At 35.3% G+C, this 144,179-nt stretch overlaps 1 protein-coding gene across 12 annotated transcripts; it reads left to right on the forward strand.

The window, feature by feature from the left end:
* Positions 1–370: 370 nt before the first annotated feature.
* Positions 371–104,188, forward strand: LOC150105175 (myosin heavy chain, muscle-like). 12 transcript variants are annotated; one of them, XM_090395522.1, is made up of 42 exons: positions 371–657; positions 5,071–5,211; positions 6,468–6,624; positions 21,834–21,861; positions 25,811–25,922; positions 28,967–29,062; positions 31,117–31,180; positions 38,192–38,290; positions 44,969–45,072; positions 48,665–48,922; positions 50,599–50,748; positions 55,085–55,255; positions 59,004–59,183; positions 59,299–59,458; positions 60,639–60,688; positions 63,822–63,909; positions 66,336–66,453; positions 70,845–70,965; positions 75,645–75,781; positions 76,719–76,800; positions 76,914–77,168; positions 82,098–82,226; positions 83,712–83,834; positions 84,455–84,541; positions 84,660–84,805; positions 86,582–86,672; positions 89,946–90,002; positions 90,128–90,214; positions 90,756–90,922; positions 92,757–92,835; positions 94,551–94,796; positions 94,919–95,115; positions 95,895–96,027; positions 96,128–96,344; positions 96,896–97,136; positions 97,741–98,062; positions 98,183–98,314; positions 98,413–98,652; positions 98,988–99,188; positions 99,925–100,080; positions 101,598–101,682; positions 103,291–104,188. In XM_090395522.1, the coding sequence occupies exons 1-41, from the start codon at positions 463–465 to the stop codon at positions 101,655–101,657; spliced, it is 5,877 nt and encodes a 1,958-aa protein (XP_090251648.1). In that variant the 5' UTR covers positions 371–462; the 3' UTR covers positions 101,658–101,682; positions 103,291–104,188. The 12 variants fall into 12 exon arrangements, with proteins under 12 accessions (XP_090251648.1, XP_090251645.1, XP_090251646.1 ...); XM_090395519.1 differs by lacking the exons at positions 44,969–45,072; positions 55,085–55,255; positions 101,598–101,682 and adding exons at positions 43,552–43,655; positions 54,679–54,849; XM_090395520.1 differs by lacking the exons at positions 44,969–45,072; positions 55,085–55,255; positions 70,845–70,965; positions 101,598–101,682 and adding exons at positions 43,552–43,655; positions 54,679–54,849; positions 72,383–72,503.
* Positions 104,189–144,179: the final 39,991 nt, after the last annotated feature.

Consider the following 144,179-nt stretch of genomic DNA (forward strand, 5'->3'; position numbering starts at 1 on the left):
CTTTTTCTTTTTATATTCCTGTGTGTTCTTGTTGAAAGCCATTATCGCAGTACTGTAAGTCAATAAAGAATTAAATTTTAATGTGCATGCAATAATTAAACGGTTACTGAATTATTCCTTCAAATTAAAGATAATTTATTGAACAATAGTTAACTTAACTTAGTGACTGAACTGACTTCTCAGTTGACCAAATTATATATCTTTTAGATAAATATTATCAACCTAGTATCTATCAAAACAGTACATTTGAAATATAGTAAATAAAGAATAGAAATTAAGCTGACTTTACTTCAAGTTAATTATTATATTCATTGTTTGTGTTATTGAAACTGTGACTGGAATATTTAGAGTGTTTATTTTATTTATTTAGGAAAGTTATTGGGCTGTTCTGCTTTGACCTTGTGTGTCACAGAACCGGCAAATTAACATCACTAGACTAAACTCCTGGTAAACACAGGCACAATGGCAGAGAAGAAGGAAGATCCCGATCCCACTCAATATCTGTACGTATCTCTCGAGCAGAAACGTAAAGATCAGACCAAGCCATACGATGGCAAGAAAATGGTATGGATTACAGATGAGAAGGAGGGTTTCATTCTGGGAAACATCAGCAGCACCAAGGGAGATATGGTTACCATCGATGTTCCAGGAGGCGAGGTGAGTAACCAAATTTAAAATAATTTTGGATAGATAGAACTATAGTCAAAATTAACTGATTTTGGAAAATATTGCTGATCAAACTCTCTCTCTCTCTCTCTCTCTCTCTCTCTCTCTCTCTCTCTCTCTCTCTCTCTCTCTCTCTCTCAATCCAAATACACAGAACTCCTTCCATAAATAATATATTATTTTCATCGCCCTACTTATTAGAGACCTATAGCTGCTTGAAAAAAAAGTTGAATGCTTGGTCTCTAGATCAGGATATCTGGATTGTCCAGATACCCTGCTTTCAACCCTTTGCGAGTGAGAATGAAATTTATTAACCAAAGTGAACACTAAATTACCATAATTTCCTATAACACTTAATTTTAATACCTTTACAGAGCAAATCAATTTCCTCAAAATCGGGTATTCAGAGCTCATAGTTTATTTTATTTTTTAACGGATTGAAAATTATGGTTATAGAGTTTAACCTAATGGACACATTGCAAAGAATGCTTCTTTCTCTTTCATATTTTAATTGATCTAGTCCCAGTGTCATAATTATTATACTAGTGGATGACTGTATCAAGTCAATGAGCCTCATTCTTTGCTGTCCATCAAGTGGTGTGAAGACCACATATATTTGTAAATGAAATTTTGGATTCCCAGTTTTCTACATTTACTCAAAATTTATAAAAATGCAGAATTGAAGTACTTGTCTATCAATAAATAGCATTACCTTTTATTCTTTAGCAAAAAAAAAAAAAAAACTCACTTTCAAATTTCATGAAAATTCATCGATTCAATGCGTATATACTTTGCCTATCTGCATACAACTGTTATGCAAACATGTGATTCTATAGTGAACTACACTTAGTGAATGTAATTCCACAGTGATCATTAAACAACTTGTTAAGTCATGCAGTATATCTTAAATTCACGAACGTGCCCGCAGTGTTACCTTATATATACATTTCCGAACTTGTTTGACCTTAGTAGCAACATTTTCTAACTTTACGCACCGTGTTGGATAAGTTGCTTAATAAATGGTATTTATTATAAAATGTTTGCTCAGATATATGGATTTCATTCACATATTACTGTTGAATTAACTGAAAAGTGGATAATGTACTTAATATTATCAAACTGGGAAATGTTGATGACTTCTTTATCACATACGTACTTCTGGAATCATCTGCCGATAAAATTATTAAAAAGAAATTTAAAATTGGAAAGAAACAAAAAAAAATATGTTTTGTAAAATTAGCTAACAAGAAATAGTGAATAAACGCAAGAAAATTTGTTAAATAAAATAAAACAAAAGCAATTATTTGTGATCTCATATAGTCGCTTTTAGTCAGGGTACGTTTATCATTTAAATACATGTTTACAAAATGAAATCAAACACTTGAGGACATCAGCCAACTCCAAACTTCTTACTATGTTTCCATATTGGTTCAAGGAGAGAGAGAAAGAAATAAAGATAAGAAAATTGTTAAGTGCTTATCGGGATATTGTTAATTATATGTTACATATGCGGATGTTTGTGGCTTCAAAAATAACTTGGTGCAATTTGATCCCAAGCATTTCCAAATATCCTCTCTACTGCACCACAAAGTTTACTAGGCTTATTTTGTTACAGCTATTTTATTCACTGTCGAAACCTAATTTTGATGGTATAAGCCCTATGCATATAACCTATTATTTCTGTCGCCATTCTCACGAAGACGTTTGCCGGTTTTTCGGATTGAAAATATTCAGGTTGAGAAAAGAACGATTCAGACCTCGTTTAAACTTGCTTAATTTGGCTTATCTTAAAAAATTCTCCTAAGAAATTCTTATAATCAACAGACGTGATTTCAACCTAGATTTCCATCCCGCGCAAACGCTTGACACTACTATAACATTTTCTCTGCTTGCGTGTGACAACAGATCTGTACATATTATATTTATTCATATTTTAAATCCTACGACCTATCCAGTATTCTTGGCTTCTCTAAAAACCATTTAATAGGATAGGATGCTTAGTTTTATGCCTCGTTATATCATATTATATAAATTACTGTATTACTAATGTAGCACAGCTACTCCCCCAATGATTGGTGGAGTAGCAGTGCCACACTACTAAGAAATTATTACGATAAAACAAAGTGGTTTCCTGTTACCTTCATTGAACAATAGTATTCTATGTCTGTAGATATGTGAATTCACAGGGTGCGCTTGCCTGTTTTGAGCGACGAAAAATCCGAGTTGAGTTTCTGGGAGAAAACCCTCCACCTTCATATGAGACCAACTAACTCACCTTTGATTGAAAATGCTTGATAAATGTTCGTCGCGTCATAGACGGATTCTAACCCCGGTCTTTCCAACCAAAGGGCTCAGTCGAAACAACTGAGCTTATGAGGCTCATTATACAAGTAGCTACAGTTAAATTGAACATACTTTTCAAAATTAACATTTTAGCATTTATAATGAATACTAGAGCCTCTGTAGCTCAGTCCCGGGAATCGAACCCAGGTCCGAAAGACCTGGGTTCGATTCCGTCAGTGAGCAAGCTTTATCTGGTCTCTTTCGACGAGAGGTGAGTTAGCAGGTCTCATATGGAGATACGGTTTTTTTTCACCCGGATACTCGGGTTTTTCGTCCCCCAGAACAGCCAAACCGATCCCGTGGACACACGCTTCAACAGACATAGGACACCTCCACGAATAAGGAGTGTGTAGACATTCGGAACTGAAATCCCGAATGTCTACACAGTAAAAAGTGAAGGTCTACGCGTGAACGTAAATTAAGATAGGATAGGAAATGAATACTATTTTTACTTGAAAAAAAAATTACATTTTTTCTATGACTTATCCTAATGTAGACTTAATAACAATTACTTAGCTAAATGAGTTATTATTTTTAATAAAGAATTATGAAAATTATATGGCGAATATCTGGAAATATAAAATGTCAAAATTTATTTAAAATCTCCGTTTGATGAAATTTGCTCTAAGATATACAAGTATTGTTTTATGCAAATGATATAAAATAAGGTAAAATTCCTTTTAATGGTCATAAAACAGTTACAGTAGCCTCCTTAGTTCAGTAGGTATAGACGAAGCCCTCTGGTCGGAAAGACCTGGTTTCGATTCCCTTGTATGAGTTGGGGAACCTTTATCTGGTCTCTTTCGATTAAAGGTGAGTTAGCCGGTCTTAAACGGGGATGGAGGGTTTTCTCCTGGAAACTCAGGTTTTTCGTCCCTCAGAATAGGCAAACTGGCCCATGAACACACAAGGACCTACAGTCAAAAATACATACCTTGAAGTTCTTCATTGGAGGGCATAACCCCAAACTGTCATAAATTCTCCTCAGTCTCCCCTCAATAATAATAAAAAAAAAAAAACATAGTGAGAAGGGAATCTTTCTTTGAAACTCAAAGCAAGCAAGTACGATAGCAACACGTGACCTAAGCCTTTCGTAATTTAGCTTATTTATAAGCGTTTGTTTCTAAAATGCTAATGAACTATTTAAAGAACAAGTATGATATGTAAAATGGCTATAGAAAACATTTCTCAGTTAGGGAATCGACAATGATATCATACAAAAAAAAGTATTTCAGTCATTTAATCTATTCAGTTTTCTCTACGAAATAACAGAAGTTGATATTTGAAAGCGAAAAGTAATAGTAGAAATTTCGTCTGTTTGATTGATCAGGAAAGTAATTTTGATCATACAAAAATTTCGTATAATAATACAATACTATATATAGAGTCTTTTAAACCAGCAGGAAATATTCAGCGTTTTAAAAACTGTTATACCATATGATAAAAATATGACAAAAATATATCACTTTTAATTTAATTATGCCGAATGATTTTGACAACACTTTGTGTTTTCAACGAGCTTAAATGTTATCGATTTAATATTGTTGCACTGTCTTCAATACGGATTTTCACTTAACTTAAAAGTGCAGCGGTTCTTACAAAAAAAAAAAGAACAACTTATGCGCTAAGAATTTATCATTTTTGACCATCACTAAAAACCTCAATATTTAATAAACATATTATATCCACTCATTTTTATTCAGTGAAATGAAAGCAATTCTTTATAAAATAAGTACTCAAACTGCTTTAGATAGTTTATTTGATTTGGTTATTTTTTTAAATAAAAATTATGTTTTAAAAAAAATGGTTCGGCACATAATTGTCTAATGCTCGACAGTCAATTCTCTGATCTGAGAAGACGAAACAGAAAGAGAGAAATAAAAAAAAAATGCAAGATTCTAATTTTGAAACCGGACATTTCACTTTATGACCGCAGCTGAGGAATATTTTCGATATTCATATGACTCTTTCTTTTGTCTCATTTAATTCCTATTAAATGTATCAAATTATGTAGTAGTTGTAATGGCAAATAATGCATGTTTATTATTTATTTACTTTCAGCGCTCAGTGAAAAAGGACCAGCTACAACAAGTAAACCCCCCCAAGTACGAGAAGGCCGAGGATATGTCCAACTTGACATACCTAAACGATGCTAGCGTACTCCATAACTTGAGGGAACGTTATGTAAACCAACTAATTTATGTAAGTTCACTAGTTAGGATTTTCCCTGTAAATTTTGATAATTTAAGTTAATCACGAGTAGTTTTTTATTTTATTATTTTTTTTTTTATCACCGCCATTCTCTTCACTCAAAAGCTACATGAAAGCATGCGTTTAGAAAGTTTAGTAAAATCACGTCCACTTTGAAGACAATTCCAAATTTGGCTATTTGTTATTACGGCCATTTATAATAACTTTGCCTATGGCACAACTGCTTCAACTGTAAATTGTAATCATTGATTTCCTCACTAAGAAGTCTTCAGAACTCTCATCAGTATAAGGCCAGGATAAATCTAAGTAGGGATTTATCACAAACATTAAGTTGCAAAACAGTAATTCGCAAAAATGTAGTTTAAAAATTCACCGATGTTTTTTTGTTACACGTCCATACAAAGTTTCAAACAATTTAAAGTAATAATCAGTAGTTAACTACAAGACAAAATATTGGACATAATTCCGCATCCACATCATGTATAGCGATCTCCTCTCGCTTCCTGTATTATGAATTCTTGTGAAATTCCTGAACCGACTTTGGAAAAGTGACTGATTATTATCGCTTCGTAGAAGAATGTTCATCAAAAAATTTCCAACACTCATTTCTTAAAAACAAAGTCTTCACTTTCGTAAAATCAAATAGAGTACCTTCGAATAATATTTTGTTATTTTTAGCAGAACATTTTCAACATTCCTATTGTAACTATGCTCCAAGATATATATCCTATTGAAAGGACTACAACAACGACACTAGATAAGTTGATGATGAACAGAAAGAAAGAAAAGTTAAGCGTAAAATAAGTTAAGCGTAAAAGATAAGTCGGGCATAAAATGATGTCCGACGATCATTGTTTTTTTGTTTTTTTTTCGTTTGCAAATGTCTATTGAATCAAACAAATAAAATAAAATAAAACGATGTTGTCAGTTGAATGTTTGGTGTTAAAAAATCACGAAACAAACTTTTTTGTTCGTTCGTAATTTGTTTGCTTAGGTGAGTCATATGTTTTTCCTTAGCAGTACTTAAAAAAAACGAATTATATAGCAGTCTCCGAATTATTATTATCTAGTTTTATTGCAATACACGCTAATTACGAACCTTCTTAGAATGATTTTACTACATTGCGGACTTGCTGCATTATTGATCTAAAATGACTCATTACATTAGAAACAACGAAATAAATAATAATATTTGATTGATAATATTTATTAATAAAATCTGACATAAAGTTATTTCATTTTTTTAGACCTATTCCGGACTTTTCTGTGTTGCCATCAACCCCTACAAGAGGTTCCCCATCTATACCAACCGAGTAGTACAGATTTACAAAGGCAAGAGGAGAACTGAAGTCCCCCCTCACATTTTCGCCATTTCTGACGGTGCCTACATGGACATGTTGGCAAGTGAGTATTTTTGATTGCCTTTAGCTTAAAAAGTTCTATAGATTTTTTATCTCCTAAATTATGAACTCCACCTCCTCCATCCAAGTACATAAGTATTATGGGTTGGCCGTTATTGTATCCATCTTTCTGTTAGGGTATTGCGAGTAAAGCAATAAGGTTATATGAACCAAACAAAGAAATTAGAGGTTGATTTTTTTTCTGTATAGAAAAATCCACTTAAAATCTTTACTGCTAAATCGTTAGATCTCTAGCTAATTGCGCAAATGAACAGCAACTGATATCCACGATCATCTTCCTAGCTGCTGATGAAACGGAAACACAATAATAATGTGGGTGAATTGCCAGATTCCTTTTTGATCGTTCAGTTTATCAGTTTTTTTTTTCTCATTGCTGGAGTATTCCCCAGGATTCTGTACTCTTGCCCATGCTCTTCTAGCATATCACTTTGTTTTTCTCTCTCTTTCTCTCTCTCTCTCTCTCTCTCTCTCTCTCTCTCTCTCTCTCTCTAACTTCAAATCCTATGAATAGTTTTATGATTACAGCACTCTTCATTCGTAAAACCTAGTAGTGATATTCAAATGATTCAAGAACTTCCATAACCAGCGTCTTAATCACTGACCTTCTCACCATTCTCAAGTGGTGTGGCTAAGATAATTTAGTGAATTTCAATGCTATTACTTCTGATGATATTTCAATTTCCAGTTGAGATCACTCTTCGCTTCTTGGTCTGACACATCTAGCTTATTCTGGCCTAAACACATCGCATTCAGAGCCTTCTAAGCCTCGGAAAAACTTGGTATCCTTTTTCGTTCAAAACATCACGTCTCTCCTCCTTTGACCCTTAACACTTCATAAATCTCAAATCCGATCGAATGTTGTTCTCATATAAAGAGTACTTTACCCCAAACCTCCCTTATTATTTTTGTTTGTATACGGAAGTGGGCAATCTGCCCAATAGGTAATTATCTTTCACAGACTCCCTCCATGTTTCCGAACATGGAGGGAGTCTGTGAAATGGGCGGTGCTCTATCGAACTGGACCCTACCATTCCTTGGTTTGCCTCAAATAATATAAAAACATAGGTAACCAATGGGCAATATCCATACATAGATCAGTTACAAACATATGTGGAATTAACTTCCCATCTTCTTCCTTCATTCCATTTACGTTTCCCCTATATTTCCTCCGAATGAATACAACCACGAGGTTTCAAGAAAAAAACACATTACCAGACTTCTTCCTGGCCACTTGCCTGTTTACGGCGCTGTTGTGGTATAGGCCATTTGACCTCTCGTTTGTGATGGAAGAGAATAATAATAATAAATAAAAACAGTGCTATCGGATTAGCTCCAAGTTTGTTAATCCTTACAGGTCATTTTCACTCGGAGTTAAATAGGGATGAGAGTAAAGTGATCACTTCATCATTTCTCCTTTTGAAAAATATATTCATCTATGTATCCAGACAATATGGTAGACAATGTGTTTTTTACAGTATTTCTAGATAATGCTGATATAAATTGTGGGCTAAGGATTCTCTTTATATCTTCCACAATTCGTTCACTATTCCATTCCTTTCAAAGTTGAACTTTGCTGCTGATCTGTGAAGTAATGATGAGAGCTAATTAATATAACGCAGTCAGTAAAAGCGGTATCGATATCCATCGGATCATTTCAATAAACGGATACTATTTAACTTGAGTGCTAATGTCAATAGGATGCAATGTACGTAAAGTGTGCCAAAAATACCGCGGATGGAAGTAATAGAGAAAATTAACTTCTGATTACGGTTTGGGGTATTATAGAGAGATATTATAATTGATTAAGCTTCTATTATCAATATCTGATAACATAATCTCACATTATTTTAATGCCGTTTTTTTCGGCACAGACGAATTCCTACATAAACAGATCTCATAAAGCTTCCGTCTCCTAATTTCCCGTTGCAGGATATTTTCAACACCATCGTCTATAGAATTAATTTCCGAGTAATATTACAACAGAAGGATAATACTGAATTGCGCGTAGCTCACCATTAATGTAATTATTCAAAAATTGCGAATTCTAGGTCAAGATAAGTAAAAGGTCTTTTACTTATCTTGACCTTTTACTTGATCCTGTTAATAGGAGTAAATAGGGCTAGTTATTGACTCACATTAGGCAGCCCTAAAGAAGGCATGGCATAGCATAACATGACATATACAAGAGGGATTTAAAGCTACATACATAAGCTTTCTATATTACTGAAATACTGTATTCGAAAGTGGGAAAGGTGTCTAATTAATATGTGTGTCATAATATATATATTGGGCTTTTCTCGTCCATTCAGTGATATCAATGGATCCATTTAATGCCAAGTAAATTCTGTATACTCCTATTCTATCTGCTGGAGATTGGATGAAGGAGATATAAATGACCCAGGCCCTCATATTATTGTCTTCATGTACCGAAGAGTTAAGTGTTTGAAAATTATTTTTCGTATGCAATGAGTGGTTTATTTACAAATTGGGTAATAACTTTCATATTTTCCTGCACATTATTTCAGGTTAATTTGGGCCTTGAAAATAATAAACAATTGCTGGATAGTCAAACGGACGATAAATAACCTTATATTCCTTAAAAGCTTCGAGCTCCCTCCTCCAGAGTTTTGCCAGACCTTTTGACAATCATGTGATTTTCTGTTCTTGTTATGGCTGTTAATTATCGATAATAAGGCCTTTTTATAAGTCAGCATTCATTTTGCCCGACCTAGAAGAGAAATATTGTATTTTGATTATGCAGTGTTATTTACGACCTCATTGATAATAAGAAGCTAGATCTCTTAACTGTATAGTTTTTTAAACGTTCCGATATAAAGGGAATACCGTGAAGTTGTAATTTTCTGACCAACTCGTTATGGGACAAAATTCTAACAGTATGTTATAATGCACATATTATAGCATATACGTAATATATGTTATATTGTGTTATGATTTTTTATTTCATTCAATATCATGTTTTCTTTTCGTTTCAGTTGATTCTGAACCCTTGTGCGCTTTTCTGATCCCTTGTGTGCTCACTTGTATTTGAAATTTGATCTCATTGGGTGTTATCTGAACTATTCTTCTCGAAATATGTTTCTTTTCTTCCTCGCAAAATAGACAAATTTTGAGAAAGCATCCCGTGGTCGTAATTGCCTTAACATTATTTAAATAGTGGTATCAAATAATCATTAAAATAATGTTAACCTCCGCGATGTCTTTATTATGGCTTAGGATAAATCAGTGACAATGTTAGTCATCGAACGAAATTCTTAGAATTAAAAGAAATGTGTTTGTGACATTATAAACTGTGTGGAAAAGGAGGTTCTGTTGAGACCTTAGAAGTCATCATGAAGTCTGATGGCTTCTAAGATCTGATGCTTCTTCTGAGCAGGTGATAATAAGCTCGGGTCTTTTGAAACTCATGTTGATAATTATGATGTCAGTTAGTGAGCAATAATTCTGCCCATTTCCATATTGAACGTATTATAAAGCAAAGTTGGAATTAGGACATAGCATTCGCATTTTTAAAACATTCAGTTTCAGCGACAGTTGGGGGTATAAGGGAACAACGTGATTTCCAAAATGGAATTGGATGCTGTCCATCTGGAACGACCAACTGAATGATATAAGCTTACACTCAAACTATAGTTTTGCAAATAACCTTTCATGGGTGAGAGCAACATAAAAAGCAAAAAACAAACAAACAAACTACAATGCTCTCATGGCGTCCTTCTGCGATAATTTTGTTAATTTAGGCAACAATCTTTATTGTTCAAATGAAAATGAGTTAGTCTCATACGGCGATAGCAGGATTTTTCTTCGCAAAACACGCTAACCACCCAGAGAATACGCGCAGAATTTTTATGTAATTATGGCGTAAAATAAAAGAAAAGAAAAGTTGAATTTATAAAAATGCATTTGGAAACTTTTTATCAATAATAGTACTTTTTATGGATCGCAATAATAGTACTTTTTATGGATCAAGGTGATTATATACTGTATGTACAATAATCACCTTGAGCAACAGCCCAACGTATTCTTTTACAAAGTTCGCCACTACTAAAGTGCTGCATATTTAGTTCATTTTCAATAATGATTAGATCTTTTTATTAAAAAAATACTCTTTTTATGTATCGATGTGTTGTTTTTAATTTTATTTAATAATTGAGTTAATCGAAGGTATATAAAGACATATCAATTAAATATTCTGAATATGAATTAATATTTTTACGGTGACAAAGTTTTTCTTATCATACATTATGATAACAGTAATGATAGAATGAGATGAAGAGATAATGAGGCAGTGTAATTCCACAGACTTCGAAGCTGTAAGCTTTTATGAAGAGAGTGTGATTATATATTTGTATTGTTTAATGTTATTAAAGTTAACGTTTGTTATTGTGGTTTCTGTGCTTTGCTTGCAGCGGAATAAAATATCTGCAGCAGTTATTTTGTTCTTAACTGATTCAGCTAATACAGTTGGTGGTTTCGTGTTCTCTAACAGTTCAAGTATTTTAGACTGTTTGGCAGGTTGTTTGAGTAGTGTGGGTGATGATAAAATAACAGCTGAACCCATAACAGTTGTTACATTTCCTGGTTATGTACCGAGTATTAGTGGAGGTGGTGGGTTATAATATGCGATATGTGCCTTTGTTTGCTACAATAAGGGTTATTTAAATAATTTCTTAGAAATTTCATATAATAATAATAAGAAGAAGACACGAGACCAGATTAGAAAATAAAATTGTGAAAAATTGACATTAATATATATCTCTATGCTGAGTTTAAAAATTAATGAAGATTTTTTAAATTTATTACATTTAAAATAATTCGGTTAACCAAAACACATAAAAAGGAACGGTAATCTCTGGAGCCTTACCCAGTCTGATTTATTAATTGAGTAAAATTTAAGAAGTTTGAGATCTCCTTTAAAGTAGCTCGCATTTCAGGATCACGTGTCTAAGGCGGAAAATTGGATGCAAATCCAATAAATAATTTCATTGTTTTTATATCCTCACCAGCCTTGAAAGGTTGTAAACCTGTATATTTGTATTATTATTGCATGACACCTCAAAGGCCTCATTTGTGGAGGCTACTCTAACTCACTGTCTCCCCCCTACTTAATCCTCTATCTATGTTATCCTTCACACCATCTTCGCTCCCTAATAGTAATTTTGTCTATTAATTGCGTGTATATTCTCTGTCCGATTTTCATATATGTAGGATAAAAAACCGTTTCCTTACAATAATAATATTATTAACGCTTGCTACCTTCATATTGGATTGACTAACTCACTATCAATTGAAAAAAGCAGATGTAAAGAGTCCGCTCATCGTGATGAGAAGCAAATCCGAGTTTGCTTCTCATCATGATGAAAGGCATTGCTTGCTCCGCCATTCTTTCCAACTGAGGCATATTAATGAGGCATATTAATGTATTATCATTTATATAATGTGTGAATTATACTAGTAGTGATAAGAAACTAGGAATAATATGTATTGTTAGACTATCCGAATATTCCAGGAAATGAGACGGTGATGATGATGATGATAACAATTTATTGGTATTATTTGAATTTGCATTTAATACAGATTTATTAGCGTGTGCTGCGATGCGAACAGATTTAAACCTCATTTTTAGGTGTGTAAAATCATCTGAACAGAGTGAGCTCCGTTCCAGCAGGGCATTTGGATGATTCCGTACATAGCTTAGCGATAAGCACTTGAAAGGGGGAGGAAACAGTTTCCCTCCGATGTTACTAGTTTGTGACCGTGGATGGCTCTTGTTCTCTAGCGTTGCGAATGTTAATGCTAATATTCTCAAGAATTTCCTTTTTGAAAAGGGGGGGAAAAATGAGAACCTGTTTCTGGTCGTCTCATGTTTACTTTAAAGTTATGAATAATAAATTAAGAGCATATAGAAAATCAATAAATATTTGTTTTCTCTTTTAATATATATTCATTCCCTAACTACTGATTCTCGAAGGAGTCATACTTATTTAAGTAACGACTCTGGTAGGTTTTCCTCCAGTAAAATCGTTTGTTTTTTAACTCCTGTATAAAACAAATACATGTAAGTTGAGTTAATTGACAACGCACTCAAGTAACAGATTTAATATAGTGGTCTCATGGTCTTAGTTGCTCCTGTCGTAAATTCCACCAACCCAACTTACGTGAATACCCTTAAGTACGTGCTTACATATCTACTTAAATTATTTAATATTTAGAAATTGCATTATTTTGAACGGACTTTCAATTGCCAGAAATATTCTTTATATTTCACGCTCGAATCTTTTTAGCGAATTTTATATTTATTTCGTAATGACATAACTATAATTAATGCCGCTCTACGCAGTTCAGATATTCGGAATGCATAACATGATAGCTGCTTTTGGCTCTACAGAGGCGAGTCAGCAAAACACCTGCAAACATTTGTGGAATGAAACTGTGCCAGCCAGTAGCTTGGCATTGAGTCACTCTTTAACAATAGCTATAACTTTAGTAGAAAGATATCTCAAGGCATTTTAAAGATGCCAAAAAGGACAAATATTGACAAGAAAAAAAAAATTAACAATTACACGTATTTAGTTCGAAACTTTTGCTCTTGTACTCCCACATATCCAGAATCATAATGATTAAAATACACATAAAGAGAAGAGGGGGAAAAAAGGAGTAAAATAACTGTTGTAATATTTTTACTAATTCCAATAAATTAAATGGATTGATGTTTATTTTGACCGATTTTTCAACGAATTCTGGTATTAAAATACTTTCTTATTAATTGATACTTTTATGTCCAAACATTCTTTTTCTTTCTCTTAATCTTGAATATTAAGCAGATTCTTTGCTAAAGCTGTTCTAGACCGATGTTTGAAATAATTGCTTACTTTACTTTTTCAAGCCTCTCTCCCAGAAATAATCCCTCTAAACGCATGTTTTAAAGCAGTTTATTTATAGATAACGCCCATCGAATGTCGCCATTGAAGGACACGAAACAATTGGAGTGCTGTTCTTCACAGCGAGGTGGAATAGGCTTCCTTCCCTTTTATTGTCGTCTATTAACTCTACCAACAGTGAACTTTGAGACTTCAAGACTGCATGGGAATTCTTCCTGACAAACCAGGATGACATTCATCCGAAAAGATGTAAAACAACGCGAAGGAAACAAGAACATAAATTGCGGGTTGATTCCATTAAGAGAAGACAGCGAAACACAAAAGGAATATATTCATTAACAAAGCTAAAAATAGCTCCTAACCTCATTGTGTGGTGTTCATGTTAGTCTACTAAAGCAGTAGCTTTGCTCACAACATGCTAGCTCACATCTTACAGGAATGGGGACATACGTATCCTCTTTCTCATCATCACAACTCCTTATTTGGCAGCTCAAAGAATTCAACTATGCCAGCCACTGCTCGGCTAATCTTTCATCTTTTATTTTTAGCTTGAGAATAGAAGCCAACAAGTACGGCTACTTTGTCTTAGTTTACCCATGCGTACTTCAACTGTTGATAGCTTAATAGACTTCAAACAAAGTTTTGTAATGGCCACCTCATTGTTATATTCATTTGTAAAGCCAAAATTCAGCCTGCATGGAATAGCGTTTTCAAAACTGATCTGTCATAAAGGCGCAAAAAATTGCAGAGCATTATAGACATTTTAAGGTGCTATTCCAATCGGTTTATATTAATTAGACTGATCTGAACATTAAATGACAACTGAAATATTACTATTGTGCTTGCTGTAAATAAAATTTCCGCTATTTGTAATGGCATTTGAAGAATTTCGGAAAATTCTATATGTGTATTGTAAAAATTGCCAGAAATAAGAAAATATTTTAAGAAGTCAAAAAAAAATTAATTATATTCGTGAAACTAGCATAATCTGCTAATGTGATTTTTGGAGATATCTTCGGTGGTTCACATAAACAGGGGATAATTAGGTACACACTTATTGTACCTATTACTTTTAATTAAATACACAGGTATGAATACTTTCCAAAGGAGAAAAACAACGCTTAAATCTGGCTACGTAAGATTGTTATTCTTCAAGACTGCAGCTATTGATAACTTGGGTGACATTTTTCAGGCCACTGCAAAAAAAAAAATGCATTTGAAAATTTTCTGAGCTTAACACACACGAAAAATACATTTCGGGTGTGCTTGCAATAAATTTGCAGAACTTCTCAAAATATCTACCACATTTTCTTCACTTTCTTTTTGTCTTAACTATTTTACCAGTTTAGGTGGTTAGTATTTTTTATCACCCATAAGAAGCACCATCTTGCTTATTAAAGATCTGAAGTATCTCGGGAAAAAAGTTTAATGTTTGGTCTCTAGAGCAAGGATTTCAGATTATCTAAATCTAAGTCTAGCAGTTATAGTTTTCGTGAGTAGGACATCGTTAATCCAGGGATTTTAGGCCCAGTGGCCTGTTCCAGTGTCATTGCATCTTTTGTCCTTAGTCGGTTTTGACTTAAGGGCTATCGTAGTGTCCGTCATTTAGGTGGTATCAGCCATATCTTTGTATATCAGAATATCTTTGTGTAGACTTCAGTTATACAATTTTACTTTCTTGTACTTGTAGATTTTAAGATTCAGTGCTTTTTTTGTCTCGGATTGTATAAACTGTTCTGCATAGGAATTTCATTTCTCTGCTTTCTATTATTTTTCTCCCTTCTGTGGTTTTTATGGCCTGTTTCACTTCCCTATAACAGAGAAGTTATTGCTATTATAAACTCTTATTCTGATATGTTTGTAAATTTAGGTTTGAAAACTTTACGATCATCCAATCTTTAAGAAATATGACATATATATGCTATAGAACATTGAACGTATCGAAATTAGAAAATACATTCTAAAATTTTGTTTTTAATCATAGTTTTACTTCTTACTGCACCTCTTTTAAAAGTTCCCATTTTCATTTTATCTGTTGATATTTCCACGATGTTTTATTAACGTTCTTTTTCTATCGGTATTTCTCAAGATGCTCTGGGCTATCGTAGTCAACTTTCAATAATATTGGTTTTTCTATTCCTTCCTTATGACCTTTACAAGCTGTATTCGTTGCGTTATCCTTTCCTGGACCAAGATTTCAAATATCTCACTACAAATTCCATTTCTCACCTTTTTAACAATATCAATACCCAATAATCGAATGATTGAATTACGTTAATTTTCTTCTTCTTCTTCGGAATTTTCTTGGGATTATTTTACTTCCAGAAAGTTTTTCATCCATTATTTTACCAGTTTTCCATTCCATTTCTTTTAAATGTCACTTCTTACAGTTTCAGTTATCATTATACCTATGGTTTTTATCTTGGTCCTGTTGGTATACATTCCCGTGTTTAGCATTTCTTAATATCTAAGCATAGCTGACCTCTCGTGTTTTGACAATAGTCCCAATAATCCATACGGAGGACTTCGTCTTCTGTTAGTTTGGTCATGATTCATGCTTCATATTCATATTTTTTATATCAATACCACATGCGAGAGGTTGTGGATATTAGCGCATCGGTGCCGTGTGGAGTCAAGTGGTGTAGAAGAAAATGGGACTCTGTTGACATTTTTTGAATAAGTGACGGTCGTAGTTCTTAGAGAAAACGGTGTGGGGAAAGATCGTTCATGAGCACAGAATAGATGGTATGAAGGAAGACCAGAAGTTGGTTCGGTTTGTTTTGCTTTGAGCTGCATGAATGAATGTTGCTGCTCGTATATTTATTACTTTGAGGAAACGTGGAAGGCGTCAGCCGGTTTGGAGAACAGCGCCGGGTAAAATACAGAAGAGAGCGGAAAGAGGCGTCTGTGAGATAGCGGCTGGAGTAAGTCTGTGGGATAAGAGTAATTAACCCAATCGTCTTCTTAGAGAGATTTTGGCGCACCATCCCATATGTGAGAAAAATATTCAAAGGGGGATTGCATAGGTAAGAAATAATATCTTCAGCGGAAAAGCACATCTTTTTTATGCACAGGAGACTATGGATGCGATGGGCTTATAATGTTGCTGCTTATGGTAGTTCAGATCAAGATATGGCTCATCTTGCGTGGAGATCCGAGTGCTATCAGAGCTGAGAAGTGAATAAATGCAGTCGTTCTTGGATGAAATAAGGCAAGATTTTGGTTTTCACTGAAGTTGATAAGGTTGTCCACACATACCCGACTAAAATATAGCATGAGATCAGTGTTTAGGACACAAATTATGGAAGCTCTTGTAACTTAGGATATATGGGCATTGCAAGATTTTTGAAATGAAAAAGACAAAAGGAATGTATTGTCATTTGAGTTAGTGATAGACGATAATGTATGAATATGAAAAAGAGAGCCTTAGGTTACTTCTACATTAGTGTAGAAACCTGGGAAAAGGATGTCGTACACATTTACATGTTGTGAACGACCAGAGAGGAAATTGGCAATCCAGTTACAAATGATGGAAAGTAGATCCTACGATGGCAATTTGGTATGTGAGCCTTTGTTCCAGACCCAATCAAAAACCTTGGAAGCATTTAAAGCGACCACATGAGTTTCGTCAAATCTTTTCAGAGTTTGGATTCATACATGGGTGATGATGGCAAGAATTAAAAATAGTTTGTAAATGATTTCCACTTGAGTCCTCAAGTGGAAATCACTTATCATTATGCTATAATAAGTCTTTAACCTTTCATGGAAAAAAACTTCTACAAAAAATAGTGTCCTAGACAATAGTTTGAAAAGTTTAGAAAATGCCAATTTTGCGCGCGCGCGCGCGCGCGCGTGTGTGTGTGTGTGTGTAATGTTAACATTCAATTCTTTCAATGCCGCTCATTGATGTAAGTATGTTGACTTTTGTTAACAAGCTTGTCCATGAAAGGTGCATTATGCGTTATTCTGGCCTTTGGCAACTCTTCAGCCTACTCTATTCAGAAACGCATTTTCTTTTAAAAGAATTTAATGAGTAAGTTAAAATAAATACATGTTTTTGGCTGGTTAAATGGTTGTTGACTCTTGACTGATGAATGTCGAGCGCCTTTTCATTTCGGGTATCAATAACAGTCCTATAGTTCTGGAAATGTTACATAAAATTATGAATAAGTATGGATTGTCGTTCTGATGCCATTTGCATATCTTGAAATTGTATTAATTTAACCATAATCAGTAATATAATGAAATCAGATGTTATAAAGTGCATTTACTGATGAAGAAGAAGAATTGCGAGATATACCTTTCAGAACCTGTTCCAAAAGTGAAAACGTCTGTATAAAATGAGGCGCAAAAATAAATGTCAGCAAAAACAGTGTCACCCGTAGAAATCTAAATATGATCCTTTTTAATGTGATAGGATGATACTATTTTCAGCAACACAGTGACGCCAAAAGAATTTCGTAACGCCATTTTTCTTAATGCGTTTGAGATCTTTTGGTAGATTTCTATAATAGTGGCTTGGTAATTTGAGGCACCTGCCCAAAATGTTTCTGTCATGGTAATACACATTACTGTTTTAAATGTTAAATCATCAGTTTATATCCCTTCGTATAAGCTTCTACTTATTTCTAGAAGTTTTAGAAATAATTTAATTACGTTCTGGGATCCCAAATAGAAAAAGAACTTTTTCTCTGGTTCGCCAATTCAAAGTACAGTTTTTCACGATGGAATCTCTGAGATTAGAGCTGTGTGTGTGTGTGTGTGTGTGTGTGTGTGTGTGTGTGTGTGTGTGTGTGTGTGTGTGTGTGTGTGTGTGTGTGTGTGTGTGTGTGTGTGTGTGTGTGTGTGTGTGTGTGTGTGACACAAATATAATCTCTGATAACGCGACCTAAATTCCAATCTAGAAATGATGCAATCATACTTAGTATTATATATTAACATGGAGTCAGCATACTCGTCGTGAGAGGTCCTACTCAATCACAGTGACATATGCCATACTGGATTTAAGCTTATTCATACGCTTCACAAACCACCCACCGCTTTTCTCATAACAAATCTACTCCTTCTCCCTCTCATGCTCATCACTCCCATGGATACCTCTCATTTTCTTTCCCCAGTTATTTTTTCGAGTTACCATTATCAGTCTTTGCCTATATTCCTAGTGAACTGATGGCTTTGGAAACTTAAATTCGCTAAGACAAAGTGGCCGCTCCTATGTTAATAATCTGTTATTTGTTGAACCCAATTTCCTTTATTTCTTATGATGATGATGTAGTCATCATCATAAGAAATAAAGAATTGCAGATAACCTTTTTTACTACGCTCATGATAAATGTAAAATATTGACGTCAATCATATCTAAATCTCATTATCTTATCAGTTTTATAAACACAACAAATACTCATGACTTCCTTCCGCTGAAAGTCATTTATTTCTGAATGAATATAAACAACCTGCACTTCTTCCTGTTGGCAGGATTCCGGTGCGGCCTTAGTGCTAACGCCAATGTACAGAATTGAAACTCAAACTTCAAAGAGGTCATTGACATCAATTGCATCAGGCAAAATATTCTGGCAGTTGTAGTTTTCTTGGGTACTCTGTCACAATAGAAAGAATTCCTCAAGAATTTTCGCCACAGACAACAGAATAACAATCTACCTTATGGATCCTCATACGTATAAAGTTATGTACAATTAAACACATGTTTAATTGTACAAAATTTAAAGCACATTGCATGTTTGAACTCTTTGGTCTCTATTGAGACCAAAGAGAAGGTATTTAGTAAATCAATATTGAAGAGCTTTTCCCTAAAAATCAATTAAAACACTTAACATTAAATGAAATTGGAGGGATATATTTGAGTAACAACTCATTATTCAGAGAAAGATCGAGAGAAATATACCATCCTTTGTATATATTAAGAAAGGCTTCTTTGGCAAAGCTGAAATTTTTGTTGTAAGACGACTAAGTTCTAACGCATCAAATTTAAATCATTATACTGTGAAATTCATTTTTATCATTAACCAGAAAGTATTATTGCCCATGTGAGCATCTTAACTTGTTGTTCCGCGTGTTGGGGGGGGGGGGGGAGATCCAGAGTGATTTAATTTGGTGTATGATAAAAAATGCATTTTGAAGTAATAACCATGAAATTCTTTGTCTTGATCATTAGAAGTATATCGAAAATAGAGATATGTTTCTTTCCAGATAAATCGCCTATTTTGCGAGTTAATGAAACTCAGTATGAATATCTGTGAATGTCTTTAAATGGGGGATAAATTTCATCACCGCTACAAGACAGATCCCTAGCTTATTGGAGGCGTGAAGGGGCTTGAAAAAAAAGTTCTATATGTCTAAAGAATATTCGCTAACTACATAAAAATAAAAAACTGCCCACCCATCGTATTAATGTACTACATATTAACAATCTTTTATGGGTGGGAGGCACAAAAAATATAAAAAAAACGAACTGAAATATCTAAAAGCTATAGAATCAGCCTAATTAAAGTGGTTAGCATCTTCCCTTTCCAACCCGAAAGCTGTGAGTTCAAATTCACTATAACACGGATGGTTGTGAATGTATTTAAATAGTAGACAATTATGATTATCTAATGTGAGTCCCCTCCCTTGATACCTGATAGCAGTTTGAAAAAATGTAGCGTGCTTGCTTGTAGTGAAGGGTTCTGGGATTATCTAACCCTATGTTGTACCAACATATTGCAGGTTAACAACCTTTTTAGAGTAGAATTATTATAAAAAAAAATGCTGCTTGTTCCACTTTCGCTATGCCTTTTAGTTGTTTCCTCTTGTTTATTATTTTTTTTTAATTTTTATTCTTGGCTAGAGCAGATATTTTATTTTACCCTCATTTATAAAATAAATCATCTGAATATCGTATGCTCATGGACCTTTCAAGCAATATTCACGGTAGAAATGGACAAGTAGGACATTTTCCTAAGCATCAAATTTGACTTGACCAAAATTCAATTTATAGATGGACCCAGCATTTTGCTTTAATTTGTTGCTCGGGACGTGAGGACGTGTGGGATTGGCTTTCTATTTAAATACCGAAGTTACCGAATGGAACCAGTTGTCATTGCAAAGAAGGGGGGGGGACTGTCTCAGAAAGGTAAATTCAAAGGAGATATTAAAATTATTGGATTTTTAAAACTAAAAGTCTAAGTAAAACTTGCCCTTAGAATTTCATATTTAAAAAAATAAAATAAAAATAAGTTCTAACAGAGATCTTATAGCCCTTAACTAACTTTTTGGAAATCAGTGGGCAGCCGGTCAACACCTTTACCAGCCATCGAAGCTGAGCTCATGGCTGTCAATAATTTTAAAGGCATTGGAGCGAGAGAACAGCAGACAACTCCTGTTATCTCGTGATCCTAAGCTCTAGTACTCATTTTGTTGTCTGAACAGTGTGAATTCTACGGTCGATTTTTCTGAATTGCGGAATTAAAACTCCCAAATTCTTTTGAGGAAAAAAACCTACCTGGGAACAGCCTGAAAAAAAAGTCCTAGAAAAAAAATTATTATTACGTAACACCTCCAGGGTGTCCAAAGACTCATCGAGGGAGGGCACCTACTCTACAACTACAACGACCCGCAACTACCATCATCATCTATGCCAACGCCATCTACCACCCATCATCACCACTAGTATTTTCACAGACAATCACAAACGTCCATGCTCACGACAGGTTTCGAACCCGCAGCCTTTCTCTAGGAGACGATTAGAATCGAACGCATAACAGTTTTTTCTTTTGGCAGTTTAGCATTATGAAACCAGAAACGCTACCACAAAGCAATGCAAGTCTTATTACAATAAAAATACATCTCAATTTTTTAAATACAAATTCTATTGGAAAATTAACAAATTTAAAATAATGTGCTTCTTCTAGAAATTAAATTTAATCATATTGTAATAAAACTGCAAACGAATGCATACATAAATAACATGCATTCTTATTGCTAAGGATGTAAATAAAAGTTTGCACAGAAAGAATCACTATAGAGTTACATGAATATTCACAAATACTAACCTGCAAAAGTGTGCAGGAAATATTCGTGAACATTCACCTCCAACTTAAGTTTGAACTTGTTTGTTGTAGCTTTGCACTAAAATAACGATTCATATTCTATTCTGCTATTATACAAGTATGAAAAACTTTCAATGCAATTTCCATTTCAAAGTGCAAACGTAGATAAATGTATAAAAGTGTAAAATATGTAGAAATAGATATAATAAATCGCATTTGAACTAAATTTATTCTCTTCTTCTTTTCAGACCGTGAGAACCAGTCTATGTTGATCACGTAAGTATTCTTAAACTTATATTTACTATTTTCGTTTTCTTAAAAACTTTGTTCGACAGCTTAAATAAACGGAAGTTAGCAAAAAAAAAAACACCACGCAAACAAAATGGAACATACGTCACATGTAGATTTTATCGTGCTTGCGAAAATAATAATAATAGTCTTATGTCTACAAAACTTTCAACTTTGATAAAAGCTCGAAAATTTTAGTCTAACGTGTGCATTAATTACATTTCGCAATAAATCAAATATTACCTAGCTACAGCTGACTCTCGCAAATGTGAGGACTCGATTTTTCTTCTGACAGATGACAAGTGAATGAAATGGTTTACCAGAGCGAGACAGAGTAATGTATGCATTACCGGAGAATGAATACATTACACGGATTTAAGAGACGTAATGAGCATTATATTGGTTAAAGCGAGCCTCCCGTAGTGATCCCGAGACTTCGTGGATATATTCAATAATAATAATAATAGTGATCTTATACTATATTAAAATTAAAAGAAGGTATCATCACAAGTGTTCTGCATGTTCAGCATTATCACTGATAATCGAGAGTCATCTGTAATTTTCTTTCCTTCAGAGTGAAATGTGACATCTTCTATCTTCTATAAATTATTCAATATAATTTCTTGGTAAATGTACTAAGCGTAACTGCCTACCAAATCATTGGAATGATTTTTTTATGGCTATGTAAAACTCAAACTTTTATCATAAAATAAAATAAAATACGCACCAACGCATGCGCACCTACATATATGTAGGTAGTCTCCAACACAGCATTCTAGACTGAAGATAATTTTCAGTCTGGAATTTTTTGTATGTCATTTCTCAACTAGTTTTCTGCATTTAGCAGGTCTTTTTTTCTTTAAAAATATAATAAAATGTTTTAATTTTGAATTTTTTTTATATTTTTCTTTTTTTCCTATATAATGATCGCCAATAATGCTGATAAAAACATTGTTAAAGAGTATTATAGTACATAAAAATCATGCAGTATTTCTAGTTTGGAAAAATATAAACAAACAAGCCATTACACTGATTCCGAAAATTCTTCTATTTTAGTCGAGATTATTCCTAAAATACCGTAAAATTAAACAGACGTAAACAAGATAAGTATAGAATCATCATTTATGACTATTCTGTTAAAATGTTAGAAATCGAAAATTATATTTCGGCTTTTAACATTCTATTTTACTATTTTTATAGTAAAAGGTGTAGTAACACCTTCATACAAGCCTGGGACCACCTGTAATACACAAAAAACTCTGAGCTACATTTCGGCACCAAATCAACATGTTGCTAAGAATAATCATCAGTTTTGTTCATTACGCTCCTAACAATGTATGCTCCAAGAAAAGTTACTACCAACATAAAATGATCGCGTACATATATACCATTAAACTACCGATATTAATGTTTTAAGAATTTAATATTAGGAATTCTTCTATCTGCTGTTCAATATAAATGTCAATATATTTATATTAAAATAGGTCAAATTTTAAAAGATGAAAAAACTTTTAATAATTTAACTTTCAATAAGTAAACATGAAATTAATGGTAACTGCCTAAACTAGAACTAGTTCTCCCTTAATGTATCAAACCTGAAAGTGCTATACACTCTTTATTTAACATAGTAAATTGATGTGCATGTTTAAATTAATGTTTAGTTCATGTTAACTGTAAGCACAGTTTAATGTATTTTATATTCATGCTCAGATTATCTGTGAACCCTGAGCCTAAACCTGTCCATCCTTCCTTCTGTTGAATCCTCCTCTTAAAATTTATTTTGCAGCAGCGGAAATGGCACATGGGAACTACTCCTTGGAAATTTTAGATAGAAATTAAAACGAAGAGACGAGGTGCACCGTTCAAGTAACATAGTGACGTTTTATTGAGGGCGTTTGTAAAAAAAAATCGTGTTAATGGGTGATTTACTAAGACTCAAAATAATCCGGATATCTGTTTTTGAAGAAAAAAAAAATACAGTCGGCCCATCATTATCATGATGTCATTTTGTCCTTTCACTCTTACACGATCATTTCGTTATAATCATTGTATATTATATTATATGAATTAATTTAGCTTTTTTTATACAGTATTATTACCTTGGGGTCAGACTTTGTTGTAAGCGTTTTTTTTTTCACCCCACCGCACAAGTTCCAAAATTCCAACTTGAACTATAAAGTCTATCAAAACTTGAAGCACTCTTTTCAGGTTTTGCACTTGCTGCATTCGACGAATACAATTCTCTAAGTTTAATAGGGGTAAGAAGATAATCCGCTATTCGCACACTAAATTATTTTGCCTATTCACTGCTCTAGCAATTTTGCGTATATGCAAATTGAAAAACCCTAGTTTCTTAAAAAAAAAAAACCTGCTATTTCCGCAATATTTAGTCTATAAAAATATCCCAAAATATTTTATTATTGTTTATATATCGTATAAAAATAATAAAATTACAAATAAATAATAAAAAATGAAAATTTCGGTGAACATGGAGTAATATAATACGTATGTTTATTAGTGATCTGGATTCTAGACTAATAAGATTCCGTTCTAATGTAAATCACAACCTCAAGAAAATACCAATTTTATTATATACCGTGTGAAATTGGTATTTTCTTAAAGTTGTGATTGACATTCGAACGGAATCTTATTAGTCTAGAATCCAGATCACTAATAAACATACGTATTATATTACTCCGTGTTCACCGAAATTTCTCATTACCATAGTCAGGTAAATGGAGGGTTGACTGTATTATTCTGGCATTTAATCTTCTGGAATCGTCGATGGTTCTTGTTGAGCTATTGGCATTACGCTGTAAAAATAACTAAAAAACAAATTGGCTCGAAAAAATATCTATGAATACTGTAAATGTAAATTAATGGTGTAATTGAGAAAAACTATCCGTGATTTAGATCTGAGCGGCCTCTTGAGGTACTGATAACATAAAAATACTGATAAAAGCCAAGTGCATTGTAAATACGTAAAATATTGCTTTCGGAATGTTCTTTTGGCATAATAAAAATTCAGCTAAGATTTTGAAACGTTTACTGTAAACTTTTTGTCTTATGTGTTATGATGAATAAGTTTAACAAATTTTTCCATTGTAGCTTGCACGTCGTGCACGATAATAGCTCCATATAGATATTGCTTGTTCGTTTTTTTAAAAAAGATATTTCATTTATTTTACTTCAGATGGTAAAAGTTCGAAAAAAACTTGGTTATACCTAAGAGGCTCTATCTTTTTTTTCTCTTATCCTTTCTAAAATTAAAAAAAAAACATATTTTTTAAACTATGCGTTGATTTTTTACGAATTTTTTTACTAATTGCGAAATTAAAATAAAGCTTCGTTAGTTTTATATATATATATACGAAATATTGCGTATTGAAAGAAGATGAGCTTTCTGTGTACATCTAAACCACGGACAATAGAAATTTGAACATAAATGTAATATGCATTTTGTACATACATTTGTATACCCTTTTATATACATTTGTATATCATAGGATGAATAAAAAATTTCAGTATTTCAGCAAAATCTTATCATTTAAAAGATTGAAATATCATTGTTAAAAGGAGTTTTATCACCATATGAAAAACCATTAATGTTTTTAATTTAAATGCTGTCCTACTAAGCTGCAATATCCTGACAACTAACAATCATAAGAAATCCAAAACTGTCTGAAACCGATTCGCACTAAAATGTGAAGTTTTACTGCCATCCATTCATGCATGACAGATTCCTTCCTGGTCTGTAGTTTCTTACCCAACGTCAAAAACCCAGACGCCCGGACAATTCCACGTCACACCCGTACATCCATCATCCCGGAAGAAAGTCCTCCCTCCACTTCTACCTCCTTCCGGTACCCTTTGTGGCAACCCACCTTCCATGTTAAAAATAGTCACCAGAACATTGATTTCTTTCTTTGCAACCTAGCGGCGAGTCTGGTGCCGGTAAGACTGAGAACACGAAGAAAGTACTAGCGTATTTCGCTAACGTCGGTGCTGTCACTACTAAAGGTAAAAAGGACGAAAAGAAGGAAAAGAAGGTATTGAAGTTTTAGCGTGCGAAATATTGTGTTCTTCCTTCCCAGAAAAAAAATCTTCCTGTATGGATTGCTTCCTCTCCCTTTTTGATTAACATGATATCAGCATGATATCACTTAAAATGCAAACAGGCAGCGTCTCTGATATATAAATATTATCTCCAACTTATAAAACTGAATTCCATTTTAACATGATTTTATTATAATCTATATTTGTATTCTTTTTTATCCCTGTTACATTTTTTTTGGAATTTGGTGTGCAAGTGAACGACGCTGCCTCAAATATTTAAATACAATTTTTTAAGTTTTAAATTAAAGAACTTCCCTTATTTTCCTTTCAAAAAGCATGGTCCTCTTTCGTTTTATGCACGTAGTATTCTTCCCAATGCTCATAATATTATAGATGTTATAGATACTTATAAGATTATGTAATAGCATTATGTTTTATGGAAATAATTGTTGTTTCGTTCTATTGATCTCCTTCCAAATTCCCATAGGTAAATTTCTTTTAAAAAATATGAAGGCTGCAAGACAATGATCTGCAATTTTTTACACACTTTCTTCGTTTTTTAGTGTGATAGTTATAGCTTCCATCTAATATTGAACAATGTTGGAACTTTACTGAACATTCAAATGTTGTCAAAAACTGCATAGTGGTTAAGAGGTTAATTCTGTTAAAGAAAACCATTTCAAAATAGGAATCTTAAAACACAACATACTAACTGTTATGATTTGCATTTATCGGTTAATAACTTAGCGATTTTTGTATGCAAATATGACTTACGTTTAATCCATGAATTACACAGTCTAGTTTTAAAGCTTCTGGGAGTTTTATTATATGTACAAGCTGATGTATAAAGGGATACGAACGACTTTAGAATGCTCTGATCAACCCAAGTATACCTCCTTAAAACATCTGTATGTCAGGATGGACACAGAAAATTGATAAACTTTCGATCATTAGCAAATTGCAAATTGATCAAGTTTACAATAGGATACTTACTACCTATAAATTTGGTACTGATTAAAAATCAATTTGAATATGCAGTGATAACAGTGATTATGGCCTTTTAGTTTTTTTAATGGTTTAATATCCTTTCAGGCATACTTTAAGCAAGGTGGTAGTGTCACTGGATTTGTTTCACATTTTTTGACAACCGTAGTAAATTTATGAAGCTATTAGCTTATATGGAAAGTTACAAAAAAGCCAATCCAATAATTACAAAATTACAAAAATCCAATCAAATCCAAGCTCTGGGAGTCGGATCTGTCAGTTGCAGTGCGAAGGTTTTGGCCACTATGGTCATCAGGTCATGGCGAAATGTTATCCACAGAACGAGATAAGTCTTTTTTAAGCAAGAAACTAAATGCCAAAGCTATAATTCTTTTCTAAGGTTGAGGTTAGAAAACCTCATATGCATAATTCTTGCATTTCAAATCCGATAAAAGTGCCAACCACATTGATTCGATTCCGTTTGATCAAAACTTATAATATTCGAACATATTTAAACTCTAGCTCTAAATTCTGTAAATAAGATCTTCATTATTTATTTAGTAGTTTTTAGTTTAAGAATTTTTATACTTGAATTTGTGTTAGTAGTACATTTTACCTGCTGCCATCTAGTGGTTAAAAATTTGTTCCTTTTTACGTGATTTTAATCTATGTAATCGGTTTTATATTTTTTATCATTACTTTAGTATAACATAGGATATTCATATTTATTTTTTTCAAAGTTATATGACGGGTTATGGCACTGTATTTATTGTTTTCAAACTCATATTTATATGGACTAGAAATTGTTCTAAATTAGTATTTCATTTCTCAAAGCTAGGATGCTATCAAGAAAACTATTTGTAAAGTAGCATGCTAAACATTTCTATGCAGCGTGCTTATTTGCTGCACTTTAAAATTCTAACTGTTATGCTTCATGGCTAGCAAAAATTGATCTTCCAAGTATTATAGGTTTTCAGACTTTCTAGTTTTAATCATCTGCAATGCTTAGCAATATATTATTCTACACAACATAAAGAATCTATGCATAGCGTAGAAGTGCTGAAGAAATTGTTTTCACTATAATCTGGTTGTTAAAGCTAAGTAGACAATATTGAAATTAACATTTTGCTTCTTAATAAATATTCGCAATATCCATGGAATAGCAAAATAAAAAAAAAATTATCCCGTTATAATAATAAACTAAATAAATCACGTAATGCCTTTTATTCCCAAATGGTATTAAACGGAGTTCCATTAGCTTTTCGAAAAAGATTGGCAGCTGATATCCACAATTTAGCCATCACTATAAGTGAGCTCAAACTATCAGTGAATCAATCCTTTTAGGGGATAGAAATGTCTGACAAGTGCTGCTATCTTGCCTATCGAAGAAAGGTCCAGAAAACGTTTCTCTGGTTGACAATTAGAATCGAAGTAATAACAATCTTTTTTCAGATGGCCTAACGCTATGGAAGCAAATGCCATTTCCTGGCTCAGTAATGTTAATACACAAAAAATAGTTTCTGATCATTTTTGAGATTTCATAAGTCGACGACAATAGTACTATGATAATTGCCATTCTAAACCTTTTATGTGTTCATGTTTGTAGCTTTTGTACATATAAATATAATCTCTGATGTATATTTCTTAGTTATTTAATGGTATCAGATAACTTCCGCTTCAAGTAAAATGCAAAAAAAAAAAAAAAAGCTTACTACTTCTGCTTCATCAGAAGAATTACGTATGTCTGCATACAGCAATTGCTCTATAAATGCTATTTCTTGTTCAATTGATTGCTATTTACTTCTATGCACTCATCATTATAATCGCAAAAATGTCCTGTTCTTCCATGGATAGCTTAATAGATTAATAATTAGGGTAAAATACAGATATCTCTTTGTTTCATCTTATTAGTATTATTTGCATGTCTAACTGCATGTTGTGTGTCTCTGCATGTCCGAAGCACACATCTGATGAATTTCAGTTTAGAATTCATTCCTTAAATAAATATAAGATAATGATAAGTAGCAGTGAGTAATTCTTTTGACTGTTACAGGGCGGTAACCTAGAGGATCAAGTGGTCTCCACTAATCCTGTACTAGAAGCCTTTGGTAATGCCAAGACAGTCCGAAATGACAACTCCTCCCGCTTCGTAAGTTTTTATATTATTATTTTATAACTTTTAAATAGAGAAATTCGAATTTATTCTGGTAACTGATTCTAGATTATATGAAACATAGAAGTTTTACAGTATAGTTATAGTATATACCGTACATCTCATATAAATCAACTGTGTGTGCGCTTGTGCGAATGTTCTGATATCATGAATCTTTTGAGTGTCTTTTATTACTTTATTATTCCCTAATTGAGAAAATACTTAGCGTAGTATTTTAATGGCAATTCAAAAGGTACCTACATCATTAAAAACCGCTTTCAGTACATTTGTGTTAATTCATTATCCATTAACTTTGTCCAGTCTGTATCTGTTAACGCTTAACTGTTAAATTTAAGAAAACCAGAGGGGTTTTCCAAATTCTCTTTTGATTGTTTTAATATCTAAAGTGAGGTGGTTATTTGCCACTCTTCTTAATATTCTTCTGGTTAAGTCTGTTAATAAATTCGGAAATATTTTCTGTTCTTGACATTAGATAATTTCCATATGTTAGTTGATTTGCTGGATGTCTATACCAAAGCAGTATTTTATTCCTTTTTTTTAATGATTACATTTGCAGATCATTTTCATTTTTATTTCATTTTCATACCCAATCTTTATAACTGGAAGTGTATACTAGAAAGAAGTGGTACTAACTGCACTACCATGAACTGCTTTGCGTAGTGAATAGCAAAGTTGAACAGTCACTTTTATAATAACGCATCTAAGATAAAAGCGTGAACTGCATGCAGTGTTCTCTGTCATTGAATGCCTGCCTGCAACATGAAGAACATACAGATTGTAGAATAAAGCATTTCTATTGGCCTTTTTTTCATGCGAATTATGGCGGAACATTATGAACCAGTACATACATACATACATACATATGCAGGTGGATTGAAGTAGAAACTTGTTCGAGTTTGTACCGTAATCAAGATTTATTTGATACAAAAACATCGTATATTATTCTGGGTAGGACATTGCCACTGACTTCTTTTTGGACATGGAATACTGCGGTCTTCTATATTCATCCATCAAGTACATCTCTATCATATATTTCCATGAAGTGTATGAAGATCCATAATAGCCAGATGGAAGTTTATCATGGATCTCCTAAATTCTATATTAGGCTAATTTAGTTCCTGCATAAGTTAGGGCTAGTCAGCCCTTTATTGTTTTGAACAGTGTGTGTGTGTCTTCCTTCTTTCTAATGAATTTTTGGAGACTTTCCATGTCTCACAGTATGGCGTATGTATTCTCTTTGTCTTTTCGTGTATTTCATTTTTCTTTATTACATTCATTTTAGTGTATATCACCTCTAAAACTTCATCGTCCCTCTTCTGGAAAGCACTGATACTTCTAATTTCCTCCTTGTTCATTTATCGACGTTGCTACTCCATAGACAAATGTGGGCCACATAAAGAACAGACCCAGTCTTCTATAGTTATTGCCTAATGACAACTCCAAAGATAGCAATAATTGCATGAAAACAAATTCTTATTATGCTGCAGCAAATAAAAATCGTACGGATATCCTACAAAACATTTAGTGGTGGCATGTTCTTCATATTTCGTGGAACTGATTTTTTGCCTTCCGCTACCATTGCTTAGCATATCTGCGGGAACTTTGTAACCCAGTGTGCTGTGATTTTTAAGTAATAACAGTTTAAGCACTGTTACTTATTATCAAGAAACTTCTATTTAAATTTAATATTATAATTCACTACATTAACTTGTGGCATGGTAATAACAAAATCATATCTAAAATAAGTTTGCCGTTTTGCACAGATCTTAGTTTCCGTTTAACTGTAAATATTAAATTTAAAGACTGCTTTTACAGTAAATCTCGACACTATACTATATTCAGTATGTTAGGCTAATTATAGAACAGAACAGTGAGAATAATACTTAATAAACTTAAACAGCTATATTAGGAATCTCGGTTTTGATATTATTAATGTATATTTTAGTATGAAATGTTCGGTACTCACATTTTATAAGTCATATTATCTAAAAATATGTTTTTCCTCTGACGGGCTTTCTCTTACCTTCCAGGGTAAGTTCATCCGTATCCACTTCGGTCCCATGGGCAAACTGGCTGGTGCCGATATTGAGACGTGTAAGTTCTACTTTCAATTTCACTAGTTAATGTTTTCTTGCTAAACTATTTTTCTTACTTTTGAAGAAACAATAAGGAACAGTTTAATGTTCGTCATTTCATTTTAAAAGAGAAAGAATACAGAAGAAAGGACTAAGATCTCTTAGTCCTTTCTTCCCCATTTGAAATTCTTAATGAACATTAGTTGGATGAATTGGATTATCCGGAATCTTAATTGGAAGAAATATCGATACCTAACTTCTAGGCAATGAACGCTAGGAAAGAGATTGGAAAATTAGTCATAGTGGGGAACTCTTTTTAAGTGGAAGGCAAACGATTACTTAACTGAGATGTCATCAGCTCGCACATAGATTTGCATGTCGCGTAATGAAGTAATATTAATTTTATGACTTTTAATTCAAGAGAAAAAAGTTTCTACTGTTTATATTTAGGAAAAAAACATAGGTTAACTTTAAAGAAGTGAAAACAAATAAAAAATGATAATTTACATGTTATAGTCAGTCATATACAATATATCAAAATAAGGTAAATATAATTGCCTTTATATGCTGTATGTGTTATATATTTGTCTTATATGACAAATATAAAACTTTTGTGGCTGTTTCCTATGATCTAAAGACATATTTGGTCCACGCTTCATCATTCTTAACTTCGATTGATCCTCCATGTGTGTGTGTGTGTGTGTGTGTGTGTGTGTGTGCGCGCGCGCGCGCGTGCCTGCTAACTGTAATCTCAGACACGTCTTAAACTTAAATGCGAAAATGTAGTTTCACAACAATAGGTTATGCCGACAGAATAGAGAAAACGATGAACATATTTTCGCAGGTTATAAATATTCAACATGTTGTCGAGTTGAGATTTCGGAATGTTGGCTTGTGAGAGAGCTCAATCATTTCCGTCTACCAATCTTTTTGGTGCATTTAAAGCATTAAAGAGATGTTGTTGAAAAGCCAACTTCGGTGTGACATCATTTAATCTTTAAATCTATTACTGCCTTCTTGAATGAGTCAAGAACAACTATATATTCATTAATTTCTCGGCTTTCGAGGATTTTGTGTATATTTTATTCGTCAGTTACCTTTTTCAGTTCAAGGAAACGTTCTGCTGAAATTATTGATCGTCACAGGCCAATCTTGAAAAATCAAATTTCTTCCTAAATGTCTGAACTGGCTACCGCATATTGATTTGTTAAAACCAAATTAATACATGAACGCTTTTTGGTTAGACCAAAAAAAAAAAAGAAACAACTGCTGACGAAGGTTATGCAGAGAAAGAGGTTCCATTGGGCAAAAGTGTACAATGATTGGACTGTTAAGATGGAAGAAGGTCAAAGATGAAAGCCATTTATTTGTCCAAGGAGAGCGAGTACCCTTTGTTCGCAAATCAGTGGATGAGAAGACTTCTCCCGCCCACTTTCAACAAGCACCTAAACACCCAGCAAAAAAAATTGTTCTGGGGTTGATTTACTCATGATAATCCAGGATCACTTGTACCTGTTGACGGTATGATGAAAAGTGACCAATATATAAACATATTGGAGAAAAGAGTAATCCCACAGATCCAGAAAAACAAAGAGCTCATCTTCCAACAGGATTTCGCTCCATGTCACACTTCAAAAAAAGTGAGTTTGTCAAAAATCACATCCAATTGCTTCAGTGGCCAGGTAACTCTCCTGGCATTAACCCAACAGAAAATTGTGGGCCATAGTGAAAAATAGACTTGGAAAATTAAATTGTGATACAAAGGATAACTTAATACAATCCATTATAAAAATACTGTTTCGAGATGCAGAATTAAAAAAAATATATGTTCTACGCTAGTAGAGTTCATGCCTATGCTACTTAATGACTTATTAGAAACAAAACAGCACATATAAATTATTAGGTCAAGTTGTAGTTTAATTTTTGTACTTATTTTCTTCCATTTCTAATTCTTCCGACTCCAAATCAGCGTTTCCAATTGAATTGGAAACGCCGATTTGGAGATTGATATTTGAATAAACTTTTTCCATGATCTAAAGTGGAAGAATCATATAAAATCTGTTTCAAAAAATTAAGGAAGAGTACACAAGGAAGATTATATACAATATAATAGATGTCTTGTATATCTTTTGCATAGAATACACAACATGAAGAAGTTTTTGCACACACTTTATTATGCACGTTTTACGAACTTATAAAATAATCTTAGCATTTTTAAAACGTAATGAATTTTTTTACAAATTCATTCATAATAAAAGTTCCAAAGAAAATTTTCTTTATAATTATACTAACATTAATAATTATAATAAATACTATTGTTATAAGAAAGGATAATGTTTATCTTTTGCTTATGATTCGTGCAAATCGTGATTTAAGTTATAAAAACAACATCTTATTGTTATAATAATAATAACAATATTATTTTGTTGTTGTTGTTGTTGTTGTTGTTGTTATTGTTGTTATCAAACCACCATGGAATCAAGAATCTTCGCGGGAGGTCCCACTGTCACACACAGTTTATCATACCGAGGCCTTAAATATGTTCGCCTTCTCTGCACTCACCACACTATCGGGCAATGTATTTCAATCACTCACTACTCCCCATACAATAAACCTACTCTTCATCCCCTTGCTCACACTCTCCTTATATAGCTTCCAGGGATGTCCTCATGTTCTCTCCCTGTCTTCACCATTCTATGCAAAATCTCCCCAAATTAATCTAGTAATAACCCCATTAACAATTCATATCCTGTCCCTCCTTCTCCTGTCCACCAGTTTCGGCAAATTGCATTCTCTCAATCTATCTTCATACTCAACATTCCAGCAACCAGAAACCACATTAGTCAATCGTCTCTGGACCTTTTCCAATATATCTTCATCTTTTTGAAACTCATGTGACCAAATCTGTGCACAATAATCCATATTTTGCCGCTCAAAGCCTTATACTGTAGAATGGAACCATAACATCCTTACTTTAACCAGTGAGTGCCATCTGCATCCTCATTATCCGCTGTGTTGTCCTCACAATTTTAGCAATATACTCCTGAAATTTTAGGCCCTTGTCCACAATCACTCGCAGATCTCTCATCTCGTCTACCTCTTCAATTTCTATCGACTGTGTACTCTATCTTCCATCTTTTCTTCCCAAATTTCAAAACCTTACACTTCGCAATATTGAATTGACAACCTAACACCACTCGTTTGTTGCCCATTCAGCTAGTGCATTCAACTCCTGCAAAGCCACAGCATCCGCTCTACTTCTGATAGTTCTTTCCAACTTTGCTTCATCTACAAATAATTGAATATCACTATTCAGACCTCTCCTAACATCATTTACATAAAAATTAAGTAGCAATAGACTCGAAACAGACACTTAGGGTATGTCACTAGTAACGGTCCTCTTTTGGGAACGTTACATGTGCGTTTCAGACAGCCAATCCCCAATCTACTAGCGCACTAATCTACTGTCTGGCCCCATCCGTTCCAATTTAATTACCAGCTTGTTATGTGGCAATTTACCAAAGGCCTTTGCAAAATCTAAATATATTACTGTGTATGCATCACCCTAATCCAATGCATTTGCCACCTTATTATAATAAGTTAAGCAGATTGCTAAAGCACGATCTTCCTTTAACAAACCCATTCTGACCATCATAGAGTATTTTTTTATATTTTTTTTAATAACGGCTTCACACATGTAAGAGAAAACTAAATATAATCTATTACCCCTATATATTTCTCTCAATATGTCATGAGCTTCTTTCAGGAAGAGATCAGAAAACTGGTAATAACGTTTAAATTCTGAATACATGAACGAGTCATATATCATGCATATCATATCACGTGTCTCGGTCACAGCTGTCCAAGTAGTAGGAAATACTGCTTGGACAGCTGCGTTATTCCCACTTCTCTGAACAGATGCATAATTAATTAATTAATTTAAAAATAATAAATAAATAAAAATATAAAAAATTGTAAACAATTGACAGCAATCAATTTCCGAAACTCAAAAATAGATATACAGTCTGTTCTTTTAAGATTATGACGGTGGCGTAAGGCTTCCCACGATTCAAAAAAATAGACGATCAAATTTGAACCTGCTGCAGTGTAGCATCTTGATACTATTCCAGTGAACTGTGTGTCTAGTGTCGATGGCATGAAAAGCAAGGTCTGAACTTTCAAAATCCAAAAATCTTATATAATCTTGATGTTCTTCGATTCTAATAGTAGCAGAATGGCCAAAGTAGCAAATATGACAAGAATAAGGTATTTGATAAACACCTGGAAAGGACAAAAGTGATAGGTGGCAAGGAAGATGATATCTTTGATAGGTGGTAAGAAAGATGACAACTTCCGGGCTGGTTTGAAGGTGGTGGTGGTGTACACGTTATATCTGCGAAGGGTCCTTGTGCACCACCCTCAAACCAGCCCTGAAGTTCTTGTCGTCTTTGCTAATTTGGGACGATTGGGCGTTGACCCTTGGAATGCATTTTAATATTGCCTCCACCAGATAGTTCTTGATTAGGGCCCAAGCAGCATTGATATCCTTTCCATCCAGTTCCTCATTCCAAATTATTCTGCAAGCTGTCTCTTAAGCTTTTCATAATTAGCAGCCTTATAATTCTACATATATTCAGTGGTGAGCTATAAGGGGCTCGCTCGAGCCCCTTGTTAAATTTTTCTCAAATTTGCGAGCCCCTTGTTCTTGTTCACTTTTTCATTTTTTTTTAAAAAAATCTTTTTTTTGAAACATATTAAGCGACATACTCATACGGCAACCTAACAAAAATTAGTCTATTCGGCAGTGCATAGATTAATTGGAATTATTGTTTCAACTCCTCTGTAACAAATGCGCCGAAGTTTGAAAATAAAATAAGCGCATGAGCTATCTTTACCCTTCTCCCTTCCGGTAGCCAATCGTATGGTAAAACCAGTAGCCAATCAGATGTTTTATAAAAGATTTCATTCTTATTATATTTTATATTAAAAAATGTTTTTCTTATGTAAGATAAATTAACACAATTGATTGTGTGCAAATATTTCATGTTTAGATCATGAAATATTTGTTTATAAATGATAGCCTTTAGAGGTCGATTGTCTTCTCACTCATACTTTTTGATTGGAATTTGTACACAAGCTGTATTAATAAAAGTTTTTGTGTGAAATACGGCTCTTTTTTTTTTTTTTTTTTTTTTTTTTTTTTTTTTTTTTTAGCTCGATGATGCGAGCCCTTTGTTAAAATTTCCATAGCTCACAACTGCATATATCCCCTTTCTAACAGAAGTCCGCATATGGACCACTCTGCAAGTGATCACTGTCACCAGCTGGTGGAAAATTTGACACTATTTATAATAACATCATCTGATGAGATGATCAAATCCAATGCCCTTGATCTTGATCTTCGTGTACCCTCTCTTACGTACTGCCGAAGGTAATTGTCTCTCAAAAATACTAGAAATTCATTCTTTTTGACCCCAGGCGCAGTCTTTTCATTCCAATCTTACCACAATTAAAGTTAATTATAATGTTCGCTCGTTTTTTTTTTTGCTAACCAGGCTAATTTGCCTGTACATTTTCTTCTCATTACTCGCCATATTTTTTATGTTGCTCCCACCCACGAAAAGTTATTTGTAAACCTATAGTGCATTTTGTACGGTGTATGGTCTAGGGATTATTTTTCTTTTCATTTTTATCATTTTTTTTTTCATTTATTTTTTACATAATCCAGAAACCCTGCTCTAGAGACCAAACATGGAACTTTTTCAATCCTCAAAGGGAGAGGTACTCTCAACACCGGGCGATGACATCTCCCACATAAATTATCAGGTCTATAGCAACACCCAACTAAATGTTTCATCCTGTTCACCTCTACCTCACACCATACTACTTCAAAACCGCGGCTGTTATTTGCATCTTGCAAATCCACCTTAGATGAGCACAACTCATCTTCTACCATCAACAGTACTCCTCCCTTTTCTTCCCTGTCTGTCTTCAGGAAAAATATCTTATCCTTCCATCTCTATTTCTTTCAGGATATCATCCTCATATAACCATGTCTCACTTAGACCAATAATTTCGGGGCGAATAAATTCAATCAATGCAACAATTTCGTTCCCCTTATTTCGAATACTTTTGCCATTAGTAAACAAACAACAAATAATTTCTGGTTCTACAAATCCTACGGAAATCACTTCTCCAATTTGACTCGTTAATACATTTCCCAGTCCCTTCCTCTATATTATAATAATAATAATAATACTTCCTTAACTATTTAATGCTTCTTATATGATTGCCTTGAAATAAAAGCATAGAAGACATTCGAAGATAGGCTGCATTTTTTTACAAAAAACCAATGCTTTCATTGTATCGCGTGCAATTACGATATCTTTTTAATCCTGATATTGAAATATCAGACTAATGCAGAAAGTTTCTTGTTCAAGTTTCTCCCAAGAAATGTAATATTCCAAACACGTTGCTAAACCAATTGACTTTGATACTGGACCTTTGAACTTGGAATGTTTTATGTTTGATGCCGTGATGTGGAAAAAGGAACAGCTTCAGACGTACCCTACTAAACCCTTACATTTCCCCCCCCCAAAAAAAAGTGTACTTGATTATCATATTACAATTTTAAATATTACATAAAAATGATTAAAGAATTTTTACAGTAGGCTACAGAAATCTGAAATCACGAACTCCGTTACACCATAACTTAAGAAAATTTTCTTTAATCCTACTGCTACTGTTTTTATTATAATATGCATTTTAATTAAAAAAGGTTACATATTTTTAAATATAATAATAAGGCACAAGCAATGAACGTATAAAATATAAAATTATTCTGAATTAGTGAAACTTTTTAAAATAAAAATATAACTTGCAGAATCTGCATGAAGAAAGCGACTTCTATATTATATTCTAGAGAACTTTGTATCTATATAGTTTTTATTTTAATGTATTGTGTATCAAGTCATTCAGAAATAGGTATGTGTATCAGAACTTATATTCATTCAATTATTTTTATTTACAGACCTGCTGGAAAAGGCCCGTGTCATCTCCCAACAGACTTTGGAAAGATCCTACCATATTTTCTACCAAGTGATGTCCAATGGCATAGAAACCCTTAAAGGTAATCCCAATATTTTTGAAATATGTAACTCCTGGAAAATTTCTAGTTAATTTTTAAATGCACAAAATTTCGCGAGCCAGAAATCCAATTCACCGAGGATTTAAGTAACATGATTAATTTTAATTTTAAGGTATATAGACTTCTTTATCTCTCATTCAACTTCAATCCAATCATTTGTTGCACTTTTATTTTTAATCTCGGGGTTTATTATGTAACTTAGGAGTAAATTCGTAACTTAATGAGGAAAAAGGAGCTGCCTTATCATATTTATGGTATGAAGTCTAGAGAAGAGATACCGATCTGTTATACTCGTAATAATGGGCTTGTATATCAATAACACTGTATTTAGCTACTTATGGATGTAGCTGGTCAACGTCACGATCAAGAAATAATATTCTGTGCAGAGGAATTATTTATTCCATACATGGAATAAGAAGGAAAGTTATTCATCGATAACACTTTAGAATTTTATACTGATTATTTAAATAATTAAATAATAACTGTAGTAAATTAAAATATATATATATGTGAACGGGAGCCACATAAAAATGAGGTTTGAAAGTTCATATTTTCTTTTTTTTAAAATAAAGTTTTGCTTCTGGAAGGGAAGAGAAGTATACTGATCTGATATAAAATGTTCGTTTTTGAAAAATAACAAAAGCGACGTTCACTCAGCACGTTAAACTTATCTCTTCATGTTGAAAACAAAGATAAATCTCTATGAAATATTACTATTTAAAATAGGATACTAGCCAGCACCTTTTACTGATGGTAAAAAAAATTTTGAAGGTCTTCCGCACAGTTAAATGAATATATATGGAAAATAATAAATCAAAATGAAACCGAAGAAAATGTAACTGATGCAAAGGAATTACATTAAATGCGGTGTGTGTCACAGAGACATTTTTCCGGTGATGACCTAGATCTTTTTTTTAAATTTTATTGCAACTCCAGTAACTTATAGGAAGTATAATTTATTCAACAGTTGATAAAAATCGGAAAATCATGAGGTTTCAAGTCAGTTCCCAATTTTTATTTCATTGAACCTTTGGGGGGGGGGGCTTCTTAAATACGAAAAATTATCTCAATAACAGAAAAATATCTTGCGGCATCTGTTGGTAAAGAAACAAATTATCACGTATTATATGAAATGCAAAAATATAACTGCTTAAGTAGAAGGTAAGAGTATCGGGTGAGTGGAAACAGTTAAAAATAAATAAATAAAATCAGCAAACAAAGCGTGGATAAGAGATTGCAGTTTGAAATTTTGATATTTCAAACCGTGTAAATCATATATTGAATTCCAAACTTATATTAAAACGACGTCCAGTTGTATGCATACCTACTTTAACGTGGAATTTTAGTTTCAGACTAGCATCCAAATTTGTTGGGAAAAAGATGACAAAATTATACGCATTATAAATTACATACATCTAGATTCAAACACATAACTTGTAATAATAAGACAAAAGCAAACTGGCCGCTTATAAAAATTTTGTCAATTTGCTTAAACTTTATTGTTAAACTGATTATTATCATTATTATTATATAAGCACCTCCAAGAAGTCAGGGATTCGTTGAGAGAGAGGATCCATAAATATGTAATTGTGATTTCCTAACTATGGTGTGCCTTTCAACCGTTCACTAAAAACTATAGCGGATGCTATAGCGAATTATCGATCCAATTACTTACCGACCCAAACAGCAAATATGCACTATTGATAGAAAATAAGAAAGAGTTGTTTTGTTTGAACTTATTTTTATTTGAAGGTTTGAAACTAGTCACAAATCACCTTATCCTCAAATCGAAAATAACCTTGGCAGTTCGTAGGCTTTTGACTTCAAAGCACAGCGTATTATTATTGTACTGATTACGATTGCGAACTGGAGATCTGGAGCTGGAAGGAAATGTCATCAGGAAGGTGAGAGACTTTAGATACTTAGGTTCAACAGGTGGAAAAAGATGGAGGAGGTGAGAAGGAAGTGGGATGCAGGATACAAGCGGATTGGATGAACTAGAGGGAGATGGCTGGAGTGTTATGCGATAAAAGGGTGCCGATCAATATGAAAGGCAAAATCTATAGGATAGTAGTGAGGCCAGCTATGACATATGCTATAGAAACTGTGGCCCTGAGGAAAAATAACATCAGCAGGATGGAAGTAGCAGAGATGAGAATGCTTAGGTGGATGTGCGGTGTGACCAGAAAGGATCGTCTGAGAAATGACTATGTAAGGGGAATAGTGAAAGTTGCGAACTTAGGAGCGAAAATACAGGAGGCAAGGTTGAGATGGTTTGGTCATGTGATGAGGAGGGAGAACGAATATGTGGGAAGAAGGGTCATGCAGATGGACGTGCAAGGAAGGCGGAAGCGTGGGCGGCCAAAGAAGAGATGGAAGGAGCTGGTAGAAGAGGACTTGCTGATGAAGAACTTGGATGTGGTGACAGCCCAAGACAGGAAGGTGTGGAGGAGACTCATCATCAACAGTGACCCCACTTAAGTGGGAGAAGCTGCAGAAGAAGAAGATTACGATTACGAAGATGACTGAAGTTATTGCAGTATTCTGCTCATCGCGTTTGTAAATAATAATAATAATAATAAATGTGTAGAAATGAAGTGAATTATGATGATGATGACAAGAGTGATGGTGGGCTGCCTAAAATTTTTAAAAATGTTAAAACTAAAACAGCTCCTCTTATTAGTTTCTTTTTTTTGAAGAATAAAAAGGCGTTAGAGAATTTATTTCTTTAAATTAATTTTTTCATTTAATTCAGGTTGCAGAAATGCGTAGTTGTTCCTGCACGTGCAACTGCAGTACCATATAGTCATTTAAAAACATAAGTTATTTTTATCGAGCTCCTGTGCCCAAATTTTCAGGATGCAATAAAGTTATTTCATCGTTCTTAATAATTACAAAAAAGTAATTTAAATGAAATCGAACCTTCATTATTGTAAAATTTACTGTATTTGTATACAGTATATCTGAAGCTTCCCAATACCTTCCATTGTTGTTCTTCAATCATAAAGACCAGCTAGCTACTTTATACATTAATTAGCTACTACATCTTGACACAGAGAAATTGCTTATTAGCAACTGTTTGATCCAACTAGTGGTGAAGAGTTTAGAAAAGTTAGTAAGAGAACGCATACAGAGAATCTCTACTTTGCCATGATCAGTGGGTCACTGAGGAAAGGGCATGTTTGAGCAGCTTGCTCACGTTCTATAATAACATTATTGAGTTAGACAAGGAGAATGGATACATCATGATACTGTTGAACTTGGTTAAGACTTTTGACAGGATGCTGCATGGACGACCGTCGAATGAACTGAAAATATGGCATTGCGTATAAAATATTAGCGTGCATAAGAGGATGGATGACTGACAGATATCATGAGGTGGTATATGGGGGATGTGAGTCTGCAAGATTTAAGGTGACCAGCGGTGTATTCTAGGAATCAGTCATTGGTTCATCGTTATTCAATCTTTACATTAATGACATTGGGAAGGATTTGAACATACAACTATTTTCTGATGATGCAAAGATAGGTAGGGTAATCAGGAAAACGGATTATATCCATTGCTTTCAGAATGATTTAGATAGGCTGGAATTGTAAGCATGTGAAAATGGCTATCAGTTCAATGTTAATAAATGTAAAGTCATGCACTTTGATATGATACGATATCCAATGGGGCTATTATATTGGTGAGATTATGCCAGGAGAAATTGATCGGGCTTGGGATCTTTGAGTTTTATTAGATAAGTTGATGTTCAAGGGCGCAAACACAATTCACAGGGTAATTGCTGAAACGAATCTTGACTTGTAAGAATGTCATTTCCTCTTTACAAGCTCTTCATACGACCTCCTGGACTATTGTACGCAAGTCTGATCTGGTTTCCTTGGTGATGCTGAACAGCAGAGAGAGAGAGAGAGAGAGAGAGAGATGTGTGTGTGTGTGTGTGTGTGTGTGTGTGTGTGTGTGTGTGTGTGTGTGTGTGTGTGTGTGTGTGTGTGTGTGTGTGTGTGTGTGTGTGTGTGTGTGTGTGTGTGTGTGTGTGTGTGTGTGTGCGCGTGCGTGCGTGCGTGCGTGCTCGCGCGTGCGCAAAGGAGAGTGTTAAAAATGATATCAGGATTGTGGAATACAGTTTATGAAGACAGATTGAGAATATGTGGACTAGCAAACAGGATCAAAAGGGGTGATATGATTGAGTCTTACAAACTTTCGAAAGGCCATACTGGATACCAGCAGATGGAATTCTTAATTTTATGGAGGGTAGAGAGAGAGAGAGGATGAGAAGACATCCATGGAAGTTGAGAATTAATGCAGTCAAGAAGGGGCGAGATCCAGATTTTTTCTCTCATAGAATGGTGCGTGATGGGAATGGATTGCCTCTGGAAGCTGTGAATGCAAGAGTGTGAATGAATTCAAGAAAAGGTATGACAGCTGGTGCGAGTGACCTGTGGCCTCTCTCGACGATTCCCTGATTGCCTGGTGATTTCTTTAATAAAAAAAGATCACCAGGCAGTGTGATCTCTTTTATTAAAAGTGTGATCTCTTTTATTAAAAGAGATCACACTCTTTTATAAAATGTGATCTTTATAAAAATAATAATAATAAATGTAAACTTTTAATAAAAAAGTATACATTAATTTTTAATAAAATGTATGCTTTTTAATTATTAAAAACTAATTTTAATAAATTATTAATTTTCAAAATTAACTTTCTCAAATAGAAATATTGATATTATATGTGTATGTGTGCTATTTTTATTTTAATTAATCTTGTTGCCCAGAAATCAATTTGATATCTCGTTATATCGTTATATGTCTATAAGATGAAGGACATAAGTGAAACTCCCTGCATAAATTACATTACAGAGAACTGCCATTTATTGGTACAGTAAGATTTCTCCTCCTCTGATAGAAAGAAAGAAAACATAAGGTTACAGTATAATTAGGTGTAGCTCTAGTCCTTTTCTCATTTTCATGAAGGACAAGCTAGAGATTTAAATTGACATTTTTAGTCTAAAATTGAAAATTTTAGCCTAAATTTTCTTTGAAATATAGGCTAAAATGTAGAGAAGTTTAAGCATAGAAATCTTTTTATTTTCATTCATTCATGGTTTACTTGAATAAACATATACAAGGGAGTTCGGTGTTGTCCTACTCATCGCTTCACTAGTTCCTTAGTATTTGATCCCCATTACAGAATTTACGAATAGCTAATATTCATACTCATGTTTTACCCTTTCAAACAACAGCAATGTGTCTCCTCAGTGATGATATTTATGATTACCACTTCGTGTCCCAAGGAAAAATTGAGATCCCCAATGTTGATGATGCTGAAGAAATGAGGCTTACAGACGTGAGTACAAGGTCCCCCCAGCGAGCATTTAATTCGTTACCCTTTTTTACCCTTTATTATCCATTTCTCCCTTATTAGGATAATTGTGCACGAGCAAAACAGCTTTATCACCCAGATTTATCCAAAAAGTCCATTTACCAAAAAATAAATATTGTTTCCCCTTTTTTACCCTTTATTATTCATTTTACCTTATTAGGATAATTGTGCACGAGCAAAACAGCTTTATCACCCAGATTTATCCAAAAAGTCCATTTACCAAAAAATAAATATTCTTTCCCCCTTTTTTACCCTTTATTATCCATTTCTCCCTTATTAGGATAATTGTGCACGAGCAAAACTGCTTTATCACCCAGATTTATCCAAAAAGTCCATTTACCAAAAAATAAATATTCTTTCCCCCTTTTTTATCCTTTATTATCCATTTCTCCCTTATTAGGATAATTGTGCACGAGCAAAACTGCTTTATCACCCAGATTTATCCAAAAAGTTCATTTACCAAAAAATAAATGTTCTTTCTCCCTTTTTACCCTTTGTTATCCATTGCTTCCATATTAGAAGAATTGTGCACGAAAGAAACAGCTATTTTTCCCAAATTTATCCACAAATCCATGTAAAGAAGTTTGCTTTCCCATTTTTACCCTTTATTATCCATTTCTCCTATGATAGAGTGACATGCACGAGCGACAAATCAAGTTCCGAAACTTCGTTTGAAAGGTCGTCTGTCAAGGACTTCGTTTCTTTTGAATTCAGAAGAATTCTTCCAAATCATGAAATTATATAGTATCAGGAAATCTCAGCCATCCTCGTCCCCCCCCCCACACACACGTCTCTCTCTCTCTCTCTTTTTCTCTCTTTCCAGACCCTCTCTGATAAGAAAAAAAATATTTTCCCTCTTTTACGTAACCCTTATTATCCATATTTCTCTACGAAGAGAAATTATCTACAAAAAAAATTTAATTCAAATTCAGTATTTTTTAATCTCTCTAGAAGACCTTTACATAAAGTACGTTTTTATTTATCCGTAGTGTTAAAAAGCGCTAATTTTTCTCTGCTTTATTGCATTTTAAAAGTGACCGATTCTTTCCTATAAGCGTCTGATATACTCTATCCCTACAAAATGAACTGTTCCCCTAAAATCTCGAAATCTCTCTCAAATCCTCTTAAAATTAACTCTTTGATTTATTCTGTCCATCACAGAAATGAGGTGTATATACATTGATCTAAAAGAAATGTGAAAGTGTAAACCCATTCTCTTATAAACGAACTTAAAATAATCCTTCCTTTTCCTTTCCCCTGATCCTTTCCCATTCTAGCAAACTGTCTCCTCTCCGACGATATCTATGACTATCACTTCGTATCTCAGGGTAAGACAGAAATCCCAGGTGTGGATGATGCAGAAGAAATGAGATTGACCGATGTGAGTATATGAATATGCATGCATCCTGAACGAACTAACAATCCCTATTTCCCTATGCTTCGCTTGGTTTAGCAGTGGTATGGTAATTCGCCAATTGTTTTTATGTGTAATCTTTATGCTTATGTATCTATATTGATGTTTGTATATGTATGTGTCTGTATAATATATATAGATGTGGATAGATTATAGTTATTTGTCCATGCATGCGATCGCGTGGGCTTGTGTTCTCTTGCCCGTGCATATTACTGTAAGAAAGCATACATTACAAACTACCAAATGATGGGAATTTTAATGGTTGGACAATTCCGATTACTGATAACGGCTCACAGTCGTTACTTCAGAAGGAATTACATTACTGCTATCTGAATAATCAGAATCCTGGATGCTTATGTTTCGACTGGTGTGCATATTCGCTCTCCATCCTTTAAAGGCTGTGAACAATAGATGTTTGTGAATATCTTTAGATGATACACGAATTTCATTACCTGTCTTGAGCCTACCACCCACCACCTGCTGAATCGAGGCATTAAGTGGCTTAAAAAAGTTCAACTTTCGGTCTTTGGATATATTTTGTAGTTACACTGACATGTTAAGTGCTCCAAAATCGCTGTTTGCGTGTTCAGGGAATAATCTGAGTTTATTTATTCCACTGCACGTTTTTTTTAATATCTATCCCAATCAAGAAATGTTGGAAAATCTATAGCACATTTTAGTGCCGCAGATGGACTGAAGGCTCAATAATTCCAAGACCCAGTTCTAGAGGCCTCATTGCAATTTTTTAAAGCCATTTCAGGCCTCTACTAAATAGGGTGGTGATGGTGGTGGTCTCCCGCCGGGCGATATGTTTTGTCTCTCCCAATGAATCAAGTTAATTCCAAAATACCAAGATCGACGGAGGTTTGCTCAATTGCTTCATATTTGTTAATCATAATTTTTCTATCTGTTAAGGATTTCAAAGGAGGATTGTAGCACCAAACACTATAGCAATCTTGGTACCAAATATCTCTTTTCTTTTCTGGTTGGTACATATGACACCATAACTATGAACACTCTGGATTGATTTCTAAAAAGGAGTTACGTTTTTCAACTGCGCTTAGTTTTCCTATTCGGGATGTCTTAGGAGAAATTTAAACAGCGATTGGGTTCTTTATCGAAATATTAAAGTACGGTAGCTTCTTTAATAAGTTAATGAGGCTGATGGAAATTACTTAGTATAATCTACAGTTCAATATTTATGAATATTAAAGCTAAAATCTTTTTTAGCTTTAATATTTTAATCTTTTGAATTTTGAATAAATATTAACATAGACAAAGCTACAACATATGGATTGGCATGCGTGGGTCTAATTAACTGTATCAATGCTTTAAATGTGCACTTAACATTATATACATGTTCAGTGTCGTGAGTGTCTTGTGACTTATCTGTTCTGTATGATTATTCTAGTCACTATGTAAATAGTCTTTGCTTGTTAATTAATTTAGTACGCTCCATTTAAGGTTGTTGAATTTTCTTGCTAGACAAATAATCATAATATATTACAATCGAGATCAAAATACCATCTGGGAATATAGCCAACGTTTATTAAATATTCTAAGGAGAACTAACACGTGTGGGACAGGGAATGTTTGGTTAGTGGAATCCCAATAAAAACCTATATAAAAGGTGAAAATATGGGCATCTAAAGAGACTGCGTCTTGAAAGAAGTGCAAAATTAAAGTAGCTAATAGTAAAGTTTTGGATATAAAAGTTTTGCGAACATTTTGTGTCTTCCTTTAGGATGTTAATACTTACAGCGTAAAGGGAGAAGCTAAACTAAACTAAACTATTTGTAAGTAAGTAATTATTAAATTTAATGAGCAAGCTTATACTTTAAAAAATTAAAATTAACATAAAATTTAAAGTTACTCAGTAATAAGAAATAACAGATTATTAATACACACTAAAAACAAAACTCAGTATAGAAATAATACCTTCTAGATCATCAATAAAATTTATAATAACATATCTCCTTTTTAATTAAAATACCGTGTTAGATCATTGCACATTGTTTAGGCAAAAAAATAGTAATCTTCTACATTGGCTTTTCTGGTTCAGCCATACCATCACAATAATGCGAAGGTGGCGACTTCGGCACCTTGAGTCATTTTGCTAGTTAGAAATGTGCGCCACGTGGTGCCCAATTATCCTAAAATATGGACAAATTTTGTAAGGTTTGTTGCCTCTCTTTTTTCCCGTTATCAAACCAGCACAGATATAACATATCTGGGTTATTTGCAAGTTCTGGATGAAGCAACGTGTTAATGAAGAATCTAACGGGAAAAAAAAGTTAAACAAAACGTATATTACCTTCAAGCCGTAAACAGAACTCAGACTGTCACGTCTCTTAGCAATGCCTCAATCACTTATATTTACATTACTTATCATATTTTAACTTCACGTTAAGTCTTGAATCGCAGTTTTCAATTATTTCAGTACAAAAAATAATAAAATTAAAAATAATTGTTTTAACATTTTTTTCGAAGAATCTGTACATGATAGGAAAAATTGTCATTTTCGTTGCTCACATTATTTGAATTAACAGATGACAATTAAAGTTTCTCCGACACCATAAACTATATAAGCTTGTACTATTATTTCCGAGAATAAAATAAATTACATTAGTAAACAATAATATTTGCCGAAATTGGTCTAATTTTTTAGTTACCTGGATGATAACACTGATCAATAATTGATGGCCAGATAAACCAGACAGCAAGTGGTGGATTGGATTGGATTAATTATTTGAAAAAAAACAAACAAATTTTTTAATTGATTTTCACTTCTTATTCCAGTTAAAACTTTGAACGTTCCGGTCCTCTTGGATGGCATTTGTTGAAGGCGTTGATGATAATTTTGTATTTTTATAGCAAGTGGCCATTTTGTTTCACACATTCGGAAGGACGCCATTGTCATCATGGAAGACAGTTTTGAATATTTTGGTTCGTTTCAGCTTTATCAACGATTCAGTAGAATATTTTAACAAAATATTTGAATACAAGAGTCTAGTATTTCAAGCCAAAAGGGTATTCGTTAGCAGGAATTTAATACCATTTTTATCCAAGCTAATTGCACTTTCTTCATTTCAGTAATATCTTCTTTTGTTGAATACATTATGAATAGGTTATAAATCTTTCATTCGACTGAGAATTTTACTTTTTTGCAATGCCATTTGCTTCTTCCAAAGGATTAATTCAATTAATACTTGAAGTTTCTTATTTTCCTTGAAAATCGGTTTATTTGTGTTCTTTACAACTGTTCACATAAAAAATGGCATAATCTTCGAAGCTTTCTTTGGTCTCTCTTTGATTCTACAAGAAAATATTTAATGTTGACAGAATTCAGTTTAGAAATAATATTTTACATATTCATAAGCGCAACAGATATACATAATTTTTATAAATTGTTACAAAAATCCGCAGGACCTGTAACGCGACATAAACTTCTAAAAATAATCTTTAGTCTAAACGTTTGCATTGTGAAAGAAACGATGTTAGTTTATTCTTCGCTGTCTCCGTTGCAAGTTGTATTAATGATCTTTATTCTCTACTATAGGGTGCCTTCGATGTATTGGGCTTCACTCAAGAAAACAAAGATGATATTTATAAGATTACTGCTTCTGTAATGCACTTTGGTGAAATGAAGTTCAAACAAAGACCTCGAGAAGAGCAGGCTGAAGCTGATGGTACAGAGGAAGGTGAACGTATTGCTCATTTGTTGGGTGTGAATCCAGCTGATCTGTACAAGAACTTGCTGAAGCCAAAGATCAAGGTCGGTAATGAGATGGTGACACAAGGCAGGAACCAGCAACAGGTGAGATATGTCCTTTCGATACCTATATAGTTCTATCAATAATATAGAATAATTTAGTATAATGTAAATCTAAATAAATGCTTAAATATACTGTGCTGATCTCTGGTCTTTATAATCATGAATAGTGAGTTTCATCTCCCCATTTATTTCTGGTGCGTGTATAGGAGCACATTTTAGCTGAAATATATATTTATTTTTTCTCTTCTTCTTCTTCTTCTTCTTGAGTTGTATGAACATCCAAAGCTCTTTGTTACAAGCACTATTTTCTTTTACCCCACCCCGTTTAGTATTCCACATAGCTGCCTAAGATATCTAGCTATTCCTTAACCATATAAATGTTATATAACCATACAAACGTAAGCATATTACAGTACTCCACCATCTGCGAAGAAAGCTCATGCCTAGACTCACTTGTTTGTTCTGTATATTTTTGCTAATCTACTTTCATCCGTTCTCTTGGCATGTGCAAGCCCTCTAAGCCAACATTTTGATTTCTCAGGTCATAATTTGTGACATGTGAGCATTTGAGATAAAACTTCATTGATGATTTTTTCTTTCACAATCTCCCGTTATGTAATCATTCAACTGGACCAAATATCTTCTTCAAGACTTTTTTTTTTCAAAGCGTTGAAGTTACACCTCTTCATAATGTAACGATGATTTCATAAATGTCCCGTTTTGTTCTGTGTGTAGAGTCTTCGTAGCTCAGTCGGTTTCGACACAGTCTTTTGGAAAGATCGGGATTCGAATCCTATCTAGAATGCAAAGAGCCTTTATAAAGTCTTTTCAGCCTAAGGTGAGTTAGCTAGTCTCGTACGTAGGATTTTCCTTCCATAAATCCTGATTTTTCATCCTGCAGAAATGAAACCAGCTAAACAAACGCAATTTACATGCAGGAATATTTAGGAATAAGACTAACCACCATCTTTTCCAAAAAAATTACGGTTACGAAATATATTACTCCATATCACTGTTTAGTCAAAGTTAATCTTTCTCTCTCTTTTCTCAAAACTACAATACAAACTACTGATGAAGGGGCATATTCGTTTCAATTCAGTTTTACTTCTGAAAGGTCCCAAGAATTTTCTGTTTGCAAGTATTGTACTGATTTTACTCATGGCTTCTCCTTAACGCAGCTTAAAGAATGACAGTCGTTGATTTTACTCTCGAAGGATGTTTCCACCTTATCAATTTATGGCGCCAACTCTAACTAGATCCCGTAACTAAAATTTGAACAGGTGTAATACATTTGTCTTTAGCTGAGTCGCTTTGGAGGTGGTATTATTCCTAACCCATATCAGTTTCTCCTATATATCCTTTTTTATAAGATTTATTAGCTGTTTGAGATTTTCCATTCATGCAGTTCTACGCTGTCGAAAATGTCTTTATAAAATGATAAACATGTGTGTGTGTGTGTGTGTGTGTGTGTGTGTGTGTGTGTGTGTGTGTGTGTGTGTGTTGTCATAGTCCCAATTATTTACTGTGTCTTATTATGAATATTTGCTCGTTGTCAGTCGATATTTCTTTCATTTTGAGTTATACTGCTGAATTAGACATCGCTGTGATCTCTCTTATTGAACTTGGAAATGTTAATGTAATCATTGCTTAGTTCATTTCACACATCATTAAATGAAACTGCTGTTTTTAATGCTTGCTTCCTTTTTTTCCTCATATAGGTAATTAACTCCATCGGTGCCTTGTCCAAGGCTATGTTTGACAGACTGTTCAAGTGGCTAGTGAAGAAGCTGAACGAAACCCTAGACACCAAACAGAAGAGACAACACTTCATCGGTGTATTGGATATCGCCGGCTTTGAGATCTTTGACGTAAGTTTTAAATCTCTTCTATACAGACCACTGCTTAATTTCTCAACTGTTTTAAGACATGCATGTGCTTGCTTATGTCTTAAATTAGTATATCAAATTCCTTTAATTAGTAAAATTAGCAAATAAAATAAAATTATTTAAAATTAATTTAAAGTATAATACGACGGATTATAAACAAAATATAGAATCTAAAATCTGCATTATTTAATTGTTTTTAACATCAATTTTTATATTTTCCTCTTTTTTAATTGATGTTAAAAACGTAAGCACACAGGTATAAAAACGAACAAATTATACTTATGTTTGATATTTTTATATTTTATCTTTATTTTTGTTTTAATGTTATATGTTCAATTTAACATTATTTATTTATTTTTGATAAGATGAACATTATAACAAGGTTAAATTTAATTCATTGAATTTCTGCAGTTGTTCTAAATTTAAAATTGTCGATCTTTTAAAATATGCAATATTATTAGCTTTGGTTTCGTTTTGATGCATTTCAGTTTAAACATAATATGCAAGTTTATGTTTCGAGTTCTGTAAAATGATGACATTACAGTCCCAAATAATTTCTTGCAATTAGTCGTGTTATTGTCTTTTATATTATCCGCATATATCTAATTATCCATTATAGATTACTTTGAGATAATTTTTTGAAGTTCTGTCTTCACCTGGATAGTTTTAATTATAATTTAATAGCCTTAAAACATGTAACTTAATTGTAAAGTTACAGTAATTTTTCTTTGTTGCAAGTAGAAGAATTGAACATTGGAAAACCAGCTGATAGCAAACTGCTACGTAGACAAGGACTTTTATATAGAAGCAATAAAAATATTTTTTTTTATTTCCCTTCGCAGTTTATATGCATTGAATTTTTTTTGTCTCGATGCTCTCAAGTTCGATTGAAAAACGACTTTAGTTCCCTCACAAAATCTGCTTATCTTTGGAATATATTAAAATATGAGTTTTGAAATAGATACATATAGATGATTCATAAATACTTAAACTTGCCATATGGAATGAAGAACATAGCGCAAAAACTAATTATTTTATCAGTAAATCAGACATACTGAAAATATTGCAGCGGCGCCGTGTGTGGGCAAGTGGTTACGGAGGTAAAAAAAAAAAAAAAACTTATGGTTCTTGAAGAGTTGGAGTTGTATTTACTGCAGTAAAGGTGGAATGGAGAAAGAAGAGAAGAAGGAAGAAATGTCTATAAAAATAAACACAGTGCAAAACACAGCATTTATGAGAGATTGCGAATTCTTGGGGTGGTTTTAGGTGAACGGCCCAAAATGTGAGAACAATGTTCAAATATTGGGCGGATTTGGAATTTATACAGTGTTAGCAATTATACAAGACCCAATTTATTGGTGCCTGAGAAGGCTGTGAGTGTGATGTGTATGTGACAAGATAGGATCGATGTGAAAGGTAACTCAATAAGAGAAAATTAATTGACTACAGCTCAGATTATTATCAAAAGTTAGAGCGAAATGAGATCTTTCTTCTGAAAAATAAGACCGGTTTGTTGCTCGATAGCGTTAAAATTTACTGGATAATCTTCACTTCACTTGAGAATGGCAATAAGTTCGGTCTTTAAAGTATTAGTTATAGAAGATTTTGAAGCTTGAATCATTTGAACACCACAGAGTTTATTAAATGAACAAAAGGAATGTACTATCATCAGAAAACTGTGGATAATATTTTCCCCTTAATGGTCATCTCTCACACTATCTGATTATCTTCACCTCAATACTCTAGAAAACAACGAGGAAGGTCATTAACGGCGACATTTTTCGTCACCTGGAGACCATAAACTTCTCTGTAGTTGTGTTCAAAGGTGAGAAATGATAGCCAAGAGATCTTCTATGGAATGAGGGTGAAAGAATACATAATGATAATCAGAATTTAATTGGCGGGTCTCCAGGTGACGAAAAAATATCGCCGTTAATGACCTTCTTCGTTGTTTTCTAGAGTATTGAGGTGAAGATAATCAGACGAAAGTTTAATAGCTGACTTCATCTCCCTTTTGTTTAGGGACAGGCTAGATATACGCTTGCTTCCATGCCGTTCGCTATATGCCAGATGAGTACAGTAGTGTGGATAGGTAGGCGAGAGAGGATGGGTGTTAATTATAGAGCATACGTTTTATCGTAATTGAAGGGATACCATCTGGACCAGCTGGTTTATTATTAGGACGACTGAAGTCTTTTTCTGATGTTTTTCTTGCAAAAGATCAAAGGAAACGTTGTGGGAACATTGTTGTCATTACAAGAGCTGGAGGAAAAGAATGATGCCAAGAAGCTTTTACTATGGTGCTATTAGAATTTGTAAGAGAGGTGAAAACAAGAAGAAGAAGTACGCTGAATTTTTAACTTGGAGACCTCTTCGGTACCTTGTTGGAGAACCAAGATTCTGATAGCTGTGGAAGGTTTTAATTGGAGTGGGGAACCGAAGGCATTTACTTCAGAAAAAGATTATTTCAGTTATTTAGTAGGCATTATAGGTTTGCAGCCTATAACATTATACATTTCTAATAACGTAATTCTATTTATGTTTATATTTTAAATATAAATTTAAAATATAAACGCAAAACACTTATATTTTAAATTTAAACTTAAACACAAATTTAATTTGTGTTTAAGTTTAAATACTAATTAATTTTATAATATAAGCGCATTTCTAAATAGAAAACAGCATTCCCCTTGATATATGAATTTTTAGTTCGAAATTCTTTTTCGTAAATCAGTTTAATGCAGTTGACATTATCATGAATTTAATATCATCGATTTGTCATAACCTTCTTTCTTAGAGAATTGCTGTAACAGTTAGAGAACTGTTATGAATAACACAATTTCTACCATCCTGGTGCCCCATATGTTGGAATCAAAATGAGGAATTCATTGCTAACATGCTCTCCACAATGTAGGAAAGTATGGAGCATGCAAGGAAAGCAGTAAAAGAAGGATCTATTTAATTTCAACTGAGATTAAACTCTCGAGGAAGAACCTGAAGAGATTAGCATCTTCCTTGTGCTGCCTTCAAGTAAGAGTTTTCTTCAGTCTAGTCTCACCAGATGGCCACTTTGCCTTGCCTTTCCTCAAACCTTCTTCAATCGTATACCATAATGAAACCTCATCTTTTCCCGAATCCTTCATTCAGACCCTTTCTGTCCTCTTGCCTTTCATTTAATATAAATAATTTTTCTCTGCCCATATTTCCTTGGCAGTGAGTTGTTGGTCCTTGAGACTTGTACCTCAGTATTTATACTCTCTGCCGCTTCGATTAATAGTTCCCAACTATGTCCCCTACTTCATCACACTCCCATATATCATATCCCATTGCTCGCAGTATCCCAATCATATTCCCAAGGAATGAGTAAATTATCATATTTCCCAACTCCATTCGCCAGTATGTTCTGTTAATTACCAAGTTTTCCTTTGCTACCTCTTCGTAATTTTGCCGCCCACAATTCCTCTACGCTCCCAGTTATGGACTCCCTTTCTATATCACGCGCCCAGTCAAACACCCAAGGAATGAAATTATCAGATTCCCCCCCCCCCCCGCCAATATCTTAGATTATTTCCCAACTATTTGCCTTGTTATCTCTTTGCCACCGCAACTTCCTTCACACTTATAAAGATCTCATCTTCACCCTAATGTGTAATAAAATGTTTTGCTTGTCATAAATCCCAACGCGTTATTAGATGTCTATTCTTGCATGTGATATGTCATATTCCTACAACTCTCTCTCTCTCTTCCAGAATGTTATTTACTTGCATTTATGAATTGTATTTCCCAAATTGCATGTATTTTCCAGTTATATTAATGAAATATATCCTATAAATTCAACAGATTCCTTTCCTCCTACTTTTATCCTGTATTCTTCCCATTTTCCCTTTTCTATGCCTTATTTATCTTTCCTAGTTCAATGGCTTTGAGCAGCTCTGCATCAACTTCACAAATGAAAAGCTCCAACAGTTCTTCAACCATCACATGTTTGTACTGGAACAGGAAGAATACACTCGAGAAGGAATTGAGTGGACTTTTATTGACTTTGGTTTGGACTTAGCAGCTTGTATTGAACTGATCGAGAAGGTAATGTTAAACGTGTGTGAAAGAATAACAACTTGTAGCACGTCATGGGCAACATCACTAGACTCGCTGTGTGTGTATATTATTATGGATGTGTGTGTATGTAGTAGTAGTAGTAGCTGTAACAGTTAACTATAACATTAGAAGTAGAAATATTGAAAACTGTGATCTTAGCGCATGTATCGTGGTGACTAACATGATTTTTATCTTCGTTTTTTGTTCGTGTTGTCTTCAACAGTACAACGGCTTTGAGCAGTTGTGCATTAACTTCACTAATGAGAAGCTACAGCAGTTCTTCAACCATCACATGTTCGTTCTGGAGCAGGAAGAATACAAACGAGAAGGCATTGACTGGGTCTTCATTGACTTCGGCTTGGACTTGGCATCCTGCATTGAACTCATCGAGAAGGTAATGCGCATGTCACTTACTTATTCCGGGAACTGGCTCTTGTTCCCATCTTAACTTGTTAACTAGCTATTTACCAGTTCGTATGACTGAGCATTAATTAATATCAATGCTTCTAAATAACCAACCAACTTTAAGTTTTTTTATTTAATTTTTAATTATGAATATATATTATTTATATAATAATATACATCTTTTATATAATACTGTATAATAATATTTTATACAGGGCTAGATTTAAGGTTAGCGTGGCTCTTAAGCTAAAACTGTTGATACAGGCGTTTCTTAAACTGTGGGTCGCGATCCCTCCAAGGATCGCTGCAAACATTATTAAACGGTTCTGTGAAAATTCGTCGAAAAAACAGTTAATCGAAAGACAATTCATCGAACGACAATTCGTTGAAAATCAAATTCATCGAAAAAAACAATTCGCCGAAAATTTTAACTAAAATTTCATTAAATTGATCCAGTCAAAGCGGAATTGCTAATATCATTTCGAAACATTTTTTCGAAAATGTGATGATAAAAGTGATCCATTTAGAACAAAAAATAAACGGCGCAGACAGCGTCTTGTACCGACAGCTTCTACTAATTCAGCTAAGTCAGAGAGTTATTGTAATACATAATTTGGACACGTGATTTCTTTGTCACCCCGAATATAGCTGACCTGAAAACCGGAACAATTCGACATTTTCTTAAAAGTTTCAAATAGCGAATCCTAATCAGATTCGCTATTTGAAACTTTTGTTCATCCCATAATAATTCTATTTGAATTTGAATTATTGAAATTCTATTTCAAATAGAATTATAAAGTTATATTTGAAATAGAATTTTATTCATCCCATAAAATGCTATGTGAATTTTATAATGAATAAAATTCATCCCATAAAGCTGTATTGAAGTCGCATATCAATTACTAGTAACAATAGTAATAATAATAATGGAGCATGCGCAGGCTGGACTTTTCTTCCCGGAAACAGGCAATCAGTCCCTTAAACGCGAGTAAACCGAATATTTATTATAGAACTATTAAAATTATTACACTACAATCTTTAATTCTGTATTTGTTTAGTTTATTGCAGAAATAGACATCGTCGAACGTAATGAACACTTAACTTATCTTAACCAGTATTGCCAGGGATCGCTAATAATTAAGTCTTATGAAAAGGAGTTGCAGATTAAAAAAAAAATAGTTTAAGAACCTGTGATCTGAAGTGAGGCAAAGATTCCTTGTAATGTAAAGCCCTAAGCTGTAGCTTGTCTAACTTATGCGTAAATTCGGCCCTGTCATTTTTTACATACAGGTAGTTCCCACTTTACCAGTACACGGGTTTACGATTTCTTTTATTCAAGTATCAACAAAATGTAAAATATGGAGATTATTTGGAAGTAATACTACGGACAGTAATGTTAATGAAAAGAAAAAGTGGGGAAAAAATGTGTACATATTATCGTATAATTTAAAAAGAAAAGAGAAGATTGTATTGGAAAAAACCTGCTCTTATAATTTGCTTGATTTTAGAGGCTATGTTTTCATTTATTTGGATAAATAAATCATTGTTTAAGAATAAAGTACTGTTTTGTTGACCTTTTAGTTAACATTCCTGTGGTCAAATTTCATTGTTGAGAATGTAACTCCTTAATATTGCGCCTATGGGAAATAAATTCCTGCTTTACGAATGTCCTCTTTACGAGTATCCGCTAGGAGCCAGTAAAATCGGGAACTATCTGTACTATATAATATATGATGCCAGCCAATCTGCCAGAGAACACCTGCAACTAACAGATAAAAATACTGTTAGTGGGCGGTAAATGGCATTGTGTGGACTATATTCTGTAGATGGTGGATTAAGCAGTGTAGAAAGCGGGCTGTTTAGTACAGTATCCTACTGCGATAAGTCGGAATGAAAAGGCGTTAGAATACCAGTATTTGTAGTGTATTTGTAGCAATATAAAGTTTCTCTCAATATTATTTGTTATATAAATTATATATAAAACAATATAAATTGCTTCATAAGTAAATTTCACTCTATCTAAACCACAAAGTTTCTCCGTGAGCGACATTTGCTACAATAATGTTGGCATCTACCGAATTATAATTGGTATTAATAAACCGACCTAAGGATATTTTTGCTATTTTAGAAACTAAGGTTTTCATTAAGATTATAATTACTTAATTTCACAAAATCTGGCGCCAACGAGGTTGATCTGAAAAGTTTTCGACCTCGGCCATAGATGACAAAAGTACTGTCTGTGTCCCTTGAAATGGATAAAACTCAGTATGGTGCGGTTATAAAATTCTTTGTAAAAGAAGGTTTAACGGAAAGTAAGAAATTCATTAGAAGTTCATAAAAGTTCATGGGCACTCTCCTTCGTTTTCGACAATTAAGAAATGGACTGGCTGCCGAGTTTAAACGTGGTCGTACCAGCCTTGAAGACGATCGACGTGAAGGACGTCCAAAAAGTGTAACAACCCAGAAATCATTAATCAAATGCACGATATAATATTGGATGATCGGCGAGTCAAAGTGCGTGAAATTGCTGAGACTATAGGCATTTCAAAAGAACGTGTAGGATATATTTTGCATGAAGAATTGCATATGAAAAAGCTTTGCCCAAGATAGGCGCCGTGCTTGCTCAGCAAATCCAAAACGCACCCGCATGAAAATCTCTGAACAGTGCTTGGAGCATTTTAACAAGAATAAAACTGATTTTGTGCAGCGATTTATTACTATGGATGAGACTTAGATTCACCATAACACACCAGAATCCAAACAGTGTGAAAACAGTGGATAGAAGCCGGTTGTTCAGCGCCAAAGAAGACAAACTCAGTTCCACCAGCTGGAAAGGTCTCGGCATCGGTGTTTTGGGATGCTAAAGGTATTTTGCTTATTAATTATCTTGAAAAGGGTAAAACAATAACTTGGAAATATTATTCCGATCTTTTAACCAGACTAGACGAAATAATTCGTGAGAAAAGACCCTGTTTGCAGAAGGAAAAAATCATCTTTCATCAGGACAATGCACCTGCCCACAAAGGTGTTTTGTCAATGGGAAAATTAAGGGATCTGCACTATGAATTGTTGGAACATCCACCCTATTCCCCAGATTTGACTCCCTCTGATTTCTATCTCTTCCCAAAACTAAAACTCTTCCTCGCTAGTCAGCGTTTGTCTTCGAATCAAGGCGATTGCAGCTGTAGAGGAGTATTTTGCAGATCTTACTGAGAACCACTACAGGGACGGGATAATCGCGCTGGAATAAATGTATTAGTCTTAAGGGTGGTCATGTTTAAAAATAAAAATAATTTCGAAATTATAAATTCGTTTTTTCATTGTTAGACCGAAAACTTTTCAGACCATCTACCATGAGTGGATCCTAAATGGGTCGAAAAATGCGTCAGATCATAATGACTATATTGCAACTTGCCGCATTGAGAAGGGCTGTGGCGATGACTTAAGAAAGTACCAATACCTGGATGATGCTGACTAAAGCAGATTCCAATCTAAACTGAAATAGCGGCATCTGTAAATCAGGTTGAAGATAGGAAAATAATGCATTTGGTTTGCAAAACACTAAAGTATTCAAAAATTTTGCAATATAGTGCATCACGTTCATCAATCTTGTCATATAACTCGTGTTGAGATACTGAATGTCCAATAAAAAATCACGCAGTTTTTATTAAGCATGTATTGTTCTGACATTGATATTTTACCAACTAACTTAGAGTATTTAAAATTTGTAATTTCAGCCTATGGGTATCTTGTCCATCCTTGAGGAAGAGAGTATGTTCCCTAAGGCTACGGACAAAAGCTTTTCCGAGAAGTTGTCTACTAACCACATGGGTAAATCTCCTAACTTCGTGAAACCTAGACCACCAAAACCTGGCCAACAAGAATCCCACTTTGCCATTGCTCACTACGCCGGAACCGTAAGTCTTGTCTTCTTTAAGAATTTCTTTCTATGTTGGAGTTCTAATGATACAATACTAAGTAATAGAAAATATGGTGCTTTACAGTCTAATCTATTTTCCTTTTGTTGCGAAGGTTCCTTACAATATAACTGGCTGGCTAGAAAAGAACAAGGATCCTGTAAACGACACTGTTGTCGACCAATTCAAACACGGATCCAACAAACTGGTGGTCGAGATCTTTGAAGATCATCCTGGTCTCGGTGGTGGTGATGCTGGTGGTGGTGGTGGAAAGGGTGAGTAGTTCTTGGGTCACTCTGAAAATGGATAAATCACTTATAATTAACTTGAATTATCAATTGTGTTTTAAAGTTAATATTGTTAATACAAAAACGGATGTTCGAAAGCCGATTTTCACGTATTAGGATCATAAATAATTCATTTGAAATATCATTTCGATCAGTCCATCATCAAAGTTTGGACGAAAACAAATCACTATAAATTTGTAACATTATTTCTGGAATTTTGCTGGAACAATGGATACAGCAGCTTTTTCTAAATTATAAAACGATTGATAAGAATTTCTTGAGAGTGTTGTTCTTCTCATTGCCGAGTTACCAGTTGTGTGCCACTGACAGCCCAATGGCAGTTCGTCTTTAGGGGATCCCCGTATCTCAGAAAGTATTTATTTTTCTTTATTGTGCTATGAAGTCGGGGTTCGATAAGTACAGTTAAGAGGATTATCATGATTTCCTTTAGTACGATTCAATGTTGAGAGCATTCGGTTATAATTTCTAATCAGCATAGTAAACATTAGTAAACAAGTGTTTACTTGTTTACTAATAATGTCACATTTATAACATTATTGTTAGCATTGTACTAGAACCATTTTTAGCACAATCATAGATAAACACAACCGTCAACCATTACGGAACTCAAGTACAGTAGCCTATTTTCTTATTTTAGCGAGCTGTTTTAAATCCAAAATTCAGCTTGTGTACTTTTTAAATGTGTGATGTAATAATAGTATTTACGACAATTAAATTTTCCAAATGACTCTCAATTAATGCAAGCATCTAGTCTTTGAACCTAAAATATTGTATCGTTTCGAGTGACAGGCGATGACGAAATACGAAGACCTGTATGTACGGATTCCGTGAACTGCGAAACAACAACAACTAAAGTTCTTTAATTTTGTTTGTTTATTCCGTTTCTGTGCATAAAAGGAATTTCATCATCTTTTATCTTGGAGAATGAACTCATAATTTTCTTCTGTTCCCTTTTATATATAAATAATATCTAAATTTCTCGCGTAACTTTTATTTTCATAAAAGAAGTTTTAAAGCCTCTTTTTCAAGGCAGAGTATTAATGGATAAGCAAATTTCGTAACAAAACATTCTAAGCTATAACTTTATTTATTTATTTATTTTAAATTTTGAATTCCATTCACTAACGAATTAAATATCTGATTGCAGGTGGCAGGAAGAAGGGTTCTGGTTTCCAGACCGTATCTGCCTTGTACAGGGTAAGCTTTTCATGTACAACGTATTTATAGAAAAAAATCTCGCAATATTTTTATGTTTATGTCTAAAAAAAGTGATGCGATCGAAGTAATTCATAAATCTACTGTTCATTTATAAGCAGTGTACACTTTCGTTCAATTATTGATAAAATAATTCATATAAAATTGATATAGAATGCATAGCAATTAACGCGAAAAGGGAATGGGATCTTAGTTCAACAGATTGATGCAAGTTGCACTAAAAAAACGTAGAAGAGAATCTTCGATTTATACACTTTTAGCAAAATCTGATTTAGTATAATCATAGATAAACACAACCGTCAACCATTACGGAACTCAAGTACAGCAGCCTATTTTTGTTACTTTAGCTGAGCTGTTTTAAATCCAAAATTCTGGTTGTGTACTTTTTAAATTTGTGATGTAATAATAGTATTTACGCCAAGTTGAGTCTTTTGTTCTAACATTTCGCAGTCAACAGTTGATTCGGACAGAATCAGTACTTTATTGAAGAAATTGAATTTTATAATCAATCATAAATGAATAAATTATAAAAATATTTTTTTTTAATTATTTTAAATTATATATATATATATATATATATTTTTTTTTTAATTTATAGTTGTTCATTGAGATTATTTGCCGATTGGAAAACTTTTAAAATTAATCCAAGATGCAGATAGCCGATTTCTGTTTCAGCCTGCTTTGGCTTCAAAATCAGTTTAGACTTGACCAGTCAAGCTGCGACCAATATAAGGTCATATTAATTCGATAGAATTAATTGTTTTAAGGATATTCGTAGCAGAATAAAAATAAATACGCTTTTACAGTTTTCTTTAAATTAAATGCTTATTTTATTTAGAGTTTTTGTTTCGTATCTGTTCTTTTTTTCCCTCATTCGAATGCTATTTTATGCAGTTAAAATCTCATGCCAAAGTACGTGCATTTCCTTAAGATGCAGAAATCACGCTTCATAACTCGAATCATGTTTCCGGTCGCCCAGCCATTTAGCAGTTGATTGTACTAGCTTATGCCCATGTGATGCCATCTTGTGGTTGTATGAACAAACAAACTGCAAATCGTTTCAGCGTTCCCAATGAACGATGCAACGAATCGTTCGCTGGGGGTTGGAGATTGTGCGATAACACATATCATACCTAAAATTACGGTACTTTTTGAAGCATCCTCCTATATTTACAAAATAGCATTAATATATATAATCTAATAATAATATTACTATTATTCTCGTACTTATACGTATAATAAATCTATTATTAATATTACTTATAATATCGTAGCTTTATAAAATTTATATTACATCTGATATTAATAATTTTATTTTAAATTTAATTTCAGAAATAATTTATTTCAACATCGTGTAAAATTAATTTCACATAGAATCGTTTGGGTTTTACTCGCTTAAGATCGTCTGTTCAGGTTACAGAAATATGTAACTAGTGATTTTATAATAACAAATAATTATTATTTGTGAACAGTTTGACTTTGATAAACGTAAGCATCATAATAAATATGATGATAAATTATAATAGTTTAAGAAAATTACGCTTGTTGCAATTTTTCTAAAAAGTCGTGTATGTAATAAAAGTGGCACTTTATATATTTACAGGATTTTTTGTTTTATTTTGGTTGTTAATATTTATTTTCATTTCAATTAAATCAATTTCCAGTTATTGCTAATATATCATTAATAAATTATAATTATTTATTCATTGCTGATATACCTGCAATTTTGAGTTTTTCAGTAATTTAAAGCGAAGCAGTGTGATAGGGAAGCAGCATACACTTTGTTGTTATCAAAGAGAAAAAAAAAAAATCTGTACAGGAAGTCGCCACAAGTTCTTGCTGCTGGCTGCGATATGGAAAGCTGCTGTGTTTAGAAGTATATCAGTATGTGTGCTGAATGTAAAGCGATAATTTTTACGTGATGCAGAATATAAAAGTGCTGCGCATGATCATAGATTTCTAGAGCTTCACTGCTTATATTTAGTTCCTATACCTTAACCTAACCTTATCCCATTTATCATTTTTGCGTATTTGTTATCATTATTACGTGTGTGGAGGTGATGTAAGCAAAAAAATGCTGTGATTAGGATTCAAGTATAGCTTTATTTTGTTGAAAAAGCTGAAGTAATTACGCAATGAAATGTGAATGAAATTAACCCTCGGCCCATGCAAAATAAAAAAAAAAAAAATCACTCAGATGTCACTTCTTACACAACTGAAAAATTAGTTATGAGTTCTTGCTAATTGAGCTATCGCCCTGCCATTAAAAAAAAAACAGATAAAAACGCTGACGGTAATGAATTTTTTATGTGATTCCAGCCTACGGAAGGTGCATTAGTACCGTCTGTGGACAAAGGATATTCATTATGATTTATTTTTATTCAGAATTTTTCTTTCTTTTTTTTTTTTTTCATGATCCGAAACTATCTGTCAAAAATATAGAATTTCTTTAAGCCTCAAATAGGTGGTAGTCACATAGAAAAAAGTAAAATTCATCTCCCGCTTGAAGACGAACCCGTCGCCAGTTGGTCGGAGTTACACTCGGTTAAACAGGCTAGCAAATAATTGCATTTATTTCCTTAATGTAGTTGTTATTTTCCCTATAAAATATGTGTGATTATTACAGTATGGAAACTAATTTCTACAATTATAAACGGGATTTCAATGATATTATCTCAATATTTAGCCTCCTTCCTCCACCTCAACCTAAAATGCTTTCTCCTGAATAGGATATGAGTAAATGATGTATCGGTGCGAGAATGCAAATTTTCTTCGTCGCTAAGTAGTTATGAGCAATAATTAATTGACAGTAGAGCCAAATAGATGCAAAGTTCTAATGAATAAGCTCGAACTGCTTTTGTTCATCAGAGTAGCGGCTAACCAGTTGTCAGCAAAAAAAAAAAATTGTTAAAACATGCTTTTAGAAGCTTTGCTTTAGCGTTTTTAAACTTCATCGAAACTATTTAAAATTGCTTTTAGATAGCTTTGCTTGAATATTGTAGTTTACATTACTTTATACTTCCAGCTTTCTGGCTGTAAATTGTACAATTATTTGCTTTGTGTTGTTGCTGTTAATTAACCTATCTGGCTGTGCTTTGCTCTCTTTACATTATAGGAACAGCTAAACAGGCTGATGGCCACCTTGCACAGTACCCAGCCACACTTTGTGCGCTGCATTATCCCCAACGAATTGAAACAACCAGGTAACTATTTTTAAGAGTGGTTAACGCCCCCCTTCAACCTCCTTGGACCCAGTGATCACAGCCCCGTAACACCTTCCTACAGTTAAATACAGTTGCACATGCTGCTTTCCTACAGCGCCCATTTCCTTAATTTCCATTACCTGTATTTTCGTGTATCTTCCGAGTTTTACCTAATTAACACCATTTCCTCTTGTTCTTCGTGTGTCATTTCTACTACAGGAACAATTAAATAAATTGATGGCCACTCTGAGGAGCACTGCGCCCCATTTTGTAAGGTGCATCATTCCCAATGAAACTAAGACTCCAGGTAAGAAGCCAATTCAATATCTGTCTGGTTTCACAATAATTCGTATAGCTCTGTACGGTTACTACTACTACAGTATTAATTAGAGTAACTTAACTTATAAAGCGGAACGCTACGTATTTATAGAATCATGGCTATTATTTATGACAAGGTAGGTTAAGGACGAGTTCATCTTGAAACCCTAGTCTAAGAGATAAAATGTGGCATTTTTCGAGTCGTTTCAGTCCTTTAAATGAACTACGGCAGAATGATTGTTTAATTCCTTAAATGATGAAAATATTTACCAACTAAAACAATCGAGTCACATGGGACAAGACGTTATGATCAAAGACGTTATCTATTGCCTGCCGGATAGGTTGTTAATTGATAAAGGAAAGATTGGGAAGGAATCAGATAAACCTTTTATCGAGGAAATGATTTTATTGTTCAAAAGTGGTTTGGAATTGATTTCAGGCCTGTTCCGAAATACTCATATTTAACTGCACTTCAAAAGTGAACTTAAATGGATACATCCAGCTAAATTTATAATTCATGGGAGATACGAATGAGGAAGAGAAAATGTATAAATTATATATTTTAGTGTATATTAACACTGAAAATCGATTGGATATCCAGAAACAGACTGAAAAATACCCACTCTTTTCTAATCTCTAGAACAGAGATCGCAGATTAACTAATCCCTAGTTACCCACGATTCTAAGGGTGGTATATTTCCAACGTGTGATTGACGTGATTATCATAAGCCGCGCCTCCCCCCATTAAACTGCATATTTTATTTATAAAACGAAATTAATTAGTTTTAGCTATAATATAATAATATTCGCGTTGAAATATAGAATTTTTTAGAGAAAAATAAATATGGATAATCTAAAAGAGGGGCAAAGAAGCATACTGTTTAAATAGTCCATAAGAGAAAATAGGATATTATGCACCAGTTATCATAAGCTTAGAAAACCTCAAGAACGGTAACTTGCTTGGTCTAACGTAGTGGATAAATGGGTTTTCAGTACTCCATTTTAAGATTTTCAACCTGTGATATCGACGAATTCTTGATAATGCTAATGATATCGCTAATCATAAATATGTTAATTCTAGAATTTATATTTAAAAAAGGGACCGATTTGTTTTAGCTTCGTTAAATGCATTATTCATTTATAATAGTGGGTTGCGAGCTAAAATGTTATTAAATAAACTGAAGTGAAAATAAAATAAATGAAAAGCAGGACTGAAGAATGAATTCATCAGGAAATGATGACGCCATCATTAAGTTAAATTCGATAAAGAAAAAAAAATGCTGTAGACCGATGACACAAAAGGAAATTAACATTGGTTCACTTGCTACATCTGCACCAGTTCCAATTAATATTGCATGAAAATAAGGAGAGGAATCAACCTTTTTTTTGATATCACCTCCCAAGTTCCATTGCATGTCCTTTGACCTACCGCCCATCAGAAGTTTTCCTCCTTCCAGGCCAGTTTCTTAAGCCTCCCGTTTGAACCATCACGCAAGATATCCTCCTCAAACACGCAAGATATTCTCCTCAAACTAAATCAGTCGTTTTTATGTTTGACATTACTTGCCGTAATTTGCATTCGGAAACGGTCCACATCTCACTTGCTGTCTATTTATTTATAATGATGTAATCATAATCATCGTCTCATATCAAACAAAAATAGTACTCATTAAAGATAAAATTATAATTCATTAAATAATTTCATTTCGTCAAATTAATTTTGATAATTATTTGTCTACGAATTGGTTAAAACTTACTTGCAAATGATACTTAAGAAACTTTACTACCAAGACACCAATGAAATCGTGTTAATAGGAAGCTCACTATTTGACAGGGAAAAAAAATCAGTATTTTTTATTCGTTTTTTAATAGCCGCGAAGCCTTTTCTAAAGGTTTTCATAGTCCGCATTTAAAACCGCAGTTTACCAAAGCAAATAAATCGAATTGATTCAGCAGTCAAACCGTAACTTGTAATACAAATTTTTTATTCTTCGCGTAATCGACAAACTAATATCTTTTAAAGAACACGTTCCAAGAATACGAGTATATATATAAAAAAGAGATTTTACGTTAGTGTTGCTATAATATAGTTAATGATGCTTTTACAGGTCTCATCGATGCTCACTTGGTAATGCATCAGCTCACTTGCAACGGTGTACTTGAGGGTATCCGTATTTGCCGAAAGGGATTCCCTAACAGGATGGTCTACCCTGACTTCAAGCACCGGTAAGTTGGATTATTGAACTAGATCGCTTATACCCAGCACTTAACTGATACGCACTGTTGTAGTGCATAAAATTAAATATTTTAATTTTTAACAAAAGCTCTACCGTGGAAATAGATTCGTACGTCTGTTTACATTAAAACGATTGTAATATTGAACATAAATATAGCTAAGATAATACATTTAAATGCTGTATAATTACGATAATGTTAATTAAATCATAATAATTGCCCTTATTGGCAACTTATAATTTAGTTTTAAAAAAGTTTCAATAATATCTTATTTATTCATGAATTACTAAGTTGACAAAAGGTTCTAATGAAACATTAAAAATTTTCCGCTATCCCGAATGTATGGTTATAACTCATCCATATGATTTGAAGTAACGTCAGAGTGTGCATAAATTAAATGTGCTAAAGTGGATGTGACTGTTTAATCTAAAATAGATATCTCTTCAGACTGCAACCGCAGCCATCTTGTTTAAAATCCATGTATTGACCCTCCGTAGCGCAGTTGGTATAGTTTTGGTCGGAAAGACCTGAGTTCGATTCCCGTCCAAGACGTCAGGAACTTTTATCTGGTTTCTTTTGACTAAAGCTGAGTTAGCCAGTCTCCTACGGAGATAGGTTTTTTTCTTTTTCACCCAAAAACTCGAGTTCCCCCCCCCCCCCCCCAGAACAGGCAAACTGGCCTCGTGAACACATGTACAGACATGGGACACACCGGGAGGCATAGGGCTAACCATCTTATCCTCGAAGCGGTTTCGGTTTCAAATCGTAATAGACCATGCCTAATACGAACGTAACAGGCCACTAGGCCTAACACGTGAAAGCAAGAGGAGGTATACATGTATTATACACCCTCGGTGCCAACTTTCGTGAATGCATACAGCTAGGATGAAATTTAGATAAAGTATATTTTATCATTTGAAAATAATAAAAGAAAACAAAAATCGATGTTGATTCATTTAGTAAATACGTTCATGAAATATCATGTTTTTCTCAGAAAATCTGAACATACACTTTTATTTTAAAAATTCCAAATCTATTATATCTTTTAACGTACTTTATTTTTCTTTTATTTCAATAAATGCGTATCTTTTTTTGTTCGCTTCTGTACGGATGCGTTATGAGAAACATGCAATATTTTTTATTGCATTGTGCGCATGATATCCATAAATCTGCCTAACGATTTCTTTTTCTGTTTCCTCTCTGCTACCTCTCACAGTAAATTTTATATCCATCTAGAGATGAATTCATTAGATAATCACTTATTTGCTGAGACTTTCAGTCAGTCTTAGAATCTAAAACGTTTTGTAACAGATACTGGTACATTTTTTAACTCGCAATGGCAAAGGGAACGATGATATACTACAAGATGTCTGATTGAAAGTATCAGTAATGGAATAAATATTTAAAATGAAAGTTAAAAAATCCATTTCAGAATTATGTGGATATTTTCGCGTTTAATGTAAAAACACTATCTATAGAACTCCAAGGTTGTGAAAGAAGTTTGTAACAGTCAGCTGTAATTATGACTAAAAGTAGATCTATGGTTGCTTTGGAATATTTCCAAGTAGTGCAGTGTTCTCTCTCTCTCTCTCTCTCTCTCTCTCTCTGTAATGCCTCGCACTTGTAAAATTCCAAATCGGATATGTAATGCAGAGTATTTAGAAAAGGAAGTTATTTCTTGGAATATTTGATCTCTTGCATAGCAATGTTTTAAAAAAAATGCTATAAAACAATAATAATAAGAAGAGTGGATGTTGAAAATGTGAACCAGTGGTTCTTTCATTTTAGGGAAGAGGTCAAAATCATTGCTTCATTAGTTGCCATGCAACCCTAATCTGTCAACTGCTTTAAGGGCTTTCACCTAGAGGGAGTGACGGTACTATATAACGTACTTTATTGAATTCGTGTGAATTCAATAAAGTACGTTAAGAATTCACAGTTCGTGTTAATTCGGCTGCAGCAGAATTCACACGAACTGTGCACGCGCATTCGGTAGCAATGCGAGACCGCTTCACCTCAATCATGGTTTCTAATTTTGCGACGGATTCCCAGTGCATTCACGTTAACCCTGCCCCCATTACAGTCCCAAACATCCCAGCGGAGTTTTACCAATCCAAACTATACCACTGCTGCCATCTACACATCACACACACACACACTGATTTTTAGTATGACCTTTGGAGCGGTGTTACCACTACATATATATCGAGAACTAAGGTAATCACATGCTCAAAAGACTAATAATAAAAAATAACTAAATAAATACTGTAAAATTTTAAAATTTTCGTTAACTCTGTAAGAACAGCAGGTTTAATATTTCAAAGAGTGATAGTCATAGCTGTTGTGATTTGGATGTTATAATAATTTTCTTACTCGGAATTCAGTAACTGTTATTCATTGTATGTCTTATTTTTTTATTATTATTATTTTTTATTTTATTTATTTATTTATTTATTTATTTATTTATTTTTTTTAAAATCATTAGTCATCGTGCTTGTGCGAATTATTTAAAAAGCAGGAATGGTTTGGGATAGCATGCAATTTTGGGGATTACTCAATACGCATTTAATATTCCCAAAAAATATTTGATATGCTGGCGTGAATTAAACTGATTCTTTCGTACCTCCGAACGTCTTTTGTGTACAATAATGTGATATTATTCTGTCACGTGCGAAATTATATCAGTTTGGCGTAATAACGCATTTATTATCATGACATTACATTCATCAATCCATTACAATGGACCTATTGGCGACTTTTGATAACCTGAACTCTTTTTTTTAATTTTTTTAAAAGAGTTTGCCATTTAAACTTGAATGAAAATCTAAGCATAATCGACATGTAATGATCTTTAATGACTGATATATTTCACCCATCAGTTATTATAGTTTATTATAGTACTAACATATCCATTCCGTGATAAAATCTTCAATCTTGACAAAAAAAAAATGCTAATTACCATTCCTGCATGAATGATATATGCAACTGCTAAATTGAATATTACATATTTTGTTTAAGTTAAGGGATATTACATCCCATATAGTTTCTCAGCCGAATAAGAAACTCAAAGAGTTTCATGCCGAATATAGTAGAAACTATGTAAAGTTCGGCGATTCCAAGCGTAAGCAAAATACCTGGATACTGCCGCAGCTGACCCTAAAGGTAGTGCAAGCTGAGGCAACTCGTGTCAAAGGTGGAGCAAGCTCCGATCACTACTCTTGATATTTACCCATAATGTGAACTTAGCTCCTAGGAGCTGTATTATTGTTCGACATTATGAGAGAAGGTCACTACCCAGACCGGTTTCAACCTTTATTGAGGTCTCATCAGTGAGTAGGCAGACCTCATAATGTCGAACAATAATACAGCTCCTAGGAGCTAAGTTCACATTATGGGTAAATATCAAGAGTAGTGATCGGAGCTTGCTCCACCTTTGACACGAGTTGCCTCAGCTTGCACTACCTTTAGGGTCAGCTGCGGCAGTATCCAGGTATTTTGCTTACGCTTGGAATCGCCGAACTTTACATAGTTTCTACTATATTCGGCATGAAACTCTTTGAGTTTCTTATTCGGCTGAGAAACTATATGGGATGTAATATCCCTTAACTTAAACAAGTTATATGTCGCCGAATTGAAGCCTTTGGCTCTTCATATATCTAAGAATATTACATATTTATAATATGCGTTTTTTAAATTGCCCATGTTATCTTTATAATACTGTTTTTGTGAATAGTCCGTGAGATGCTTTGTGTGTGAAAATTTCAGTGTGTGAACAGATGCGAGGCTTCGCTTTTTTTTGTGATTATTTTTTGTGTGAAAGCTTTGCTATTCTTCACATTAAATGAAACTTTGCTTTTTTATTTTAATGGCATATCATCAAAATGGCTTTTTAACTTGTGCGTGCGTGTGTGGGTTCGTTTTACAGCTTATCTGTTTAATAATATATTTAAAAAAATTAAAATTAGTGGAGCTGCCTCATCCGCATTGCTTATTTTATTTTATTATTTTTTTGTTTCTTTTATTTTTTTATTTGCTCATTTTATTTTCTTCTTTTATTTGCTGTTGCTTTATTTTATTGCTTCTTACATTGCTTGAGCTATTAAATAATATACGGTTAATTCTTTCGTGATCTATTAATAACTCAAAATTTAATTAATTCTGGAGATGTAAAAATGCAATAAAACTAATTATTTTGATACTAAATTGCTAGTTGAGATAACCGAGATAATTAAGCAGAAATATGCTTTCTGGTTCTCATAAAGATAAATGATTTCCAATACTATAAAGCTATAAATGGCGGTCATTCACGAAAGAATTAGACAATATTATGCTTGGTGTCAGTGTTTGTTTTGTTGACCATGTTTTACAATGCTACCCCCCAGATACACAATTCTAGCTGCAGCTGCCGTTCCCAAGGGATTCGTTGATGCTAAGAAGGTTACAGAAGCTGTTCTACAGGCAATCCAACTAGACGCAAACGACTACCGTTGTGGTCTCACCAAGGCATGTAATTCGTTTATAATAGCCCACCCGCCCCAATGCTCCTTAGAGTGGAGTTTCCTACTTAGCATTCACCCTATTCTCTTCCCCCTTTCTAGAAAGTTTAGAAACTATTTGTTATCAGATTCATCCACCAAAAACCCTTTAAAACCATACTGTTCCAGTCCTAGAAAGAAAACTAGCTCTTGAACCTCATTCTTCCCTTGATTTAGCTTGAAAGTCTTGTAAACCCAATCTCTCAGAACTATTCCCATTCCTGAATTAGAAATATTAAAATCAATACCTTTGTTTAACCTTCAAATACTTTGTAGATGTACATGCATCCTTCATCATTCCCAGTTGAAATGTCATCATGAACTACCTCTTAGAAGTGTATGCAGCCCTTGTATCCCAATATCCAAAATAATTCCCAAATATTTCCCTTTCACGTACCGTGTTATTGACGAACATTGAGTGACTGATTGATTGAGACGAATGGTCCACGTTTCCCATTTTCCAAATCTTCCATCTCCTTAGATATAGTGATCCTTCAGAAAACCTAGAATATTTCTAGAAGTAGTGCCAGTTGAAATCCCACTATGAAGTACTTCTTAGAAATGTATCCCTGTAGTATGCTTCATATCCATTTCCTACGCACTTTCCCATCACAGAATGCATAGCTTAAAATGAACTAGATAGAACAGATAATCGATAGAAACCATCACTTCCATTTCCCATCCCGTCATTCTGGTAGAAAATCTTCCATCTTCTCAGGTATTAGTTTGGACACAATTAATACTTGGATTAACGAGTGAAATTTTCGAAATGCTCGTCGAACACAAGAGCAGCCAGCCTTCTATGTAAGCTCACGACAACGATCGTTGAAACATAAGAAACATAAATTGTAATTATAATATTGGTTTATAAAATAGAGTTTGGTGATAGATTTCCCGGACCTCTATGATTTAAGATTCCGATGCATTGTATCAATGTTAAATATAAGAAGGGGTCTGATCGACTGTAATAATTCTATAAATTGTGAAAAAAAAAGATCTTTGAGAATATAAATTATATATTAATATATTTATGTTTTCATTGAAGGTAATGATTACGGAAATGGAATAAACAAATTTATATAACTGAACTTCAGTCAGTTTGCTCATTTTTCTCCTTAATTTTGTCCAGCATATGAACTGTTGAAGATGGAAGAAAAATTAGAACAGAAAATTAGTTATAGAAAACATCTATTGTAGTTCTTATGTGCGATTGCATGCTACGTGCTATTTGTGATCTCACATTATATAAGTTACTAACAATGCAGTGCTTGTGTCTCGTCCAGTTCGTATTGCACAAAGACATAGTTTCTTGAAACCATCTTAATCGTAAATATTAGGAATATCACGCATGAATGTAACCTCTTGATCTTCGCCTCCCCTATTAGATATACCATCCTCGCTCCCACTGCTATCCCCAAGGGTTTCGTTGATGCAAAGTGTGCAACAGAAAAAGTCGTAGAAGCAATCCAATTGGATCCTAACGAATTCCGTTTCGGTCATACCAAGGCATGTACCCACTTTTCCTTCCTTATCCTTTTGGAACTGACCCTACCTTTACAGTAAGTTATTTTATTCTTTATTTAGAATTTTGAAGTTGTACTTGTCAAGTAAGTAAAATTTAAATGTCGTTTAAAATAAGACGTACATTATAAGACGGTCATTATAAGCTTAATATGCTAAAATTTTCAAAAAATGAATATGGAAAAAAAAACTATGGAACTTCTTCCTGCCTTCCTTCATTATTACGTTTTTCTTACTATAAAGTATTTTTGTGACTTAAGACTTGAAATAACTAAAATAATGTTGCTTAAGCGATCTGTTGTCGATTGAGATTGGCGGTATCAGTACTAGTTTTTTAACCTGAATCCCACCCAAGAAAAGCTGAATGCTTATGGTACATTGGTATTAGTAATGTGTGTGGGCTAACAGTAGATAATCTCGAAACCCTGCTCTGGAAACCAAATATAGTACTCTTTCAAGTTACTTAAAGCCTCCAATAAGCAGGGTTGTGATCTGACAGCCGCAATGAAATTCATCTCCCACCTAAACCCTAAACACATTCAGAAAATATTCGTGCCCATCTTGGAATTCTCTGGTACTCACTATTTCGGCTTCAGTTTCTAATGAACATCCTTCCTCCCACTAGAATAGGAATCATACAAAGTTGCGATCCGAGTTAATCAAAGTAGATCTGACAGCTGAAAAATGTTTGAAAGGAGTGTTGTTTAACAAGAGATCCAGAGGGGTTGGAGAGACCATGAGAATTATCTAGTATTGTGATAGCTACATGGACAGTTTATGTTAGCATAGTTAGTAGTAAACACCGCCGCATTTCCCTCACATTGATCACTGGAATTGTAAAACGGAAACTAGTTTGAGTAGCGAACATGGAAGTTCTCCCAAGTCAAGAAGCGTCAAAGATAAATAATCAAAAAGGTCAGAATGGTTATCAGAATTAGAAGAGAACAAGAAAGCATAAAAAAAGACACCAAATGAATGCAGCAAGGGAGTAAAGTTTGAGCGAAGACTGTTTAATATGAAGAGATTGTAGATTTGATTGTCTCTAAAATGGACTGTCAGATATAAAGATTGCTCATGTCCCACAAGAGTCTTGTGAATTCGTCTCTGCCAGATCTAAGTTGGTGTGACTTGAAAGCTGAAAAGGGCAGTTGATTAGCTGACTATGTTCCCGTGTTCTACGTATTAACGAAGTTCCACTGAATAATAATAATAATAATAATAATAATAATAATGAAACGAATAATGAAGGAACGAAACTCCATGTTCAATAAATAAAATTCATTTGATTTGAATCATTTCTTCAAATTACTGTTTGTCAGTAATCATCTCAATATATACACTAAGTAGCCACATTTTAAAGAACATCATCTATGCAGACGTTACCCTGCTGTTTAATGAACATGTGGACCTTTCCATAATTTAAAAATCCGCAGTAAATAAACCTCATTTTCCGTCATTCCTTTCAGATTACTAGAATATCGAATGCGGTCATTTTTCTCTATTTTTCGTCTGCAGGCAGCCACTACGCACAAATCGCCATTTCTTCTGCATCGATTTTAGAATGAGAGTTCTAAATTTAAGAGTCTTTAGGATCTAAGTGGTGATATACATTTTTGCTGAAATGCCCCTGAATTCGATTTCTGTTTGTCACTCGAAAGCCTATAGAGGATGTGAGCACTTGTCAAGTGAAGGTGAGTTCAGTCGTTATCACGGAATGACGGGTTCCCCCCCCCCCCAAAAAAAGAGACAAACCAGCCGGAGAGTCAGTTGGCGTACAGTGTATTGGATTAACCGAAACGACTCGACTTCTTATAAACGTAATAAAAAGTCGAGTCGTTTTGGTGACAGCTAGCCTGACATGTTGTTTTGATATACAAAACACTGGGATCATAGCGATGAAGAACACGAGAAATATGGTTCAACTCTTGTAAGCTAACAAATCACTTATCTAATAAGGACTATCAAAAAAAAGTTCGTGGGCTGAATTTTGGTAATACAAGTTTGCCTTCTTTCATGTATATCCTTAGCAATCAGTAATTCATTTTCAACAAATCTCCAAACTTTATAGGTCATTCTTGCGACTTCTATGTCAGCCGCATTGACCTCTTCCAGTGGAAAGTGGTGTCTTCTTGAGATGTAGGAAAGATCTAGTTTTATATCATGGTTCGGCAAACAAAAGACGGCGTTGCAAGCACGATGACACGGATCATGGTTATGTGTTTCAGCACACAGAACATCTATCTAGTTAGTAAAGGTCTTCCATGTGAAATATTGAACAATGAGAATGCGATGCAGAGATGCTGAATTCCATAAGCATGCAGTAATTCTCCAGCTGTGAAAATCCGCTCTATCTTGGCTAGAATTATTCTAAATTAATAACTGAAAATATGATGGACGGACATCCTATGCCTTTTCGGTTTTTTTTCTTTCTTTTTCAAATTTAAGAAGTATTATACACACTGACGCAAATCAGTTTTCATTTCAAAAAAAGCGACACCTGCATACAGAAAGGTATACTAAAGCTGAAAATGCCGTCAATAAAAATAATAATAATAAATTTGGTTTGTGTTACTGAAATTTTCAGCAAATCAGAAGGTAGTTTATTAAACGGTTACTAGAAAAAAAGCAATTAGCATACTTTTTTTCAGCGCTTTCTTTTACTAAAAGGTAGAAATGTGTGTTATTTTACTTCCAACGTCTTCTTTGTCCCACTCCATCACAGCTAATAGTTTGTTTGGTGAATATTTCTTTTCTTAATTGCTGAAAATGTATGGCTTTGAGCCAAATTACGCTCTCTCCTTATTTAATACAGCTGTTAATAAGTTTTTCTTTACGGAAAATTTCTTCAAATGGATAATCATCAAGAGACGTTTTGTTTTTATAAAATTCCCTAAAATGAGTGTCAGGCGGATGTTCTTATTAAAGTGGCAACTTAGTGTAAATAATATGCTAAGAATATAAAGATTTTTAAATATTAAATTCAAAAGAGTATAGTGAATTTTAAAACATAAAGTGCAACCGTTTAATGTCTAAAAAATGCACTCTTAGTCTGTCAAGTATGTCAAGCACGTACCCCTACAGAACTGTGTGAACTAAAGCTAATGATCTTCACTTATGATTGCTCAGGTGTTCTTCAGGGCTGGTGTCCTAGGTCGGCTAGAAGAGTTGCGAGACGATCGTCTTGGCAAAATTGTCACATGGCTCCAGGCATGGATAAGATGGTACCTAGCCAAGAAGGAATTCAAGAAGCTGCAGGAACAGAGGTAAATATTAACATGTCTTGCTTCCCGCAGTCAATAGTTACGTAGAAACGCGCGAGGCGAAAATCAAAATTTTTTTTTCTTCTATTAATAAAATTTTGGAGCAGTTTCAGTATTCATATACCATCGATAAAGTATCATTCTCGGGACGAGATACGCATGCGTTAGCGTCTATTTGCGGAAGCCAGGTAATGAGAGAAGGAATGAAAAAGGGTCATCTCTAACGATGTGGTCTTAGAGCGATATAGTTTGTGTAGTGGTGGAGTAGTGCACGTTGATGTCAATATAGCTTCCTGAGGGTGTGGTATAGCCTGGGATATTTATTCGAAAGCGAGTGGAGTATTTTATGATTACTGCGTTTAGTGTGGATTACTAACTAGGGACACATTTGTGAACTCTGCGGCCCATATAAACTGTGGATTAAGTGTACAAATTGCGAAACATGGATTCCACTACAGAAGATTGTTCAGAAATCGATTCAATGGTGGATCGATTGTTTCCAGACGAATCTGTATCAGGTGCCGAAAATGCCACAAACCTGTGAGTCTCAAGCTTTGTACTTAAATACAAACGGGAACTTATTTTTTCAGGCGAATTAATGGTGGCATTTATAAAAGTTACACAATGGTATAATGATAAATAATCTTTATAAAGAATTGTGTATTTTATTGTTTCAGTCCTTAAGAAACGCGACGAAATTTTTAAAGTTTGGGAATATCGAATATAACATTTCATACAGACACAGTAAGGCCGCTTAAACATGCGATAAAGTGAATACATCACATTTCCTTTGTAATATTCGGCTTTTCACATACGCGGTTTTTACTCAAGACACGAGGATTAAAATATTCAATGCGGTTTATAGTGATATAAGTGCGCTTATTTGCGACTTTTGTTGCTATTATTTTACTTAGTTTTTGTATCTTTATTCTTTTCACAGAGTTGCCCTGTTGATCATCCAGAGAAACCTCCGCAAATTCTTGACCCTGCGCACCTGGATGTGGTGGAAATTGTACTCCAAGGTAGGCTTGAATCTAAATCCGAGAAATATTCAACATTTACTCGATTACATGCATTTGTTGTATTACGTGTTTAAAAATTGGGTGCTGATATGTGCTGATCAATCATTGTACAGGTCAAGCCTCTTCTCAGCATGGCTCGTGTAGAAGACGAACTTAAAGAGCTGGAGGAGAAGCTTAAAAAAGCCACCGAGGCTCTCGAGAAGGAGTCAAAATTAAGGAAAGACTTAGAAGGACAGAATGTGAAACTACTTCAAGACAAGAATGACATGTTCCTACAGCTGGAAGCCGAGAGATCTGGTTCCGGAGATATGGAGGAAAGGTTGCAAAAACTTGTCTCACAAAAGGCCGATTTAGAAGGCCAAGTCCAGGTATGTGCATTCTTTCACTGCTAATAATATATATATATTTATATTTTTTACTCTTTTTGTATAATTTCAGAAATATTCGTAATATTAGTCATTACTTACGTAGTGATAACGAATTTTCAGCCGTTGTTTTTATTGTGATCGGAATAGGCACAAAACTGTTTAAACACTTATGCCAATTAAATGAAACTCAACGTTAGACTATTTCAATTCTTCTAATTAGTTAAAAAAAGCGGTCGAAATCAGTGTTCTACTTTTATAATAGTTCTAGAAATCTATCTAAATTTCCGAAAGAAAACGAATGGGTGGGCTCATACCAGAAATGAAATTCATCTCCACCTAAGAAACACCCAAACCCACGGCGAGATTTGAAATCTGTTTGGTTGGAGCGCAATTTTTTTTTTCTTTAAGAATGGAGGGGTTTTTGAAATGATCTGAAATTATTCTAATTTAATTATAATGTAATCTTCCCCTTCATTTATCAGCCAGTCCATGTAACTTGGGAAAGTAACCCTGTGTTTATAGAAAGCCTCATTAATGTTTGATAGGAAATTAATCTTATCGAAGTTTAATATGTGAAAATTCAGTGGGTGGGAACCCTGTATGAGACCAGCTGGATACTGCTTTAGGTTGAAGACGGACCTTCGAAACAGTAAAGTTTATTGTCTGTATATAATAAAGGATAAAGTACGTATGTTATACGACTGCTATACTGTTATAAGAAGATTTGTTTTTATTTTGTATATGTGGTTTAAGCCAAGAGAGTACAATTTGTTCGGCTAAGTCCCAAATTGCCATCCAATCCTCCGCATTTCTTAAAAGATGATGTGGAGGGCTACAAAATTAAGTCCTTTTTTCTTATCTAAACAAAACTACAATTTTTAAACTACTGAAACACAATTTTCATATTATTAGCTGACTTTTGCACACTACTTTGGATGTCGAAGAAATTTCATCCTTGCTCTTCTCAAAAAACGTCTCTATGTCCGAATTCAAATAAAGGTAATCGTGAAAGGATCCTCTAGGTATGAATGCAACATTTACTTCAAGCATCTAAATAGCAGAGAAATTTTAAGAACCTTTATGCCCAGGTTTCAGGGTTCGCTTCTCTTAGAACGAGGTGTGTTTTTTTTTTGTTTTATTTTTTCGAAAAACGGGCAATGCTGCCATTGTACATAACCCGTTTCAGACTTGCTTAATGGTTTTGCTTTGATCCAATTTTTTATGGTTTCCAGAATGCTGGTCAAAGGATAAAACATTCTGTGCTTCTTTGTGATTTGTACATTTCTTTTGCAGATATTATCACATAGCAGAGCGATATTTAGTCAATCCTTAGCGAATTATAGATCTTCAATAAATTATAATATACTAAAGTAGTTCATTTTTGGCATGCGATTTTTGTTGAACCCTGTAGGAGCCGCATGTTTCTTTTCTTCCTTTTTTTTTCTTTTTTGAATAAAATGCCAAGTTTTAGATCGAAGCAGCGCAGCAACTTCACCAACTATGTCGTGTACACATACTCATCATATATTCTAATATTGCGAAAAGCAAGTCTTTTCAGAATCTTACACGCCCAGCAAACCAAACTTATATCTTAACAGTTCATAAAAATAAAAACATAACTATCTCTATATGATATATTTATGCTTGCTTGATGTATACGGGTGTGGTATAATATTTCAATGGCAACTATGGTTTGCCACGGAAACAAAGCTGCTCGCAGTTGACCTACTTCGTTTTTCATGACGAAGAACGAAGCAGGCCAACTGTAAGTAGATCAGTGCTCGCCACTATTTCAAAGTATTCTGTTCGAGTTCAATTTATATCACAGTTACTCTTAAATTCCATTATTTTGAATTGGAAGAAAAGGAATAGAATGTGCCATTTTAACAACTTCGCGAACAGCTAATATTAATATCAAGATATCTAACTCATGATGTACATTGGAAACGTTTTCTTCCCAGAATAAAAGATACCGCATGTAAGAAAAAAGGTATTGGAAGGATGTTTAACTAGTCTGTCGATATAGATTCTCTCCACCAAAAAGCGTTTGGGAAAATGGCTAAAATCCTGGAAGATACTTTACGAAGGCCTTACCATCTGTTCCCAGATTTCTTCAAAGGTAATCTTGGAATATTCCTCTTGTGAAAGACACACGGGACTGATGCTTTCAAACGCCTCAAGTTTGAAATGACTCTTAATGACACATCAATATATTGTCAGTTGGAGAGCGGTGACTGTGAGATAGAATCGCACGGTATCCTTCGATGCTCTATATTCGATGAATATATTACATATAGAATATCAAGGACGTTCAGTCAATTGCAAGTTCGTGCTGCCTTGAAGTCGATGCGCCCACATTATAGTGGAAAGCATTGGTTCCTGTAAGAGTGTAGAGTTATTCACTGTGTGCAGCTGTTGCGCATGAGTATATCTTCAAGCCAGACTGTTATGAATCGGACAGAATAACAGGGATGCAAGCCTTTAACCGTTATCTTGCGGTTAAAGGCTTTATCCATTAAAACTTTCATGTGTAGGTATGTGATATACTTAATACATCCTGTGAGATATTTTGAAGGGAAAACTCAAAGTGGAAGGAGTAGTGCAGTCTCCTTCACATAGTATTCTTTGCTGCAATCATAAGTTCATGTTGTCTCCTGATATTCATAAAGTTTTAATATGACCATCTTTGGCCATCTTTGTTGATCGAATTACTTACGGATGTTTAGTATTCATTGTTTCTGTGTTCATAATTCCATTTTTTTTTAATATTATGTGTGTATGTGTGTGTGTGGTCACTCTTTGTCGTTATCATAGGAATTAAATGGCAAAACTGAGAGTTCTTGATAACAATAAAAACCAATAATTATTCATTGCAAGTGTCATTTAGTTTAGTCACTATTACTGATCTTATTTTTTTCTTATTATTTTAAATCGCTAATTAATTATTTATAGAATAATTTGTTTATTAAATTAATGTCATTAATTTATTAATGCACTGCTTTTATCAAAAGGAAGTTATTCATTCATTAACAATTTAGTTATTTAATTATCCGTTTATGTTAATAGATTCAATAATCATTATTTTAATTCAATAATCAAATTAACATTTATCGAATTATTGATCATTTAATTCCTCTTAATTAATTTTTAATTTCAAGATTTATTTTTGATTTCAAGAATTAATTGTTAATTAATTAAACTGTTAGTTTAATTATGTGCTTAAATAATACTAGCAAGAAATCAAGAAGTATTGCAGAAAGCTTTTCCCTTCATACTCCTCATCGTCCAAAATAATTAACAGCTAACTGCTGGAAGTTTGTAATAAAGTTTTTATTACTAGTGGGAAAACAAAAGAAAACTCCTAGTTCAGTTCAACATGTTTAATATATGAAGGAAACCTATATTGAAGTAATGCCGGCTTATTGAAGTGAGAATGCATATAATTTCCAAGGTTAAATATATCTTATACCCCATATGGCTAATGCTGGATAAGCATCATGCTCACACCCCATACCCTTATTTTGGTTTGGAAAGATCACCTTGTTTGAATTCAGTGCCTCAGGAAGGCATAAATCGAATACTGCAAATCAGTTGTCCATAATTGTGGACGAAGGTCTAGATGTGTTATATATATTTTTTTTTCAAAAAAAGAAGAAGAAGAAGAAGAAGCAGTAAAACTGAGAAAATGAAAAGATGCGATGTGATAGGAATGTATTTAGTCCATTTAAAAAAAATGTAACTGGACGAACTCTTATTAATACACCTAGAATAGTTAGAAGTAACTTATCTAAAAATTCAAAATATGCGGAAGTGACTCAAAGTATTTGGATTGCGATCTTCATCAAGAGTCTTTTTTTCCCCCTGTTATTTTCACATTAAATTTCAATACTTCTGAACAGGAATAAGTTCATCTGAAGTCAAATGCAAACAATTCAGTGATGAAAACTATTTTTACAATTAGCAGTTTATTTCGTAACTGTCTGTATACGTTAATTTAAACCAGAAGATTATCATTACTGACAAAAAGGGGTCATCACGTCTGAATATAGCTCTGACGGATGCAGCCAACTTTATCCATCAAGAAAGAATTCTCCGATGAAACTGTATCTCTCTCTCTCTCTCTCTCTCCCTCGCTCGCTCGCTCTTTTTTCTGACACATATACTCTTCATTCCTTGTTTCCCTCTCTCTCTCTCTCTCTCTCTCTCGACTCAAAATAGACTTACCTTGCCGTTGGACTCTTTTTTTTTTTCACACGCCTTCCGTATATTTTGCCTAAAGAGTATGACGGCGTCATATATCGCATGTGCTGTGAGCTAGCTGCTCGTTTCTAAATTGGGTATCACATTACTTTCACCGTCAACGCTTGCGCGATATGAATGTTTATGCTATGCTGCTTTAGCGTAGGAGTATGTCATTTTCGTTTCCCCCAGCCCCTCACTTGATCTTTCTGTCTGTCTGTCTTTTGGGAATGAGTCATTACTCGTCTTGATATGTTCCTAGAATAAAAAGCGAGCCTGCCATTTGGCTAGTTCACACAAAGGTCCAAGATATCATTCGCAGCCTGACTGCATTCGAGTCAACTTCCAGTGCTACCATCCATATTTTAGCTGCGACCTTCTGTGCGAAATTTCGAGTCTGCTTTCGTAGCCCACTTTTCTTTGTTCTCTGTGTTCTGCCCCTAATGGAGTGATCTTTTGTGCATTGGATTTTGTAATGAACTTATCAGGAAGGAAGTTGCTTGACTCTTATTCGTGAACTTTCCGTTTCTCACGCATCTACACCACCGCACTTTCTGCAATACTTATAAGGAACAAGTGTAAAACCATTTTCAAATTTTAGTGTATTCAATAATGGCGTCTGTTAATGTAGTGAATGGTGAAACATTTTCGACACTTCAGAAACTAACCAATGACCTCTCGTTTTATCAGGAAATGCAAGACAGGTTAAACCACGAAGAGGATGCCCATTCTACGTTGAGCCAGGGCAAAAAGAAATTAGAAGGGGATATTTCTAATCTAAAGAAAGAAATTGAAGACCTACAACTCATTATCCAAAAGGTAAGTGCATGATTTTGTATCGAAATATTTCAGATGTTTTCAGAAGCCCATTGTGTTTTCATTCTTGTATACAGAGACATTTCCATCTAATGTATTTTTTGGGGGAAATATTTTACTACCTTAATATTAGCCTATCATAAGATGTATCCATGTTTGAGTATTAGATTTTTGACTGTTTAATTCAAGAGAATTAAACAGTCAAATAATTCACTAAATTCAAAAATTAAGAATAATTCACTAAATTCAAAAATCGGGTTATATCACTTTTCATCTTTTCATCTTTTCATTTCGAGCTAACCTAATTCCTAATTCTTAAGTACATACTTAAAAAAAACGAATTATTTATATGACGCCAGGGTTGTCTTATTTCTTTGAATTTGAAAAATCAAAATTAAGAATTCATTACTGTTTTGCTTTTGCGTTTTATGATCTGATAGAAGAGATCACATTGCTTACCAAATTAAAGTAATACTTTTTACGTAAAATTCGCGATAACTGGGATTTTATCCCGCTTTTCACCTTGACTAAATTCTTATGTAATGTTATGAATAAAAAAATAATCGAAACGGAATAATTTGGACTAGAAGCTATATACTGTGATTATGAAACACCCGCTACTCGAGATCTATTATCTTACTGAATGTTAATCTTGTTCTCCCCTTTAGATAAACTCCTCTAGGGGAGGTCCTTCTTTTCTTTGTATATCCACCTTTTCTCACTTCCACATTCTGTAATAAAACTTCAGTTTGAGCGATCTGTAATCCCATAGTAATTCTATTCATAGGAACAACCTTGGTGGGCGTTTTAATTCATTTATGAGTTGTTTCCAGCTGATCCTGCTTTTATGGTATATTTTTTTTTCGTTTTAAGCATTCAAAATCGGAAAAATCTCAGCAAACTAGAAATGCTGAAAGATAAAAGACAGTCATAAACGATTATCGAACTCATAAACGATTTAAATGATAATCAATAAAGATATAAATAAACGTCAAAGGCGTTTTTTTTTTTCATTCAAAACCGACTTTAGAAAAAAAATTTCTAAAACGCCGACATTAGCAAAACATAATAAATAAAAAGTCGTCCCTTTGGTTAACTTTTTTTTTTTTTTTTTTGCATTTAAATGATATTTTGTTGAGAAACTGGTTGGAATTTAAAATGCAATGAAATGTTGACAAACGTGTTCTCGGCAAGAAATAAGCGTAATGAAAATTTCCGAAAGCTCTCTCCTTGTGATTAATACCGTATATATTCCACGGGATTCCGATAACATATTTTTATGGCACGAGTTGGTTTTCATCCTTGGGAATTCACTAATTCTTCCCATTGCCAATATCTTCATTATCTTTCTTTTAATTTGCTTATTTTAATCGATATTTTCTTATATTAAAAAGTTAAAGGATACTTGCTACTATTTCTATATTTTATTCATGTAAGATATTCTTTTTATCTATTTAACATGCGTTTTTTTTTTGTTTATTATAATAGAATGAGCAAGACAAAGCAACAAAAGACCACCAAATCCGAAACTTGAACGACGAAATCGCCCACCAGGATGAACTCATCAATAAACTAAATAAGGAAAAGAAGCAAATGCAGGAACTCACACAGGTAGGTGGAAGAGCATTTATACTATATTGTGAACGTGGCTGATTGGCACTAAAAATTGCACTTGAGGACACGTCACAATAGAAAGGTTTGATTTGGTTATTTGGGGCAAACAGTGTTTAGGGTTGTTTTTCCCAGATGAGTGTCCTGATAATATGACGCACCACGAAATTTGCAATCGAAAAACGTTTAAGGGAAAAAAAAAAGGGAAAAATTCCATTTATATTTTGTTTTCAGTACATTCCAAAATGTCCACGAAGAATATTTGATCTAGTTATTATTTAAAAAAGATTTTTTTTAAAAATTAAACTCGCGATTCTAATAATGGTGTGTCCGTATTCTACGTGAAACAATTTTATATTTAGTCTCTTGTTCTCAGAGGCACATAGAGAGAATTTGAATTTCATGAGACTAATGAGGGGATGGGGAGTGAGGAGAATTTTTAAAAGAAGAAACAATGTCAATAGGACTGCTCCGTACGGAGGCGATTCCAAGTGCAATTTTTCTGTTTATTAATTAATATTTAAAGTAATTAAAAAAATCAGAAAAGTTCGTATAGTAATAAAAAAAATAATTAACTGAATTTAAGTCAACTTTTTAATGAAATGAATTGTCTATTACAGAAAACTTCCGAAGACTTGCAGGGATCAGAGGACAAAGTTAACCATATGAACAAAGTGAAGGCTAAACTAGAGCAGACACTAGATGAAGTAAGTAAGGTTTATCAGACAATTTTGCGCCTTACATTAGAAATTTTCTTATTGTTGAAACAATATTAGTTCCACTAACTTCTATATATGAGATAATCGCTTTTTTTTTCCCTGACAGCTCGAGGATACCTTGGAGCGTGAAAAGAAACTGCGGGGTGACATTGAAAAGACCAAGAGGAAGACCGAAGGTGACCTGAAACTAGCCCAGGAGGCTGTCGCTGATCTCGAGAAGAACAAGAAAGAATTAGAGCAGGCTCTTCAAAGGTACGCAACGAATCTCTCTCTCTCTCTCTCTCTCTCTCTCTCACACACACACACACACACATGCACACATACTGTGGAAGAAAATGAAATAATAATCGCAGTAACTTTGAAACATTATTCTACATGGGATTCATTTGAATTAGGAATAAATTTATTGAAATAGGGCGAAATTCTGCTGCAGTGTGACTAAACATTCGGTTACTTCGCTTACTACTTAAAAATTTCTTTTTTTCCCCATCGCTTTTGGTTAACTGAAAGGAATTTTTCATGACAGAAGTCCTGCCATTATAGTAAAGGGTTATCTACATTATGGCGCAAAAATTAACGGATACTTGATTCCATAAACGCTTTATTTATGGAATCAAGTATCCGTTAATTGCAAATAAGGTTGCAATTAACATTTTTTTTATTTGCAACCTATATTTGTTAATAATAATTTTTTTTTTATTTGCCACCTATATTTGTTAATTTGCAAATAGGTCTACAACCTATTTGCAAATTAACAAATTTGCAAATAGGTTGTAGACCTATTTGCAAATTTCGGTATTAGAGTTGGCTTCCTTTTATTCGCAATTACACGTGCCACTCTCCTAGATTTGTGAATAAGGTTAATTGCTTGCTGGCCAGTCTGTCTTTTGATCGCCATTTCTTTAAAGCATATTACCACATCGGGAGCAACAAAGTAATTGAGAATATCCATATAATTCATTGTGCGGTTGCTTTACCACTGAAGTATAACCCGAGCAGGTTTTCGCAAGATAAACATCTGCAGCTGATAACAACCTAAGTTCCCAATTGTGAGAATCGATTGATAGATAATTAGATTGAATGTGCCCCCCATCCTTTTCAATGCTTTCTGGGTTTCTTGTAATAGCGTTTTGATCTTTTACTCCAAAATTACCCAAAATGGTGTTGCATTAACACAAAAGCATAAGAAGCCACGATAATAATTCTATAGAAGTAAATTAACTGAACTCAAGGTAGCCACATAATCGAACATGCATCCCTTATCCAGAATAAAGCAATAAGACACTGGTTACTTATTAGTCGTTTGTCTATGCTGATTGGAAAGTTTTTGTTGTTGCTGTTAATCTCACCCGCTAAAGGTTGTAGACCTATTTGCACATTTAGTACTATGCAAAGACTAGCGTATTGGATTATTTTTTGAATTGAATGAACTGGTTTGACACACTTTGGCATGGCAACTACAAAATGTAGTGGAAACTTTTGTGATTTGTGATCTAAAACGTAATTTAATGTAATTATTAAAAAAATTGGAATTCTAAGATGACTTTAACGGAGAAGCTAAATGGCAACTGCCTCTTTTCATTTCGTACCTGGAAATGCTCAACTGAATTAGCCTTATTCTAATGAGGTATGCTCACTGATAATTTAATTATAACGATACCTTGAGGACCGCAATGCCGTCATCCATTTTATCAAAACCGTATCAAAAACTAACGACTGGACAGACCACTTTATAAAGCCTGGTCAGGAAACTCACAATCTTTAAATTGGAGAAGCGTTATCATGGTCAGTAACAATTAATAAACTATTAATCTGTCTGGTCCTTAAACAATGAACTGCTGTAGCACAAAAGAAGTCAAATAAAATACAGAAATAGTCTAACTCTTCTAAGAACGTGGAATGGCGCGATTAACATGAATATCTCAAGTGGGGAATCATACTGATATACTGTTTTGTGTGATTGTAATTCTGAAATATTAGCAACATCAATCGGCATTGTCATCTGAACGTTGCGTATTCGTATTTCAGGAAAGAAAAGGAAATGGCTAGTCTTTCTGCCAAGTTGGAAGATGAGCAGAGTCTGGTTGCCAAGTTACAGAAACAAATCAAGGAACTCCAAGTAAGTAGTGTAATCACGTGACTTAAGCTGCACCTGTCTGCTATTTTTTTTTTTTTTTTTTTACTGACCTCTTTTCGGCTTCTTTTGTTTTTCTCACTGTTCTTCTTCTAGCAAATCGTAATAAAAACTGAAAAACTTGTGAATTAAATGGCGAAAGGTTAAACTTTTAAACTCCTCTTTTTTAACTCCCTCATTTACTCTTTTTAGAGTTTGGTAATTTCTCAACTCCTCCCTAATGAATGTTAGCGAAAGAGAATAGTGAGGATTTTGCACCTTTGCAAGCTCATGGCGATAATGCAAAGTTAGTCAATAACCAATTTTCAAATAATTGCGAATAATGTATTTTCTCAGATTATAAGATTTTTTTTAAATATTAAGTAATAAACATGTACTTTGACTTTTCAGGTATATGAAACTAATGGTGAAACCTTCATTAAAATATCAATATAATCAATGAGCCTCTAAGAATATCGTCTTTATTTTAGAAAGAGAACTAGGTCGAAATTAATGATTAGTTCCTGACAAGTACCTTATCTGTCAGGAACGTTTGTCACTAAATCCTATTGTTTTGCAAACAGTAATAGTTCACTGCAAAGTATTGTTTTATACAGTAGAAGTATTTGCTGTTTTTCTATCGTGTAAAATTGTTTTCTTTTGTAGAAAAGAGCCTAAATTTTTCATCATGTAAAACTATTGCATTTGCTTGTTGATTTAATTTGCAGGCATTACGTGTCATCATTAATCTTAGCCTTCGAAAGCTATGACTCTTCCAATGCAGAATGCTTCTTTGGTGATCTTTCCTAAGACAGGTTCGTTCTTTCTCCAGTAGTGGATTATATCCTTCCAATAAAACATACTGTATATCGAAAACTGTCATGAAGTTTTCATTATGGACTTACTTTTCGTTTTAGTATTTCTCGCAGGATATTCATCAAATTTCTTTTCCTACTTCATCCTCGTAACTTCCTCTGCCTTTTCCTTCATAAATGGTTTTCTCCGTCTCTAAAATCATCTTTTAATCTTATTGCTCCCTAGATATTTAAATATCCACCACTTTAGTCTGCTCCAGTTGCTTTTTACTTTTCCTTATTACATTATATTTAAATTTGCTTTCACATTCACAGTCCTCATTACATTATGTGGCTGCTATCAAACTTAATTCTCATTTCATTCTTCGAGCAACCTTTTTTTCTGCTTTATTGTCAAATTCAACTTTTTAATTTCTTTTCGGTTGTTCCTAATCATTGCTTCTGATACGTATTAAATAGAAACGGTTATAACTGCAGTCTTGCCTTTTCCTCTATCTCTCTCTCTGTCTGAACAAAACAAAGAAGAAAAAAATAGTTCTAATTGCCAGAACTCATTTCTCGCCTCAGCATTTTTTTGTTTTCGTCATCACCATCATCTTATCTATTCTCACCTAAGATGCCACGTACCTTTTTTTCAAATCGACATAACACAGTATTCTTTTCAGAATGCTTTCTAGACATCCTTCATATAAAACCATAAACATTCTATTTGCATCCATCCAACAGTATTGTATAGCGTTAAAAAAGGCGAACCATTCGCAGAGCATATGTGTTCCAAGTTCCACGCGCATTAAAGTTGCACTTTTTTTCCCTGATTAGTCAGCTGGGATGTCTAATTCCCATGCTTAGTGACGCGTTCTGTTTGTTTTAGCGACCCTAAACCAATAATAGACCGCCCTCTAAGAATATTGGACGCATTTTAAGGAAAACTAGACCGAATTCTTTCTTCCCTACGTAAGTAAAAGCGTTGGTCACACGGTAGACAGTTGGCCGACATTTGCCGAAAGACAGTTCCCAAATAGGGAGACGGGACTCATGCTTCAAACTCACGAGCCGTATACTTCGTGCGAGCGGCTGACTCACCGCGAACGGTGATGAGCAACAAGGAGTTGGGGGTGTTCATTTATGGCGTGCGGTTGCCAGGAATGTGGATAAAGTTACACCAACGAGCGGCCATATACCTCAGCCAGGAGGCTTTTCCCCGCACTTGGTCTGAAATTGGAGGTTCCTGAAGGGAAGGCAGTGGAGTTCGTTCCGAAGCAGACACCTCGAACTGACTGCCATTCACATTGGACTCGTTTTTTTTTTACTTCTTTAATTTAATTCGGACGACAAGAATTTGTTTTGTTTGCTAAGCAAACTTTAAAGCAAGAAGTTCTTGGACTTTTTACTGCAGTGTTTGGCCAAATGGATTCGGTTGAGGAAACAACTTTGAAGACCGAGGAGACCAGAGCCCGGATTATCTCCAACGGAACACTCAATGGAGATACCTCTCTGTCCACTAAAAGCGAGAAACAGGACATTACTACGAAAACGTCGTTGAGTTCAAAGATCTCCGATGCCATTCACCGGGAATCCTTCTATCCTCTTCAGAAAGCGAACTACGTGTCTCCCAGTTTTGCACTTAGCTTCGAGAGCAAACGTATCATGCGTAAAGCTCAGGAACCGGTGTTTGCTGCTTGCCCAAGCACAATCCATTATCTTTATGAAGTAGGATAATCAATTTTACAATTGGTGACTCTTAATATGCACATAACGAAAACTCTCCTTGCTCTTCTTCAAATAATCGTCTTCGACTGAAGATGGTACACTAAATTGCACGGATATTTGCTTTGTTTCTAGCATGGCAGCTTCCGCGTGTTGCTTTAAAACTAGTAACAAGAACTTCCGCTGTTTTTTGATTTCTTTTCTCAAATGGATACGACCAAGGTAGGCGATTTTAAAACGATAACAAGCTGCTCATTGAATAATAGAATTCTCTTTCTCTTTGGTTATTTTTATTCGAATTATCTTCTAACTCTCGTTAATATTCTTTGATGTTGATCTAATGATAAGCCTATGAGCATTGCTAATTATTTTCTTTTAATCTGATTCAACTAGCTATAACTGCATGGGAATATGATTATCTCTTCATCCGCGACTTAAGTATTCGCATTTCCATTAATTTTCTCTGTTTAAAATGCAGGATTTTCGTATCATTTTGCATCGCTTCGAAGGCTTTATGCATTACTTATTCTAACAAAAGTCGGCTCAGTCGATCTTTACATGGAAAAGCAGATCAATGCAATTATGCAATTATTGCTTATAGTACTAAATAGGCAGTGAATTTATAACAAAAATCGGCCTTATTTTCTTTCTCTGTATTAAGAAAGTAAATTATGGATGTAAATAAAAAGAAAACATTCACTGAAGCAACTTAAAATGATCAATTTCAACCATTTATTCTTGTAATTGTTTCTTTCAGGCCAGAATCGAAGAACTCGAAGAGGAATTGGAAGCTGAGAGGCAGGCTCGGGCAAAGGTAATTGATTTCTTTTCAAAATGGCTTTTCATTCTTTTCGTTTACGATTTTTCTTTCATTTTCTCTGGTTAATCGGAATAAATTATTTTCTACATCGAACATGTTTTATACTTTCGTTTTTATAGGCCGAAAAGCAGCGAGCCGACTTGGCCAGGGAGATTGAAGAACTCAGTGAGCGTCTGGAGGAAGCTGGTGGAGCAACATCTGCACAGGTCAGCATTTTAAAATGATGTCAATCTTCCCTATTGCCCTGAAAATTATTCTCGTATAATATTAAAGGTTAAATTATTACTGCGTGTTAGTAATCATTTTATTATTATTATAATAAAATAATTTATTATAATTATTAGTTGACCTCTTATAGGTCAACGTAATTTATATCAAATTATTCTGAAGATTTTAATCGATTAAAAACTAAATGATTACTGAGATATGCATTAATTTAACGAAGTACTAAATCATTAATGAAGGCGTGGAACATTATTCAAAAACATATATCCTATTCCTAGATAAAAAAATGGAATAATTTCACTTTTAATAGATCCTATTTTGCTTCCTTTACATCTTTACTATTCTTCTTTTTTAGCTATTTCCAAAACCAATACAAATTTCTCCGTGGATTTTTTTTTTTCGTTGCGTTCGCTTATTTTGTATTTTTACACAGGCGTTTTATTAGAATAATATTACTCAGATGAAATGAGTAATAAATTCAGATGATATCCAGACCATAAAAATTAAATTGAAATTTCACAGATTGACTTGAACAAGAGGCGAGAAGCTGAGATGGCCAAACTCAGGAGGGACTTGGAGGAATCCAACCTACAACACGAACAGGTCCTCACCAACCTCAGAAAGAAGCATAACGATGTTGTGGCTGAACTCAGCGAGCAGATCGACCAACTAAATAAACACAAAGCCAGGTAATTGAATTAATTCCCTATTAATGTTAGATTTAATATCAGCCTTCTGTGGAAACTTATTATTGCCGACATTCTTTAGAATTAAACACTAAAAATTAAAAACTCCCACCTGTTTGTTTAAAGCTGACTTGATTTGTTTCCCGTGCGAATTATTCGATAGAAAAATAGTGATCATGAAGTACGAAGTATCAGTACTTCAGATAAATCGGTAATTAAGAATTAAATATTTGTGTATTGCTTAAGTAACTTAGTCATCGGTAGCTTTTGTGTTGTTGAAGTTAATAAAAATGTTTTGTATTGATGGACCTAATTCTTTGTAAACAATTACATCGAATCCTGGTGTTTTATGATGCACTATAGGAGACATCGCGCAAGACTAGCTTTTGAGTGTTCGACTGTTCATATCAGTACACGTTGATAAGGCCTTGAGGAGTTTGGAACTGCAACTATGAAAGAGTTGTTCACAAAGTTGTCTGCAAGTACTTAACAAATTGGGGCCATCTCTTAAGGTCATCTTGCGGGATTAGAGTCGCGTCAACTTGTAAGGGTGTTCCACTCCACTTTGACATTTTCTTTTTTTTTCAAATCATGTGTAAATCTACTGTGAAAGTAACTTCATTCACAGAAGTTCACAGCCCAGTGGCTCAGAAGTGAACAGGAGTGGATCAGATTCGGTTCAAATATTTTTACTTCCTGTCGTCGTACACTATCGCATAGGACGCGTGTTCTGTACTCCTGTATAAATGAATTTCTTTCCTTAAAGAAATTTTTCGCTTTTCAACCGGGAAAAATGGTGATGGTTCAGAACATATACTAAAATTAAACAAGGGACGGAGTACGTAATGAATTTTTTCCATAATATGATTTTTTTCTGCTTCGCCGAACATTTGATTACTGTTTGAAGGGACGGATGTTGTGTCCCCTGGTTAAATGCTCATTGTTGTCATACGGAGATGCCACTGCTATTTCCAGTGTAATTATTTGCGTGAGATTTAAGTACTGGGAAGAAGGGGGGAGAAACTTGAAGGACATATGGTGAATAATTCAATACCTTTGCTACTCCACAGACCTTTTGTTCCTGTGCTTTCTTAAAAATAAATGCTCATAAATATTAGTGGAAAGGGTGAAGGTGAACGGGTTACACTTTTCGTCCTTGGCCAGATATCGAGAGGAGTGTGCAAAGGATTGAAATAGTTCGCCGCCACAAAATGCAACCAAAAAATACAAACACGGTAGTGTTATGGATATACCGGATGAGGATATTACGTGATAGGAGGTGTGACAGAGTAAGGATCTTCAGAGAGGATATACGGTAAAGATGGTCCTATATCCTAGTCATAACCGTTGTCTTGATTGTATAATATATCTGATTAAGTCTCTACTGGCTCAAGAATGAACTTCTGTTTGAATGAGAGAGAGAGAGTGTGTGTGATAGAGAGAGCACGTATTTAGTTACATTTATGTTTTTAATTATGCAAATAAACAGGTATTTAATTCCAATATAGTTTCCGGCTATTTAAATATTCTTCTCAAAACACTGCTGCATAAAACTAATCCCACTTACGCTCAATTCCTTTTTATCTCAGATTTCATTATGAGATTATTTAGCTCTGTTCTTCAACAGGTGAATGAACTCTTTTAAAAGAAATAAATGTAGTTATTAATCATTTTAACTATACATAATTAAAATCTATGACCGGTATGTTTCTGTCCTATAAAATTTACAAATGAAAGCATATCTTACCTGCTTATCCCATATCTTCTGGTGTATGTTGCTTATATTTGTTTTTCTGTGCTGATGGTCCGCATGTTCTAAAATTATCCATTGAAATAGGATCGATAAGGAGAAAGCACAGTTGAAAGGTGAACTGGACGATGTCCGATCTAGTGTGGACCACGTAAACAAGGAGAAGGTAATAAAACCTCTCATCAACCTTTTGTAGGAAATGTATTTTTTGCTTTTTTAGTCCTTACTAATGCTGTCCAAAATACTTTGCGCAGATTCCCTTTCCTTGCAGCATGTTTTTCCTTTCCAGTTCCCACTAATGTATAATATCATAAAACGTTATTTACAAAAATTATAAACCGGGTTTGGTTTGGTTTTATTGGTAGTGGATTTTTTTCCTTTAATTTTACACGAACTAAATTAACATGTATGCTTTTTCTAATATGTGTGTTTTCAAAAAATAATACGATCTCTGAGCCTGGATTATTAATTTCCTACACAGAATATAGTTAATGCCTAAAGGCTTATTTTAATGCAGCATGTGTTTCCTTGATGTTTAACCTCTGATCCCGTTTGTAAAAATTAGTGCAGAATCGGAACGCACCTCCATGGCAAGAGAACTGCATGACCTGAAGGTAGATTTGGATCGCTCCCTAAGAAGCAAGGTACTGATCTTAAGTATTTTATGTTTGTACTTTATTAACAGAGCATGCCGAAATAAAAATAAAAAAAGAAATATGCCTTCTTTTATTAATGTTTTTTTTTTCTAAGTTAAAACTGTATTCCATTACATAAGTAGTTAGGTCTAAGGCGTTTCTGAATCCTCCTGGGGTCCAGGAACGAAGAGTGTTTATTTAGGCCTTTTAAGGCTCACTCTATCGATCGGTTTTATCCCAAGATAGCAGATCGTTTCTCCAGTCAAGTTTTTTTTTTTTATCTCCAAAGGAACAGAAGCCAACTTGCGAAAGCACTTAACCATCAAGCATTGTAATCATTTCTGGTAAAGAATGTTGGATTCAGTTCTATCTGGGAAGATAGTAATTTAGGCTTCCTTCAGGGAAAGCTAAGTTATCGGCTCTTAGAAGGAGACGGAGAACAGCATAACTTTCACAAGAGAAGATAGCTGAATTTTTTTTCCTCCTGGAAACGGACAAACTGATTTTGAGAACATCTAATTGACAGACGTAACTAATGGACATTAAAAAAACCTTGAAGTTCATCCATATTAGAAATGATGTTGAAGAGAATTGCCATATACCAATATTATTAAAATACAAATAATAAATAATGATTTCATACCTAACCTATCTAAGATAAATCCTCCATTGAGATATCTGGCAAACAGACTGCTTCTTTGTGAAATAGAAAGGGCAATTTTTCCTATTTTAATACCTTAATGGAAAACAGTATTAACTGCATTTAACCAAAATGTTTATTAAATGCAAAAACATTTTAATAAAGACTATTATTTTACTATCAGTTATGCTACGATATTGTAATGTATATAACATTTCATTATATGTCACTTTTCATGAGCACAGATTTGTTCATAGAAATGTGTAAACAAATTTAAGGTTTAAAACAGGGTATATATAAGGGAAAAGGTTGCTTGAAGATTGTCATAAAGAATTTATCGCTCCCTTTTTAGATGTTACGTCTCATCAAACATCAATAATTGGAGCTCCTAGATAAGAAAATCACTGTAAAATATTCTAAGCGAATTAGACAGAACGAATTAAGATCATTGTTTGGTATAAAATGATAATAAACTCCGTTCTTCCAACACACTTTCTAGAAAAACTGCGCAGATAATTTTCTGAAATTAATATTTAATAATGAATCGAGATAAAAATGAACTACTCAATTAGAGTTCTAAGTTAATTATATTTTCTCTTTTCAAAGGCAAACGCTGAGAAGTCAGCCAAGCAACTCGAAATGCAACTCGGAGATATTCAAATAAAGATGGACGAGGCTAACCGCAACTTGGGCGACTTCGATTCCGCCAAGAAGAGGCTCTCTATAGAAAATTCCGAACTCCAGAGGCAACTAGAAGACGCAGAATCCCAACTCTCTCAGCTTAACAAACTCAAAACCTCCCTACAGACGCAGTTGGACGATGCCAAACGCATGGCCGATGAGGAAAGCAGGGTAAGATTCGAAAAGAAGATGCCAATTATCTTAATGGCTTTGGTACTCTGTTGTTCAATCTCTATGATTGAAATTCACTAAAATGCTTTGAGATATCTGACGTCTTCGTTGCTGTCTTATAGGAACGGGCAGCCATCATGGGCAGGTTCAGGAACGTTGAACACGATCTCGATGGCATGCGAGAACAGCTTGATGAAGAACAGGAGGGCAAGGCTGATATCCAGAGGCAGCTCAGCAAAGCAAACGCAGAGGTCCAATTGTGGCGTTCCAAGTACGAGAGCGAGGGTCTGGCTCGGCTTGAGGAATTGGAAGACACCAAGTAAGAATTCAGTTTATCATAAAAGAAATGGACCGTTAAATATTAGTAATGCAATAAAACACTAGTTCCACATTAGTAAAAAAAAAAACAGTTCTCGAACTTTAGCCCTCCATCATTCAATCTCAACAGGTTACTTTGGCTGCAAAGCCTAACTATATGGCATAAAAGACCTCTGCGATCATTTTAGTATAGATCGTCTAGTTAATAATTCAGTAATTAATTTTATGGATTACTTTATTTTTATGCATTAATTTACGATTCAGTTTCATTCTTAATTGCTTATCGATCCTAATATTTTAAAAATAAAACCAATACAATATTGGAAGTATTAACACAAGGCGACTCGGATCAGGATGGAATAATCGTAATATCCGTGCTTCGGGCACAGAAATCGCAGAATTTATAGAAAATATTTTTCTACTAAAACAGAATGGGTTACAGATTATATTGCAGACTTGTTTGTTTTGCATAGAATAGGTACGCTATGGAAGTTCCGCTCTACTAGAAACATGCATGTTAATTCTCCTATTTCTTAATACTGAAAACTCGTCTCGTAAATGACTTTATTTAATATTTAATCTTATTTTTAATTTAAATAAGAAAAAGTTAATCTTGTTGCAAATTTTATTAAACGACGGGAAGAAAAAAATTAAAAAATATTTAAATTAAGTCAGAGACTTATTTTTGTAACTGTTTAACATAATATTGAAAACTTGGGCATTTTTACGACAGTTTCTCTAGAAGCTCACTCTTAGTGCCTTCTTTTCTTTCTCTGCTAGGAGGAAGTTGGACGGTAAGCTGCAAGAAGCCGTTGAAACCATCGAACAGCTCAACGCTAAATGCAGCGGTTTAGAAAAGACCAAAACCCGCCTTCAGGGTGAATTGGAGGACATGACCATCGAAGTAGACAAGGTAAGAATCGCTGATTGCTCCGTTACATGTGTCTGTTTTTAGACGTCCTATGTTATACTATCGGATTTTTCGGAGTGTACATTACTTCTGTTATTTGTAGGTCCATTCCTTAGCCGCAACGTTAGAAAAGAAGCAGAAGTCCTTCGACAAGATAGTGGCCGACTGGAAACAGAAGGTGGACGATCTAGGCGCGGAACTTGATGCTTCTCAGAGGGAATGCCGCAACTATTCCACTGAAATCTTTAAGTTGCGTTCTCAGTACGAAGAAAGCCAGGAACACTATGAGTCTGTGAAACGAGAGAACAAGAACCTTCAAGGTAATTTTAGAATGCGACCTCTCATAGGTCAACGTAATTTATATCAAATTATTCATTCAGTTTATCTGAAGTTCTTAATCGATTAAAATTAAATGAATAAACTAAGAAATAGAATAATTAAAATGGATTCATTTTAAAGGAAATATGAACTTAGTTCTCTAAAATTAACAATTTTAGATCTTAATTTTTGGAAATTTTAGTTCTCTAAAATTTCGGTGGATTGCAATTAAGGATAACAAATCTCAAATCTCCCAGTGGACCGGGAGATTTGACAGATAAACTGTTCATGTTATATGGCAGTTTACTGATGAAATGCTATTTTTAGAAAAGCCTTAATGTACAAAGTTGTCTAACAAACAATCTTCGACTTTAAAAAGCCCACAGAGAATTTAACTGAACTAGTGGTATAAGTTTCCACTTATTAATGAAATCAACCACGTGAAATATTGGCATAGTATGGTACCAATCATGTAATTCGGAGCAATAATAATGCATCAGTAAGTATCATTCTCTTATTAAAAATTTCATATTTTCCTCTTATTTCTCTTCAGATGAAATCAAGGATCTCATGGACCAGTTGGGAGAGGGTGGCCGAAGCGTCCACGAATTGGAGAAATCTCGCAAGAGGTTAGAGATGGAGAAGGAAGAATTGCAGGCTGCTCTCGAAGAAGCCGAGGCTGCTCTTGAACAGGAAGAAAACAAAGTTCTCAGGGCTCAGCTAGAATTGTCTCAGGTTCGTCAAGAGATCGACAGGAGGCTACAAGAGAAAGATGAGGAGTTTGAAAATACAAGGTAAGGAATTTGTCTTCCTAGAAAATGGGCTTCGTGTTGACTAATTTAGAAAAAGATAGACGAAATAATTTCGTATTCTTCAGATTTATGATCATAAGAACATTTGTATGAAGATAGCAACTTATCCTTAAAATACCAACTCCTTACTCAAAGCGTTTTTCTGACTAAAAATCTTGCCAGTAGAACTAGATGCAACATTTTAAATTAAGCTGGTTTGTTAAAACTTGTTAAATATGTCACTTAATAATTTTACAGTTTTGGCTAACGTCTGATGGGGTAAGGATCCTAATTGTAATATTATCAATAAAATGATTAAGAAAATAAGGCCTGAAAATCGTTTAATTAATCATAAAAATTATTAGTTGTGTCGAAGTAATTTTATTCTTTATTTTTGGCTATTAATTTACAAAAAAAAACGATATTTTTTATTTGAAGGCTAAAAATTAATTTAAAAATTAAAAACAAAACAAAGACTTAAAAACTGTCTCAGAAACATAGATCTTGCTGTTTTTTGATCAGTTGTACAAGTAATGGCTACTATTCAGACCTGGCAAATATTTCTACAGAGATTACAAAGTGGAATCTCTCTCTCTCTCTCTTGCAGGAAAAACCACCAACGTGCCATCGACTCCATGCAGGCTAGTCTTGAAGCTGAGGCTAAGGGCAAGGCCGAAGCTCTTAGGATGAAGAAGAAGTTGGAGAGCGACATCAACGAGCTGGAAATTGCCCTGGACCACGCCAACAAGGCCAACGCTGAAGCTCAAAAGAACCTCAAGAAATACCAACAGAATCTCAAGGAAATACAACAATCCCTGGAAGAAGAACAGAGAGCACGGGACGAACTCCGCGAGCAGTACGCAATGTCAGAACGTCGTTCCAATGCTTTGCATGGCGAATTGGAGGAGAGCAGACAACTTTTGGAACAGGTAAATCCTCAACCCGTAACCGCCCAATGCAAATCAGCATCATCTTCAAATATCCTAGTATTAGAAGTTCCATCTAGTATTGTAAAACTACATTAATGATGTATTCCTTTTATCTTTTAGGCTGATCGGGCTCGACGTGCAGCAGACAATGAATTAGCCGACCTTCACGAACAGGTGAACGAGATGTCCGCTCAGACATCTTCACTCTCCATGGCCAAGAGGAAGCTCGAAGGCGAAATGCAAGCTCTGCATGTAAGTAAAATGTTCTGCTTTGGCTCTCTTTTTCTGCAGTGAGTTTATTGAGGTTGTTTACAACGGACTCATTTGACTTTCTCCTTCTCTTTTACCAGGCTGACCTAGATGAAATGCTCAACGAGGCCAAGCAGTCGGAAGAGAAAGCAAAGAAAGCCATGGTGGATGCTGCTCGTTTGGCTGACGAACTACGTGCCGAGCAAGAACACGCACAACAACAGGAGAAGATGCGCAAAGCACTGGAACAACAAATCAAGGAGCTCCAAGTTCGACTAGACGAGGCCGAAGCCGCAGCACTCAAGGGTGGCAAGAAGATCATCCAGAAACTCGAACAGAAGGTATTGTCGATCTTGGATATAATCATTTCAGTCGAATTGCTTTTCAAGTGGCGAATTGAACTCAATAAGTTGCTATTAGGTGCAGCATGGTTTCACCTAGAATACACGTAAAGGAGACTGGAAGGGTTTTGTCGTTGTCAATAAGACAATCCTCTCTGCTGGAAACACTCGATCCGGTTTCGGAAACTTTTTTAAGCAGTTTTGGGGACAGGGCCTCCTTTTCTAGTGAAACCAGTTTGCTCTAATCAGTAATCTCGAGCAAATAAAAGTTTTTTAAAAAAAAAACGTGGATCTGATATCTTTTTCTCACTGTTTTTTTTTTTTTTTTTGCCTAGGTTCGCGAACTGGAAACCGAATTGGAGAACGAACAGCGCCGCCATGCAGATGCTGCCAAGAACGCTCGAAAATCCGATCGCCGTATTAAGGAACTTCAGTTCCAAGCTGACGAAGACCGCAAGAATCACGAGCGCATGCAGGATCTGGTTGACAAACTTCAGCAGAAGATCAAGACCTACAAGAGACAGATCGAGGAGGCTGTAAGTTAATACTCATTATCAAGAGATTTGTCTTACGGTTCTATCAAAGCATGCTTTAAATCACGTCACTACCATCCAGAACTTTGAAATGAATCAGACTCAAGAAGGTCAGCGAATTTAACATGAAAAGATCAAAATCTAAAACTTTATAGAACTTCTCGAATAACTAGGAAGTATTTCAAAAAATAATAAACGTCTCTTCTACACTCGAAACACTTTGTTCGCCTTGGCTTACAACAGTAGCATTTCCTTTTAAGGTTCGCCTGTGATTTCCTAACTTGTACTTGCGTCTACGTATAGTAAGCATGTCTAGCACAATTACGTGAAGCAGAAATAGAATAGTTAGTATTGCCTATCATTGCTTTCTTGTTTCCGGTGTTTTTAAAGCACCGGAAGCACGCAGTGCGCCACTTTAAGTCAGAATAATAATACCACCTTTCTCTTCGTGTTTTCAAATGGTCAGCGGTACATCATTTCTCAGACTCCGTGGCGGTGATCGGCGTTCTAAAGTACACGCTGCAGCGAAGGTCGCGCTAGGAAGCTTTTCAAGTGGGTACGTCCGCATTTAAATCGCGTTCGTGGGTTGTTCATGACCTTGCGATTGCGCTTTGGGTTCAAGTGGGATAATAAAGAAATAAAACATGCTTTTATTTGAACTGATGTGGAGTGCTTTTCTTATTATTTAAAGTTTTTTTTTTACTGTTCTGAATTCTACAACTTTTCTTTGTTTTTACAGGAAGAAATTGCTGCCTTGAACTTGGCCAAATTCCGTAAGGTCCAACAGGAGCTAGAAGATGCCGAGGAGCGAGCCGACATGGCCGAGAATGCTGTTGCAAAACTAAGAGCCAAGAATCGTAGCTCCGCTTCAGCAAGCCGCGCAATGAGCCCCGTGGTAAGTAAATAAACTGCAACGGTGGTCCTCGTGAGATCCTTTTACAGCAGTAATAATAAAGCAAGATCCGCGGTGCGATCATTTATCTCATACGTTGTGTTTCCAAAAGTGTAAAAAAGCAAGTTACGCGGGAATAAATGGAACTGCACAGTTCATCTCTTTTCATTCCACAAGTACGGAACCAATTAGAGCATCCGCAGGAGATTGTCTGCCATGTTGCATAGTTCTGTGTTTTAAGGATTTCAACTTTCCAAAAGAATGGGACAGAAATAGAAATTTAAAACATAAAATGAAGTGAAGAACCATCCTAAATGTGTTCGTATCTCACCCACTGCAACAGAATTTCTCACGAATGTAGGACCAAAGGTCAAAGCATGTTCATATAATAGGATTGTTACAAAAGACGAAGCGACACCTCATACCCATAATCTCAAACGTTATGCTTAACGAAGATTATATCGGGTCCCTGCTAGCTGAACTGAACTCTAAATGAGACATTCTTCGTAGCTATAAATCTTATTACTTGCTGTTGTCACGCCAAGAAAGAATCCATCTAGTGAGTGACAGTCCCATAAAACAATTTCAACATCAGACATTGTCTTAACTGTATAGCATCACGGTGGAAGAGTACTTTATGGTATTGAATTGTATTGCTGGTCTTTGGCGGCGGGACAGTGATAAAGCAGCATAATATGGCATTCAAGTAACGCAGAACGATTTGCAGTGATATAATTCTCTGGATGTATTGAATGCCTTGAAGAAAATAACGATGGAAAAGCTGGCTTAAAGCACTACCTTGAATGCGGAACGAGCTGAAGAAGTGTGTATGACATTGCCATCGGAATCTTCACTGGCCTCATTGACTTTACTGACGGTTTTTGTGGTGATGAATGAAGAATGTTGCTAGCATCACAAATTAGTGATGTTAAGAGAAGTGTATTTTGTTAGCCAGAGATAAACTTTATTAAAAACATCTATGTAATTATTTCTTTGGAATTCTTATCGTTCCAATACTTTTGGAGTCATAACGTACTTGAAAACAGAGTAAAACAACTTGCACAACATTTGCTGTTTCTCTGTTGAGATTCCTAACAAAGAAAGTTGTTCTCTGTTAGATATCAAATAATGATCTGCACTATTCATCTTAGATAATATTTACATATATTACCAAGTAAACTTTATTGCCATTGTTTCCCAATTAAATCATCCCAATGTTTGTCTCCCGAACAACAAAGAAACCTTTCTCTCCTGGTCCTCCGATAATTCCTGCATTTTCAGCTCCACCTTCCTTCCTTGTCATTCATCCCCCAATTGATCACACCGCCCGTCTCTTTAACTCACTCATCAAGAAAATGCACCATCTCCGATACCAACGATGTCAGTCACCATTCTTTCCTTATAATCAGGCCATTCCTTATCCAGTTGTGTATCTAACGAAACCTAATCCTGCCTCCCTGACCTTTGTCGTTTTCATTCCGAATCTGAGCATCGCTCTTTTTTTTTTTCTTCTTCTCTAGCCGATGGGCAAACCTTCCATGATGCGCGCTAAAGCCAAAGCAGCAGAAGGAGAGGAATAAACATCTCCATTTATAATATAATTAGGTGAGGAATGTTTAATTTCTTCCTTATTTTTTTTTGCTTAAGTAGCACTAGGGTCATCTTAAAGTTATGTTCATTCACTAGGACAATGACAAACGTATCAGTGACCAAATATTCTTCTTTATCTGTAATAACAAATCGAAAATATACAGTTGGCATCCTGATGATTATTACGATGGATTCCGTTGGTACGATCTTGAGTTAATCCAGTAATATGTTACTTTTTGTCTTTATTCGGAAATTTTTTCTCTTTTTCCTGAAAACGTTAATCAATTTTGAAGGAGAAATGATATGTCTAATGATTGACAATTTGTGAACTAAAATAATTCAGACAAAAAGTTCAGAATTCTATGAACATGATTATAAGATCGTGAATATAAGATCTTAGAAGTTTCTTTGGAGCACTCTACTTAGTAATGTGACTTATGTATGGTATTTGCTAAGCAGCAATGACCAAAAAATTACTTCTGGTGTCTTTACTATCCGTACATTCGCATCAATTTTTATGGTCATTTCAGCAACTTTCCGGTGTGCTTTTTTTCCCTTATTCCGACAATTTTATAAAGTTCTGTGGCTGGATGGATATGAGATAAGAATCTCACATCTTTAAGGTTTATTCAGAGACGTTTCCACCTTCTCAGATTTACTTAGTTGCAGATGTACAGTTCGTCATTCTTGATCATTTCTATATCATAGTTTTGTAAAACGTCGATTTATTTTCATATTGGAATGCCAATCATTCTGCTACAGAGCATTCTGACATGTTTTTTTTTGTATATATTTTAATTAGATTCTTTAGTTCATATCGAAAGTCTCGAATAATAGATCATTTCCTGGTTAATAGATCGTTAACCATAAACAGATCGCTCTAGTGTAGTTTGCTCTTTCCTTTGTTTAGAGCTTTATGCAAATACCGAAAAAAAGATGTGTGTGTGTGTGTGTGTGTGTGTGTGTGTGTGTGTGTGTGTGTGTGTGTGTGTGTGTGTGTGTGTGTGTGTCATTTCCTTCTGAGTATTACTATACGAAATATTGTTGCTGCTTTTCCAGAAGCCACTGATAAAAGAGGTTGTATTGGTTTAATTTGTATTTGTATGCAAAATGCATGAGTGAAAGTAAACAGTTCATGCCTGAGGCTCAGCTGATCACCCGAAAACAAGTTAAGTTATAATTGTTATTTTGTTTCTAAATTGATTGGATGCCAAGGATTCTGTTGGTAATTATACAACTAGAATTTTCCAGAACTAATATCGATACTGCTGATCTGAGATCAGTCAAAATATGTTACGAACAAACAATGCCCATCTGTAAGCAGGGAAATTAAATGAATCTCCAAAAATAACTGCCAGAATATAATCGAAATTTTACCGTGTCTATTACTACAATAAATATTAAACGCTATAAAATTAAAATTAAAACGCTGTATAATATTAACCATCAATAAATATTAGACTTTTAAAAATATAATTATCGAACAACTTAATAATAATAATAATAATAACCATGGTATGTTTTAATTATCAATATATTAAATATACAGAACAAAAATTTGAGATTAGTTATTAAGTTGGTGTGTACTTTATTGGATCCTTACCGTTTTTCTTTCTTTTTCAGCCAACATCTGCTCACCTGCATCCCACCAAGTTGTCTGTCCCCGACCCTATGTCTCTGGCTGTCCATAGCATCATCTCACCCAGCAACATAGGATCTTACGACATTCTACTGGACAGTGAGCCATGAAGCTTTGCTGCGAACCGAGTCGCAACATCCCTCAATAGCCCAAATAGCCCAATAGTACGATGCAAGTTCATAGATTAGAAGAAAAAATTTATAAAAAAAAAATATGGACTTCATACAGATGGATAAATTGTGAAAAGAGTGGACTGTGTTTGTGTATTTTTCCTATCAAATGCTGTTTTGTTTGTTGTACGCGTAAAGTTGTAACTGTCGCCTAAGAAGATATTTTTCATGTGCCGGACTAGAGAAACACTCACACATTCACACACACAAGGAGTCAAGGAGCAGCCCAAGCAAAGTTCGAAGCATCATCACAGTGGACGTGGTTTCACCATGTTTCAGAGATACCACTGACTGTGTAACTCAATTGATATTTTCGCAAAGAAAAAATAAATAAATTTCATTGTAAAAGAATGTATAAAGTTCTTCTCTTTGTGTTGTACCAGAATATTTTAAAACATTGGCTGAGGGATTAAAGTTGTGGCGAAATTTGCTTAAAATTTGGTTCTTGCGGGCTTGGTATGCTTTGTAGCCTTAGCTTCTCATTCCAGACTTTCAACGCGAAGTGAGAGTTTCTTCAATGTTCATCATCTCCTAACGGGCGTGGGAATATTGGAGACAGGATGCTTCTTTTGTCACGAACCTCTTTCAAGGGAAGTGTGTTCCGATAAGCTGCATTACTGTCAAAGATCCTGTGCTATAATTCCTTGTATTTTGCAAAGTTGCTGGGATCCCATAATAATAATAATAATAAAACGTTATGGGCTGCCGAAAATCGTATGTTTCTATTCTTATGATTCAAAGACACTTGAATATTCTCATGAAACAAGAATTTATGCAGTTACACACCTAGACACATACACAGATTCTTAAATATGATTTAGTATGTAAATATACTCCTAATCCAATTATATGCCACAAAGTGAGGCATCCATTTTATATAGAAATTTCAATTCGATGTTGTTATTGTTTTGGTGAAATGTGTAGCTTTTTATGAAGTCAGAAAACTTAATTAAATCAAATTCACTATTTGACACCTCCTTACAAGGTTTGTTTATTACACAATTGCTAGACGAGAAAAATCTGATCAGAAATGTATCAAAACTGACTAACAGCATCAGATATTTAAATGATCTGCCAAGGATACTACACTACGCAACGAAAGTGACTTCAATGATTGTTCTGATTAGTTGGGTACCATTGTCCAGCAATTGTATTTGCAAGTTGTGTCGTTACAGTGCAATACTCCAGAGAGGAAAAGCGACACCAGCAAATCGAAACGCCATCATGACAGCACTTTTCCAAGCAGCTCGAAGTAAGTTGCAATTTTTGAACAAACTCATTATCTCACTAATCCCATGCTCTTCACGAGACAAGTCATCATTATGTGACTTCCCCACTGCACCTAGAAAAAGAACCTTGAAATATAAAGATCTAATATGTCGACAAGGGAGATATTTGGGATAAACTATGTTTGCAAGACGTTTTTCAGCTTCGGAAAATAATCTGGAATAAGTACGTTTATTAGTACGTCTTCAGTCTTGATATTTTCTTGATCAGACGCGATATTTTTATCCCACTCCAAAGTTTAAAACATCATTAAGACTTTCACTCTATTCTCATGGTTATAAACTCATAAATACAAGTAAAAAATTGATTTTTATAACACGATGGTTATTTCTTAAACAGCAGCAATAATGCTGAATCTTTCTAGACATTATGACATGATATAAAGGAGTAATAATAAGGCAACTCGTGGCGAGGTGTTATTTATATAATTTGTGTCTCTTGCCCAAAAAAGTTGGAAACCTAAGCATTAGTACCATGGGCAGACTAATGAATTTTTATATTCCTATTTTTTTTTTGTATTTTTACATATTTTTAGATAGGTGTTTATGTAGCCCCGTGAAACGGCGTTTATATTCATGTGTTGGCCACCTGAAGAATGACTAAGTTTGATTCTAAGCACCGAGTTAGTCGATCACTGGCATGTATTATTGTTTATCCTCTTCAAAACTCGGTTTTAACTCTTCATCCCAAGAAAAAACAACCGTAGAACTTATACCACAGACAATATACGAGCGTTTAGAGTTATGGCCACAAGATGGAGAAAGAGGCTGTTTTCTCTCTCTCTCTCTCTCTCTCTCTCTCTCTCTCTCTCTCTCTCTCTCTCTCCTGTAAACTGTTGATTCTATCAGGAAATGAAGGATGGAAACTGGCTGCTGACTACTCTTCAAATAGTTAGACCCAAAGGAGTTCGTCCACTCCCTTTGGAGAATAAAAAGCATGGAAAGATTTTTTTAAATTTTTTATATAATCCGTAATCTGGAGCTCTGCTCCAGAGACCAAATATGGGATTTTTTTCAAGCCACTTCAGGCCTCTCTGTATCTAAGAACTTACAACACTCCTTTCTTGAACATTAGGTGGTGCCACAATGCCTTGTTTACTGTGTATACTGCATACTCAGTATACATCATCATCATCAGTGGTTTGAACAGGCATTTATGCACTCACTACCTTCCAAGTATCCTTGAATTTCAGTTTGAACCCACGTACTTCCAACGAAAGAGCTTCGTGAGCGCCGACTGAGCTATGGAGGATGTAGTCAGTATACACTGCAGTAAAAGATTTATTTAAATGCCTCTCAGATTCATCAGTTCCCAAACTAGTTAATACATTGCTTTTAATATCCAAGGTGTTATTTATTAGATAAGGAATTCACATGAAAGGACTGAACATTTTTATTAGAAAAACAAAGCACTGTTAACAGCAGGAAACTACACTGTGAAAACCAGTGAACCGTACAGAATTTGTCTATCGGGAACCCAGAACATTGGCATGATGATCCAATAGTCAAACTGGTACGCGGTTAGTTTAACAGATTTTCTGAGCTTAGCAATTCAACCTCTCAAGTTCATGTCATTTATGCTTTATTTGGTTTAGTCTCCCACTCAGAGGGAGTTTTAACAGATCTTAACGAACACAGCGAAATCCCTTCAATCCTGTATACGAGGATTACAAAATCTTGTCTCGTATATACGGAATCTTGCAACCCAATGAAGGACGAAGTATTGATCGATGACACCGGAAAGATCCATTTGTCTTACAGCAAATAAGAGGAATATTTGAAAAATAATCGAACTTGTCATTTATAAGTCAATGATGTTAGTTGCTTTGGTTTGTTTGATCGACTACATTATCACAGTATTTGAATGTGCTTGCCCACCCCCGAAACAAATACAACTCATCGTGGATAAGATGATTACGAATGTAGTATTTTTAAAAAGAAAACAAAGTAAAAAAAGAACAACAACCAATCGAAAACCAGTATTGACAGTTGAACACTGGTTCGTTGAAATACTGTCACACGTGCAAAATTAAACAAAAAAAGCTGTTACTGATGAAGTGGGTGTAATGAGAATACACTGAGATTTCATAAATCTATTTTTATGATTAAACGCCTCTCATACAGAAATATTCACAACTATAATGTCCATGAAGAGTGCACGGTGTCTTCTCTAATAATCATTCTTCGCATTATTACTTTGAAACTTTTTAAGCGCCTTCTGAGGTTCTTTTGACACCAAGCACACCTGTTAGGTATTCCCTGTTCAGTATTTGAACATCGGGAATTTTTCCATTAAAGATTAACACTAAAAACCAAACACCAATATCAGGAAGTGCAATTGCATGTACAAAATGTCATTTACATTCGCTTATATATATATTTGGATGAAAACAAAAACATCATTTGCTCTAATACAATGATACATTGTTAGCAGTTAATACGCGAACGCCCACGAATCCTTATTTTTCTGGATTTAATTCTGACTCAAGAATTAAACTCAAGTCTTTCCAACCGAATAGCAAATTTCGCGACATCCTAGCTAAGCTACTTCATGTGGATATTAATATAAAATGAAGTCGCTATATCTTTTGGAAATATGCAATTCCAAACTGATAATGCAGACTTATGGAGACAAGTAGGCTTTCGCCAGCTGCATAGATACAAAGGTTCTGGAATATAGAGCACCCATTCTCTATCAGACCACCTTCCGTTTATTGGTGAGTAGGTGGTCTCTCCGAGAAGGAATGAATTTCTTTGAAAAATTTCCTTGTTTGATTTCTAGAGGGGGATTTTTGGATTATCTAATCATTCTCTACAGCACTAATTCCTAATGGACTATACACGACAACTTCTCCTGTAAAATAGGAAAAGTTGTCGTCTATAGTCACGTTTCCATATCGACATGATTTATGGAAGATAATACGTGTGATATAACATATCCAGTTCTTGAAATGGAGATAGTTTTAAGAATTATCCTTCCACTTAATTCAACAATAAAAACAAGCGTTTCCATGAAGAGTATTTAAATATTTTCCTTAAGAAAAACTGGAAGGCAAAATAGCATTAGTATGCAGTCGTACTCCTTATGCTTCTGACAGTTGACCCTTTTGATGAAAACTTGCTGAAATGGGTAGAAATCAAAAGTTAATGTAAAGTAAACTGCATTCTCACTAAATGAACATGGTTTATTTTAGTTAATTCGGTCTTAGATTAATTAGAAGAGCACAAAATTGTCAAAATTGTTCCGAAAGAAAACTACCAATGCGAACATTTCAGGTTAAAAATAAAAGTTCAACTGAAGCAGCCAAACAGTTGACATCAACTGGTTGCTTCAATTGAACCACCAACAAGAGATACCGACCAGTACGAATCAACAGTTTTGAGAATTATATTCGCCTTATTTTATAAATATTCTCTTATATAAAAGCGAAAAGCCGCAAGGTATTTATGTGTTTATCAAAATTAGCAAACCAGCAGATCAAGCAAATGCTTTGTCTTCACATTGAATACACTTACACTAAGCGGTACGCGGCTTTTGTGCTACTCTGCTAGACAGCAAGTATGTTGCACTTCCTTCCGTTTGATCATTGACTTGTTTGGAATGATGGCCAAAGCAAACTAAAGCCACTGCATCTATGAAAGTGGCTAACTCAGTCACTGTCAGTTTAAAAAACCTTATAAGAGTTCCTTGCTTCCTAGAATTACGTGAGTGGTCTGAAAAGTTCTCAACCTCGACCATAAATGGCAACACTATCGGCAACATGTTTTTTTTCCAAAGTTGGTACATCCGTCATAAGCATTCATGTGAAATTGCAAGTCATTCTATCAATGACTGTCTATATCCCTTGAAATGGATAAAACTGAGTATCATGCGGTTATAAAATTCTTTGTAAAAGAAGATTTAACGCCAAACGAAATTCATTCGAAGTTCACAAAAGTTTATAGGCACATTTCTCCTTCGTTTTCGACAATTAAAAAATGGGCTGGCTGCCGAGTTTAAACGTGGTCGTACCAGCCTTGAAGACGATCGACATGAAGGACGTCCAAAAAGTGTAACAACCCAGAAAGCATTAATCAAATGCACGATATAATATTGGATGATCGGCGAGTCAAAGTGCGTGAAATTGCTGAGACTATAGGCATTTCAAAAGAACGTGTAGGATATATTTTGCATGAAGAATTGCAAATGAAAAAGCTTTGTGCAAAATTGGTGCCGCGCTTGTTCACAGCAGATCAAAAACGCACTCGCATGAAATTCTCTGAACAGTGCTTGGAGCGTTTTAACAAGAATAAAACTGATTTTGTGTGTCGATATATTACTATGGATGAGACTTAATTCACCATTACACAACAGAATCCAAACAGCAGTCAAAACAGTGGACAGAAGCCGGTTGTTCAGCGCCAAAGAAAACAAAGTCGGTTCCATCAAAGACAAAGTCGGGATGATAAAGGCATTTTTTTTATTAATTATCTTGAGAAGGGTAAAACAATAACTGGAGAATATTATTCCGATCTTTCAACCAGACTAGAAGAAAAAATTCGTGAGAAAAGACCCGGTTTGCAGAAGAAAAAAATCATCTTTCATCAGGACAATGCATCTGCTCACAAAGGTGTTTTGGCAATGGGAAAATTAAGGGATCTGCACTATGAATTGTTGGAACATCCACCCTATTCCCTAGATGTGGCTCCCTCTGACTTCTATCTCTTTCCCAAACTAAAACTCTTCTTCACTGGTCAGCGTTTGTCTTCGAATCAAGAGGTGATTGCAGCTGTAGAGGGGTATTTTACAGATCTTACTGAGAACCACTACAGGGACGAGATAATTGCGCTGGAGCATTGGTGGAATAAATGTATCAGCCTTGTGGGAGATTATGATGAAAAATAAAAATAATTTTGAAATTATAAATTAGGTTTTTCATTGTTAGGCCAGGAACTTTTCAGATTACCCATGTAATTCGACCCAGAATTTTTTCAACCAGAGGACATTATCGATACCAACTGAGCTATTCTTTAAAATTATTGTGCAATGAAGGAAGCGTTGGATATGTGTGGTGTTATAGAACCTCAAACCGTAATATCGGGAGCATATTCCAAAATAATTGGGACGGTCCTGGTCATGTAAGGGTAATGCTTGGCCTTTACTCAAAATTGTTGGATTCAACGTATTCACACAAAAACATTCTTTTGAATCTCATAAAAGTACAAACATCACCTTTTCAGCTGAAGGATGTAATCTGAATGGGTTTTTTCCTTCGGGGGAGTCGATTGTTTTGATTTCAAATTTCAAATTCTATCGTTTGTTCTCTGGTTTGTAGTATTGTTCTCATCAGTGAAGATGTGTCTCAGAGAGAGAGAGAGAGAGAGAGAGAGAGAGTTTCTTGACGACATTGAAATCTTCGATGGCTTTCTATATTAGACACATTTCAGGCTACCCATGCTTGCGTGGTTAAGCAGGCTAAAAACATACTTTACTTATATGGAAGTTTACTGCTTCTTGCGAATTCACATTGAAACTAAAATAATTTTTAAAAATTACATAAAAAAGTCACAGATATTTTGTAACTTACACATACTTTTTCATATAACAATTTGGTTGCAGTCCTTAACAGCGGAAAAGTTTTGACTTAGTATTACAAGGAATAGTTAACTGAACAGCTGTACTATCAGCAGTAATGACTGTTCTTAGTAACAAATAATCTATTTTGTTTAAGAGAAAGACTTCGTGGGGGATACAATCTGATTTCTTAGAAATGGATACGAACAAAAACTTGAAACTTTCAAAAAATTATAATCTACAAGACTGCTCAAATCTAATATTAACAGTTTCTGATATTTTTCTGACAAAGTCGGAAAAAATATCTCTTAATTCTATCTTCTTCTTCTTCTTTGGCACTACAGCCCCCATGTAGGGCCTTGGCCTCCCACTTTTGGGTTTCGTAACTCACTACGAGGTGGGCGTCGTTACCCCCAGGCTCAACCATGTGTAATTGTCTGTGAAGCGTTGAGTTCTCAAGACCGGTTTGCCTGTTTTATGGGAGGAAAAATCCTAGATAAACTGGAGAGAAAAACTCTGCAGTTCACGCCCAAGACCAGCTAACTTGGCTATGTCTGAGAAAGATCCTTAGCTCCTCACGTCGTGGACGGGAGTCGAACGCAGGACACTCCTTTACTAGGCATATGTTTGCGGAGCGTTCGACCACTCTGCTAACCGTGGGGACTCTTAATTTTATCACAGAAGTAAATAATTTAACTTATCTTTTTTTGTAGTGGGAGGAGGGGATTCTGGGATCTCGCCATCTTCTCTAAAATATAGCTAAATTTAAACACCCTTTTTTTAGAAAATGGCGCGTTCAAAACCAGCCGATAAGAAAGAACTCAAGACGATCACTTTACACATAGATTCTCTTATGGGATCCTCGTATGGGATCTGAGAAGATCCCAAACACACATCCCATCTCAGATAGTAAAATGTACGTAATAGTAATGAAAAAATGATTTTATGCTGTCTACTCGACAGAAAAATTTCATAAAAATTAAAATGAAAATCTCTAATGAACAACGATAATACTGTTTAAGAAATAAGATGTGTAAGTTGCAAATATCGTGCTGCAACAACTTCTAAAACTATTATCGTGGATGGAATAAATGTTGTGAAAAAAATAAAACTTTTTTTTAATATTTGATTCAAACAAATATGGTTACCTCTTCACACAATACAGTCACGTAATGGCGGCCATTTTTGGAAATATCCAGGAATCGAGAAGTATTTCATATAGGCTTTGTCAACTAAATGGTAGTGTTAGTCGATATCATCCTGCAACCACAGTTCATTTATTCTAGAAACTGGAGTTTGACTGCTACAAAACAGACAAATCAATCACAGAAACACGTGCAATTCAAAGATATAGCAGACTTCTGTATATAGACAGATCAATCACCATTACTTAACTGGGTTCATAAAAAACTAAGTTATTTGGTCGTAACCAAAATGTATAAAGAAATAGATGGCATTGAAATATTAGTTTGCAATTTAAAAGAGAATACCAGTGAACGAACTTAGTGCTTTTCCAAATAATAAGCATAAAATAGGGGAATGGAAAATCTTGATTCAAGGTTTCATCAGCATCATATTAAGTTTACAGATGAGCACAACGTATAGGAAGATCTGTAAAAATAAAATAGAATAAAAATAATATTAATGTGTATTCAAGGTACCAAGTAATTTTATATAAACTTAGTTTTTCAATCCTATTTCTCTTGGGAAATAGGATTAAAAAAACCAAGTTTATATAAAATTACTTGGTACCTTGAATACATAATATACCTAAGTTAAAAAACTTTCTACTAATATTAGTGTGGTTGGACTGAAGTAAGTCAATGAATTCTACTGCTGTCCATAAATCTCTTGAATACTGTTGACCAGTATCACGAGATTTATAGAAAGCTTTCGGATGCCTCTCAAATATGACCACGTTGCTGTTCTATAGCTGGAGGGACTTTGGATTTTGGATTCTACAATGAACAGTTGTTCACGAGAAGCAAACATTCCAGCGAAAAAGGTTTTCCAGCGTTTGGATCCTGAAGCAGTTAGTATTTTGGCCATTCTCAGTCATGCTACCTAAAAAGTGTTTCTTCTACCTAAATAAATAAATTTTGTGTGATGATACTGCGTTCCCCCTTTTTACGGGAGTTCACAGTACCATCTAGTCCCCCCAAATTTTATCCGGGCTCCGGAACCGGCATAGGCTGACGAATCAGACACCTATGGCTGGGTCAGTATTCCTGACTGTAATCCGTGTGTGTTCACTGGACTGGTTTTGCCTGCTTGAGTGATGAAAAACACCAGATAAACTGGCGGAAAAAACCCTGCTGTCCACGTCCAAGACCGGCTAACTTGACTATGGCAGATCCTTAAGCTCCTCACGTCGTTGACGGGAATCGAACCTAGGCCACTCCTTCCCCAGACATATGGTTGCGAAGCGCACAGCCACTAAGCTAACCGCGCGGACTTTCTTCTGCCTGAAAACAGGGAAGGTAACACGTCACTCCAGTGACAACAGTCTGCTCGTGTTTGATGCTATTAAGATAAATTTAAAGTATTTTTACTTGACAGTTGTTGGATCGACTGAGCTTGAAAAATATCAACATTTACTGGTTTCAGATCCCAACGAAGAATACCATGACTTCAGAATATATATATTGAGATATTAATATATGTTTATGACGTTTCAGAAATGTGTAGTCAATCCGAAATTTTGCTACGCAAAACACAGATTAATGAATTGTACTATTCAACGACAAACTTTTGGAAAGACGGGTCAATGGATGAAGATTATGCAAATATAAAAGAGTAGAGGCAGAGCTTTAGATCTTCAGAATTGATAGAATGTCCGCGTGGTTAGTTTTAAGAGGATAGAAGCGAATACAGTGAGACTGGATTAATGATTAAGCCCTGTATTTTAGGCATACGAAAGTGGTGGTAGAATTTTTATTTCCTAAACTCATATTTCTCTTAATCATTCCTGTTATTATTGTTGTTGTATGTCTGTTACCAGGAGATTAGTTCATCTAGGGATGGCAAAAAGGCTTGAACTCCACGAATCGGTTTTATGATTGAGGTGAAAAGAAGCATCTGTAAGAAATCAATCCGATAACCACAACCCCAAATTCATTCCCAAATGGGACGAGTCATCCACTTACAATAACAGCAACCAATATTTCTGTTATAGTAAGTGGGAGGAAATCAAGTGGTCGAACCAATAGCAATCATCACTGCGGATAAAGTAATACGCCCAGCAAGGGGTTCTCCATATACGAGTAAATACACTGGCTTCCAAAAGCTAAGAACAAACTATATTTTTATCTGTAATATGAAAACAATTTCATAATTACAGCCAAATGTGGACATAAATTTATTGACAGCATATGAATAAATTATATTACACAAAAATGTGTTATAAATTTCGTACAAATTAAGTTACAGTACGTTTTGGCAAAAGTTACAAATTTCCTAAGGACGTAGTTAAGGAATTAATGGGCAGTTCATACAGAAAACAATGCGGAGAGACATTTCAGTATGGAATATGTCCACCCCGAACTGCGATGCAGCTCTCACAACATCGTACCATGCTTAGGACCAAGTGATCAAGAGTTCTTGAGGAAGACTAGCCAACTCCTCCTCTAGAGCAAGGATAAGCTTTGTTTGTTTACTGGAGGAGAATTTCGACCTCTCTCTATAGCCCCAAACGTGTTCAATGGGTTGAGATCTCGAGAGTATGTTGAAGTATCTCCACTACTCTTGTACGATGAGGTGTGATATTGTCATCCATAAAAATGAATAAAATGAATTACAGCGCCACGGAACAATTGAACATGACGTTGAAAAACTTCGTGGCAATATAGTTCACCAGTGATAGTCCCTTTTTACAGCACTTGTAGCTCGGTGCGTCCATTAAGCATAATGCCTCCCAGCACCATGATCCGAGAACAGCCGTATCTATCCCTTTCAAGAACATTCTCGCGATGGTAAGCAGTACCACTTTCAAGCTAGATCAAGTGTCGTCTAGAATTGAAGAAAAGACTAAAACCACTCTCATCTGTAAAGAGTACATTAGCCCATTGGTGTCTTGTTAAATTTTTATAGATACAACACCCCTTGAAAACGTGATCTACGATGAGCTGTGGATAAAGGGACGCACACTGCAGGCCTACTTGTCGCAGACGTCTTGCCACAATTTGTCGAGATATCAACGTAACTGTGCTTTAATGGAGGCGTCGATTACGTTTTGCTGTTATAACCAAAAATCTGTCTTCATGCTCCAGGATAGAGCGAGGGCGACCTCTTAGCAAACGTCTGGAATGCATTCCATTGGTTTGAAACGGTGCCCAGAGCTTGTATACAACGTTATGTGATATTTCAAACTCTCTGGTAATATCTCTAATTCTGCGACCTTCTTCAAGCTTTCCAATAATTCCTCCCTGCCTGAAATCATCTAGACCATGTGTTTGAGACATCACAAAACATTCAAGTTTGCAACTTCATTCCTTCACGAAAAGAGCTTCCTTCAAACACAGTTCGCTTAGTGCAACCATTGGCCTTGTATCTTGATTGACTTGATCCACGTGACCCCTTTGCGCGCGATTCGAAAATTTCAATGTGTGCCTGCTTTCTACTCGAAATTGTCAGTTATGCAAATCGCCACAAGTTGATTCATCTGAATTTGCGGTCGTAATTTTTAGAAATTGTGTTTTCCTTATGTTTTGGACACCAGTGTAGATATACCTACACGCATCTTAACCTCTCTCTCTCTCTTTCACGCACACACACGCACACACACAGAGCAATCCGTCGCTTTCATAACCTGTTACTGAAGGCCATTCCACATATTTTGTTTCCTGACACCAAAAAAATGGATATTATATATTTGTTTTATCTCTCTTCCTCACTTTATTGTTATTATGTCCTCTAAGGACTTGGTATTCAGCCAAATGCAATACAATAAATTCGTGCTATTTTATATATACGTGTGCTCTGAACTAACGTACAAACATTAGTTAAATCTCCTGCTAGAGAAAATCATAAGAGAGCGACTAATCAACTGGTTCTCTTAATTATCAACTATCATCATACAATTCCTCTATCCACTTAGGCAACCTTCTTGGGATATCGTAAATTTCCAGGTTGAGCCACACTATACTCAACTATTACTTATCAAATATTAGATAAATCATCATCTAATTTTGGCCTGGTATAATATCATAACTTCTTTCTTTTTATAAGTTAAGCTTTCTTAATGAGATAAAAAAATTTCGTGTAAAAACACCTATTTTTCAATATATCATTTTAAGCATTTTTTAAAAAAATATCGTGTATTTTATTCAGCTAAAACTCTATTTTTTAGCGCACAAAATTTGAGCATCCTCAGAAATTATTCCTCAGATTTTGTGCGCTATAAAATAGAATTTTAGCTGAGAAAAAAAAAACAAGATATTTTAAAAAAAAAAAAATTTAAATTCAGCCTTGCGTGAGAATCACAAGACCGAGTTTTAAAAATTGTCAGTTATCTTTATTATAGGAAGCAACGTTAGTTCCCACATCCTTGCTGAATAATAGATGTTACTGTGGTTATGTACTCGGTTGACCTTGTTTGCCAGAATCACTGAGTCATAGTAGCAGCATCAGAGACGCCAGATCCTCCATGAACCGCCTGCTAACTTGGTTGCCTTTATGCATCACAGGTGTGAGACATACTTAAAAGAAAAGAAAAAAAAAAAACCGAAGTACATACTACTTACTATAAATCTGACTCATTTCATCAGACGTCATTCAAGAATAATACTTTATTACTTTTTTTTCTTAGTCAGAATCGGGTTACTAATTCTTATTTTAGATCACACACTCGTCATCCACTAGTACATTTTTGGCTGGCGTTTAAAGTTGCCTGAGAATCATTGGAGGGGAATCACACACACAATTTGGTTTCAGATTCTAATATTACAGCTCATTTGAGGAATACCCTGTTTCTTCGTCGGGTTTTACACCTAAGTACACATCAGAGAAATCACCTCAAAGAAAACGATGTTGTTATTAAACTCGTCTCTCTGATATCCACACGGGAAAAAAAAAATCAGAGATTTTTAATTAAACGTAGTGCAAAAGCAGGAAGAGAACCCAGAGCCCATTTACCTTGTCAAAATTCCCGTTATATCCTTGGGATGTTTTTAATTTTGGAAATTAATGTTGCTCTGGTAAAACTAGAGCTCTCTACCCCATCCTTAACTATATATGGATATCGGTATTTGTGTCGACGTCTCCGAGTAAGTCTTCCTTCCATCTTTACCTTCCTCCCTCCCTGAAATAGGCTCTTCCGCCAACGCAGAGAATGTCATGTGAAGAAACTCAAACGGCTCTATTTTTGCCATTACTGTCAAAGCTACCATTGTGTTCCTCGAATATGAAACGAATTATTGTTACTGTTTGGGTCAAACAGTCAGGCTGGTTTCAATGAAAGCTTTCTTTCAGTAGCAATGTTTTATGTAAGTCCCCAATATTGTAATCATTGTGCTCAGACAAAAACACACACAGTAGTAAGACGTCTTTCAAGAAATACTGTCTGGGAGTTTTCTTTCTTTTAAAACTAACCAACATACGCATAACAGAATCTCCACGAACATCCAACCATGAATAATTCTTATTTTAGCCTGTTAATATCACTTTAGAAGGCTAACGACTGTGACTAGACCACCCACGTTTGTTATACAAAAACCGTTGCTTTATTTTTTTTTTTGCGTCACCCATTTTTTTTTCTCTTTAGTTATGGAATATCTGTTCCTTACCACGTTATAATGGGATAAACATCAGATAGTCATATTATTTTCATTTTTAAAACATTCATTCTCAAAATCATGAAATCCCAAAATTAATATTTTGTGGAATATTAATTTCTCCACATTGTTTTATTGTCATTATGTTAGAAAGATTGGGAAGAAATCAAATCAGTCATCATCTAGAACATGTTCATAAAACTAGAATCGAGTTTATGAATGAAGATTAAGGTTGCAATCCTGATCATATTTGCATTTCGGCAACGCATTGACTCACTTTTATGAACCGAAATAAAATGTCCAACTGTGATTAACACTAACAAGGCATCGAGCAATACGATATTTGAGTAGGTTCTTAAAATAAGTTGCAATCCTGATCATATTTGCATTTCGGCAACGCATTGACTCACTTTTATGAACCGAAATAAAATGTCCAACTGTGATTAACACTAACAAGGCATCGAGCAATACGATATTTGAGTAGGTTCTTAAAATAAGTAACCATCTATTATATTTGCTTTGTCGAGGATCATAAAACTATGATATTCTCACCAGATAAATTTCATTAAAATTCATAAATTTAAAAATGTGTCGAAACATTTTAATTAGGCAAAATGAAGCAGACAAAGCAAACGAAAAAAAGTCATAGCATATGTACCAATAACCGCCTTGTATTGCTGTTATATTTGCCATGACGCATTATGGTCTTATTTGCGCATGCGTCAATAAAACTCCAAATAACCAACCAATGAATAAACCAAAAAACTATTCTACTCAATTACACTGATAATTAACTTCATTATACAAGGACTCTATTACAAAATGCATATTATTATTGTTGTTGTTGTTGTTGTTGTTGTTGTATGCCATCACTTCCTTAATGACATAATATAGTAATAAGTATTAATAATGATTTGTAATAAGGAATATTCATATTTTAACTTCTTTGAATTGATAAAGCCTATTTTGTGTTTATCATTCTTATTTTGTCCTAAATTTAACAATCTCCACTTTATATTCTATTCGTTTGACATTATCAAATAGAACCTTTTTATGTTCGCTGGTGATGGCGAAGCAGAAAAAGAGGTGGGGGGGGGGTTTCAGCGGTTGAAATGTTTATTTATCAGAGATTTTCAGTTTCACAAACGTCAAAGAACTCCAGTTCATTAGCATGTACTAAAACAACAAATTCATGTGGTCTGAGTAACATGAAAAAAAGTAGTTTTCAATTCATTTTGGCAGCGCCCTCTATGAGGGTGAAGCAAAATGCTTTTATAATCCCTGCTATCTGATAAGGTTGCTGTGTAAGGAGAAGTTTTTGAGCTAAGTGCTCGGCCTGAGTGGGAGCGATTTAAAGATCTTCATTTGGAAGTAAGATGGCCTTGGGTCTCCTATATTTGGGGAAGTCTGTTTCATCATAATTTGCTGCTTGTTGCACTAATTCACTTGGATGTGAAGAGGATGCTGAGAAGAACTTTACTGCTGAAGACTGCAGGAAAGAGTAGATGTAGGGGATATTTGTATCCCGGTGGAGTTGGACATTTCTGATATACCATGGTGCGTTTAAAATCATGCGGAGACATTTGTTTTGCACTCTCTGTAGTTTGAGGATATTTGTACTTGAGGTGTGGCTCCAGGCTGGGGACGCATAAGTGATAATGGGTCGAATCATCAACTGATAAAAGAGCAGTTTTGTTTTGGTATCCAGCTTGCTATTCCTATTGATAAGAGGGTAAAGCTGTGCAATGACTCTTGATGCTTTCAAATTTGAGGCTTTTATATGTGAACTGAAAGTTAGTTTTCTGTCCAGCAGTACACCCAGATATTTAGCTTCTGGTTTCCAGGGAATCTTGGTATTAAATAGGAAGATGTCATCATTGGGAGATATTGTGTTTTTAGTGAAGAGCATGGCGATACTCTTCTGAGGGTTTACTTGCAGTCTCCATTCCGAGAACCAGTGCTCTAATCTCTGCAGGTTTTCTTGCAGTTTCTTGGTGACAAGGTGCGGTTTAATATATCTGGTTAGTATAGCTGTGTCGCCTGCGTATAGGGCAATGATAGATGACATTGGATTATGCGGAATGTCCGCCATGTAAATCGTGAAAAGTATCGGTGCCAGTAGGAACCCTTGAGGCACTCCTGCCAAGATGCGTCGCTGGGTAGATAATATATCATTTAGTTTGACTTGCATTCGTCTGCCACTAAGAAATGACTTCATAATTTGGACTAGATTTAATGGAATGCCAGCTAAAATCCACTTGTATAGTAGTCCAAAGTGCCATAATTTGTCGAACGCCTTTTCTAAGTCAAGAAAAACTGCTCCAGTGTATTGTAACTTGTGGTAATGAATTCGATTAGTCTATGAATTTGTTGTGTGGTACTGTGAAACTGGCGAAAACCAAACTGTTCTGAAGGAAGGATGTTTAATTTTTTTACTGAAAGTTGAATTCTGGAAAGGATAGCTTTTTCTGCTATTTTGCCCAAATTAGAAATCAGACTTATGGGACGATAACTTTGAGGCTGATGAGGATCCTTGCCAGGCTTGTATATAGGAACTACGTCTGCCAACTTCCATGCAGAAGGAAAGTTATTTAGTTTGACTTGCATTCGTCTGCCACTAAGAAATGACTTCATAATTTGGACTAGATCTAATGGAATGCCAGCTAAAATCCACTTGTATAGTAGTCCAAAGTGCCATAATTTGTCAAACGCCTTTTCTAAGTCAAGAAAATCTGCTCCGGTGTTTTGTAACGTGTGGTAATGAATTCGATTAGTCTATGAATTTGTTGTGTGGTACTGTGAAACTGGTGAAAACCAAACTGTTCTGAAGGAAGGATGTTTAATTTTTTTACTGAAAGTTGTATTCTGGAAAGGATAGCTTTTTCTGCTATTTTGCCCAAATTAGATATCAGACTTATGGGACGATAACTTTGAGGCTGCTGAGGATCCTTGCCAGGCTTGTATATAGGAACTACGTCTGCCAACTTCCATGCAGAAGGAAAGTACTTAAATCTGAACATAGCATTTATTATTGTTGTAAGATGTACGATGGACTTTCGGGGTAGCAGTTTAATAACTTTGTTGGATGTGCCGTCAGGTCCAGGAGCTTTTTTATTCTTTAAGTTCTTTATAATGTCATAAACTTCAGCTGGAGAAGTAGGTGTGAGTTGGCGTGTACAGGTATCAGGCCGTTTTAACACGTGTCTGACGTGGCGGTGAATTTTATAAATATGATTGAAGTTTAGGTTATCGTGTGAAGAGCTACACTGTTTTTCTAAATTTTTAGCTATAGTTTCGGCTTTTTCTGCATCTGTGTAAACAATGCTCAGGTCAGATTTGAGAGGAGGAAGAGATTTTTTGTTTTTGATGTTTCTCAGGAACTTCCAGACGGTTTGATCACCAGGTGATATGGAGGTTAATTTATCTTCCCATAGTTTGTTTCTATGGACTTTAAGTGCATCTCTCACTGCACTGTTCATTTTGTTGAGATATTTTTTGTCTTCGGGTGCTCTGGTGTTGTGGTATCTTTTTTTTTTGCTTTACTTTTTCCCTGATTAAGTTCATTATGTCATGTGGTAGTCCTTTAGGCTTAAGAGCAATTGAATTTGAGGTGATAGATGCTATAGCTGTGTTGATTTGATCAGTAAGTTTATTGACTGCAGAATCAATTTCTTCCTTGGAATTAATATGCGGGATGGGATCAATGTAGTTTGAAATCATTTTTGATAGTTTTTCCCAGGGAATGAAGGTGTGAGTCGAAAAACGGTAGGTCCTTATAAGGACTGGCTTAAAGGGGCGAAGCAAGAATGTTTTTCATCTTCCCCGTTATCTGTATCGGACAGTGTAGGGATAAGATGTTATGGAGCTATTAAAGCTCTGAAAAACGGTAGGAAAGTGATTGTAGCCTTCTATATAGCATTCATCATCAAAATAAATTATGGTATAGATCTAATTTGTTGTTCTGTAGTTCGCTATTTAAAATGTGCTGATTAAAAGCAAAATTAAAATGACTCGATAAACTTAAATACTAAATTCCATATACTTCTATTATTATTATTTTTAGTGCTTTCCCAATATTTTCCCCATTATATATATTACTGCGTAAAACTAGGTAAACAAAAGTCCTAGGAAAACTTTAGTAAGACATCGAAATTAAATATCAGGAAGGTGGCAAAATATTCTGGAGTCTATTGAACAAGCTAAGAAGTGGAGGGAAAAAGTACTGTAAATTGAATCAGAGATGATTAAGGTGACATGAAAACTGAAGATATTCAAGGTGTCTGGAGTAATTACTTTGAAAAACTGCTAAATGAAACAAGCAGTGATAGAAGAGTGGTAAAAAAACACTCAACAGGCATATCAGGAATACACCATACTTAAAGTACGACAAAGTCATCAAAAAGATGCAATTCGTCCAGAAATGCTCAAATATGGAGGTATACAAGTTTTGCAGGGCTCATTGCATAATTCAGAAGGCATGGACAGAAGGATGAATTCCAGATGATTGGAGTAGAGCTCTCGTAGTACCCATACAACGATTTGTATTAAGTTTTGTAGATCTGGAAAAGACATACGAAAAGGTGTCCAGAGAAAAGCTATTCAAACACCACAATTATATGGGGTGAATGGAACATTATACAGAGCAATATTTAGTCTATATTTAAGCTGTAAGTCAGCAGTTAGAATTGAAGGAAGTACACGGTATGTTGGGTGATTAATACCCTTGAAGGGTAATGGATGGCAATGCTGTAGCCAATGAAGTTCTGAGGTCGGCTATTGCTGTTATCCTCCTGCCATGATTAGAGCTTTAATTGCTCAATAATACCTTATCCCTACACTGTCCTCTACAGATAACGGGGAAGATGAAAAGCATTCTTGCTTCGCCCCTTTAAGCCAGTCCTTATAAGGACTAAGAGAGAAAGGAAGTACACGAAGATTATTTGAGGTAAAATCAGGTGTATGACAAGGGTTCACATTATCTTCACTGTTATTCATTATCTATGTGGATCACATTATGAAGGAAAATGGTATTAAACTTGATATCAAAATTGGAGGTGTTATCTCAGCTTTTTGCTTTATGCGGACGATGTTATACTTCTGAATAAATCCAGTACTAGTCTGCAACATTCCTTGACTAAAGTGAATAACTGTTGTAATGGAAATGGTATGAAGGTCAGCAATAAAAAGACAAAGATAATAAAAAAAAAGACAGAAACATTGAAAATATCAACTGCATCGTGAATGGTTAACCTACAGAACAAGAAAACCATTTCAGCTACTTAGGCACGATTTTTAGTGAAGGTGGTAAATTAAATATGGAAATAGACAGCAAAGCTGGTATGGTAGGAAGTCAGCTAAATAAATTTATATCGAAAAAGAAAGAAATTAATCAAAACACTAAAGTATACAAGACAATACTGTATACAAGACAGTATTCAAACCAGTTTTAACTTATGGATCTGAGAACTGGGTTAGAAATAAAACACTTGCCCAAAGACTAGAGACCGCAGATATGAGAGTCCTGAGAAAGATTAGAGGAGTGAACAGATGGCATCAATGGCAATATCGTATTATAAATCAGGATGTTAGGGAAGAACTTGACATTGTCAGCATCCAGGAATGCGTTAGCGGAGCTAATCTCGGGTGGTATGGTCACTTAAACAGAATGGAAGAGGAAAGATTAGCAAAACAAATGTTCTCTGCCAGGTTGGCAGGAAAAAGACCCAGAGAAAGATCAAGATATAGGTGGATTGATATGGTACAAAGTGCCTTGGATGATAGAAATATGAGATTTGATAATGTTGGAGTCTTGACAAGTAACAGACTGATTTGGAGGAAAATTGTAGATAGGAAGTTAGTAATGGCGTAAGTTAGTAACTTTTTATGTAGTAGTGTCATAATATTCTGCATACATGCAATATTCTGTAAAATTTCTTGGTATCTTAATTTCTTCATGGAAATTCAGAATCGTTTTTGCATTCGTAAATGCACACCCTTTTATAGATTATATAATATTTCTATAAATGAATAGGGTTATTTTTGTTTAATTATTTAACGCAGAGTTTTGCTTTGAGTTTATTTTACATATTCAGAATGTAGACAAAATCTCAAAACAACAGCCTGATCATCTCTTTAAAAAAAAAGGATACTTTGGATATTAATTTTTATATCAAAATATAAATTAATCAGGAAACTTATATTTCTCTCTTCCATTTCACACATCAACGTTCATAAAATCTGATAAATGGTCATATTTGATATGAAATGCAATCTGCGCGAAGAATCCCTTTCTAAATATTCACTTTATGAGAGAGGATGTGGAACATCCCGTTCCTATTGCTGGCAAGGTTAGAGTTTCTCTAAAATGTCCAAAAATAGTTACGGCTCCGTCGAGGTGAAAAGGGATTAAGCCATTCTGAGTAAGAGTACAAACAGCGTCATGAATAATTTATACGGACGGACTAGTCAGAAGAGAAAAAGTAAGCTACGCATGATAAATGCGACTCCTCTTTAATGAAGCAGGCGATAAAACATTTGCACAAACATCCCTTTCATCAGGATCGTGTACATTACTTGTCACAATCCATATTAGCATGCACGACTACTGGAAATGAGATCTCTTCTCTCTATTCACAAAAACAGTAAAGACAGAATAACTCAGTCAGGGAAATTAAGGATTATTTTTTGCTTTTGTGAATGTACACCCTTTTGAAGATTATATAATAATTGTATAAATAGAGAGTTGTGGATAAACAAAGGAGAATTCATCCGGATTCCGAGTTTTTCGATTTATGTAATGATCTTAGAAGGTCACATTTGACAGATTGGTGTAATTGATTTAGAACAACACCTAGGATAATAATAGATCGCAATGAAGTTTTAACTGAGGCTCGGTATTGCCGTTATCTTGGGACGCTGAGTTTCGCTCTCTTAGGTTTTTTCCGAAATTTTGTTTTGCTCCAGGTGGGGGGGGGGGGGCTTAGTAGATAGATTTTGGGGGTTGCCCTGAGAAAGCATTTTGAGTCTCCGGTAAAGGGCTGTGTCGGTGGATGCTTTTCCCTGGAACATGAGTGGTTCTGCTCGTGGTTGGGAAGCCCTTCATTGAGTGCAGTCAACGATGAGTTGGACGGTCTTTCGGCCACTATAGAGTGGTCTAGGGATCGTCCTAAATTTTTAGAGATGGCTTTACTTATTCAGTATTCAAATATTGATTGATTAGCAGTGAAATCTCAAGAGAAGGATGAAACGAAAATTATTCAGCTTTGCACGACAACCTCCTTAAACAAACACTGATGAAGTGGAGAATATAGACACGTTTAAACGTCTGAAAGGGTCACAGAGGATACCATACATAGATTTTTTCATATTATGAAGAGGGCATTTATAGAAGATCCGTTACGAAAACCCAGAGCTAGCTATTTTTCTGTCATAGAGCTGTGAGTGATTGGACTGGCTTGCCTCTGGAGATAGTGAGTGTGAATGAATTCAAGAAAGGTATGACAGTTGGTGAGGGTGATATACGGACATCTTCTAACGGCTTGGTTGGCCGAATGATTCGCATATCCGCTCTCTAACCAACAGGCTGCGGGTTCAAATACAGCCGTGGACATTGATGTTTGTGACTGTCTTTAGGTGGAAGATGAACTTATAGCCCTGCGTGAGACCAACGTTCCGATTATAGGAGAATTGAAGTGAAAATTTTCCGTGTTTGGTCTCTAGAGTAAGATTTTTTCCGGACTTGGTAAAATAATAATAATAATGAATAAATACTTGGTTCACCCACGGTACGATGTACTGTAGCTTTACATTAACCTTTCATGGTGGCAGTCATAATAATAATAATAATAATAATAATAATAATAATCACTTATTGATAATTGTTCAGTTCCCCTATTACACGTTTCTTTTCTCTATTTTACTAATTTTTAATTTCAGCTAAAACACAAAGTGATAAGTGAAGGCCAGTAAATTAACATGTACGTGAAAAAAACTATAAACAATAAATGACATGAAACAGAACATACTAACAAAATTTTCAGTAATACAAAACTTATAATATCGACCAAAACAAAGACCTCTGATTCTCTTAATAAAACCCCTTTTACTGCTGCTCAATTGTCCTTCAGTAATCGAAATAGCATCACAGTCGCTAGACAGTGTTGAAAAGTTTCAAAATCAGATAAAAACATGACCATCTCTCGAATCAAACAGAACCTTTCATTTGAGCGACTTTCAAAAGATTCGTTGTTGGCTGATGACGTTGCATTTGCGTCACAGGAAGGGAGTAGAAACGGAAATTGTACCTTGCATTCATTGCTTAGTTAAATTTAGTGTTTAAGTTGTACATAACAAAGCGAGTTACTCCTGAACCCCACTTCGAGTGCTGTTTACTTATCAAAAACTCAAGTATTGTATGCAGAATATAAGAACATTTAAGGATTTTATTTTTTTCATAAAATATCATTTAAAATATGAAAATAAATATCTATATTTTTCGAAAAAATAATAGATTCTTTATACAGGATATTATATTTTATATAAATAAATTATAAGTAAATATAATTTATTTATATCCTGCAGGATATCCAGGATGTCTGCATTTCCAAACGTACTGTGATGAGTGGGTTCGGTGGGGTCTTTCACAACAGCATTGTCTTCAATACAGTCTAAGATCATTAAATGAGTTGTCATCTGATCATAACCCAATACTACTTCAAATGGGAAGACAAGAATACCTGTCTCCTCCCCTTTACTCCTATATATCGTGGGAAAGATTGTCGGAAGTGCTCGGGGATAGTAGAGGCCCTGTTCCTCACATAAGTACAAAAGAAGACATAGAATCTGCAGTTACCAGCCTCTCCCAACTATCAACTCCGCCATAACGGTTGTCACCTTCTACAAATCTGTCCACAAGCCTGGTTGTCTGCCTGAAGACATTATGGACTTGATCAGGGGAAAAAACAGAGCCAGGAAAATATTTCGTAATAACACTCGTGCGCCACAAGATAAAACAAATCTAAACAGACTTACTGGGGCTGTGAGAGATGCACTCGAGGCACATCTATGGAAAGAAAAGTTAGCCTCTATTTCACCTACTGATCACTCTGTCTGGAAATTACTAAGAAACATCAAAAACAAAGGCAAATCTCTTCCCCAATACTCTCTAACCAGGGCCTTGTACTGATGCGGACAAGCCGGAGGCCATGGCAAGAAATTTGGAAGAGCAGTGTAAACCTAAATATGGAAATCTAGACTTCAATCATGTACACAAAATTCACAGACAGGTCAGACACTCACTCAAACTTCTTGATACCAGTACTGACCACATTGTACCCGCATTACCTAGTGAAATTTATAATATTATTAAAAACTTGAAGAACAAAAAAGCTCCTGGACCAGACGACATTTCAAATAGGGTGATCAAGATGTTGCCTCTAAAAGCTGTAGTACACCTGACTATTATAATAAATGCAATCTCAAGATTTCACTATTTTCCTTCCACCTGGAAACTGGTTGATGTAATCCCTATACATAAGCCACCACAAGGACCCACACCTACCGTAAAATTATCGTCCAATCAGTCTTATCTCCAACCTGGGTAAGGTTGCAGAGAAGGTCATCCCCTCACGACTCCAAACCTCAGTAAATGACCTAAACATCCTTCCTAAAGAACAGTTCGGTTTTGGCAACACCACAGTACTACCCAGCAAATCCACAGAATTGTGGAATACATCACCACCAGCTATAACTGGCGCCAGTGCACAGGAGCTGTTTTCCTAGACCTATCCAAAGCATTTCACAAAATCTGGCATTTCGGACTGCTACACAAACTTATCTCAGCCGGTATCTCACTAAACATGGTTCATGTAATCCATTCATATCTTCAGACTAGATCAATACAAGTCAAAATCAATGGGTCTACCTCATCCCAGCGCCATATCTATGCTGAAGTGCCGCAGGGATCCCTACTAGCTCCATTGCTGTTTTCTATATACATGTCGGACATCCCGCAAAATCCATGGTCTTCCATCTTGGCCCTGAATGCAGATGATACAGCAATACTGACCAGATCTCTCCGATCACATTTCATTACCAGAAAGCTTCAAGAAAACCCTCTAAAGCTGGAGGGTTGGTTCTCCAAATGGAGATTGGAAGTTATCCCCCCAACAAGCTCAGCCATTCTTTTCTCGAAAAGGCCAATATCTCCTGCAGGAGATGTATTACTATTCAATACTAAAATTCCCTGGCAGACAGAAACAAAATACCTGGGTGTAATTCTCGACAAAAAACTAACTTTCAACCAACACATCAAGTCTGCGTGCACAAAGGCATCTAAAGCCATCGCTCAGATCTATCCGCTAATTAATAGAAATAGCAAGCTAAGTAACAGAATCAAATTGCAGCTATACCAGATGACGATTCGTCCTCTAATCACCTATGCCTCTCCAACCTGGAGCCACACCTCTAATACTAACATTATCAAAATACAGCTAGTGCAGAACAAGTGCTTGAGAATGATTCTGAACGCCCCGTGGTATGTTAGAAACAATCAACTTCATAGAGATACAAATATTCCCTATATTGTCTCTTTTCTACAACCCTTAGCATCCAAGTTTTTCCTAAAGACGTCCACAGACCCTAACGATTTGGTTCAGAAAGCTGCGGCATACGAGGCAACGGACATATTCAAACATAGAAGACCAAAAGCTATATTGGCCTCCTTGAGTGATGCATAATCTCCATGCCCATTCATGGCGAGCAAACTGCTCATAAATTTTACCCTCATTGTAACCACAACAGATAGTGGGGAATATGAAAAGCATCTTGCTTCGCCCCTAAAGACATAAATGCCAATTATCAAAAGTCAATTGTCAACGAAAATTATGAAAGTGGCTGATCGTGGATTCTGATCCAGGGTAAGACGGCAATGCTGTAGCCAATGAAGTTTTAAGTGAGGCTCAGCATTGCTATTACCCTGGGACGTTGAGTTTCGCTCTCTTAGGTTTCTTCCGAAATTTTGCTCCCGGCGAGGGGGGGGGGCTTGGATTTCGGGGGTTTACCCTGAAAGATAGTATTTTGAATATCTGGGGAGGGTGTTCACCGGCGCGGCCCGTGAGGGACCCTGCCGGCGGATGCTTTTTCCTGGAATATGAGTGGAACGAACACTGAGTTGGACAGTCTTTCGGTCACTCGTAGGGAGTGGTCTAGGGATCGTTCTAATTTTTAGAGATGGCTTTACTTATTCAGTAGCCAATGAAGTTTTAACTGTGGCTCGGATGTTGCCGTTACCTCGCCATGATGAGCTAAATAACACCCCATCCACATATTTTCTTCAATCAGATGAAGGGATAAAGAGTCAAGAACTCGGTCCATCTCCCCCCCCCAAAAAAAAAGTTGTGCATGTAACTTTAATATTTTATGTCTAGATTATTTTAACTTAAATTATTTTAATTATATATATATACAGGGTGTTCGGGATAAATTTGACAGTTTCGTAAGGAAAAAGAAAATCTTCTTTGTATCTATTAAATTTAATGAATTGACAAAAAAACATTACAGGCAGAGTTAATTACAATACTATCAACAAGATTTACTCAAAATAACCACCATTAGCATCGATCACAGCTTCAATTCTGCTTCGGAACCTCGAACAAGCTGATGCTACAGTCTCCCTGGGAAGGGCCGCAAAAACTGTTTTAATTTTCTCCATTAACTGGGCTTTTGTATTACTGGAAGTGCGATTGGTGTCTTTTTCAACTGCGCCCCATACAAAATAATCCATGGGGTTAAGGTCTGGGGAGTTTGGAGGCCAAACATTTGGACTGGTGAAGTCGTAGAAATTTTCAGACAACCATTTTTGACTTTTCCCAGAGGTGTGGCAAGGGGCCGAATCCTGCTGCCATACATACGGCCTACCATTGGCTACCCTTGTTATCCAGGGCTTGACTACAGTTAGCAACTCCACGAACAAAGCCCGAATTCCAATGCCAGGGTTCTTCAACACCTGTTCCTGCAGATTTGCGAGGAATTCTGCTGTACGAACGCAATCAGATCGTCTGCTAGGGATCTTTCTTCTTGCTACATCCTCGTAGTCACCATTGCAAGTCTCTAGTTCATGCCTGATTGTTTTTACTGTATTCAGGGAGCATTGGGCAGCAGTCGTAATATCCTTATTTTGATGGCGGGCACGAATCATCATGATACAAGTTATTATCTTCCATGATTCAGGTGGGTTCCAGCTATCCATCCTTTCTGACATCTTGTATATGAATGAAGAAGGGTCCAAACTTTTAAATGAAGAGAAGTGTGTGTTAATACATGTAACTTACGGAAAAATATAATTAATTATAAATATGTCAAATTTATCCCGAACACCCTGTATATATATATATATATATATATATATATATATATATATATATATATATATATATATATATATATATATATATATATATATATATATATATATATATATATATATATATATATATATATATATATATATATGTATATTTTATATATACCACAAATACGAAAGGTTTAAAAACCTTTCGTATTTGTGGCATGTTAGTGGCTAATGGTTATGGCACTTTAGCCACTAACATAGCAAATATATATATATGTTATTAAATCGTTGCCATCGGATCATTTCCATACTTTTTTTTTCATTCTCAAAAGACAAAATAGGACTTTTTGGAAAATCAAGTTCTCTTCCTTCAATATGATACTAACTTATTCAGCTTTGTAAACGTTATTACTTTTTTTTGTCACAATACACATTACTTTTCCTTCATAGTAACAATATGCTAAATCCAGCTTTTCAACACATCTATGTCCTATCACGCATCAGAGTTCTTCCGCAATGATTAGTGGTCAACAGAGAGTTGACCTCTATCTATTAAACTGCATATTATTACAAAGTTTGTTATTTTATACGTGGCCTTTTATTTGATACATTGCTAGATTACTATAACCTTGGATTGGTTATCTTTTTAATCCGATCTAGTAAAACATAATGAACACAAGGTGTCTCCAGTTTTGTTATATCCTCTAACGCATTTTATTTCCGAAAAGTAGCAGTTGGGTCTCCTTTATCTCTCAAACCTACGCATATAATAAGTCCATGCTATTAGTGAATCAAGCTTTTTCAGAAGAGAGAATACGGCAGAGACAACTGCTATCATTTAGTAATTGTAACAATAATACAAGATGAGTTCTATGATCGATTTTTTATTTAATTTATTTTTATTTTTTTGAAATATGGGATTGAAAACTAGTTTCCGGAGGGGAAATCCTGCTTACCCGTACACTAACTAGGATATTGGCGGAAGAAAGGTTTAGAAAAACTCCCTTTAGTTTGTAACTAGAATCGAACATAATAGCCTTTCTTCGGGCGGTCTAGCACTATGGATGTAAACGTTATTTCTACAGGACAACACAGGCACCTTTGATTTTATTATATTATGAACAAATTTTCATATTTTATACTCGTCTAAGTTTCTCATTCACATATATTTTATACGTGTTCATCGGAATACGGATTATTCTGGTGAACTGAGTTTAGAGGTTATATTGCAAAAGTGACTAAAATAGCTCATAGGATTATTTGATTAGCGAAGAACACAGTGACAAGTAGAAATGAGGAGGTTTTATACTTCTTTTTAAAGAGACGATACGACATCTGGATCAGGGAATCCTGATCTGGTCACTTGGGTTTCTTCGGGATATGGAAGAGGTGGAAACAATAAAGACGCAAGTTGACTAAGGTGGAAGGTCTACGAAATGCACCTTATGAGGATAGATCAAAGTTACATGGATTACAGAAATTGGATGATATGTGAAAAAGGGCGACATAATAGAAACTTATAAGTTACTTAAAGGGTTTGATAGGATTGATACACAGGGAATTTTTCAGTACTTGATTAGGGTGAGTGGAACTGGCAGTTATCACTGAGGGCTAGATTCTTTGCTTGAAGAGTGGCAAATGATTTGAATGGACTGATGGAGTCATTGAAGGGGTTCAGAGAGAAGAATGACAGGTATTATGAGAATGATGGTTAGCGTTCTGTGAAATGTTTGTCGACCTCCAGAGCTCAGTCTACGGACTCAGTGAAAGTGCTTATCTAATAATATAATAATAATAGGTAAAGTATACAATAAAATGTTTTGTTATATATATTTTATACGTATTGTGCATTATATACATATTTATATATGTTACTTGTACTGTTTAGTACATATATGTAGGATTTATATGCTATGCTTCCAAATATTTAAATATAACTCCATCCATCTGTTCACTGGACATCCACAGATGCCGTTTGGTCACTCCGATGCTCGGTGATGTGCCACACCAGGCCTCGCCATGTAATCCTGTTGTATGCTTTTCTGGAGACTTCAACTCTCTGAAGATAAGCCTTCTACAGCTGTAATATGTAAAATAAGTTACAATAATAAATACTAATATATAGTATACTAATATTAAGTATACTAATATTAGTATAATAGTATACTAATGATATGTTATAAAAATAATAAGATTAAAGTTCTTAAAGTAAGCTGTTTATTTGAATTTTTCAATAAATTGTTTAAATACAACTAGAACGCCACTGATATGATAGCTGACTCGAAGGCTTTTCATGTTCCCCTTTATCTGTGCAAAAAGTCACGCTTGTGAGCTTTAAGTTCGCCCTTTGGGGACTGTGAGTGCAATCAGTGGATAGTAGAATGGCTTTAGGTCTGTTTTTGCTGGTAGAGGTCATATTCGTTGAAGTCTGCAGCTTGTTTGTCAGTTCATTTGAGCGCGTCGCCGCATTTGAAAAGAACTTTACTGTTAGAGAATGACGAAAAGAAGACGCATATGGAATATCGCTATCACGGTGAATCTGTTCGTTTTTGATGAACCATAGGGCATCTAGTATCCGTAAGCATGATATGAGACGTATTACCATCTGATAAAATAATAGTTTGTTTCCTGTATTTAGTTCGCTACGACGATTAACCACAAGAGTAAAGTTGAACGATTGCTTTGGATACTTTCGTACGGATGAGTTTGATTTGATGTGACTGCTGAATCTTGCATGGGATTTTAACATTGAGGTTACTTCTTTCATGCACATGCGGTCAAGCCTTGGATTTAACGTTCAAGAATTAAGATGCGATCAAGCCTTGGATTTAACGTTCCAAGAATTAACAGTTCTTTGACAATTGACAATTGACATTTATGTCTTTAGGGGTGAAGCAAGATGCTTTTCATATTCCCCGCTATCTGTTGTGGTTGCAGTGAAGGTAAAATTTATGAGCAGAATGCTCGCCCTTATTGGGCATGGAGATTATGCATCACTAAAGGAGGCCAATATAGCTTTTGGTCTTCTATATTTGAATATGTCCGTTGGATCGTATGCTGTAGCTTGTTGAACCAAATCGTTGGGATGTGTGGACGTCTTTAGGAAAAACTTGGTGGCTAAGGATCGTAGAAAAGAGAAAATATAGGGAATATTTGTGTCTCTGTGGAGTTGAGTGTTTCTAACATACCACGGGGCGTTCAAAATCATTCTCAGGCACTTGTTCTGCACTCGCTGTATTTTGATGATGTTAGCATTAGAGGTGTGGCTCCAGGCCGGAGAGGCATAGGTGATTATAGGACGAATCGTCAACTGGTATAGCTGCAATTTGATTCTGTTGCTGAGCTTGCTATTTCTATTAATTAGTGGATAGATCTGTGCAATGGCTTTAGATGCCTTTGTGCATGCAGACTTGGTGTGTTGATTGAAAGATAGCTTTTTGTCAAGAATTACACCCAGGTAATTTGTTTCTGATTGCCAGGGAATTTTAGTATTGAATAGAAACAAATCTCCTACAGGAGACATTGGCCTTTTTGAGAAAAGAACGGCTGAGCTTTTCTGGGGGTTGACTTCCAATCTCCATTTAGAGAACCAACCCTCCAGCTTTAGAATGTTTTCTTGAAGCTTTCTGGTAATGAAAAGGGGTCTGAGAGATCTGGTTAGTATTGCCGTATCGTCCGCATATAGGGCCAAAATGGAAGTCATCGGATTGTGTGGGATGTCTGACATGTATACAGAGAACAGCAATGGAGCCAGTAGAGATCCCTGCGGCACTCCAGCAAAGATGTGGCGCTGGGAGGATGTAGAACCGTTGATGTTTACTTGCATTGATCTATTTTGAAGAACAGTTCTCAGTAGTAACATGCATTTAAATAATATTCATATAATATAAACAAAATGGTGTCAATATATTTTAATAAGTTTGTGTAAAAAAAATTATTTATACAATTTTTCTGTAAAATTTCTTTCATTAAAATATAAAATATTTTATAGATATTTTTTATTTATCTAAAATTTCTGTACTTCAACAATCCAAAAAAATTCTCACTAGGCATAATACATTCTTTCGTATATCTTGGCAAGCAGATGCAGGCAGCAGTTTTATATTTCGTTTTGGCTCATGAAAGCGTCGCCAGTACTGGGATATCCAGTTTAAGAAGTCGAGATACATTGGCCAGCTTAGCAGTCTTGTAGCGGACTAGTAGTCACATTTGTACTTCAAAGATATCAAATAAAAACTGACACTGATTTGAAATAGATACCGGAATTGACTTTGCTGTGTAAAATTCAATATGTAGCGAGTAGAATAAATCAAATCAGAAAAATCTCTTTCTATCACGATACTTGAAATAATCCAAAATAAATTTCAGATATCACGAATACGTTGATCAACTAATTTCGATGACATTATATCCTTTGAAACACTGGTTTATATAATGCAACACACTCATATCGTAATGGTTGTTGTATTTCAGTTCAGTGAAGAGTATTATGCAACTTATTAATATAATAAAAATTTTCTAGTAAGCTCTCCGGTAAATTTCGAAAATGTTTTCAGATTTTTTCTATATTTGTCTATAAAATATAGTTGGATCTATAATATACTTCATTCTTATAAATTATTATCATGGAAAACTCATGCATTTAGTTATATCCTGAGTTTGAGAATGACTAGCTAATCTTCTATCCGTGGCACCTGTGTTCTCATGGCAACTAGGTTTTTGCTACGAATCTGTTTGTCATAGATAAACGTTGACTACTAATGACGTCAGTGATAGTACGAAGTTGCTGGATCTAAATCATTACTGCTGTTTTCGTGAAAACCATGAATGAATATAAAATAACTCACATTGTTGGATAATTGATACAGTATACGATAAAGCGTTAGTGTTACTGTAAAAAGATAAAATATCATAGTAACAATTTTTTAGATTTGGTCGCTAGACTGATCGCAGGTAGGATTAATAAAATAATTGCAGCAGGAAGCCGATTACTAACGTACTTGTAATTTCCCACTGTGGCGTGTTCGGTTTAAATTTAAGGCAAGTTTTTAATGATTTGTACGTCTCAAAATGACCTATTTTTGAATATGTGTTTAAAAAATATAATTTAAAATTAAGATATCCAAGATATTTTGGGAGTTCATATCTCTCATTATCGGCCTTTGGAGTATAAAAGAGTGCTGAGGGTCAGCAAGTAGTGAGATGGGAAGAAATTGAAAGGTTGAGCATGATAGTAGAAGGTAATAAAGAGGCCTCAGTCGACCTATTTAGCTATGTAACCGAGAGGTTGTGGTTAAAAAGTCCGCAGACATCATATCCTCACATCTGTCCTAAAAATAAAAAAAAAAAGACTAAAAAAGAAAATGCACTTAATTTGACCAAATCAATAAACCTAAAAATACGGTAATCATAAAGGGGAACTGTAATAACCATTGAAAAAGAACCAAGCGAACTGAAAAATAGGGGAAGAACCTTGCCCGAGTGGTACAGCTCACAGGGAGCTGATGAACCGCCTCGATGTTGGCCTTCGCAGCTCGGGTTTAATCAAGCCAATCCCCTCCTGTTTGTGGCCTACAAGACCAATAAATTCTATTACAAATGGAGACAAAGTTTGATTTTCCCCTGTATCATTTGCACCATTTATTCACGAACCTCCCATCCCCTAATAGGTACCTCCCTTGTATCAAGTAGGAGTAGAAACCACCTAAAACTCTCGAGTAGATTCTATTTTCATCCCGTATCTGGGATTTTTTTCGCACTTTCCAGATCTATTTCATTACATTTACAAGACAGAATGTGAATTTCTGGGTTTTTCTGTGGTGTGGGGGAATTATAAGTATACTACTTCCGCAAATTGGGATTCCTAATACGTAATCAATCTTCGCCAGATACGCTGAGCCAGGGAACAAAAGTAAAAGAAGTGTCCCACCATTTCAACGCTCTGGCAAACGTCGCAGAAAGGGTCGCACGGTCTTGGTCTGTATCCGGACTTTACCCGGGAGATGCTCACAGGCTATCCGCCATGCTAGATCTCGGTGAAAAGGTTGTCCCCAGCTATTTTTGATATTGTTAAATAGTGTTTCCGTATTTGTTCCCAGATGCGGAGTATCATATCTGGAAAGCTGAAAAAATCCCCAGTAAAAAGCTTGCGATTTTCAATTAAGAATATCTCCCCCTCCCCATCTGTTTTGAACTTTTTTATGTACTTGCATAGTGGGTAGTAGTACCACTCGGGCACAACCTCTGAGCAGGGACCAGCATGATCCGTGGTCCCGAAGTAGGGAAGAAAATGCCCTAGAAATTATTTAATCGAAGTGCCGGATACAAAAAAAAAATCTATTAATGGTTTATAAAGCTGATTTTCTTGTTGTTCTGTTATGTCAGTTACATTGATGGTAGCATTAGCATTGGGGTAATTACTGTTTTCATTACTTGCTCTGCCGTAGAAAAAAAAAAAAAAATTGGCCTTAAAAGGCTTTAATTTTTCGCTACAGGCTTCCTGTAGTTTTCTGACGGGCAGTACCGGATTCGCAAAAAAACGGAATGCCCAGCACTGTGAGAGGATGGATTAGCGGGGTTAAACCATACGGAAGCCCCCACGTTTTCTGGAAATTTCCAAATATTTTGATTTTTGTTTTTTCTGCATTTGCGTGTAGACCACTGATCAAGTTGAATTTCTGCAATATGCTGAAATAGATAGAATGGGAGTTCATATCTTTCATCACTGGCCTGTGGAGTCTAAAAGTTGTGCTGAGGGTCAGCATATAGTGAGAGAAGAGGAGAAAAAGTCGATTGGATAGTAGTAGGTATTAAAGAGGCCTCAGTCGATCTGCTTGGCCACATAAAGCCTATGGTGAGGCAGTGGCCAAGCAGATCTCCGACATTATCTCCCTCCATCCGTTCTTTCAGATTTCGCCGGTCAGCCATCTCTTCAGATGTCTGACCGACGAAAGAAGCGAAAAACAAATGAAAGAGAACCCGTGATAAGGATTCTGAAATCTTGGAAAACTGGATTGACTGTGAGAATGCTCCATGTAAACAAAAAAAAAAAGGAAAACCAAAAGGAACAAGTGCGTTACAGAATTGGAACTGCAAGAATGGGGGAAGAGCCTGGCCCGAGTGATGCAGCCCATAAGGAGCTGCACCGCCTCGCTGTAAGCCTTCGCCGCTCGGGTTCTCAGGTCCGCCCCCTTCTATGTGGACTCGATATGAACTAGAAATTTTAAAAGAAAGACTTTTTTTTTTTTTAATTTGGAGATCCTGTGAGATCAGCTAATGCCCTTTTTTTCAAATCTTGCTGCTAGCAGTTCCATAAATTCGGCCATTATTGTTGCATCTTTGTCAGTTAAATTTAACAACCTCTTCGTATCTATTGGCCTCCACTCCGATCTGTAGTAGATGTGGTGTCCCTATTTGAACAATATCCGGTAGTTATCTATCTCGCCCTCACATTACATTGCCTGTTCTCCTGAGTCTTTTAGAGCTTTGTTGACTTTCTCTAACATCGTTGGTTCGTTAGCATGTTTCATAGTGAGGGCTTGGCCTATATTAAAACTGTAAAGTATATTTTTTTCAGATTTTCCGACAGAGGGGGGGGGAGACGATACTATCGTCTTCCGGTGAAGTTCTTTTGGCAAAATCCTTCATAATCCATGGGTATTTCTTCTCCAAATCTGACCGTGTCAGTGACTTTAACGTGTTACAAATTTGTGTTTTCTCCTCCTCGTTTAAGTGTAGGTGCCCGTTTAGTTGATGAGGCGCGACTTTGGTTATGTCTTTAAGATAGAGTTCTCCCCATTTGAGTCTAGTGCTCCACTTAAAGAATAAGAAAGTCGGTTCCCCTTCTGTAGTCATTTTTCTAAACAGTTTTTCTGCCGTCTTGAGAGGTCCTTTGAAGTTTCTTAATACAGAGCCATTTGGAGTATTACCGTCAGCAAGGTCTGGTGTATGATCATTTGTTCCTTCCATAGTTGTTTGATTGCCTCTTTGCTCGCTTTTCTCTTCTGATGGGGTTTCTTCTTCAGTTTCTGTTTGGTTTTGTGTTCTGGTCTCATTTCCTTCCTCCTCCTCAGAACTTGAGGCTTCTATTTGGCTTTCATTGTCTTGTTTATTTCGTTTCTTTTCCCCTTCTTCTGGCGTGATGGGTCGTTTTGTTGTACTGGTACTGATTTCCATTTCTTCTGTTTCTGTGCTGTTATTGTTGTTCCCTTCCGTTTCTATGGTATGAGATTTCTTTGCATTTCGTTTCTTTTTCTTCCTTGTTTTCCCTTCTGCGTTTGGCTGATTTATCATTATGGCTTATTGGACACATATAATTTGTGAGTTCAACAAACTTCATCATCGGCCTGTAGAGTAAGATAGGCTGAGAGTCAGCAGATAGTAGGAGAGGAAATAAAGATAGAGTGCATAGTAGTAGGGTAGGTGAAAGAGTCCTGAGTTGACCTGTTTTAGCTGTTTGCCCCCCCCCAGGGGCGATTCTAAAACGGTCGTTGATTTTTCACTATAGAAAACAAGGAAAAATCCTGAAAAGGAAACATGTAACAAACAAACAAAAAAAAAACATGAAGTACAGAGAAACTAAAAAAATAGAAAGGATTGGAAACCAAAGTAGAAAGGTGGGGGGGAGGGCATAGTGGCCTGAGTGATGTAGCTCTCAAGGAGCTGCACCGCCTCGCTGTAAGCCTTCGCTGCTCAGGTTCTCAGACCCTCCCCCACCTGTGGGAACTAGAGAACATTATAGCTCTGAACAGGAAAACCAAGGGATGGTTATTGTGACTGTCGTTTGTTATGGGCAGTCATTATTCTTTTAGCCACCTCGCTTCCCTTGGCCATGTCTAATTTGGAGAGAGCTATGAAGAACGCCGATGCCGCCTCGTCTATGTCCATGGCTACCTGCACTTGCTCAGGGGTGATTTGGCTGATGTCTTCAACAAATAAGTCACCCCATTTTGCATTAACTACGTTGGGACCATATTTCCCTGTGAGGAGGAGCTCAGGTTCCCCTATTCTCACCATTGCATTTTTAAATTTTTCTGTCACCCCAGGGATACCTTTAACTAGATGCTTTAGAGTCTCCCCTGCTTTTGCATGAGGAATCTCTAATTCTTCTGTTTCTGCTGGTTTTATTTTTTTCATCTCCTTTTCCTCTGGACTGAGTGGTCTTTTGAAGGGGGCGCTGTTTGCCTCCATACTTTCTGTTTCATTTTCTTTCTCTTCTTCTGCAGTGATTACATCATGTGAGGCAGCTTGTTTATTGGCTGTTTCTTCTTCATGGATTTCTCGCTTCTTCTCTTTCTTGGGTGTGGAGGCTATGGTTTCTGTGGCGGCTGCCTTCTCTTCTACGGCTGTTATTTTGCCGTATGCCTCGTTTAGAGTTGGAAAATCCGGGTTTCCCGACTCTTGTTCTGTAGTAGCTGTTGGCTTTATCGTGCCTCCCATCCTTTCTGCATGGGTTCTGGACCGGCAGGTGTCCACTTTGTGGTTCAAGGTACCACATTTGAGGCAAGCTGCCTTGCATTTATCTATTGTATGGGATGTTTTCAGACAATTTTTGCATTTTATTCGAGGACAGTCTGCCCCAAGATGACTGAAGGCACTACCCTTGCAGATCAATTCTCATTGATCTGCAAGGGTAGTTGGCCATTACCCTGGCAGATCAATGAGAATGAAGTTGGGCACTTCTGTTTTCATCTCAAGGGAGATGTTAACTTCTCCTGATTTCCACTCTGGGTTTTCAGCATCGTTAAGGATCTGGATTTCTTTTACATTACCCCACTTCGAGAACACGCTCCGAATGATTCCCCCTAGAATACGCGGAGAATTCCCCCTAGAATTCTCCGCGTATTCTAGGGGGAATCTCGATATTTTGAGCATTTTAAGGATGCTCCCTACCATGAAGGGAGAAATTGTTTTACCTCCACATTCAAATCCGCCAAGTATCTTATTCCTGGAAGCGATGTTCTTGGTGACTACTTGGTATCTTCCGCCGCCATAAGGAGTGAAATAGAATATATATATATATATTTTTTTTCGGCTCCTACATGGTCCATGAGAGCTCTTGCTATTGCCCTAGCTGGCGTTGACGCATCCACCTCAAAGCCGAGGGTTCGGACGCGAAGACCAACAGATGACATCGTTGGAGTATTGGAGGGGGGGGGGTTCTAACACTATTCCCATCACCGAGTGTTTTATATTTCCCCAGTCCGAGGTTTAGGAAGATCTGTAAATTTCCGGTTAAATATGGTAAGCCCCGATGGGACTCGTACCGATATTAACGGTTAAGAACAGATACTACAAAATGCTATTAGCCTGTAAAGCTGATACGCACAGATACTATACTACACTTTTACTACAATTTGATTTTAGCCAAAAGGCCGAGAATCGATCCATATAAATTAATTAGAATGGGAGTTCATGTCTTTCATCATCGGACTTTGGAGTATAAAAGATTGCTGAGAGTCAGCTGGTAGTAAGAAGGGAAGAGAGCGAAAGGTAGAGTATGATAGTAGGAGGTAGTAAAGAGGTCTCAGTCAACCTGTTTAGCTGTATAACCCAGCGGTTGTGGCTAAAAGGTCTGTGAACATCTCCTTGCACAATTTAACTAACCAGGTGTCTATGGAGGTCCTCTCCTAACACTTGTTTTAGTATAAAACTTAAGCCGGATTTTTTATTTTTATTTTATTTGTTTATCATTATTTTATTTTATTTTTTCCCGAAAAAAAAATAAAAGAAAAAGAACACTTAACTACGGGAGTCTAAAGATAAAAGTACTGCGGGAATGAAAGCATAAAAGAGTTATGAACGTTTTTTTTTTTTTAATATATATAAAAAAAAGCAGTAAAAAAAAAAACTGGCCAACCTTACACCACAAGGAAAACAAGATTTGGGGGAAGAATCTGGCCCGAGAGATGCCGCTCCAAAGGAGCAGCACCGCCTCGCAGTAAGCCTTCTCAGCCCGGGTTCTCAGATTTGCCCCCCCCCCCCCCATATGAACTGTAAGAACCCGTGAAGAAAACAAAAGGAAAAACACATTTTTTTTTTTTTAAAGGAACAAACACGGTATGATTAGGCCCTGTCTCAGGACACAGAGGACAGGAGGTTTGCACCATTTATTTACAAACCTCCCGTCCCCTAGTATATGCCTTTCTTGTGCGAAAAACCTAGGGAGATAGAAATAGATCCCGCTGAGTATTCTGGCTTGTATTATGTTTTCATCGCTGATTTGGGACTTTTTCCGCACTTTCCAGATGTGATACTTGATTACATCGATGAGGAAAATTATAAATTTCTGAATTTTCTTGACTGGTGGGGGAAATTGCAGGTACAAGACCTCCTCTAGTGTAAGCGGCTGGATTCCCAGTACTGCGCTTAATCTCTGCCAGACATGTCGGACGGGGGGACACCAGTAAAAGAAATGTCCCACTATTTCAACGCTCTGGCAGACGTCACAGAAGGGGTCGCACGTTCTTGAATTGTATCGGGACATGACCAGTTTCACCGGTAGCCGACCATAGGCTATTCGCTATGCCAGGTCACGGTGAAATGGCTGTCCCCAGCTATTTCTGATATTTTGAAAAAGCATTTCAATGTTAGTTTCTATATTTGGCCTATCACATCAGGAAAGTTGAAAGAACTCCCAATATCTTGCTTGTGGCTTTAATTTTAGGATTTCCCTCCCTTCGGTTTTAAATTTTTTAAGCTGTTGGCATAGTGGATTATACCATTCTGGCACAACCTCTGCGCTGGGATCAGCATGTCCCGTGGTCCCGAAGTAGGGGAGAAAATGCCCTAGAAAGTGTTTAATTAGGAATCCTGAAATATAGTTAGATTTTAAGGCCTTCCCTATGGTTTTGAGAGTGTTTACATAGAATAGGCAGTCTAGTCTCGGAAGTGAGAAACCCCTTTCATTGGTTTTGAGTTTTAGATATTCTTTTTTAACCTCATGCTTTCTTCCGTTCCAAAAAAAATCTATTAGTATTTTGTAAAGTTGATCTTCTTGGGTTTTTTTTAAATTACTTATATTTATTGTATGCATTAGCATGGGGATTATTACTGTTTTAATTATTACCGTTCTTCCGTAGAAGGAGAAATAATTGGGTTTGAATGGTTTTAGTTTCTCTTCGCACTCTTCCCGCAGTTTCTTAACAGGCAGTACCTGGTTCGCCGTGAATGGGACGCCTAGTACTGTTAGGGGCTGAGTTTGTGGGACTAAACCACAGGGAAGGTTATTTCTATAGAAAATTCTAAAAGTTTTAATTTTGGTCTTCGAAGTATTAACGCGAAGACCACTGCCCATGCTGAATTTTTGCAAAATGCCGAAATAAATGTAGATGGACTCAGAATCTCTGAGCGTCGCCATTACATCATCGGCATATGCTATAATTTTGCTCTGTCTGGAGACTAGGGGTAACGGTATTCCTCTAACTGCAGGGGCGTTATCTATTTTTCTTATGAGGGGTTCTAGCGCGAGTGAGAAGAGGAGAGGGCTTAGTGGGCAGCCCTATCTTACCCCCTTTTTAATAGGAACGGGTTCCGAGAGGAACCCATTAATAGCTATTTGGGTGGAGGCCTCTGCGTAGATGTTTCTGATTGTTTGCGTAAGCCTCCAGCCCACACCTATTTTCTGAAGGATGTCCTGCAAGTACGTGTGTCTGACGCTGTCGAACGCCTTTTCCAGATCCGTAGAGAGAAGTGCCAAAGGGTAATTTTTATTTTTGGCCAGACGGATTAGATCCCTTAAGAAAAAGAGATTTAATTCCATCGATCTACCCGGTATTCCGTAAACCTGGGTGCTTGTTATGATTCTTTCTACACCGCATTTGATGCGGCTGCAGATAATTTTTGCAAATATTTTGTAATCCGAATTAGTGAGGGAGATCGGTCGCCAGCTACCTGCCAAGGTGCGATCCCGATCTTTCTTTGGGATAAAAATTGTGTAGCTTTTAACGAATTCCTCGGGGATATTTCCCGAAGTGAGGAATTCGTTAAATATTTTTACTAAAACTGGTAGTGCGTAGTCCCAGATAGATCGGTAGAATTCGATTCCTAACCCATCTAACTCTGGGGTTTTCCTTGCCTTCATTGTTTTGCAGGCTTTTTTAATTTCCTCGGCAGTTATCGACCTGTCATGCAGAGCGCTAAGGTGCTCGGGAAGACGTGTGATGTCCCACTCACTGAAAACATCTGCGCTCTGCTGATCAGAAAAAGCTCCGAGGTACTGTTGATGAAAACAGCGAAGTATTTCAGGGGTTGATTTTAGCAGTTGGCCATTCTCTTGGATCTGGTAAACAGTTCGCTCGTCATTTGCCGCCACCCGTTGTTGATTGTATAAAGCGGCGGAAGGTGTTTCCAAATATCTGAGATAGAGTCTCGCTCGAAAATCGAGGTCCTCGACTCTACTCTGCCGCTCTTGCTGTAGCTCGGTTTCTACCTGTCTGATAAGATAGCTACAAGGAATTCCTCTCCGCTCGTTGGTGCGGTACCAGCCGAGCTCCCTATAGAGATCCCTCAGACGTTGTCTCTGTTGGTGTGCCCGTTCACGCCCACACCGCTGAAAGAATTCCCTTGCCTGCGACTTGAACTGTAGCCAGGTTTCCCAGTCCCAGTTAGTGTCTCTCCATTCGTTACAGAGGTTCTGTAGCTTATCGCTGAAAAGACTGGGGAAATTGGGAGGGAGCCTCCAAGGACCTCTGGCTGTTTCTATCATTTCTGGTATCCTTATTTTTAATAGTACCATTTTGTGGTCTGTTAGCAGACCTCTCACAGCGATATGACGTACCCCAAGAACATGTGGTTCTAAAAACTAGGATACATAGAATCTGTCGAGCCTTGTTGATATCTGGCCACGGCACCACGTTGTTCCGACTTTTAGTGTATTCTTCCGTCTCCAGATATCAACAAGGTCGAAGTTTTCGCAGCAGCGTTTCAGTGTTGCAAACCCGCCAGTTCCGGAGTTAGCGTTTCCGCCTATTTTGTCATATCGTGCATCTTCTATACAGTTCCAGTCGCCCGCCCACGATTAGGTGTTGCGCACCTAGAAAATAGTTTTCCAATGCGGCAAAGAAACCGTTTCGTTGGTGGGGCCTATTCGTAGACAGCCACAAACCGGGTGTTACGGCCACCGTACTTCCAGTCCACGGATAATAGACGTCCCCTAGCGTCTTTCTGGACATTGAAGAACCCCCCGCGATTAGGGGGCGAATTAGTATCCCCACCCCTCGCGAGTGAGCTTCCCCGAAACACCAGTAGCTGGTGACCGGATAGCTTCTCGAAAAGTTCTCCACGTCCCAGTGTTTGTAAAAGTGGGTTTCTTGTGAGAATAAAATGTTGATATTATGCATTAGCATCAGTCTCCAGACAGCGCTTTGCGCCTGAGGATTGCGCAGACCGCTTACGTTTAATGTTGCGATTTTTAGAGTTTGGTTCATTTTAGAGTTTTGGGGGGGAGGTGTTACTTCTTTTACGAACTTTCTGAATTCTGGGGCGGGGGAGGGTTGTATTTCTATCCTCCATGTTGCCATCCTAGAATGTCATATCATTATCAGAATCGTCTTCCTTAGAGATCTGGGATTCCAGTTCCCCTGTTTCCTCCATTGTTGTTAAATTTTCCTCTACTGGTGTTAGGGTTTCACTATCGTTTCCTGTTGGTTTTGTGGTTTCACTATTATTTTCTACTGGATTGGAGGTATCACAATTATTTTCTGCTGGATTTGGACTGCTGGCTTTTGTCCTTTTATTTTCTTCCG

This window comes from Typopeltis vanoorti, chromosome 7 (assembly GCF_054136105.1).
Source record: "Typopeltis vanoorti isolate ZY-2024b chromosome 7, IOZ_Tvanoo_1.0, whole genome shotgun sequence".
In the NCBI taxonomy this organism is placed as follows: domain Eukaryota; kingdom Metazoa; phylum Arthropoda; class Arachnida; order Uropygi; family Thelyphonidae; genus Typopeltis; species Typopeltis vanoorti.

Bases quoted from the DNA above. Each gene is read 5' to 3' on its own strand.
- LOC150105175 (XM_090395519.1), top strand. From the start codon at position 463: ATGGCAGAGAAGAAGGAAGATCCCGATCCCACTCAATATCTGTACGTA. The intron at 29,063-31,116 runs GTAAGTTTTTAT...CTTACCTTCCAG, and splicing joins ATGACAACTCCTCCCGCTTC to GGTAAGTTCATCCGTATCCA. The intron at 70,966-75,644 runs GCATGTAATTCG...ATGATTGCTCAG, and splicing joins ACCGTTGTGGTCTCACCAAG to GTGTTCTTCAGGGCTGGTGT.